This window comes from Ochotona curzoniae, unplaced genomic scaffold, assembly GCF_017591425.1.
Source record: "Ochotona curzoniae isolate NIBS_2020 unplaced genomic scaffold, NIBS_Ocur_1.0 contig_3498, whole genome shotgun sequence".
In the NCBI taxonomy this organism is placed as follows: Eukaryota; Metazoa; Chordata; class Mammalia; order Lagomorpha; family Ochotonidae; genus Ochotona; species Ochotona curzoniae.
Window position 1 is genome coordinate 47063175 of NW_024465885.1, and position 121896 is coordinate 47185070.

The 121896-nt window shown below is 42.8% G+C and overlaps 2 protein-coding genes across 4 annotated transcripts; one reads left to right on the plus strand and one right to left on the minus strand.

The window, feature by feature from the left end:
* Positions 1-7020: 7020 nt before the first annotated feature.
* LOC121156828 (phosphatidylinositol glycan anchor biosynthesis class P) lies at positions 7021-13872 on the minus strand. 2 transcript variants are annotated; one of them, XM_040980806.1, is made up of 5 exons: positions 13797-13872; positions 13275-13378; positions 11877-11949; positions 8473-8591; positions 7021-7203 (listed from the first exon to the last, which is right to left on the minus strand). In XM_040980806.1, exons 2-5 carry the CDS (start codon positions 13354-13356, stop codon positions 7073-7075), a joined length of 405 nt encoding a protein of 134 aa, XP_040836740.1. In that variant the 5' UTR covers positions 13357-13378; positions 13797-13872; the 3' UTR covers positions 7021-7072. The 2 variants fall into 2 exon arrangements, with proteins under 2 accessions (XP_040836740.1, XP_040836741.1); XM_040980807.1 differs by lacking the exon at positions 13797-13872 and adding an exon at positions 13613-13769.
* A 194-nt stretch (positions 13873-14066) lies between these two features.
* Positions 14067-121435, plus strand: TTC3 (tetratricopeptide repeat domain 3). Of its 2 annotated transcripts, XM_040980803.1 has the most exons (46): positions 14067-14170; positions 24831-24985; positions 25649-25691; positions 26002-26152; positions 27084-27171; positions 28818-28871; positions 29960-30080; positions 32287-32372; positions 33957-34051; positions 34875-34937; positions 45101-45155; positions 49259-49421; positions 50308-50353; positions 51030-51153; positions 52048-52111; positions 56562-56622; positions 56778-56862; positions 58865-58999; positions 60256-60336; positions 62314-62426; positions 64996-65116; positions 66619-66741; positions 67394-67495; positions 69332-69424; positions 69646-69710; positions 70674-70810; positions 71606-71932; positions 74405-74656; positions 75181-75227; positions 76115-76171; positions 78934-79007; positions 81254-81415; positions 86094-87132; positions 87875-87940; positions 92856-93005; positions 96170-96309; positions 99947-100015; positions 100906-101002; positions 102024-102124; positions 103906-103996; positions 104409-104510; positions 108746-109083; positions 112674-112800; positions 112976-113122; positions 118901-118993; positions 119931-121435. In XM_040980803.1, exons 1-46 carry the CDS (start codon positions 14125-14127, stop codon positions 120003-120005), a joined length of 6024 nt encoding a protein of 2007 aa, XP_040836737.1. In that variant the 5' UTR covers positions 14067-14124; the 3' UTR covers positions 120006-121435. The 2 variants fall into 2 exon arrangements, with proteins under 2 accessions (XP_040836737.1, XP_040836739.1); XM_040980805.1 differs by lacking the exons at positions 14067-14170; positions 24831-24985; positions 25649-25691; ... (18 more) ...; positions 66619-66741; positions 69646-69710.
* The last annotated feature ends 461 nt before the right edge of the window (positions 121436-121896 follow it).

Below are 121896 nucleotides of genomic sequence, written 5' to 3' on the forward strand. Positions count from 1 at the left end.
TCCCAGGGATGTGAGCCATCCTGTACTCCTTTCCCAGGTCATCACAAGGGAGCTGGATGGGAAGCAGAGCAGCTGGGACTGGCATCAGCAGCTGTTGGGTTAGTGTAAGCCACTGCACTGGCCTCTACCACCGATTTTGAGGTGATTTATTAGGACATGAGTATCACAATGGACAAAGATTGATGGAGATGAAAGGCTCCAGGGTGGTGGCCATAGGAAATGCATCACAGGATGAGACCTTCAGGTCCCTAGAGGTCCTGGGGGGCAAGCACAGGCTTGCTGTTGTTCTAAAGATGCAAATTAGAGGTTCCAGAAGGTACTGTGATGTGGCCATTGGCTGCTCCAACGCGAAGTGGAGGAACTGGGGTTTGAACTCTGGTCTGAGGAGGACAAAGCCTCTTTTCACTTTGCCCCTTGGAGGCTGGCCATTGTAATGCATGTTTGTTCATTACTCGGTCCTTGGTAGCAGTGGAATCATCCCAGTTGGGATTACACACCTTTCCTTCACTGAACTAGCAGAAGTGGAACAGCTGGAGATTTCGGAGTCATTTCTGGCACTTGCTTTTTTTTTTTTTTTTTTTTTTTTTTGCTGTTCTAAATACACCAAAGGAGAAAAAAATGGTGTCCTTAGGGTAGCAGCATATGTGTGTGTATGTGTGTGTGTGTGTGAGAGACTGTCTGGGGAGACATTGCATGAAAGGAAGATGGCAACTGGAACTTTCTGGGTATTTGGAGCCGAGATTATAAACTGAAAAATGCCTTACCCACGCTTTTGGTTTTGAAGATCCCTCGCCTCTCAACATGAGGCCTCCCTCCCCACGGTCTGTCCCCTCTCAGAGTGGCCCAGCATGCTTGTTACATACATGGATTCCAGAGCCTTCCGGACTTTCCAGAGCTGGGAACTAGCCTGGGAGAGCTCCCCTGTGCTTCCTGGCCCCGTGAAGACTGCAAAGTCAATATTTCAGCTCCTTCTGGCAAGCACAGCCAGCTTTGTCACTGGCTGGCGGAGAGGGACGTGTGAGTCAGGCTGGCCTGTGGTGGGGCCTGGGGGCCCTGCAGCAGCAGCTGAGGCAGGCTGAGTCACCGTGCCTTCTGCTAGGCCAGGACCATGCAGACAGGCTTTGGAACACAAGTGCACCATCCAGGTGCCTGCGTCCCTGGGTGAGACATGGGAGTCACTGTGCCACCCTGGCTGGGCACACTGTCACCTGTAAGCTTGGGTGCTCTGGATTTGCTGAAGAGGCCTTAGGCACAGATTGAATCGCTGATTTCCTCTGTATCACGTACATCACCTAAATCTTGATCCACAAACGTCTTTGTTCAAGAATTGGGACGATGTTCCGTGACACCATCGTTTGCGATTCTTTGACCCCTTTCGTTCTGATTGACATCCCCGTCGTATTTCTAGCATCTGGGGGCCTCGTGTGATGATGAGATGCGAAGGGCATGAGAACACCCAGTCCTTGACCACAGTTCATATAGACAAACACTGTGCTTGCCCATGTGGCCCATTCAGACTCCTGGCTATCTCAAAGTGCTGCTGTTTGAAGAACAAACTTGTGTCATGTTCAGCCATGGAAGTGTCAGGGTTGTTGTCATGGCTTGGCAAACTATCCCAATCAGAAAAGGGCAGATAAGTGACTTTTTGCCCACCCCACTGTGGTGGATGCATCACAGTTAACCCGACTGAGGGAAGATAATCTGTACCTAGCGAGACAAGTTCAGCTCCCCAGCCTTCTTCCTTATTCTGCTTTCCTTGCCAATGCTCTAAGTCTATACAATGTCGTTGACTGGTTGGTCGACAATGTGCAATGTACTAGGTTCTGGGAATTGCTGCAAACTGCTTCGTTAGGTCTATGCATTTAGAGCTGTTAGTATGACATTTTTTCTAAGAGTTGATTTAGTTATTTCAAAGGTAGAGTTAGAGAGGAGAGAGAGAGAGAGAGAAGACATCTTCCATCTGCTCGTTTGTTTCTCAAGTTGCTGCAATGGTGCCAGCTTAGCCAGGCTGAAGCCAGGTGCCAGGAACTCCATCTGGAGCTTCCATGTGGGGCTGTCTTCTACTGTCCTTCCTTGAGCAGTTAGTTAGTTCTGAAGTGGAGCAGCCAGGACTCAAAGCAGTACCATAACACTGGCGGTGGCTTAATTGGCTGTGCCACAACACAGGCCCCATAATGGCATTCTTGTGTGTCCTATGGCTGCTTTAAAATTTGGGGTACACAAGACATTTTTGGTTGAGCCAGATGTTTGAGGAGTGTCACCGTTCACATGATAGGCTAGGCAGCAGTTCTGCAGAAAGTCCAGGCGTGTACTTGAAATCCTTCTGACCCCAGTAGGGGTCAAGAACTTAGCAAGGGCAGACTTGGAGCTTTGAACTCCGCTGGCTAGTCATTTCCTACTTGGATTTGTGACTTAATTCTGTCAGTTTCAGCCCTGGAGGGTGCTCATTAATGCTGAGAGCATTTTCATATCACTGGTGTTTGCCATTTGCCGTATTCTTTGCTATTATCTGGGCTCACCGCAAAACAGTGTTTTCCACATTTTTTTTCTTAATTTAGGATATGCAGCAAAGAAATGCTTTATGCATCACAAGCATGTAACTGATGTTCACCTTTTACCAAATAAAAACATTTCAGTTAGAGTTGCCACCCCACTCCCACCCCAAGAGCAGGGTTGTGTGATGGGGTTGTGTGTGGGCAGTTAACTGGGGAGATGACTGCAGAGGGCAGCAGTGAAAGGCAGGCGGAGCGCAACAGAACTGACAGTGGACAAGCCAGCACATGCAGGTGACTGCTACCATGGCAACCGAGCTCAATGCATGGAGCTCAGCTTCATCTCTTTGGGGGATGGTCGTGGATGTTTTTCCTGATGTCTGTCCCACGGCAGGCTCCAGGACGGTCCTACAGGGTACAGCACAAGAAGCACCTGAGTGGATGTGGTCTAAGCTCACAGGGAGTGGTCTGGGGCATCAGCTGCTGGAGAGTGCTGGAACAGAGGGGATGTGGCTGCAAGAGATGCCCAACTAAAGCAGTTGTACACACAGGTTGGTTCGGATCCACTTGTCAGTGGTTTTCGGAAGTCCAGGGCCCAGGGATCCCTCCTCAGGGGTCTGTAGGATCAAAAACATTTTCAAAGTAATTCTAAGATGATACCTCTCTCTTGCACTCCTGCTCTGTCATCAGCTGGCAACAGAATCTTCCAGAGGCTTTGTGATGCAGAAGCAGCTGTGACAGAAGCCATCGAGCCAAATATTACAGAGATTGGACACTAGCAAAAATCTAAAGCAATTCTACTTGTCTCAGTGCTCTTTTTGTTTCTGAAAATATAAAGCTATTTTTCATTAAATATTTTATCACACTATATTTTTGCAGTAAGACTATGCAGTAATTATTTAGGCTAAATGTTTAGGAAATGGAGACATCTGATAAGAATGTGATGATCAAACTAATTTTAAAGTGGCATTTATTGATTTGAGAGGCTAAGATGAGGGTGGGGTAGAGAGGGAAGGGACACTCCCGTCTGCTGATTCCCGCTGCAAATGCTGGTTACAGCTCCAGCAAGGCCAACCCAGATCTTGGGACAAGGAATTCCACGCACATCTCCCGCGTGGGTGGGCAGGGGTGCAATCACCTGAGCTACTTCCTGCTGCCTCTTAGGACATGCGTTAACAAGAAGCTGGAATTAAGAGCTGGAGAGATAATCAGATTCAGGAGGTATGTTAGCTCCGGGCTGTAGACCTGACCCTGAATTTTATAACAAAAAGCAACAGCCGTATTATTCACAAATATTTACTTCCTAAATATAAATTTGCACACAACACCTTTCTTGGGCTCTTAGTCTTTCTAAGTATGAAGGGGTCATGATCTTAAAAACAAAAAACAGGTGAAGAAGCAAAGCACTCTGATGATCACGGCACTCAAAAAGCTTGCAGCCAGTTTAAAGAACCCTGGTAGAACTGTTTTCAATCACAAGAACAATGTGGGGCCGGCGCTGGCCTAGCGACTAGAGTCCTCACCTTGAATGTGCTGGGATCCCATATGGACACCAGTTCTAATCCCGGCAGCCCCATTTCCCATCCAGCTTCATTAAAATTACAACAACAAAAAAGAACATTGTGGCTGAGAAGGTGTAAACAGTCAATGCTAGCTATAGGGTCTATGCTGATCCATTTCACAAGTTTTCTAGGCCCCTCGCTGGCCCCAGGGAGGACCAGGGAACACTACCGATACGTGCAGGAACGTCCCAGAGCTGGGATCAGACTGGGAACTGCTGGCCTTCTCTTCCTGCTTGGCCAGCAGTCATTCATGACCCTGGCTGCATTGTTAGAATGGCTAGGAAATAGCAGGAAGTGACCCTGCCTGGGTCACACTCCAACCTTCTGGGAGGGAGTACAAGTATCGTTTCTGCCCTTTGAAAATTTGTGTCGTACAGCCCCAGGTACCTACCAGCTAGATCAGGACACAGCATCTGTGGCTCAGCAGTGGATCCCTCAGACCTTCTGCCTCCTCCACAGGTGAGCTTCAGACTCATATTTGGCATCTTAGTTTGAATTTGAAGATCATGGAATCCCAGTGTTTGCACTGTTTAGCCCAACACTCAAAGTGTGCTATTTAGTCAGACTGCAAGGATGCAGTCCTTCAGCCTGTGTGCATGGCTACACAAGAGGGTCCTCCAAAAAACTGATGAGGGGAAAAAAAACTGATGAAGCACCCTTGAACCAGCAGAGCAGTTTACTCACCATTCATTATGTGACAGTTGGCTGTCTGCCCTGAACACCCCTTAAGTGTCATGATGTCCTCTCATCACGCAACACTGCCAAGCAAAGGCAGGCGGCCGTCACTGGACACATGTGCCTACTGAGATGGAAGTCCTCGCTCCCACAACTATTTAACATTACCAGCAGTTTTTTTTTTTTTCTTATTAGAAAGTCAGATTTGCAGAGAGAAGGAGAGACAAGAGAAAGATCTCCCATCCATTGGTTCACTCCCCAAATGGCTGCAATGGCTGGAGCTGAGCTGATCCGGAGCCAGGTCTCCCAGTGGGTGCAGGAGCCCAAGGCCTTGAAGCATCTTTTGCTGCTTTCCCAGGCCACCAGCAGGGGGCTGGATGGGAAGAGGAGTGGCCGAGACAGGAACTGATGCCAATATGGGATGTTGGTACTTGCAGGTAGAGGATTAGCCAATGTAACTATTGCACTGCCCTCCACCCCAGTTTATTTGGTAAAGATTAGAAATGGTGAGAAAATCAGACACGCATTCATGGATGCAATGGGGAGGGCAAGGTGACAGAGATATGTTTCTACTTTCATCTGGTGCCCACAGGGAGAGAGAGGGTGCCAAACTGCCAAAAGAAATAGTCTGGGTTTAAAGGTGAGCTTCATGTGACACAGTGAGATTTCTAGAACTATATTAGAGGGTTTACTAAGGAGTTCTCCTGCATATGAGTCAGCAAAGGAGCTGGTCCAACAGGCAACATGTGTGCCAAGGTCAGGTCACACTGCCGAAGGTTCCAGTCTCCAAGATGGCAGATTGGGAGGTGTTGGAAGCCAGCAGAGCATGAAAGCATGGCTGCTTGCTGGAGCCAAAGATCACCATGGGATCAAGAGCAATGCCCCCTGGAAGGCCCAGGTGACCAGTCTTCAGGACTTGAGGCAGCAAAGCAGCAACACCCTGACTTGGGCCCTCTCCCAGTTGGGCCACCCAGCAGGGCTGAGCGATTGCTCCAGCCTGGGCAGCTCAGGCTCTGGGCTCTCTGCAGCTGGGCCAAGTGACAGGGCAGGCTGGGCAATCACACTGGCTTGCTTGCTCACCAGGCCCGCTCCAGGGACCCTGGCCCACGTGGCTTAGCTCCAGCCACAGGTCCCTTCCCTGTTGGGTAGCCACCCTGGCCCATATGGCTCTGGCATGGTGCCCCCTTCAGGGACTCTGCTTGTGGGGGCTGAGCTTGGGCCCTGGGGCCTCTTAGTGGGAAGGAAAAGAAAAAGGAAAGGAAGAAGAGAGAAGCTACTATTTTTTTTTTATACAGAAGATGTAAATCGACATAAGTTAACACATGTGATTCCACTCCTGTGTGTAAATGTAGCCATATGTACACACGTCAATGGAAAAGTTCAGCTAGATCAAGCTTTAGGGTGTTGTAAGTTACAGGGCCTTGTCCAGAACTACATTTGGATTTAGTTTTGGTTTCACTGGCTAACCCTGAGAACACCCTTGTTAAAATTTTATATACACACACATATAACAATACAAACCTTATTTCCTAATCATTTTCCATTTACACTGGACCCATGCAGACATTAATAGGGCAATAGCATTCAAACATTCATTCACAAATCCACTAACTCCGAGTGTACATGCTGCTGAGCTCTGCCCCCCTCCCCTCCTGCCCTGGTCTATGCAGCCATCAGTTCTAACTGCCTCCATATGATCTCCTTACTTTCCAACTCAGGCTCCAATCCCAACCTCTAACTTCCTCCCCCATCCATAAATCCATTCTCCACCCATCAGAGTCACATCTAAAAAAAATAATTAAGTCATGTGACTGCTTTCTTTGAAGACACCCAACAGCTCGGTAGCCAAGAGTCCTTAAATTTATTATACTTAAGCTACTCAACAGTTCAGTCTGAACTCCCTAGACTGCCTGGGAAAGTCTGTCACATCTGGGCCTGCTCTTTCCAGGAGTACCCCAGACCATGTCCGTCTCCCAGTGAGCTCAGGGCCACTGACAGCCCCTTCCCCCAAGTCTAACAGAATTCTGGGTCCTTCAAGCCAAGCAGGAGGGAGGACACAAAGGTCCTTTGCAAAGCACAGGACAAATGGGTCTCTGGAGGGACTGCTTGATTATACTGACCTGCGTTCTGTTGAAAAAGTCTGCTTTATGCTATGGCAGTGTCCTATCTACGTTATCCACTAATTATTAATATGGAGAACATTTACAATATTAATCCAGCTTAATCGAGCTTAATCGAAGAGATCAACTCTTTGTATATCTCAATACTGGCATTAGCGAGAGTCAAAATAATAATGTCAGAAACATATGTTTATTTGTATGTCTAATGTTATTTATACCCGAATCAGTTTTCAGTATAAGATCTTTTGGCTGTGAGAAAGAACTTGTGGTTTACTTCACTAATAGGAATATCCCTTAATGCTGGGATGGCCTCATCCTGGTATTTCTTCTGTTGTTGATTTTTAGCATAGTTATCTGTAAGAAAAGAACAAAAAGCCTTGTTGACCAATGAAAGTTCTTGTAATCCCTATGACTGATAGAGCCCCACCATACAGTTTACTCGTCTGATGTTTGGAGAATGACAAATAATGTATTTAAAATAATTAAAGGATTACTTAACCCTCTCTGCAGAAGAAATGACCCAATTAAAATAACAATGCGATCAGCAAAGTACTTTCCCCTCTTTAACTCGGAAAGAGATTAGTATTTCTTTTAACTATGTAAGGAAGATCAGCCCCACTCGAAGTTTCTCACAGGAACGGAATTACATCCAGATCTTGAAAATATATGAAAGCCAATACCATAAGAATCATTTAGTACATTCATGAAAACTTAACAATTTCCCCTCTTTGCATAAATTATCCAGTTATTATAATTCCAGTCAAGGTTGCAGGAAGTATATACACCAGTTTACCAGAAAAAAATTTAAATATACTTAGTTTTTAAAATACATTGTATTGGCTTATGAATAGGTTTCCCAACTTGAAAAAATTACTCCCATAAGTTAAAAAATACCTTACTTCCTTGTATCTAAAGCAGCTCAAGAATCAGTTCACTTTATTTCAATCGTTAGACTTGAATTGGAAACAAACAAACAAAAAACACAAAACTTAAAACAGAAAGCAGCCAGTATAATGTGCTATGGCTCTTCCTCCATGCAGTAAGCTGGGATCCAGTGAACATGGTGACCCTCCCTGAACAGGTGCACAAAAATCTGCTGCTGGGATCCAGTGCACACGGTGACCCTCCTGAAGAAGTGCGCAGGAATCTGCTACTGGGATCCAGTGCACACGGTGACCCTCCTGAAGGGGTGTGCAGGAATCTGCTGCTGGAATCCAGTGCACACAGTGACCCTCCTGAAGGGGTGTGCATGAATCTGCTGCTGGAATCCAGTGCACACGGTGACCCTCCTGAAGGGGTGTGCAGGAATCTGCTGCTGGCCCCTGAATGTGTAGGACAAAAACTGCTCTCTCAAAAAGACTGAGAACAAAAGTTTTTATGGGAAAATATACCTGTTATAATTTGTCAGTGTTTATTTCTTTCATGAATATAACTGGTGCAAATTCACCAGGCTTCATATCTTTACATAAGGATTTCCTTTGATGTAACTTCCTATTTATTTTTTCCAGGTTTTTTCTTTGTCTGAGTGTGTCTCCTGCAATCTATTTTTGGGTGTTGTTCTGGATCAAAGAGCTAACACCCCACTCCTCCATTTCCCCAACACTTTCCTTTGTATTAACTTACCTGTGATTGTATGAATGGAGTTGAGTGGAGAGGTACTCATCATGTTAATTCCAAACAGGAGTACATAACCAATGACTATAGTAATCAGAAGGTACACAGGCAATGCAACTGCCCAGTATCTGCAGAAGAAAACAGCAAAGGGCGTCATGGTACCTTAGCAAGCTCTAACGCTCGGCAGCCAATGCAAGACTGGCGTGCTTTTGAATTTTTGATGTCCTAAATGTTCATGGCACTTTTTCAAGGTTTATAACAACAGCTGCACTTCCCCACTCCACCTGTTTCCATCCTGAAAGAACACTTTCAGCCTGCGAGCTCTTGCTTTGGATACTTAAACTCCTCTAATTTCTACATAACATGTCTGACTATTTCTTCTTCAGTTTCAGACAAGTCTTCTCGATTGTCTAATACGGTGATGAAGAACTTACTTCCTCATTCTCCTGTATACTTCAAAAAGTTGGTTATGTCAGCAGTTGTTAAAAATACTGTAACCACATAAATCCTGTTTGTAACTGAGGATCTTAGCATTACATTTTTTAAAAAAAGCATATATATATATATATAAAATCCATTAATTATTAATATGGAGAACATTTACAATATTAATTCAGCTTAACTGAAGAGAAGATCAACTCTCTTTCTATATATGTATATTGCAATACTGGTGTGAGAGTCAAAATCTACACACACACAAAGGGAGATAAATAGATAGGTATGAATGTTCCATTTGCTGTTTATTCCCTGATGTCTGTGACAGCTGGGGCTGGGCCAGGCTGTAGCTGGGGGCCAGGCTGTAGTTGGGAGCCGGGCATTCTATCCAGGTCTCCCATATGAGTAGAAAAGGTCAACCACTCAGACCATCTTTTATTATCTTCCCAGGAGCATCAGCAGGGAGCTGGATCAGAAGTGGAGCAGCTAAGTCTCAAATTAGCACATGTGGGATACCAGCAACATGGGCAGCAGCTTAACTACGCCACCACACCACCACTACAATTTTTTTTTGTTTGGAATTAGTAATTTCACCTCTTTGTTTGGTTTCTGATGACAGTCAAATGCAAACTCTCTGATAGGATTTCTACCCCTCTCAATACAGCTAAACACAGTGAGTGCTCAATCTTGCCAAGTTTTACTGACTGCATTGTTTCCTTAATAATTTCTCCCCTAGAGCTTTCTCTTTCTGGAACTTTTTATTAACATATGTAATTATTTGCAAGGGAAGGAAGGAAGGCAAGAGCAAGATCACATCCATGTACCAGTTCATTTACCCAAATGCCTGTCAACAGCTGCAGCTGAGCTGGCCAGAAGCTGGGGACTCTAACCAAGCCTCCCATGATGGTGGCAGGAATCCAATTATTGCAGCTGCCACCACCTCCTCCTAAGGTCTACATTAGTAGAAAGCTAGAATTAGAAATTGGAGCCAAGGATTGAAGCCAGATATTTGATGAGGCACTGCCAGCACTTTAACAGCCAGGCTAAATGCCTGCCTTACTTTCTGGAACTTTTTTGTTTGTTTGTTTTAAGATTTATTCATTTCTATTGGAAAGGCAGATTTACAGAGAGAAGGAGAGACAGACAGAAAGAGGTTCTGTCCACTGGTTCACTCCCCAGATAGCCACAATTGCTGGAGCTGAGTAGATCCAAAGCCAGGGGCCAGAAGCTTCTTCCCAGTTGCTCTCATGGGTGCAAGTCCTAAGGCTTTGAGCCACCCTCTCCATTGCTTTCCCAAGCCACAAGCAGGGAGCTGGATGGGATGGGAAGCTGGGACAAACCTGTGCCCATATGGGATGCTGGCAACTGAAGGCAGAGAATTAGCCAGTAGAACTGTTAATGGCACCAGCCCTACCTTCTGGAACTTTTATCGTACTTAATCATACTTTTTTTTCTATTTTCTACTTTGTTGTTTAGCCTCCAACATTTCAATTTAAAAAGTTTAATCTTCAAAGCCGGTACTGTGGCACAGCAGGAAAAGCTGCTCCACTCTGGGGAGAAGAGTAGGAGAGAGCCTAAGTGCTCAGGCCCTGGGACCCTGGCGGAACATCCGGAAAAGCTCCTGGCTTTGGGCTGGCCTAGCCCTGGCCATTATGGCTATCTGGGTGACCAGCAGACTGATGGTCTCTGTCTCTCCCTCCTTCTCTCACTTTAAAATAAATCCATCCTTGGGTGCTGATGTGGTTCGACAGCAAGCCGTGGTCCCCTCCCCTTTCTCACTGCAGATGCAGGAGGAAAAAATTGAAACATTTGTCAGGCCCACTTCCCTCCATAGGGTTCAAAGCTGGACCCTCACTACCCTAATTGGACCCACACGGGTGTGCACTTCTCTCAACTATATAAACAATATTAAAAACTAAAATTTAAAAAATCAATTAAAAAATCTTTGGCTATGTTCTTAATTTGCAAATATAGTAATTTCTTGGACTTTCCCTACTTCAGCCAAGAGGGAAAAGCAGAAACAAACTGCTGAAATGATCTATCTCAATCTCTTTTCCCAAATTTTGTTCCAGTCTCTGAACTATTATCCTAGTCTTTTTTCCTGTGAATGTATACCTTGGTTTTAAAAATAGGACAAGTTAGCAAAATTTTGGGGGAGGAAACAGGGATAAACATGTACATATACCCTATTCTCTTTAATCACAGCAATAATGATCTTTATAAAGTCCTTAAAAGCAGGGGTTCAGCGTGGTGGCCCATGTGAAGCAGGCACCCTCTGTGGGCACTGGTACATGGCCCGGCTGTTCTACCTCTTAACCACTCCCTGTAAGAGCCTGGGAAAAGCAGTGGAAGATAGCCCAAGTGTTTGGGCCCCTGCCACCCACACTGGAGACCTGGCTGAAGCTCTTGGCTCAGCCCTGGAGGCTGCGGTCATCTGGGCAATGAATCAGTGGACAGAAGATATCTTAATCTCTTTCCCTCCCACCTTTAAAAAAGCTCTTAAAACTTTACAGCTATTCATGGACTTTAAACTGTGATTCTTCGAAGCAGCATTACTTAAAAGAACACAGTAAGGGATGGACATTCAGCCTAGCACTTAAGATGTGGACTGGAATGTTGACATCCCCTACCAGAGTACCTGCGTTCGATACTGGCTCTGCTCCTGCCTCCAGCTCCCTGATGACGAGGCAGTGAGGGCTGAGGACCCTCAGCAGCACATGCAGGTGTGTTTCTAGCTCCAAATGTTGCTCCTCACTCTTTCCCTGACTGCTCTAGCTGTTGCAAGCACTCAAGAAAGCTGTTTCTGTCTCTCTCAAAAATGATTAAATATAAGTTAAAAATATGCATGTAATGTCTATGTAAATATATGTACAACAGATTATACATGTAAATATACGTTTTAAGTATGTAATATACATATAAATATTGTAACTCTAAACATATGTAGAAAATACAATATACATATATGTCAAACTTACTTTTGAGGCCAATATGTCAAGCCTAATGAGTTTAGCCAAGATTCAGGAATAAAAGCCCACACGAGATAAAGTACTGTAGCAACAAAGGAGAAAAGTTAAAGCATGCACCCAACCTAATAAGGTTCAGATAAAACAAAAAGTTTCTTTAAGGATCCCCAATTCACTCAGCCTGCCTTTTCACTTCTTTCAATTCTTCCAACTCCTTTTCAGTTCCATTATTATATAACTCACCACAATTATCTTATTAGTCCTTTCAAAAAACATTTTTGTGCCAGGAGAAAATTTTCAGCTGAATATATGCACGATGATGGATCTTTTTTCATGATAAATGCATTTTGCAGAACTCTCCCAGGAGTCTGAGATTCAACAGAGAATCCAGAAAAGGTGGCCTCCCCTCCTCTCCACTCCCATCGTCCTGGTGAGCAGACATGTAAATCGGCGATTCCCACTCCACTGAGACAGAGCAGGAGTGTGGCAGACAGCTGCTTCCACGCCCGCCCTGCTCGCCTCTGCAGCACGTGCTACCCTGACACCCTTACAGGAACGGAAACTGCACTGATTGGCATGACCTTTGACCTACGTGAACAGACAAGGGCTTACAAAAGCCTCAACACCAGTGGCTAATCCAGTTCCAGTAATTGAGAACACCCAGTTCCCAGGCACGGTGTGAAGCGCTTTCCAAAAGTGACCCCAGTTGATCCTCCTGAAGGGGGGGCAGAGTTTGGGTTCAACTCCGGCTCTTTCGTGTGCCAGTGTGGCGGCCTAGGCAAGTCCCTCCATCCCCAGCATGGTCATCTTTAGAATGAGGAAAGGGCATCCCGGCCTTCCTCACAGGATCATCTCACACATCATCAGCAGTCAACACCTGCTTCTGTCACCGATGAGCAGGGCCCTGGGTCCCTCGGTGAACCCGAACCCGCGGGCTCGGCCAGAGGGCCAGCTGGCAGCGGGCGCAGCTCAGTATTTGCAGTCAGGGGTTAGGAAGCTAGCACGTCCCTCCCGTTCTGGCTGGACTAGGAGTACCCCCATTTTCTCCCTCCTGTTCACTTCCTGACTCCCACACCCTCTTGCTGGAGGGACTTGGGGCCACAGGAGTCCCCACTCACAGCACTGGGCGCACTCAAGACCAATTCTACTAACTCGATCCTCCCCCTCCCCAAGGGGCAGAGGCCAGGTTTCATCCACTTCGTATTCGTGTCTGCTGCTCCATCAACACGTTGAGACTGGGATCTTTTAGGCTCATGCTGGGACATAGAACAATCTAGACAAAGATGGCTTCCCTTCCAGTTTTGTTCAGAAATAGATAGAGGTGGCTAGGATCCACAGCCCATGTGTGCACATCCGCCTAACAAACGCACTTGCTAAAAGCCTTGGCCATCCACCAGGGAAGGTACTTACTGAAGCCAAACTGGGAGCTTAGGAACAGAACAAAACCATAAATCGCTCTTTCGGGCAATGGCGACGGTGAATTTTCCACCATTTTCCCTGTGGCTTTGGTCAATCTGTGGAAAAGGAACACAGCGTCAGCGACGGGCTCCCCTCACCGCTGGTCCGCCCTAACCTCATCGCCTGGCTGCAGGCACGCGCGCCCGGCCCCGACCGAGCCCGGCGCGGGGCGGGCAGGGGCGCCCAGTGCCCGGCCGGCTCGGCAGGGGAGCGCGGCGTCGCGCAGGGCGGCTCGTCCGTCATTCGAAGCCCGGCGGGCACGGCCTGAATCGGGGCCGTCAGACGCCCACCGGAGCTTCTGTCCCCCTCTCCGCTCCACCTCAGCGCACCTCCGAGCAGCCCTTTCCGCGCAAGCGCAGGCCTGGGAGCCGCAATCCCAGGAGGGAGGCGGGGAGGAAAGCCGGGTGAGGGACACAGGGAGAGAGGGAAAAAAAAAAAAATGAGGGAAAGTTCGAGGCGCGACGCTCCCCTCACCAGGGCGCAGGCGCACGGGCGACCCTCGCCCTGCAGGCGCGCGGGCCGCGGGGGCCGGCGGGATCGCTCGGCTGGCGGCCGCGGGGGCGGGGCCGCGCGGCGCCCGTGCGCACGCGCGCTGCCAGCCCACGTGACCGTGTGACGGGCCGCGCGTCGCTCGCTCGCTGCCTCCCTCCCGTCGTCCGACTGACGCAGAGAGCCTGAGGCGGCGGCGGCGGCGGCTGCAGCAGTCCGCGTCCCACGCTCGCGGGCTGCCGGCCCCGGTGAGTGGACACCCGGTGCGCGGCGGAGCTCCCGTTCGGTGTCACTCTGTCCCGCTGCAGCCGAGATGCCCCGGGGAGCGGGGCGCTCCACACCCCCTCCGTGGGCGTGTGGTGAGTGTGTTTGCGCGTCGCCGGGCGTCCCCCCGGCGAGGGGTGCGGGCTGAGTGAGCGCGCGTGGGTCGGGGAGCCCGCGCGCGACGGCGGGGTGTGTGTGGCCCGGACCCCTGCGTGTCCGCGCGCGGCGTGGGAGCCAGCCCTTTGTGTGCGTCTCGGGCTCGCGCGTGCGTGGCTCCTCCGCCCAGGGTGTCACTGCCCTGCGGGGTGGGATGCGCGTCCCCCGGCCCGCGTGGCCGCGCCTGCTGCCCCCGCGACCCCCGGGCCGGCTGCACCGCCCGCACGAGCGCGCGCCTGCCGAGTGCGTGACGTGTCGGGTGCGGGTGCCTGTTGGTCAGTGCCCCCCGCTCGGCTCCCGGCCCCCCGTTTCCCCGGAGTGGGCGGCCCCGCAGTGGCCCGCGGTCTGCGCACGCTGCGTGGGCTCGGGGCCCTGGGCAGGGAGCGGGGCCGCGGGCAGGGGCAGCCTCAGACGCCACAGACGCCATCGGTTGCAAACTCTTTCCAGAATGTGCGCAACAGGCTGCGTTCTAGCTGTGCCTGGGCCGGAGAGCCGTGAGAGAGAGAGAGATAGGGAGAGAGAGAGTTGAGGGAAAGAGACAGACGAGGGAGAGATGAGAAAGGAGGGAGATAGAAGCAGAGAGGTGAGGGAAAGAGACAGACAGACAAGGGAGAGATGGAGACAGATGAGGGGCGACAGGGGACACAGATGAGAAACCGGAGAGAGACAGAGACAGATGCAAGAGAGATAGTGAGACACAGGAGTGTGTGTATTTGATGGCATTAGCATAACTCCGCTTCAATGCTCCCCAACATCTTAGGAAAATACATACAGGTGTTACAGATTCTTACTATTGCTTTTCAACACTTTCCTCATAATTATGGACCTTGTTAAGTTGGGGCGGGGGTGACAAGACGTTGCATTTCACACCACTAACATGGGGTTTGTTGTGAGGTGCCGGGGAAGGAGCACTTTAGGGAGCAGGCTCTTGCCCAAGGGTTTCTGCTTGCCTCAAGGCTGTGTTTGGTGTCATTTCTTTTCTGCTCTGCTTAATTTTTGACTGTTGCCTAACCTTCCTTTTTTTTTCCCTTGAAATATTTCAAACTGCAGAGGGGAAATCTAATCCATGATTCACATGTTACAGGTGTAAATACTAAATCTAGTTTGGATTATCTTTATTTTTTTAGAGACAGTTGCAGAGTGGAGGTGCTTTTGGCTCCTCCCCGTGTCTCCTGTGGATAGCTGCTGTGTTCAGCTTTCTGTATAACGTTCCCTTGCACATTTTATACTTGGATAATAGTGACTCTAAACATTATGGAGTATTGCTGCTTTAATGGCATTAAACTATATGTTTTTGCAACTTGCTTTTTTTTCACTCAGCATTGCATTTTGACGTTTCTATATGAATGAGTCGAATTATTGTGTTATCTGGTTTATTCATTTTAATTGTTGGTATGGAATCCAATTGTATGAATATATGGTAATTTATTTATACACTCCCATTGGTGTACTCTGTTGTTTCCATTTCGGGACTTTTAAATAAAGCAGACCTGTAATTATATCATTGCACCTGTTTGGTTTTGCACACATTTGGAAGTTTCTCTGGGAAATACACCAGTAGTAGATGTATTGGGTGATGTGACTGAGTCTCAAGTCTGAGCAGGTCCCCGGCACTCTGCAAGTGGTCGCACAGTGCTGCCGTTCATGGGCTGAGAGCAGTCGTTGCTCACACCCTTACTAGTGCTTTGTTAGCAGACTTTACATTTTTGCTTTCTGTTTATTGACTGGCTTCCTCATGACTTTAGCTTGCTGCTAAATTTGCCTGGAGCCACTTGGGCTTCTGTCCCAGCCCTGTGTCAGCCTGTGGATTCATAACTGAGTTGGTTGGCTCAATCTGTCTTTTTTGGTCCTAATATTAATTCCAATAAACGCTATGTACCATATGTATGTCAGTCCCTATGGTTGTTGTGAAGACAGAATTTCCATATTATTTCTAGTGGCAGGTAAGATGATTTATTTAAAGGTGTTTTTACATGTGAATGCTTCTTTAACATCTTTAATATAGTATGTAATACATTCAGTATATATGTGGCACACATTTAAGCTATTAAACAATAAAATGAACATCTGTGAATCTACCAAGTATTTCAAGAATCAAAATGATCAATATTGAATGTGCTCAATATCAAAAGTGACTACCATCCTTGATTGTGTGTGTTATTCCTTGTTGTTAACAATTTGATCAGGAATGTATATTTTTAACCAGTGTATCTATGCCTTCTGTTATTTCTGAGAAAGATTATCGGGTATAATCTTGTTTATTTCACTCAATGTTATATTCCTAAGAGTTACTGATATTGAATGTAAATGTAAGTCATGAATGTTTCACTGCTGTGTAGTATTCCATGGGTGAATATCACACAGTGAATGTGTTGTGTTGATGGGCATGTTGACTTTTTCCTGGGGTTTGCTATTACAAAAGTGATTGTATGTATCTTCTGGTATGCAATTATGAGAAATGCTCCAAATTTTGCACTGGGGGGGGATGCCTTCAGGCAGGGCGGGGTGGTAGTGGCAGCTGTCTCAGGAGTATGTGGAGGCAGGTGAGGTTCAGGAATCAGTTCTAGATCATTGAGTTCTGTATGTTTGTGTTCCTAAAATTGGTATGTCTGTGGCCTGTGATAGGTGCCACTGCAAGTTAACCTTGCCCTCCTGCCCTCTCACGGCAACATTCCATCTAAGAAAGGGAAAGCACGTTCCGTGTAGGAACTTCTTGGGGCACCGCCCCAGGTGGTGGAATTCGTCAGGGAAACCAGGGCTCCTGTTGAGCCTCGGGTTAGGGAATGCCTTTCAATCCCTGCACCTCCCTCCCTCATCCACAGCCCCAAAAGGTGCATTTCCAGTGCCATTGCACTTTTTTCATTAACATAGTTTTTTTCCCTCAACTGTATGCTAATACTTATGATACACATTGAAGAGAAGACATAACACTTTTACCTAAAGATGTCGCCTTAATGTTCTGGAAATTCATCCATTTTGTTTTAACCTAATGTCGAAAATTCTCATCTTTATGTGTAAAGAGTATGTGATTTTTAAAAGTATGTTTGAGTGGTTTTAGAGCAAAATGAAAAAAGGATACTGCTGTGCTGTTATGTTAAAAGTGTAGTACTGGGTGGGGAGTTTACAAAATGATGCCAAATTGCTTTCTTAAGTGATTGTATCGATTTAGGTTTTGGCCAGCAATTTTTAAATTTATGTAATATGTCAGTAATGTGTAAGAGTTTCAGTTGAGTTACAACCTGTCCAGTGCTTGTTGTTATTCTCTTTTCACTGTTTACCAGTACAGTGAATATGAAAATGATACATTATGGTGATTTTAATTTGCATTTTTTATTATTAATGAGATTGAGCATCTTTTTCTATGAGTATTGAATCATCTGTGTTTCCTTTTAGTAAATTAGGTGGTCATTTTTTTACTCATTTTTTTTTTTTATTGAGCTGTCTTTTAAAGCTGATAAACTGGTAACACTGATCCTGTGTTGATAAGTTAGAATATCTTCCAGTTTGTGGTCGATCTTTTTTCACTCTTTGTGGTGTATTTTGGGGAACTGTAATTGAATTGCAAACCTTCCTTTGGGCTCTGGAGGTATTCTGCTGTGTTTCTTTTCAGCCCTGATCCCTCTGGAATTGATGTTTGCGTGTGGTGTAGGGTGGTGATGCACACTGCCTTTTCCTCCTGTGCAGCTCCTGTGCTCCCTGGACCACATGTGACTTGGCCAGTGCCCCACTTCACCATCTTTTTCCTACGTGCCATGTCTGTGTACTCTCTCTAGCCTACCTTTCTGTGCATTTTTTTTTCATCTTTGTTGATACCAGAATCTTCATTGTTAACACAGAAATCCTGATACCTGGGAAAGATTTTGATCTGAGCTGTTCTTGAATCCTTGTTTTAACAACCAGCTTGTTTGTTACATGATGAGAACACTTCTTTGGGATTTAATTGGAATTCATAGAATCTATTTCAGGGAGAATTGAAGTCTATCTAAGAGTTCTAGCCTTCTCATTTGAGAGTATGGTAGTTCCATTTATTTAGGTTGTCAATGTCTTCATTTTTTTCTTTTTTTCTTGAAAAGATCTGCTTATTTACGAGGCAGAATTAGAGACAGAGATCTTTGGTCCACCCGTTCAGTCTCTCAGTGGCTGTAAGGGCCTGAGCTGAGCCCTTCCCTCTGGGTCATCTTCCACTGCTTTCCTAGGCACAGAGCAGAAGTGAGGCAGCCAGAACATGGGCAGTGCCCGTGTGGGATGCCGGTGCTGTAGGTGCTGCTAGTTAAAGTTGTTTTTAATTTTCTAGGTAGACATCTTACATCTATTAAATGTTAACCTTGATGTTTTAAGTAGTTTTGTTGCTGTTGTAGATGCTGGTATTTAAAACTTTGTGTTAGTAAATGAGAAATTAATATTTCAAATGTTTACTTATTCTTTTGAGCATTTTATTATATATAAAATGATACACGTTGAAGAGAAGACATCAGTTGAGTGAACATATCAGTTGAACTCCTTTGGATTTTCTGTTGGCTCTTTACTATCATATTTCCTTTAAAAAAGATTATTTTCTTGAAAGGCAGAAGACAGTGAGAAAGAGACAAGGAGACAGAAAGTGAGAGAGAGAGGTCTTTCACCTAACGGTTTACTTTCCAAGTGCTTGGAACAGCCAGGTGGGAACCAGGAGCAGGAACTCTAGCCTGGGTTTCCAGGCGCTGTTGTAGCAGCTGGGTTGGAGTGGTTAGGACTCCGGCCACCATTCTGCTAAGGGATGCCCTGTGCTGAGGGTCAGTGCGCTTCTCTGGGTGGTTGGTTGGTTGGTTTTTTTCATTGACTCTGTTGTCTGACTTTGGTGTTCAGGTGATGCTGACCTTACACAGTGAGTGTAGTTCCTCTTGGGGACGTTTCCACTGCAGTGATGAGTATTTTAAAAGTTTGGTGAAACTTAAAGTGTCAGATTATTTGGATCTGATGTTTTTCTTTTGGACACTTAGCAGTGGTACTTGAACAGTCTCTGTTTAAGTTTTGAGAGTTAATCCTTTCGTCACAGAATTTGAAGTTCATGGTATTGTTTGTATCCTTTACAGTCTCTGCTTTATCTGCAGCTGCTTCCTTTCTTCAGTTGCAGGTATTCGCTTATTTTGCTTCTAAATTTTTTTTGAACTGTCCTTACTTTTTAGATGTCTCTTAAAAGAAATTTACTGGAATTTTCTTTTAGTTGCATCAATTAATCTGTGCCTGTTAATTGCTCTGCTCAGAAGTTCTTTCAGTTTGAATTTATTGGTTGATGATTATTTGAATTTTTATCCAAAGTGATTTTTATTTCTATTCTTGAGAGATCATTTTGATGAGTATGCATGTCTAGCTTGGTGATCTTTTTTCTGTAAGTGTGGTGATTGATTATGTAAAGTCTGCTGCCAGTTCATTTATGTTAAAAAAACACTTTATTTATTAATTTGAAAGGCAAGCTCACACACACACACACACACACACACCACTTCCATCCACTGGTTTTCTCCCACGTGCCTGCTGGGCTGAGTCCATCTCAAGCTGGAAGCCAGGGACTCTTTATGGGTGTTCCATGTAAAGTGGCAAGGGAGGCAGGCCTTGAACCTTCATCTGTTACCTCCCAGGTGCGTTGGCAGGGGCTGCAGCAGAGGCAGAGGCAGAGGCTCGGATGCCATCACAGGAGCTTTGCTCTGGGCTGCAGGCATCAGCTTAGCTTCCTGTACCACAACATCCTTCTCATTCCATGCTTTAAAAGAATTTTTTTTCCTTTTACCTACCTTGGGATCATTGGATTTTCTGTATTTGGTGTTATATTATTACATTTCTAAATTTGGCAGGAGATCACTTGTTATTCATTCTGTGTTTAATACAAGTGTTTCCTAATTTTGAGTTTTCTTTCATGAGCGCTAGACAATTCTGAACCTGAATTCTTTAAAATTTTCTTTCGTATATTTTCTCTGGAGCTATAATTGGATATATGTATTTAAATTCTTTCTAGATTACCTAAGTCACTTACCCTTCCTGTTTTTCATTTCTGTGTCTACTTAAAGGAATTTGTAGTGCTACGTGACTTCATTCGTTACTGACCAGATTTTCTCTTCAGCTGCGCTGAATCTTCCCTGTACCCAACCCTTTTTTTCTTCTAAAAATTGTATTTTTTCATTTCTGAAATTTCCAATTGGGCATTCTTCATTGCCTCATGTTGCTTGCCCATTTATGAGACGTGGAACCGTTCACGCCTCTGTCTGGCAGTGCACGTGTTTGGGGTGCTTAGGATGTCTGAATGGATTGCTTGTTGTTGTCTCTTCTCATGTGGGCTTGCTACCTCTGGTGTTTGGGGATCGTTGAGAGTTGGCCTCCTTCCTGTTTGATTGGGTTTAGTGAGATTCTTGAGATTCTAAATTGGAGATGATTTTTTTCCTGAAGGAACTTGCATCAGCTTTGGCTGTGATCTGGGTTTAGATTAGTTCCCATATCTGCTTTGGGCCAGTGTTCTGGTCCCATTACTGCTCTTGCCACAAGTACCAGTTTTAATTTCTATTTGATGTTTGTTGTGTTTGGAGGTACAGAGTGGCCTTAAATATTCTCTTATTTCAATTAGCTCTGCAAAATATTTTTTAAAGCTTTTTTTAAAAATTAGGGTCTTTTTTTTTTCTTTTTGCAGTGGTAGTCCCTGGAATACCTAGTTGACCATAGTTAATGGAGTTCTGAGTCCTTTATCTTAATATTTTAATTTTAGCAATGTGTTTACTTTGTATTAGGAAAAACATGCTCTTGTATTAAACATAGGATTTCTTGTTGATACAAGATTTTCTGTTGAAATAAGTCTATCTCTTAGTTAGAAATTTACGTATTTGAAAGGAAAATGCTCCTTTCAAATAACTGAGTGGCATCTGAGTATACTCAGTGATCCTCTGGGCCCCTAGGAGCACAGTGACCTGACAGAGTGATAGCTGCTGTCAGAGATGTGAGCAGGTCTCTGGGCTTACAGGGGAGAGATGCACAAATAAGTATGATTGCAGGAAGACCAGGAAATGCTTCTTGAAATTGAGTACTTGGGTTGCTAGTAGGTGACTTCACACTAGCTTTTGTTTAGGAAGGATGAGCAGTGGGGTATGTGTGGCTTCAAGGTTGGGTCATGGAGCCACTAGAGATAAAAGAAGGAGTTCGAGTCAGCAGGGGTCTCTCCTGCTCCTCTTGAGGAGGTTGGTTTTCATTCTGAAGATGAAGGAGAGCTATGAAAGCATTCATTTTAAGCAGCTGATTTGCTAAATAAACATGAGCAAGGTATCAGAAGATGCCAAGAGTAAGGACAACCCACTAATTAGGAGATTGCTTTCAAAATCCATTTAGAGAATAGGCAGAGGTACAGTGCAGGCAGTGGCACCTGGCATCAAGAAGTGTGTGTGTCCGCTCTCAATCTCCAAGGGAAGTGGTTGTGGCAGGACTTTGTGGACTCAGAGGATTCTTGAGGGAGTCTAGATGAACCCCCAGGTTTCTGGTTTGGGTACCCAGGCAGCGTATAGAGCAGTGAACTGTGAAACCACATACAGAAGGAGGAAAGAACCTAACTTCATTTGTTCTTGAGTAAAAAGATGTTTGTTTTTGATTTTACTAAATTTGAAGGGCTTGTGGATCATCTTGGGTAAGATCCAGGGCAGTTTGATGGGGGAGGGTTTACAAGCCAAGAGATTCAAGCCTGCCTGAAGAGATTTGGGAATCAGTAGTGCCTGAACTTCAGAAGCTGTTATTGCTACAGCATATAGAGTATGAGATCATTTGTAGTGGTACGTAGATAAAGACTGAAGTGTTTAATAGCTAACAGTTTAATGTGTATGAAAACTGTGACTTGTATGTCAAACCTATGATATTGTGGACATGATCACCTAGGCCAGGTAAGCTTGATTAAAGGGAAATATTAAGTAAAAATACATACGATATATGGGAAAAGGCAACATCTTGGTGGAGCTGTGCAAATGGTGAAAGCTCAGAAAGTGCTGGTGGATATGGTCACCGAGGAGAGAGTAAGAGTGGGAAGAAAAGCAAGGTGACATATGGGTGGTGGGGAATGGAGAAGAAGAGTCCATGGAGGAGACTGAGCAAGAGCAGCCAGACGAATAGGAGGACCAGGAGAAGATGGTCTTTGGAGTCCAGATGAAGAGTTCTGAGAAGGAGGAAGTGGCCCACAGCATCAAGTAAGTTGTAAGCCGAAAAGTACTCTTTGGATTTAGCAATTAAGGTAGACCATTTAGCTGGAATCATCCCAATAGTGGAGTTACATATTCGTATGATATTAATGATAGCTGGTCTTTACAGCATTTCTCTATGCCTCGTACTCTTGTCAACACTTACCATGTGTAAGCTGATTAGTCAGACAGATAGTATTACCCCTTTTGATATGTGACATCAAATATGTGAGATATACTCTAGATCACATACCCAGGAAATGGGAGAGCCAGGACTTGAGCCCAGGCAGTCTGGCTCCAGAGTTTGTGTCTTAACCTTTTTGCCACATTGCCTCTCCAATTAAAAAATAAAAGTAAAAAATGCACCAGTATTACAATTCCAGTACAATTCATGTTGTTTATGGTTTCACGACATCTGTGAGACTTTTGAAACTTGAATGCTAGTGTCATGTGTTTGGCTCCATCTGCCAGGTATATGCATGTTAGTTGTACTAAAATTAACACCATGATGGTAGTGTGTGAGCTGTGATAGTTCTTGGCTCTTTCTGTGTTTACACACAAAAAAATTGCTGTATGGCAAATGAGTTTCAAATTGCATATATCTCCCAGGATAGCATATGTCCCACAACTTTTGGTGCTGTGATGTGTTACTTTTTCTGGTCATTGTTCACTTCTGAAGTTAAACTCATGAGAAACACATCAAGTGCTAGACATAGATAAGCAATTGTAGAAGGTTGTGAGTGATCTTATCAGTAAGGTTTTCCTTGAGTGGTGGAAAGATCTAAGTTGTAGAAAACGGAACATGAGAATGGAGAACTCACATGGGAGAAGGAGGAAGAGTTCTGCAGGAGGCTGAAGGAAGAGACAGGCAAGGGTCAGGTGTGGACCTCCACTGTGAGCTGAGGGCTGGACCTGGGGAGGGAGAGCCCAGCCAGCTGAGCAGGGGTGTTTATGTTGATGAAGTAGGTAAACTGCAAGACATAGAGTGTCTGCCTGGGCCTCGATGTGGCACGGAAGGTGGTGCATTTGGAAGAAGGAAACAAGCGCTGACCTGCTTGCCTGTATTCTTAACCAAAAGGTGTAATCAAGAGGTGGCTAGGTAGCAGTGAGGGAAAAGTAGATGTGGAAGCATGCGATGTTTGCGAGAAGAGCCCCTGGACTCGGAGGGGTGGGTGTGGGTCCTTCCTAGTTTGACGGTGCTGAGAAAATGACTTCACTTTAACTGAGCATGCTTTCTCATCCGTGCAGTGGAGCTGAGCAGTCAGGCCTGCCAAGGTTGCGGAAGGGTTCAGAAAGGTGCAGATGGCCACGCTTTGCAGTATGTGACACATGGTGCCGCAGTTTGTTAGAAATATTGGTTTTCACTGTGATAATCTGAACTGTCATCTCGCAGATTGATTAAAAAATAGGTTTGTATTTCGAAGACTGATGATGGTCTTGTTTGGTATTAATAGTAGTGGGATAATTCTGATATGAAAAGGTGTAAACAATGATGGTGATGATAGGAAAAGAAAGCTATTACTTGGGTAAGAATTTGAAGTAATAAAATGCTTTGCTTCCTAATGGTACTTAGGTTTTATGGATTTAGTTCTTAAAAAAAAAAAACCTTAATTTTGAACTTTCTTCAGGAGAAAGACTTTAGACTGGAACTTAAGCTCTGATCTTCTTTTCGCTTGTTGAAGTGAGTAGTTTTCAACCATGGCTTTTGAGGACGTGAGGCTCTTCCCCCTTGCAGAAGAGCGGTGCTGTGTAGGCAGTGGTGTTTGTGTGTTAGGGCAGGCCTTGCTGGAGGATGGATTGTCTGGGGATGGCCTTGGGGAGTTAGGAGATTGACTGGCCCGGATCCTTACCACTCTAGCCCCTCCCCTTTAGCTGGTGGAGAAACCCCCTGAGAGATGGATGGGAGAACCTGAGCAGCTGTTAAGGGGTGGTTTTCTCATTGGAGTCAGGTTTGAGTTCAGGCAGGAGGTTGAAAGTAGAGCAGAGCTGTGTGTGAAGAAATAACATTTTTCACAGAATGCAATGAGAGCAGGTGGGGGCAGAATTGCAGCTATAGAAGATGCTTTTTCTACATGTAGTACACTGATTTGAGGGCTCTGCGTGTGCTAGACAGTGTACGGAAATGAATCAGATGTTCTCATTGTCTTCCAGTCTGAAGAAGGCATGGAAGCAAGTTCATGCAGAGTAGAGATGGTGAATACCTAAGCCTAACAAGCAAAGGAAAAATAAACCATTTACGTCTACAGTCAGGAGAGAATAGCAGGATGAGGTTGGAAGTCTGTCAGAGTTCAGTGTTTTGATTAGAGTTATTTCCTGGGGCATAGGCTAAACGTATTTTTGTAATATGTCATAGTAGTCAGGAAGACTGTTGCTCATGTCGTGTCAAGTGACTTAATTTGGATTTGTGTTGTTTCCTTAGGACTGTGCACCATGGATGATTTTTCCGAGGGAGATTTTGCTGTAGGGGATTATGCCTTTTTAGGAGATTGCCCTTGCGAGGACGATAGTGTCTTTGCTCCTGGATTTATGGCTGACGAGTATGTTCGTGTGACTCAGCTTTTCTGTGATGGGGTGGTAAGTAGGCTTGTCAGTGTTTGTGACTTCTAGGTTTCTGGTTTAGCGTTATCTGAGAGATGTTTTGTGGTTTCTGCGTTTCGACTAGATGGTTTGCAGACTCGGGAGTAAGGATGGGGCAGTAGAGGTGGATCCTCGTGGGGCATTAGAGACGCTCTAATTAGAGCTGAGAACGTGCACCAGAGCGGTGGGTGTGTTGTTGTGTGGCTTGTAGTCAGCCACTGCTTGCAACACCTGCATTCTGTGTCTTGTGGATTTAAGTGCCAGCTTCACTTCCCATCTGTCTTCTGCTAATGTAACCCTTGGAGGCACTGAGTGATGACTCAGAAACTTGGGTCCTTGCCATCCAGGTGGGAGGCCTGGCTGGAGCTCTGGGCTCCTGGCTCTGGCTTGGTTCAAGTCTGGCTGTAGGCATTTGGAGAGTTAACCTGGGGGATAGAAAATCGTGCTCTTTTCTCTGCCTTTCAGATAAAAAAGATAAACAAACAACAAGATCAGAGGAGACACCATGAGAAAGGCCTTGAATTGAGACTTATTGAAGATGTGTTCAAAGTGTGATTATATCAAGTTTAGGTTTAATTCTAATAATCTTTAGATTAAAAATAAAGAATTGCATTTTTGTGTTTTACCAAATAAAAATAAAAAGGATTTTCTTCTTTTTAGGGCATGCGGTATAAAGATTATGCCCAAATTGAAAGAAATTTAGGTGAGTACATTGGTGTTTTAATGTTAATTTATTAGAAGACCTATCAATCTAGTCAAGTCAATGTAACAAATTTGTATGTCTTAGAAAAACTTCTTTTTGCCAATTTTTTTTTTCTACTGGAAACCCAAACTCTTTCTTAAAATAGCGTTTTAGCCAACACTTATTTTTACCATATTACAGAACAAAATATTTTATCCATTCATTCCTTTACCTTTCCACATCCATTTTTATCTTTTCTCTATTAAACAATGTTGTTTCATTCCAACGTAAGGCAAAGATACTAATTTTAAACTTTTTTCTTTTTATTAAGAATTTGACATCTGTACCATATGGTGTAGTAAACCCATTTCTGTCCTGCAAGATTACTGTGATGCCATTAAAGTATACCTCTTATGGCCGCTTCTGTTTCAACACCCACATAATTCTATTTTATCACGATTGCATCCCTGCGTAGAGAATGCGTAAGTTACTGTGTGTTGCTTATTTTGTAGGAACAGTGACAAGCAGTGTTGCCTAGTATTGAGAAATTCCAGGTGTGCGGGAAAGTGGATATCTCGTTGTCTTAAATTTTAAATAAGTTATCATTTATTTTCATCTTATTTGCAAGGTAGGAAAAAAAGAGAGAAAGATGGAGAAAGATTGTCTAGATGGTAATTCATTCCCCAGATGCCCAGGCAGGCTGAAGCCAGGATCCCAGGACTCCATCTGGATCTCCCACTAGAAAGCAGGGTTCTTGTGGCAGAAAGTTTGAGTAGAAGCAGAATAATGTCCTATGCAATGACTCAAACACTCTCCTTCCTCCTTCAAGATTATATATTATTTTTTACTTATTTGAGCCCTATATAGAAAGAGCTTCCTCATTTTCTGGTCTGTTTGCCAGATGTCTGACAGCTAGGACTAGGCCACGACTGGAACCAGGAATGAGACCCAGGTCTTCACATGGGCGTCAGGATCATAGTTACACGGCCATCACTGCTTCCTCCCAGGATTTGCATTGTTGGGCAGCTGGAGTCGGGAGCCAGAGCCCAGGGAAAATGATGTGAGATGTCTGCTCCCTTGGCAGATTCTTCTATACTGTTCAGCTTCACTTTTGTTGAACAGGGTGGTTCAACAATAAGGTTACTTGAGATTTGGAGAGGAGAAGATAATCATGACATTCTGAGTATTATGAGATGGTAGAAGCTGAGGAAAATATGCTTTTTCATCAATATCAATTATATAGTACAGAAAAAGATTTTGTCCATTTAATAAATAACATACTAATCGTTAAGTGAAGGAATAGAGAACTTAATTTTTTTCAATAGTTTTAAGTTGAAATTTGTGGTTAAGCATAAAGCTTAGTGAGTTTGTATATGAGACTCTAAACTGCTAAAAAATGGATTTGTCTTTAAGTAATTTTAGTGCTGCTGAGTTAAGTTTGAAGAAATTACAACATCTTGAGTTGATGGAAGATATTGTGGATTTGGCAAAAAAAGTTGCGGTAAGTGGTAGAAAAAGAGGTTCCTCAGCCCCCATTCAAAAGAATATGAATATTCATATGGTGTCAGGCCTATCTTGCCAGTTTATAACAGCAGATAAGGATTGTAGTTCTGGTTAATGGGAGATTTCTCTGCTGTCTGTGAGTGCATGTGTGCTGTTACAGAGATCAGGTAGATGTCATGAAAGGGGCAGGACATCCTTGTCATTAAAGGATAGAAATTGGAATTAGCTACAGGTGAAAATGTGGGCCCCATTCGTGGAAATCTTTGTCACAGATTCTAAAAATGATGGGCTCTCTTTTGGATACAAGCACACCACTGGCAGCACTAGGTATTTTCTCTCTGGGGTAGACTGTCAGAATAGGTTTGAGGAGCTGTTCTTGTCATCAGCTTTCCCCCTACATTGAACAGCTGTCTGACATTTATTTCCTGCCCATAATGCTTTTTGTAGGAACCTAGCCAGTGTGCTTTGGTAGAAGATCACAGTTACCCCTCATGATGGAAAGAGCTTTAAAGTCTACATGTCTAGAAATAACAATAAGCCATTTTGTCACCAGAATCCTTTGGAACACTATGAGATGTTTTTTTTAAAGAGGTTTTATGGGGGTAAATTAGCCGTGTAAGTGCTTCTGGGAAGTGGACCACTGCATTCGAGTAGTGGTTCCTCATGTGTTGCTTAGTGACAGGGATTCTTTCTGAGCAGTATGTTGTAGCTGCTTTTTATTGGGTGAATGTTGTAGGTGTGCTTTTACAAATCTGGATGGTATGGGACAGTCAACGTGGTGTGGTCCTTGGATGCAATCAAGAGATGTGGCTGCTGCCAGTGTAGCTCAGCATACTCTTAAGGGAACTTTCTTTTGTAAAATAATGATGGAAGAGAAGTGCAGTGTACTAAATACATAAGCCAGTAATGCAGTTGTATCATTATCAGGTGTTGTGCAGCATATACAGATACCTGTAGTATACTTTTTAAAAAAAGATTTATGATTATTATTTTTTAATTGGAAATGCAGATTTTTAGAGAGAGGTGAGACTGTAAAAAAGATTTTCCAATACCTGGTTCACTTCCCAAATGACTACAATGGCCAGAGCTGAGCTGATCCAAAGTCAGGAGCCAAGAGCTTCTTCTGGGTGTCCCATACAGATGCAAAATCCCAAGCTTTGGGCCATTCTCTGTTTTCCAAGACTGTAAGCAGGGAGTTAGATGGCAGTGGATGGTACCAGACACAAACCAGTACCCATATGGGATCCCGGCGCTTGCAAGGTGAGGATTTAGCCATTGAGCCATCCTACTGGGTCCTGTAGTATATACTTCTACACAACTGACTGACTTTGTGGTTAAGTTTGTTTAACACCAGCAGTCCCACACATGAGAGTAATATGTTGTGCTAGGATGGTTATGATGGCATTGGTTGGTGGGAGTTTTTCATCTTCGTTATAATCTTAAGGGACAGCCACCTTACATGTAGCTACCATTCGCAAGATGTTATAAACGTTGCAGGTGCTAAGTAGCTTGTTAGGGAGAATTACCATTTTACACATGATGCATCGTTGACAGAAACATTGTCGTGTTGTTTATTACTGCATTCCTAAATTCAAGTCTGATAAAATGCATAAGGAAACAGATTTTTTTAAATTTATTTTGCAGAATGATCCATTCCTTATTGAAGGCTTATTGAAAATTGGTTATAAAATAGAAAATGTAAGTGTTAAACCTGGGAACCTTGTTCACTCACTGTGATGAATGGCAGCTCACTGCTCACGTTTTCTTGTGTAGGCATTCACATGTAGTATGTGATAGTATTTATTTCTCTCAAGTAATTTCCTTACCTGAGGAATTTCACTTTCCTTTTTTTGGGGGGGGGAGTCTCATATTTGTAATGATTTTGAGCCTCTATTGTAAGTTGATTCATTTTTCTGTTTTAGGATGTTAAATTGGATTATTTTATCCCAAGTAAAATTATTAGGTCCCTAGTATGAGTATTTTTTGATATATTATGATGATGAAAAAATATTTATTTGAGAAGCAGAATTCCTATCCACTGCTAGGGCTCAGCCAAACTAGGAGCTTGAGTCTGGAGCTCAGTGTTGGTGACAGGGAGCCGGTCACTTGAGCTGTGTAACATGCTGCTATCTAGGATGCTAACATGCAGTGAATTAACCACTAGGTCAAAAACCCAGCCTGAAAAGCTAATTTTTAATGCTCTGGTGACTTGAAACTTTGTGTGTATCCTTTGAGTCTGAGATGTTGAAACCTCAGTTGTCTAATTTCTGAAGTTACTACAGATAATAGAAATATGAATAGCATTTCTGTGAACTCCTTGGCCCTTCCTGAAGCTTGTTGCACGAAGTACCTATTTGCTTAGCCGCAGTCTCCTGTTACGGTTGCTCTTCTGCTTCTGTTTGCCATGGACCAGTTAAATATGGGTCCCTTTAGTGACTCTTAATCTCCTTGGGGGTAAGGATGTAAGCACAGGTTTAGATGAGACTTGAGAACCTTTCCCCCTTACATTAATGTACTCCCCTGCGGCTTAGGCCAGCCTCTGACCAGGTGGTGGGCCTCGACTTGCAGGCTTGTGTTCACTGGGGAAGCATGCTGAGTTCTGTGGTGCCCCGGGGGAATCTGAAGATGCACCTAGGTCCACAGAATCTTTCACCTTGTACATCAGAGTCCAGCAAGTCTAGGCTTTCTCCTGAAAGACTATAAGCATGAAGGGTCTGAAATACTACATAAAGCTTATAATACAAGATATGCTCAAATCTTATTCTTCATTCCTCATTTTGAAACAGAAAATCTTGGCAATGGAAGAAGCTATAAATTGGATAAAATATACAGGCGATGTAACAATTCTACCTAAATTAGGATCAATCGACAATTGTTGGCCTATGTTAAGTGTTTTCTTTACTGAATGTAAGTATAAATGCTTTAAATTATAACATGATACAGGTTTTAGAGATACTGAAACAGAATGTATAGTAATGTGATATTTTTTTCCCCTTAGGAATCTTTTGTTAAAATACCAGTTAAGAAAATGGTAACCTTGTATTTAACTTTATTCGATATTTCCAGTCTAAATAATTTTTTTAATGACATTACACATCGTAAAATCCTCCGTAATCAAAGTCATAAGTTGTTTAAAGAAAGGCTGTAACCAGGGCTCATTCTCATTCGTAAGTGGAAATAGCAGAATCTGTTATTTTTGTTCCCCAGACAAGTCTGCTATTCTTTTATGTGTGAGGAAACTGCTTTATGTATCTCTTTTTCCTTTGTGAAATATTTTTCTTTTAAGTATTTGGATTTTAGAAGTGATTTTCTTGTAAATATTTATTTGAATAATAGTAGAGATAGCGAGAAAGGGACTCTCTTATCTGCTGGTTTACTCCCCTGGCTGTGATAGCCAGGGCTGAAATGGGAACTAGGAAGTTGTGCAGTCTTTTCCTGGTGGCAGGAACTGGGGACTCAGGCGGTGAGCTGCTGCTCCCAGGCACGTTGGCAGGAGCTGAATGAGAAGCAGAGTTAGCACTGTGGGCATCCTGCACTGTAACACATTAGGAGTCTTCAAACAGGAATGCTTGGCTCTTTTCTAGACACTAACAGATAAATTTCTGTCTCCACTGAGTAAAGGGCAGATTTTGTACTGAATCACTAAGTATTAGGCATTAAATGAAGACAGACTTAGACAAGTCTTCCTTGTAGTCTTGTGAGATGCTGGGATGTATTATACTGATAAAGTCTAGACTTTTATGGTAGAAATAGGGAAGTGGCATTTAAGGGATACTATCCAGTTCATTTTGTTGCTATAACTGAATATCAAGCTGGGTAATACATAAGGAAAAGAAGTTTAGCTAGTTCACAGTTTTAAATGAAACTCTGAGACCTGGTGGTCCTCTTGGTTTGGTTTCTGGTGAGGACTCCCTTGGCTGTGTCACGTTATGGTGAGGGCATCATGGCAGAGAGAGCACATGGCAAGATGGGTGGAGCAGTCATGCTGTTTATAACAACGCACTCTTGAGAGAACTCACAGGGGTCTCATCACAACTATGCTAACCTTTCCCGAAGCGTGTGGCCCCCTGCCTGTTGAAGATTTCTCTCACCTCCCGGCATTGCTGTACGGAGGCCCACGCCTCCACGATGTGAACCTTTGGGCTCCTGGCTGTGTTCATGTCACAGCAGGCACCTCTGTGGGCTGGCTTCTGATCGACTGACTACCTTCTTTATAGCAGTTCTCACTGTGCAGTTGTACAAGTGAGCAAAGACTGACAAGTTATGTCATGTTTTGCAGTCTGTTAAGTCGTGAACCCAGATGTGAGGTCAGATCCCTCTGATGCCAAAGCCGAGTTTTTCTTGCTGTACCCCATAATATTTATTTGGTGGCCATCCAGATCCTTTCTTAAATATTAATTTTAAATCCTTCCTTCATCTTGGAAATAGGCTTAACTATAGTTTTGTTGCAGAATTGTTTAACTATGTTTTTATACTTGTGTATCAGCTTAAAATGCAGAAGATGGGCCTTGATCAACTTCTGATAGAAATTTGGATATCTAATATTTTTAATTACTTTTCTAAATTTTGATAAGGATGCTTCAAATAACTTCTCAGTATAACATATCAGTCATGGAAGTTAAAATATTGAATAAGGAGATTTAGTATTCTTCATGAGCTTCATAAAATACATACTCAGTTTTTTATTTCTTCCTTTTTTATTGAGCATTCTACCTGATAGGCTATAAGTACTTGGTGATGTTTGCTCAATGTTGTTACAACATGAACAGCTGTAAGGCTTTTTTTGGTTATGTTACAGCAGAAGCTTATGCTAATAACTAATATTACAATAAGCAGTATGTCTTTATTGCTAGATGCAAAAGCTGATTAGATTCACAGCAAAGAAGCCCCCTCCCCGCTTTTTTTCTGTTAACTTGCTCTCAGTTTTGTAGAAATGACCCGTTATGTAATACATAGGAGGTTATAAGAAACTTGGGCTATTTAGCAAGTATCAAAATACAGCAAGCTTTATGGACTTAGCTACCAACCTAAGAATTAAAATATTTTCAGTACAATTTGTGGATTTCTTTTTAACATGTGTTCTTTCTCACTCTCTCCCAAAAATAAAATTTAGACAAGTTTTACATAACTAAAGCTGTAACAGAAAACTGCAATTTGCTTGAAGAATTTAAAACCAGAAGTTGTATGGATTGTATAGAGGTGAGGATAAATTATTACTTATAAATATGTTTTAATAATTACCTATTAGCACATTTAACAGAGAAAGCAATATGCTATTAAAATGTAAAGAATTACTGTAAAATTGAACAACACTTGAAAAAATTTTGAAAGTTTTAATTTGGGTTTTCTTTTTCAATAGTGTCTTAGACTTTGTTGATTTTAAAGGCTTATAACTAGTTGAGGATGTATAGTTTCTTTTGGAAGCAACTTTATTAAAATATAGTTCACATACCATACAGTATGTTGGTAGGAAATAGGACTAACTTAATTTTTAAAACTGATTTAGGCCAATATTTAATGTCCTATTAAATTCTGAATTAAAGCTATTAGATGGTCTAGTTTTATTCGTTCTTTTTTTTAAAGATTTATTTATTTATTGGAAAGTCAGATATACAGAGAGGAGGAGAAACAGAAAGGAAGATCTTCTGTCCGATGATTTACTCCCCAAGTGAGTGCAACAGCCAGTGCTATGCCGATCCGAAGCCAGGATCCAGGAACTACTTCTGGGTATCCCACACGGGTGCAGGTTCCCAAAGCTTTGGGTCGTCCTCAACTGCTTTCCCAGGTCACAAGCAGGGAGCTGGATGGGGAAGTGGAGTTGCTGGGATTAGAACCAGTGCTCATATGGGATCCCGGCATGTTCAAGGCGAGGACTTTAGCCGCTAGGCCATGCTGCTGGGCCCTATTTAATTCTTTTTAAAACTGACTGAAGTGAAGGTTTTAGTTTTATCTGTGGCATCTCTGATATATTCTTGCCACCTAATGTGCACATAGTTCATTGTTTTAGCTACATATTTACTTAAAATTTTATTTAGTAATTTTAATTGTATAAAAGGAAGAAAGTAAGAGACAGATATGGCTCTTGAATATGTTGATTTGCTTCCCAAACGGCTACATTAGTCACTGCAAAGCCAGGCTGAGACCAGGACAGTGGACAAACTCCGCGTGGATCTCTCACAGGTGTGACAGGTTCCCAGGCCCTGGGACTGCAACGTCTTCAGTAACAGACAGAGTGGGACTTCAACCTGGGTACTCACAGTTGGCATGGGCATGTCCTGAGCGTGTCTTTTGAATGTTGTGCTCAATGTCTGTCCTAATTATTGACTTAAGGTTTATGGAATAATGTCACATTTGCAAATCCAAAGTGAAAATTTTACCTTTACATCTCTAGTATTAGCCTACCATGCCTATTAATCAGAGTGTATTTGAAAGCAGATCTCCCAAATACTGCATAAAAGAGAAAAAATGTTTGGTAATTATTTAGAATGCCTTGTGTCTCAGCCTTTTGTAAGCTCAAAGTAGCAGAAAACTGAAATAATTATTTAAAATGTGATAATTTTTTTATTTTTAATATTCTGCCAATAGCACTAGTGTTGGGTCATTAGAGAGAGGTTTCTGTATATACCAAAAATACTGAATCTTGTATTGTTATCTTCTACATAAATAATCCTGTTGGCTATTTCTGATAGCGAAAAAAGAGAGCTAAATCCATTTTTTTCCCTAGATTTTGGGTTTTTTATCCTTGAAACTAATCAATAGGTTTCTTTCACCTTGGTTTCTCAGCAAGGAGAACTAATGAAAATGAAAGGAAATGAAGAGTTTTCTAAAGGAAGATTTGATTTAGCTATTATCTATTACACCAGAGCCATTGAATATAGGTAAGAGCAAAACAGAACCATGAGATTAGTTTAATTTGGCAAAGAAATTTAAGACTGCTTGGAGAAATGAAATAAAGATGAGTAATTGGAGAATATCTTCTAGTTTTCCATGCTGATTAAATTTTTGCATCTTTGGATGTTAGGTGCTTTAGGAGATTCTTTTATATGCGATAGTAACTTGAAAGGAGTTAGTTGGTATAAAATAAGAACAAGGGAGAACAAATAACTGTATTCGAAAGCCTGAAAGAAGATGGAGCAGAGTGGAGCCAAAGTCTCCATTTTGCCTGACTTGCTTGAGTTGCACTACTTGATCAGTTTTTTATTCAGAACATTTCTTAGCGTTCAGGGATTTTGTGAGAGGGAAGTTGTAAAGGGCCGTAGCTGGAGCTGGTGGGAGAATGTGTATTCTGAAGGGAGCACGGGGTGAACTGCATGCAGCTGCTTGCATTGCTGTTGCAGCTCACAGGCCTCCTTGGAGTCCTTTGTAAAGGTGGCCCATTCTGTCCACACAATCCTGGCCTCTCATTGTCACAGCCTGCTTCATGGTGTGAACCTTTTAGTGTGTCTCTTTTGACCCTCAAAACTTTCTGTGAGCTAGACACAGCAAATAGAATTTTCTTAATTTTTGCTATAAGGTAATATAGGTTGGTTTGAACCAAGTTAGTTAGGAAATAGTTAGCCAGTGTAAGGTTTCCAAGTATTTTGTTTTTGTTGTCTGCCATACAGATGTGAAGTTCTAGGAAATTTTTCCATGCCACATGTTTGAGTTTTGATTATTTGAGATATAATTTTCTTTACTGACTAAACATTATTTCTTTTAAAGACCTGAAAACCACCTACTGTATGGTAACAGAGCTCTTTGTTTTCTCCATACTGGACAGTTTAGGTAAGTTGCTTAGTGTGCTCCCGTCTCTCAGTTACACTTAATATCCATTTTGGGAAAGATTTCAGTTATGCAGGAGTGTAAGAAAATCGTTGAGTAGTTCTTTGACAGAAACAGATGGGCCTTGTATACCAGCAGTGGCGGCAACAGCTGTTGTGAGCCAGTACGAATGTGTGTTGTGCATTATTTTAAGTGTTTTGTATGTATTATTTTAGTCTCACATACCCTTAAATAGGTTGGTAAAATTACTGTCCACATTTTATATGTGGATATATTCATACCACTTGTAAGTGGTGATACCATGATTAAACATGATGATGTCAAATTCTGTGTTTGTTATCTTGTGCCCTTTTAATTAATTCGTATAGTTCTTGAAGCATCATTTTTGTTGTAATATTTTCTCTATTTGTTTCAGTGAGAAAACATTTTTCTAAGTGAAAGAAAACTTACAAATGTAATGGTATAACTGTGAGAATGGAATCATAATTTTTAGTTCCATATGTTGAACTTTGTTACTTGAGAAAAATTGACAAATATGTTGCACCATGATGCTGTTGTCTTCCAATTAAAACAACTTAGTATAGAAAGTGTAAGCATTAATATTAAGCCATGTAGACTATAGTGTTTAATTATATTTTGCCTTAGCAGTGGAAAGTTGGATTCATGAACATATTTGCACAGTAGAAATACTCAGAACACAACAAGTTACAAATCGGTTGAGGCGGTGATATGCAGGACAAAGCTGCGTGGATGTAAACTCCAGCATAGGCACTGGTGACAGTGCACTTTGGCTTCTGACCTTCTGGGCCCCAAGGTCACACAGTTCTCATTGTCCCTAAAGAAACAGAACACCTGCTGATTGGATTAAAGTGTTTTTCTGATGTTTAGTTCTTAAACTTGTCAAGTGGCTTACAAGCAGTTTTAAGTGATGCAGTAACAAAACTCAGTGACATTCTTTGAAAGTATACTATGGGTTTCATATATAAGTTTGCTAGTGTGCGTTTTTCATGCCAAGTGAATTTGATACCAGTTTTCCAGTGAAAGCATTTATGTTGGTATGTGGGGTTGGGGATGGGAAAGATAATATATTCTAGTTATGTAGCTTTCAAAAAATAACATTTATTGTGTTTTTCTTTTATTATAAACAGAAAACATTCTCATGGTAGAAAATTTGGAAAATACAAGAGTTTAAAAAGAAGAAAATAAAAATCAACAGTAATCCAACCATCTTGGAGAATACCGCTGTTATTAAAGTTATGCAGCTTTTACATGGCTTAAGCCGTGGATAAACCAAGGTTTTCTAGACTAGAGGAATGGATGGGCTTGACACAGTCTTCCATCAATGCCACTGTCCTCAACTGGTTCTGACAAGAAATGAGCTGCAAATGTGTTTAGGTTGTTGCCTCTGGCTAGGTCCAGAATTGCAGATTGTCTATGCTGTTAAAGGTGAATTTATATGCTTTCAAGTTGAGATTAATAGCTTTGAGATGCTGATCTAAAACTACCTGGCATAAGGTCATCCACTCCCTAGCTCAAGAACTCAGAGGTAGACCATGGTATTTTTGTTTCCATTCATGAGACTGAATGCTAGATATATATGGAAGAACCTAAAACCCTATGCTAGGATCCTGAAACCCTGTTGGAGCAGGAAGTGACTCATACTAAAAATACAGATGCCAGGCAGTTTGATGAGATCAATGTCAGGAGCAGAGTGGTCAAGCAGTTTGTTCCTTGTTTTCTGACAGCCTGGCTTGTAATTCAGTACCATCGGTACTTACATTCCAGGCAGGTCAGTCGCACTGCGAGCCCTTCCCTCATTGTTAGAGAATCACCAGTATGTATTAAATGCCTGCTTAACGTACTGTGCGTAAGGCCACATGGATGTGTCCATGATTTGCTCAGTGATGTAGGGATAATGTTCCGGAGTCTGTCATATATGTAACCCCTGATCAAGTGATCAGATGAGGAGTCTCAGAACACATTACCAGTGATTGCTATGTGCCAGTGGACCCCACAGGAACCTATCATTCCCATTCTGTTGTAAGAGCTTGTAGCTGAGTTACTAAGGTTGAGATGTTTTGAAGTTCTCCCATCAGAGGAATGCTGTATCTACTTGGCAATCTAAGCAGCTATGAGACAGCTCGGGGTAAAGCATCCAGCCCCTCCCTGTTGGGGCAGGGATGGACTGGTCAGCTCTTCCACAAGTCCAGGCATCCCATACGCTTCCTGTTGTCAAACCAATGACTGAGATACCCAAAGAGAAAAGAAATGGAACCTGCTTAGTTAATGTTAGAAAAGATAAGTAAAAGGTTTAAAGTCATGAATGCTGAGTTCTGAAGTAGTTTAATCCTAAAATATTAGGAACCTTATGAAAAGATTGAATGCTTAAAAATATTTTGAGCAATGTGAGTATCTAAAAGGGTGAGAATAATACCGTTGTATGTTACCGCGTGACTGGTGCTACTCTGTGTACTTGATGCTGCTTGTAAAGCCCTGCTGCCTCTGCGGAAATGCTGACCGGCGCGTCGGGAGGCCACGCAGTGTTCGCAGAGACTAGGCGGGTGGCGTGGAGCCAAAGCTGAACCCGGGGCCTGGGTGCAGCCTTTATTCATAGTCACTGTGCAGAAGTGGTGGTAGCGAAAAAGGGCAATGTAAAAGTTGAAAACTTGGAAAGTAAATGATCCAAATAAACATTTATGAGGAAATGACCATCTTTACATTGACATGCAGATTAAAAACTGTGAGTTTCTCTTTCATACCCATCAGATTGGCAAAAATAAAATCCTCGTAATACCAAGTGTTTGAGAGGATGTGGAACAAAGGAAACTTTCCTACTCGGCTGGAGAAAGTATAAATTGGTACAGTCACATTGGAGAAAATTTGACAAGGTGAAGATGTGCTTACCCTGCCGTCCACCGCTAGGCTCGTCCCTCCAAATCTCTCACGTGTACCCGTGAAGATATGTGCAAGCCTTCGCTGTAGCATGTGTGTAAAAGTAAAGAAACGGAAACAACCTAAGTGTCCATCAGTAGGGGAATGGATACATTGTGGTATATTCATACAATGAAATTCTATACTGCAATTAAAGTGAATGCAATGTTGAGTGAAAAGCAAGTTGCAGAATGATTTCTGTAGTGTGATGCCATTTATATAATGTTTAAAAACATAAAAAATGTGCATATCCATAATGAATACAGAGTATTAAAAATGGTTTTAAATGCATGGGAATGTTAAACAGCAGTGTCTGGAGAGAGAATGGAGAAAGGGTGTAGAGATGGGAGGGGTGACACACAGTGGATATAAACTGTAAAAACTGCAAAAAGAGCTGAAGTAAATGTGGTAAAATGTTCATTTCTTGCTAAGTTGGTTCATATTGTTAATTATATTTATGTTATCTGAGCTTTATGTGTACTTGAAATATTTGATGATAAGTAAAAGTGTTATAAACTTGTGTGTAACAGTGCTAGCAAGCATTGAGGAGTAAGTATGTATATCCTAATCTACAAAGGAGAACAGTGCAAGTATTTTAAGACCAGTGGAAGTGGGAAGAGGCCTAGAGTGAAGTATGTATGGGGGCACAGATGCTTCATTCAGAGTGGTCAAGGTAGCCACCAAGGTGGTCCCACACTTGGTAAATTGGGCCACCTTTGAGTGGGTATATGTGAGGCCGAGAGCCAATCAGAATCCCTCCTGGTCTGTGGGTGTTGTACTCAGGCAACACGACAGATGGGGTTGAAGGAGGGAGCCCACTGCCTCCTGCCTCTGCAGGCACACAATTCTCCCCTGTGAGTTCTTCAGGCTGAGGGATGGAGATAGAATGTCCCAGGCTACCTGACTTGGATGGGATGTCCCTTTTATTCTGGCCTTCTAGTAGTGAACTTTTCAGATAAACTTTGGTAACTTTCAGGCATTTTAAGAATTATTTAAGAGTGATGAATTTTCACTTGAGAGAAGGAACTAGAAAAAGGAAAAAGATGTGTCAATACCTTCCATGGTTCCAACAGCTTTTACTGTATGTGTGGAGTGGGCTTAGTGTGCGCACAGTTCAGTCCATTCTTGTGGGACTTAAGTGAAAAATATTGAGTTCCTTATTGGATTATTATGCATGATTGAGGGCAGTGGTAATTGGACAGTGGGAAAGCTTAACCTTGAATGTTTCTGAGTTTACTTTGGAAAATTAGAGTTTTTCGCATTTACTTGCACTTTTTTGTGTTTATTTGTTAACCCATCCTATTGTATTGTCTTAGCTTTGGTTCAAAATGTGATTAGCAGCAGACAGACTTAAATAATTCCTTGATTTTTGCTCTCTGAATTCTTCTGCGAACAGAGGCATAAAGTGACTCAGCTGTGTATTTGTAGAATTTCAAGTCTTGTATGTGTGGTGAGCTTTAAGTTGGAGTGTATGGGTCAGTGAATTATTCACTCTGCTTGTCAACTTGTATGATCTGATCCCTCCTTTTATGTTGGCGCTGCGGAATTTGCTGTACTTTTTTCAGTGGTCTTTGATGTACACTCGCTTTTGACATGGTATAATATTCAGAGTGGAAAAGCTATAATGAAAATGCCGGCCCAGCTCAGACATTCCTGACCCCTCTGGTCAGGTTATTGTGTGTTTCTGTGATGCTTTGTGCCAATAACTTACCTTGTGAACCAGTTTTTTTTTTTTTTTTTGTGAATCAAGAGTATAGGCAGTTTTCATTTGGATTAATCTGGGTGTTTCTGTGTGTTTAAACACAAGTAGGAATATCCTATACATCCTGCTGTATATTTTGTTCATAAATTTAGGTCTTGGAGCTGCATGTAAATTGTGTATGTGGAAATGCACCTTGTTGTTTTTCCCAGCAGTGTTTAGTCTGCTCATGCAGGCCAACAGTTTTTATTATATTCTCTGCTAAGCTTGTGTTTGTATAAGAAATATTTGTATGCTATGAACTAGCATATATAGTATTAAACTATATCCAGATTTTAAAAATTACAGCTCTGTAATGATTATCTTTTTATTTACATTCTGTACTTGGATACAAGTATATCTGTAGGATAAATTCCTTTTAATTTCTTTTAACTTGATTGAATGGAAGGAACTATATAATTTTAATTCGAGGCATAACTTTCAAGTACAAATGATTGATGATATTAGTCATTGTGTACCTGGCATTGAGTGACCCTTGCATCTGAACCTGTTGTTGTTTGGGTCTCAGTCTCAGACACTAAGGGAGTAGTTATTGATGCTGCTTTGTTGATCTGATCAGACTCTGGGAGCAATAATTTATAACAGGACAAAGGCAGTATCCCTTTTATGTCTCAAAGTTTTTGCATGCTCTTTTGTTATGTTTTTTAATTATTATTTTTTTTTTAAGATTATTTGCATTGGAAAGTCTGATCTACAGAGGGAAGGAGAGACAGCAAGATCTTCCATCTGCTGGTTCACTCCCCAAGTGGCCTCAGTGGCCAGAGCTGAGCCGATCTGGAGCCAGGAGCCAGGAACTTCTTCTGGATCTTTTGCACAGATGCAGGGTCCCAAGGCTTTGGGCTGCCCGCTACTGCTTTCCCAGGCTTCAAGCAGAGAGCTTGATGGGAGGTGGAGCATCTGGGACACAAACTGGCATTTATATGGGATCCTGGTGTGTGTAAGGCAAGGACTTTAGCCTCTAGGCTGCCACACTGGGCCCAAGTTTATTTTTATTGGGAAAGTAGATTTGTGGAGAGAGGGAGATGCAAAGGTCTTCCTTCTGCTAGTTCACTCCCAAAGTGGCCACAATGGCCATAGCTATCCAATCCAAAGCCAGGAGCTCCCATGTGGGTGCAGGGTCCCAAGGCTTTGGGACATTGTCTGCTGCATACCACAAGCAGGGAGCTGGATGGGAAGTGGAGCAGCCGGGTCACAAATTGGCACCCAAACTGGATTCTGGCACTAGAAGGTAGAGGATTAACCACCTAGTCATTGTGCCAGGCCCCATACTATTTTAGTTATAATAAAAAGCATAATATTCTGGTTTGCACAGTTAAAGCTAGAATAAGTAACATTCAACATTGATTTAACAGTTATCACTGGAATTCTGTCTTTGGTTGACATCAGAGATGAACAATAGTAGACACTGTCCCTTTGCTCTTAAACGTGGCCTGAAGGCCCAGAATGGCTGGGGTTGTGTTTGGAGTGTAGCACACAGCTGAGCCTGGAGGAGAGGGAAGGTGCTGTGACCCAAGAGTACAAAAGTCTCACAGGCTGCTTTGAGGCTGCTGGCTTTTAAAGGCAGTGGGTACAGTCCGGGAGAGAGGCGAGTGCTGCAGAGAAGGTGATTCTTGGAGAGGTGAATGGATTTGGAAGGGATGCAGCCTGGTTGTGGGTGAGCAGACGAGTGACAGTGGTGGCTTGCAGTGGTATTGGCGCAGTGGAAGGATTCAAAGTTTGAGAGAGCTGACAGAAATATCTATACTTTTAGGGGGGAGGTGAGGGAAGAGGCAGTGATTGGAATTGCTCAGTTCTCTGACCTGAACCTTTATGGATTGTAGGCCCACTCACTGATGCGGGGCTCACCGGAAGAGGAATACATTTATAGCAGATAGCACATCACTTTTTGGCATGCTGAATTGAAGGAAGTCAGAATCATCCAGATTGAAATGTCAGGTACAGTGAGTTTGCAAGGGTTTGAAAATCAAGATTTTTGGCTGGGAGGCAATTTTGACATAGATAGCCTAGATGATTTCAAGTTGTAAATGTGAATGGAATTGCGTAGGGAAGTGATTTACAATTCAAACAGCATGTTGGCATCACTTCAGCTTGAAAGTTACATTGCCTGCTGACATTCTGATTTCTAGAGTCTAGGGTGAAGCTTGTACATTGGGCTTTGAGATGCTCTGCAGAGAAGTCTAACCTGCAGTCAAGATTGAGACTCATTGACCTACAGAATGCATGGATTGGATCTGGAAGAGGAAGCAGGATGGAGTTGTGATAGCCAGTTAGGGAGGGACTACCCTGTATGAAGGCTATGTAGAGGAAGCCAGATAATTGGAAGGGAAACTGGCAGTGCAGGTCTCATGAAAGTGAGTGACTGTTGCAGATAAACAGTTGTAATGTAAATGAGGCTTAGCAACTTTCATGTGGTTCTTTGCCAGACCTTTGAAGAAACTTAGAACAGAAGCCTTGGGAATAGTTGGGGCCAATTAGGAAATGGAGGTGGCTGGCATGGGTGTTTTGGGAGAGAGACCCTGGGGAGCCTAACAAGTGTACACTGGACTAGAACTTTTTTTTAACCTAAAGATTCATTAATTTGGAAGAGTTAACTGAGAGAGGGAGAGACACAGAGATCATCCATCCCCTGGTTCACTCCCCACTGTCCACAATGACTGGGCCTGGGCCAGGTTGGAGCCAGAAACTACTTCTATGTCTCCCGCATGGGTGCAGGGGCGCCAAGCACTTGGGGCCATCTTCTGCTTTCCAATGTGCATTAGGGGGCTAAATCGGAAGTGAAGCAGCTGGGATATGACCTGGCATCATGGGGGATGCTGGTGTCACAGGCGGCAGTTTCAGTTGCCGCACTGTAACACTGACCCCAACTAGGTGACTGCATTTAACAGCCAATTCTGTGTGCAGTGTTGGAGAAGACAGCTGATTCGCCTGTCCTGGGACAAAGTAGACCTAGGGCTGGGCATTCAGTGGCTCAACAGAGGTCTGGGGTTTCCCATCCTCAGTGCAGGACTTTGTTCTCAGGGTGGTGGGTCAAGCACACTCACTCAGTTACATAGCAAACCAGGTGGCAGTCTCCAGTAGAAGGGGGACATTTTGTTCTTAGAATCTTAGGAGAAAGAAATCCTAATACATATCCTTATAAGTATATAAATCAAGTCTAATGGTTGAATTTTCAGAAATCAACTGTACCAGCACCCGCATCACAACCCAGTACCCAACAAATGCTCCTGGTTCTTGCTTCTGGTCCCTGCTCGTCTCCTCCCCACAAGATAACGGCTGTCTCTGAATTCCATAGGTTGATTTTCAAACTGTTCTTGTTCAGTATAAGTGTTATCACATCTGTGTGCTCCCCTGTGTATGGCATTCAACATTGTTACTGAAATCCATTCATAAGCACATGTAATGTCTTCATTGGTTACATGAATATACCACATGCTATCCATTCTGCTGTTGATGGGCATTTGGGCAGTGTCTAGGGCTTGGCTTGAATGATAGTGGGGCTGTAAATGTGTGTACGCATTCATGTCTGCTGAGTGAAATCCCTGTGGCAGAGCAGGGCCTTGGTGGCAGCCTCTGCAGTGACGTTCACATTCCAGCTAGCAGTGTAGGATCTGGTTCCATGTCCTCACCAACACTTACTATCTTTCACTGTAGAATTTTCAGTAGATATGTGGTATATATATAACACTGACTTTAGTTTGCATTTCCACAAGTTATTTAAGGGTGTTTAAGTTGAATATCCTTTCATAGGCTGACTGACCACTTGAATATTCTCTTTGCTGAAGTGCCTGATTAACTTTGTGCTCTTTTGCCCACTTTTTCTCTTGAGTTGCTTGTCTTACTCATTTGTGGGAACTCTTGGTTTGCATGAGTCATTGCTCATATTACACACTGAGAGTGTCTAAGACTCACTGACTTCCCTTTGGACTTTGCAAGTTTATATGCCACAAATAAGTTACTTATTTTAATATAATACAGTTCTTGAAAATTTTTTTCTTATGGTAAGCACTTTTTAGATTGTTTATAATATTTACCTACTCTGAAGTCACTCAAGTGTTCCATGATTTGTTTGAAAGTTGTTTTTTAACTTTTACCTGGAATTGCTTTTTGTATTTAGTGTGAGATAGGATATAGGATTCACGCGACTGTCTGGTTGACTCAGAGCATTTGCTAAAGATGTTTTCTCCATGCACTGCAGTGTTACCCTTGTCGTAAGTCAGATGACTAAATTGAGAAGGATCAGTTTCTGATTTCTCTATCCTGTTAGATGGTCTGTCTTTATGTAGCTTTGTTTTTGTTGTTATACATAGACTTTTAGCAGGCAATGATAGCTGATAGTATAGGTTACACAGTTTTTTAAAAAATTATTTGTATTGGAAAGGCAGATTTACAGAGAAAGATCTTCCATCCATTTGTTCACTTGCAAAATTGCCACAACGACTGGAGCTGAACCAATCCCAAGGAAGAAGCCAGGAGCCAGGAGCCTCTTCTGGGGTTCCCACGTGTGTGCAGGGTCCCAAGGCTTTGGGCCATCCTCTGCTGCCTTCCCAGGCCGTAAGCAGGGAGCTGGATGGGAAGCGGAGTAGCTGGGACGCAAACTGGTGCCCATACGGGATGGTGGCACTTGGAGATGGAGGATTAGCACAACAGAGCTGTTGCCCTGGCCCCTAAGTTGCCTAGCTGTAACAAGTGGGGGTCAGTGTGTATGTAAATATGAAAGCATAAATCAGCAAATCTTAAACTGGATCAGTAGGAAAGTAAAACAAGAAAAAATGATTAGGTGAGCGAGTTGGACCCCTTGAAGAGAGTAGAAACAGTTGTAATGATGGAGTAAATGAGACCATAGGCAAAAAGTGGGGTGTCTGAATTAATGATTTTATAATTTGAACACTTATATTTGTTAAGTAGTGAATGGATAAGCTGCCATTGACAGAAAATCTGGAAGATTCAGATCAGTTAGTACTGGGCAGTTACAGACTGTCCTCCAGTATCTACCTTAAAACAGGCAGAAGAGAATTCTCCTGTTACAGATGAGAAAGGGGGACAGAAACTTTAATGACTCCAGATTCCTCGAGAGAAGTACCATTGCGTTGATCTGAGCCCAAGACCAATGTCCTAGCATCTCTGCTCTGTTGAGTCTGGCTTAGCTTCTGTGTTAGATCAGATACCTGGGAGTTAACATGCAAATAATAAGAGTATGCATAGGTAAGATACTGAGATGAATCCCGAAACACTACAGAAATATTAATGGTATTGATTCCTCGTAGCTGTGATTAGAACTCTAGGTGACTTTTCCCTTTGTTTTACTTTGCTGTATTTTCCAAATTTCCTATAATGGACATCTATTATATGAGTTTTCAGCAATTAAAGTTTATTTTTGATTAGACATTACACACAGGAAATTAAAAAAATACAGATGACTATATACTAGATAGTACTTTTGCAATGAAATACTTAATTATTTTCTTTTTCATTTTAGAAATGCAGTTGGTGATGGAAAGAGAGCCATTATTCTGAAGAACAGTTGGCCCAAGGTAGGTCCCTTCTGTGTTCCAGTTTGAGCAAATAATGCTATATACTTTGAAAAAGATTTTATTTATTAGAAAGGCATGGTCAGAAAGAAAGGAAAAGATAGAGAGGGCTTTTATCTGCTGGTTCATTTCCTAGGTGTCCACATTAGCCAGGGCTGGGCCAGGCTGAAGCCAGGAGGAGCTTCTTCCAGATCTCCCACCTGGGTGACAGCTTGGGCCATTTGCTGCTGCTTTCCTAGGCACATTAGCAGGGAAGTAGATTGGAACTGGAATAGCTGAAACTTGACTGGCATCCAGATAAAATACTAAAATGGAACAATCTGTTTGAAGGATGTGTTAGCATTCCAAGTGAAAGAAGAGGGAAGGGAATCTTTAGCTTCCTGGTTAGAAGGGGCGTTCAGCCACAGCTGTGAAAGAGAGAGAGCGAGAGGGAGAGAGAGGGAGAGAGAGAATATGTGTGTGTGTGCGTGAGAAGACAGGAACAGCTCACGAGGCTCTGAGTAGGGGGCGTCTGGAGGACAGCTGAGCAGTGAGAAGTAATGTCTGCTTTCTGGGTGGACATGCCTAAATGTAAAAATGAAACTTAGAAACTTGAAAAGAACTATAGGAGACTAATCTTCATACTGTTGAGAGAAATTGCTTTCTTAAGTAATACACAATGTACAAATCAGCAGTAGAACATTAAAAAGCCACCCGGATACATATGACTAGATCAGAATTTGAAACTTCTATGTCTCAAATGACACCATGGATGAGATAGTTTTGGAGAAGACAATATAATTTAACTGATAGGATTTATAACCAAAATTTGTAAAGAGCTAAAGTAAATAAGAAACCTAGTAGAAAAATGGGCCAATAAAACAAATAGGCATTTCACAAACGAGTAATACATTATGGCTAATAGAAATAAAGGAACTATGATCTATTTTCTAGTAGTTAAAATTGGAGGGTGTTGATACAGAGATAAAATAAAATATTACCCTTTTACAAAGCTATTTACACATAAGTAGGCAGGCCAGTATGCTAATTGAGTCCTCCAGACTGGCAGAAACTGAAGAGACTTCTAGGCCTGAGTGCCTGTGAATGAGTGTGGGAACATCCACTCTCAGTGAATGGGGGTGTCCTAATTGCCGACAGCCTGTTTAGTGAGCACGGTGATGTCCGTACCCCGTAATTACTACAAAACTAGGCTGTCAAAGTTGGACTTTAACATCTTGTGAATGGCACAGAGCTGTGAATGTCCGTTGTTAAAGCAGTGGGTGAGTGTGGTTCCTCATGTGGTCAGAGGTGTCACTCTGTTCTGTCAGATGTTGGCCATTTCTCCCACCTGTGGTGCTCCATCCTCATCCCATGGCCTCCTAACTGTTTTTCAGAGATTCTAGGTATGCTGCACTTTGTACTTGCTTTCCCACCAATGCTGTTTTCTGGCCACATGGCTGAGATGCCAAGCCTGTCCTGCCCTAGACACTGGCTGTGCTTTGCCTCCTAGCTTGGCATGATGGGACAGCTACTGTCTGTGTTAGCTGTGCAGAGAGGTTTGGGCCTGTGGGTTCCCTCTTGAATCCAGACTCTGGGCAGTATTTGTTGATGTAGTGAATGAATGGCTGCAACACTAGATGACAACTGACGGAAGTTCACCTCCTAAGCAATATTAGCTATGAAAAAAAATCAGAGGTGACAGAGACTTGAAGAATGTCTTTCAAACTCGTGATAGTGTTTGTCCTGGCCAGTGAGAGTACTAACAGAAATTGAAAAGGTACAACTGGAAATTTCAACCTTTTCCATATACCTAAAAAAAAAAATCTGAAGTAATTGTAGCAAAACATTGAAAGTCTCTATTTTCCTACATTGTAAAAATACTTGAGAAATTTTTTAAATAGAATTTCAGGTAAAACATAGATAGCATAAAAAGATCTCCATATTTCATACTTCGGTCCTTGCTTTATATAATTTGTTTTTAAAACTAGAATGAGTAAGACCATAAGATTGTAGGGCCTTAGAGAATTTAATCTCGTCATTATTTCTATTACTGCTGTTTAGATAGACTTCCTTCAATTAATTATATTTTGTTTACTTTTAAAAAGGAGCTTTTCCTTTATATTCTAAATAGCACACAAATTAAGAAAGGGAAAAACTAGCCTAGGCTTCTCTGTCAGAGTCCCTTGGTTGCCTTCCCCAGTGGTGATTCCAGAGGCCTAGGGGTCATCTGGCTGGCTGAGAAATTGTAAAATTCTCCAGTTTGGGGTCCTTTTTAAAATGTCGTATCTTACACCTGAGAGAACTGAGTCCTTGGGAAGTGAAGCGGCTTTTGCTAGATGTCATTACAAATAAAAGACAAAAGTGGATGAAGGGTGGAGCCCTGGAGAATGCTTCTGTTGAAGACAGTGTTGAGTTTGTGGCTGTTTTCATTGTAAGCTGTGCTTTTGCTTGAAACAGTATTTGCTCACCACTCTTCCTGACATTTGACAAAGTGGGAATATTTGTAAAATAAATAAATTATAGAAGAAATACTGAAACCTAGACCATGGTACTAGTTTTTCATACATACTGCTTACTGTTTTCATCTAGTATCTATTAAGAAGAAGTTATTAAAGTTTCTGAATTTGGAAATTTTATATAGAATGTTTTGGCTTTGTTTTTCAGTCACAAAATGTTTAATCTTCTAAAATGGGATGTTTTGTGATATAATTGCAAAAATATTTGTAGAGATTTTTAAAAAAGCAACTACCACTAGTAAGTATTTAAAAACTTTGGTAACTATATATCTTGTTTTTTTTTCCTTTTCTTTTGCCAGAAAGAAATGAACGTTGATGGATAGTTTAAGCTTTAGAAGCAAAAGTAAACCTGAGAAGGTGCCGTCTTTACAAGAATTGTTTTACTGTCAGAATTGCTTTCAGATTTTAAGAGGAGAGACAGAGAGGTCTTTCTTCTGCTGATTCACTTTTCAGTTCCACAACAGACAGAGCTGAGCCAGTCTAAAGCCAGGAGTCTGGAATTTCTTCCAGGACTCCCACTTGGATGCAAGGCCCCAAGGACTTGGGCCACTTTCTGCTGCTTTTCCCAGTTGTAAGCAGGGAGCTGACTGGGAAGAGGAGCAGCCAGAACTTGAACTGGAGCCTGTATGGGATGCTGGCACCACGGGCAGATCATTAGGCTTTCATGCTACTGTGCTGGCCCCCTGGGTCACTTATTTTTACGTTGTCATTGAATTAGAATATTCTTTACAAAATGTAGAATAAAGAGCAAAGAGTTTGGGACCAGATGTCACAAAATCAGGGTTCAATGGTAGGCCTTTTAGTTAGTCTGAAATTAGGCCTGTTTCTGTCACTTGTTCAGAAGATAATATGTGTCTAAAATGAAGTTCAGTTTGTGAGTAACTAGAAAGAAGGTTTGTGTAGTTAGCCCAGGTTTGGACTGTTAGTTTTGTAGGTTAAAACATTTATGTTTCAAACAAAAAAATTTCTTAGTGTATAAACAGAACCAATAAGGAGTTTTCTTTTATAGTAAAAACAAACGAACAAACAAAAAGCAGCCCCTTGTCACTGGAATTCAGTGTAGATCAGTGGTGGTTTGGATAATCTCAGGATAAAGCGATTGGCAGGTGGTTGGACGGAGCAAGAGGAGGATGGAAGGGCTGGCCTGTGTGCACGCTTCTCAGTGCTGTGCTCTTCCGAGGTCACGTTCCTTCCGGCCCCAGAAGCCCTGGTTCAGGGTGGGGCATATAGAGTTACAGACCCTTGTACTCCATTGATGGGTGTGGAAAAAATAGTGCAATGTATGACTTTTTAAATTTTATTTCACACAAAGGATTTTATTTTGCCCTATATTAGTAAAATATGACAGAGGTTAAATTCCTGGGTGTGCAAAAATCTTTTAAGCAAAAATATTGCCCTCTAGTCAGTTGCTAAAATGTATTTGCTTATTTGTAACTTCACTTAACTCATTACAGAAATTGTTTTATGAGGTGTTAACATTTTTATTTTACATTGGTAGGGGCCTTATCTAACATTTTAAGTGATGAATCCATTTTAAGCAAAAATATTCTTCCTTCTCTCTTCTGTTTGAGTTTATGTTTGAGAAAAAATTAATTTATCTTTTTGAAACAGGGTCATTATCGTTATTGTGATGCTCTTTCTATGCTGGGGGAATATGACTGGGCCCTGCAAGCAAATATAAAAGCTCAAAAACTCTGTAAAAATGACCCTGAGGGAATCAAGGATCTAATTCAGCAGCATGTAAAGTTACAAAAACAAATAGAAGACCTACAAGGTATTTCACCTAAAATTCTTTTGGTTTTAGTCGAATTCCCTTTAAAGCATTTAAAGGTGGGTTTTTTTGATTCACAGAGATCCATACATCAATTTTCAGTTGACTTGCTCTTTTGTTATCCGGCTTAGCTCATTGAAGCTTTTTCATCTTTTATAGAATTATATTAGAGTTATCCATTAGGTAGTTGAGATTTACATTATTTAATTGAAATAGATTGCAACCAGATTGTTATGATGTATACTACTTTAGAAAAGTTCTTCCTTGAGAAAATTTGAATAGTTTCTGAAAGAAAGCCATTTTCAGGTTTCCCTGACTACTGAAGGTATTTCGTAAAGAAAAGGCCCTTCAGTGAGTTGTTGGAGGTCTTTGTACCAGGGTTGCAGTTATTAATTCTGTAGCAGGCTGGACATGTAGACACACACATATGGCAGAAATTTGCCCTGCAGGCCAGAAGTTGTGGATTTGCCTTCTCCCATTTTTTTTCTCAAGTAATTTTGCTTTCTTTGATGCCCTTTTGGCATATGTATCTTTCCTGCTTTTTTTTTATATATATATATAATATTTAGTGTCTGTACAGTTGAGCTCAGCAGTTCTTTTTCTCTGGCAGCATATGGTGATTCTGAGATTGTTAACTCGTTGAAGACAGGTGTTATCTCAGATTCAAATGTATACGTGTCATGGTATCATTATGAAACAGGGCATCAGACAGGGTTTCTGTGGGATTCTGTTGACACTACCATAAAACTAAAGACATCTAGAAATGTAAAATTGCTTAGGCTTATTTTTTAATTTCCTAAATTTGATGTTCTCACTATCAAAGGAAATTTGAAAATATTTAGTAGTCTTTGTTGTCAGTCCTTTGATTGTGTGTGTCTGACTTTTATAGGTCGTACACCTACAAAGAATCCGATTAAAGCCTTTTATGAAAGCAAGTGAGTTACCGTCATGTGCATTTAAGATTTATTCGTGTTTGTCGATTGAGTAGTAGATGGCAGCCCCAGTAAGAGGAGGAGGGTGTGGAGGGAAGACTTTTTCTTTTTTTAAAGTGTTCTGCTGAGGTTCAAGTGGCCTACAAGTTGTCAGATACATTTTGGTGTTTCACAGCCATTGGGTTGTGTGTTTAGGAGTCCGCAGCCTGTGCTTATGGGGAAAGAGATGAGGTGTCAGTTGGCTGTTCCTGCTTGAACAGGAGAGCCCTGGGACACAGCCTGCGCCTCATGCCTTTCCCCTTTGCCCTGGAAGCATGTGCCCCAGCCCTCCGATAACCTGCAGGGTTGGGCGACAGACATGGAAATGCTTACAGGGCCCGTGGAGCCGCTAGGGCTGCGGCTGAAATAGATGAAGCCGTTTCCCACGTGCTGGGAAGATACTTTAGACCTCAGCATACTCGTATTTTTCTTGGAGTGATCGTAGTTTTGCTTGAGTTTAATATCAGATTTAAAATAATATTTATGTGTGAAAGTTCCTTTCAGAGATGGGAGAGCTTTTTAAAAGCAGTAATTTCTTGCTTTCAAGGAAAAATAAGCCTAATTGCTGCAGTGTACTTGAAGTGTAATTTGAAAGAATGCCTATCAGTTAATAGGAATCATTGCTTTTATCCTTTCTCAGGGCCGGTGCACCTAGGACCTTCCCAGCACCCACATTTAGCGCTTCACTTAACTTTGTGGAGATGGAAAGAGATTTCAGAAAAAGTAACTACACGATGGCAGGTGGTGGCCATCACACTATAAAGGTAAGTGCAGTTAAAGACTAAAACTAGGCTCGTTCTTGCAGGTGTATTTTTCTTTTAATGGGAAACAAGCACAGACTGGTTGTTACTTATTGTTATCAAGAAAAAGATCCTCTTTATACAACTATCACAAAGACAGTATTTTAAAGTTGCATTACTTTTTAAATTGCATTTATCCCCTCCCTGTGCATGTGTTGGAGCCAAATAGTCTTTTAAGAATGAGTGACAGTAGGTCTTGTGGCCAGGTCAGTCTCACCTGTCAGAATCTTTGGGATTTTTCTTTTCCTCCCGTCCCTCTTTTGCAGTTTACTTGAGCACCCTGACATCATACCAGCCTGCCCACCCAGCGTCTCTGCCCAAGGTGTTTGTGCAGCCTCTGTTGCCTTGGCCAGAGGCTCCTTGGTTAAAGGCTGTGCCCAGCAGCAGTCTTGCTCTGATCGTTTCTAGAGAGTACCGAGAGGCCACATCTGAACTCGGCAGCTGCTGCCTGCTCTCCGCTTGCACTTCTCTTCATTTTTGTGAGGCTAAAATTACAGAGTGGTTTTTGGTATTGGATGAGTGATGGACATTGAAGAGAACTTTTCCAACTCATTCTAGTGCTTTTGATGAGAATATTGAGACTCTCCAAGAGGCTGCCTTCAGCGAAGAGAGGAAATAAGGGAAGATGGAATCATGCTAATTCAACAGGGGCATTGCTGAACTGCTGTGTCACACCTCACAGTAACTTCAGAAATATAATTGTCATTGTAGAAATGGTGGTGTTCTATCATGACCTCGGGTCATTAGATATTATTTTGTTTGTTTATTCATTTATTGTAATATCCAGCTGCGTGTTTTAGTGCTTGGGTGAGTTCTCTCTGTGTTTTCAGTGTCTCACTGATTCTTTTCCCCAACCAGGCGGTAGATGAGGCTATGAAGGTGGATGGCTGTGAGTGTCATCCTGAATTTACTCCCCCACCAAGTGAGTATGACTTCCTCTTGTAGGTTAATGTAAAGTAGCCTGAACTTTTATGCCATAAAATTTGCACAAGCTTCACTTACATCGACAGTTCTCACTTTATTTTGTAAAATTTCTGTGTTAAGAAAGCAGTGAATATTGATTTAAAGTTGGTACTCAGTTGCGCCTGAATTTTCTTCAGGCAGTCATTATTGTTGAAAGTTTCAGTTGTTGCCTCTACCCCCAAGGACTCCTGGTTCTGATTGGCATCCGCCTTGAAATGTTAGTATCTCAGGTACTGTTTATCTGCCTTTGTATGCTTGTCTGTGTTTAATACACAAAATGGGATAAATTAGTGTAATCTTCCAGTAACTAATTTTCACCCTGTTAATGTGTTCCCTTTGAGAATACATTCTCCTTGGCATGTTTCAGTCTACTATAACAAAATTAACAAGCACTGTGTAGCTGCTGAACATTTATTTCTCATATTTTGGAGACTGGCAAATCCACTGTTCAGGCGCCAGCCAGTTCAGTGGGGGCCTTCCCGCTTGGTTCACGCTGAGTCGTGGATGTTCATCTTCACTGTGTCCTCACGCTGGGATCTCTTCATTGGGCACTGACTAAATCCACGAGGGCTCTGCCGCAATACCTAATCGCTCCCTAACGTCCTGTTTGCTCGTGCCATCACCTGTGGGCTAGACTTTCACATCGGACTTTTGGAGGCAGACTCAAACTTTCAGACCGTAACGGCTAATTCTTACTCGAGTGCACTCCGTGCAGGTGCTTATTTAAGCATCTGGTAAACTTGCTTGGGAGATGAAGCTTCCAGAAAAACAAATTTTCATGCTTCATTTCTTTTTAGAGAGTTTTTTTTTTTTTAATTTATTTTACTGAATAGGGAGAGAGACAGACCTGCCATCTGATACCCCAGATGCCTGCACTGGCTTGATGGGCCAGGGTGAAGCTGGGAGCTGGAAATGCCCATGCGGGTCTCCTGTGTGGGTGGCAGGGAGCCAAGCACATGAGGTGTAGGTGCTGCTTCTCATTGTGCGCCGTGGCTGGAAGCTGGATTCGAACCAGGGTACTCTGACAGGGAACGCAGGGCACAACAAGCAACATCCTGTCACTGCTTCACACCTCTGCCCTTCCTTTCTTTATTTCCTTTATACTACAAGATTTTGATAAACTTTTCCAAATTGAATTACATGCTTTCCTGTCAGTTAAACAGAGGAAAATTCTTAGGAAAATTCTTAATGATTCAAGGTGGTTGTTGCATGAAATAGTTCCTTCTCTCCAGCGTTCCACTAGCGGTTCTTCCGCGGCTAGTGGGGAGAGGTGCTGGGCTTTCTGGTTAGGGGCACTTTGCCTTTATTTCCTTCCTCTTGCTTATTGCTTGTTTTCTCTTAAGTTTTGTTTCTAGCACTTACTTGCATCTTTGGCTATCCATGGCTCTAACTTCTCTCAGGCTCCAGCTGCTCAATGCAGGCACTTTGATTTTGTTAGCTTTAGCATACTTTTAGAGTGGGAAACTCAAGTAATTATTTAAGATAGTGAACTTTTAAAAAAAAATTTATTTATTTTGATTGGAAAATTAGATATACAGAGAGGAAGAAAGATTCACTCCCCAAGCGACTGCAAAGGCCAGACCTGAGCTGATCTGAAAGCAGGAGCCAGGAACCTCTTCTGGGTCTCCCACACGGGTGCAGGGTCCCAAAGCTTTCTGCTGTTCTCGACTGCTTTCCCAGGTCACAAGCAGGGACCTGGATGGGAAGTGGAGCTACCAGGATTAGAACTGGCGCCCATATGGGATCCCGGCGCATTCAAGGAGAGGACTTTAGCCGCTAGGCCATGCCGCCGGGCCCAGTAGTAGTACATTTTTAAAAACTTGTACATAATTTCCTAACTTTAATCTTTGAATATAAGTATCTGTGGGTACATTGGTACACACGTAATTTTTTTGTACCAAGTCAGTCATTGTTCTGCAGCTTGTTTATTGTCATGTCGTCATTTATTAGGAACTTCTTTCCCAATCACTGCACATGTGGATTCCATTCTTGCAAGTAGCTGCTGATTATCCCAGAGATGCTATTGGCAGGCATTGTTATTGCTTCTAAATGCTCTCACTGGTAGAGTTGCTAAAATCAGTGTTATTTTTATATTTTAATACATTCATGCTGTGCTTTCTGTAGATTGCTTTCCTAGATATAAAACTGCTTGCTAAAAATGAATATGCTAATTATTTGAATATAGTATAATTACCAGCCCACTATATAAATGGCCCATCCCATCATAATGTGAGGAACACTGCATGGTGATATTTTATATTTTATGTTTTATTTATGTGGACACCCTGTTATAGCCATCTCAAGCACATGTTAATATCCTCCTGGTAGTATAAACTGGTTTTATGTTGTTTACATCAGCCTTGTATGTTATAGAAATGTTTGTATTTTATGCTGATTCCTGCAAAGCCAAGTTTTGCATAGCTTTAGTAATCTGTACTTCACTCCTTTTCTGTTGTTTGCCTTGTAGTGAACTTTACAATCTCTGTCTTTTTCTCGTGCCTCTTCTCTTCTTATCTCACATTCTCCTACTTTCTGGCTCTTTCTCCTGCTCTTGCGTGTTTGAATAGCTAAATGTGTCATTTCCTGCAGCATATGGTTACGTACTTCTCTGAAAAGACTCTCAAGCACGAATGTCTATGAAAAAAAAAATCTCTTAAATTACTTCCTGGTTTAGTCATGGTTTTTTTTTTCTACTTGCACTTTGTCAAATTATCTGGAATTATTGTAATTAAGTAATTAGTTGTGTCCACTCTTCTGATGGGGATGTTGAGGTGTCAGACTTAGGGTTAAATGGTTTTGCCTTGTGTCACACAGCCAAAAGCCAGCTAGAATTCATGTGCCTTCACGGAAGCCTTTCTGCTCTGAGGCCAGCAGAGCAGCCGAGGCTCGCAGCGGCTCCTCACATCCCGGCTGTGGCTGGTCTCTGTTCTCACGCAGGTCCTCCTTGTTTACCTGGCCTGTAGTACAGCTCCCACAGCTCTGCCCAGAAACAGGCAGGGACGGCTCTCTTCCTGCTCCCACCGCTGCTGTGAAGGCTGAGCTGAGGGAAAGTGATAGGGATTCCAGGGGCCTGAGAAAGGAAAACCACAGGACGCATCTTTCTAGGAGCCCTGGGGCGGGAGGGATGTGTACAACGTAAGCTTCAGATACTGTTGAGTATACAAAGTCCTAATTGAGCACTCTACACATTTGTGTGCAGAACAGGTCACTCCATTAGCAGTTTCTGATTGAGTCACTTCACATGTGTTAAGAGCATACACTTCCAGTTCTCTGATTGGCTGATATCCCTGCCTTCTGATTGGTTGTCATTCTACATTCTGGCTTGCTGACTAGTTGTCGTTTCCCCAACCCTCAATTGGTTAGATTTGTTACCCTCTGTTCAGAAGGGGGCTCATCAAGAGAGAGCCGCTCTGTGTGAACACCCAGCTTCTCTGCCCGCTCCTGCCTGGGAGTTCCCCTCCTGACTCGGTTTCGGTAAACTTCCTCTGACTGGTTGTCGCTGTCCACATGGAAATTCTTCAGTGTGAGACAGAACTCAGTTGTCCTCGTCAGCTCACAACCAGGATCCACATGTAAACATCCCACCCTGCTTTTGCGACAGTTCCCCCTTCTCCTGCTTGGGCTCTGGATCCAGGGTGAACTCCGCACCGATGTGATTCCTGCTTGTTCCAACACTGCCTGCTCTTTCTCGCCCACTCCAGGCTGTTCCGTGCTCCCTTCTGTGACTAGATATCATCTGTGTCAGTAACAGCAGAGTCTCCTCTTCATCATGGCAGATGTTGCTTAATTTCACATGTGATATTTGTTCCATCCCGAGAATGGGAGCTGTTGCCCATGTCTCTGTGTCTGCTCAAGACCTAAAAAATAACTATCAGTATTGTAAGTTTTCTCTGTGATTTTACAACACACACAGGAATTTCACCACTTTTTTGTTTTTCCTGTTTGTAGGTATGCTTGTACAATATTGTTTCTTTTGCTTGCTTTTTAAAAAAAGATTAATTCTTTTTTTTAAGGTTGATTAATTTTTATTTGGAAGGCAGTTTTACAGAGAGGAGAGACGGAAAGATTTTCCACCCGCTGGTTCACTGCACAGGTGGCTGCAACAGCCAGAGCTGAGCTGATCTGAAGCCAGGAGCCAGGAGCTTCTTCCTTGTCTCCCAAGGCTTTGGATCGTCCTCTACTGCCTTCCCAGGTCACAAACTGGGAGCTGGGTGGGAAGTGGAGCAGCTGGGACATGAATTGGCACCCATGTGGGAAACCAGTACATTTCAAGGCCAGGACATGAACGACTGGGCTATTGTACCTGGCCCTTCTTCTGCTTTCTTACTCCAGTGTTTGTATTTTTACTTTACTCTCAAGCTTGTAGGTTTTTGTTGTAAATTTCCTGAACAGATAACTTGTATTCACAGGTCAACCTCCAAAACACAAAGGGAAACAGAAATCTCGAAATAACGAATCCGAGAAGTTCAGGTGTGTTTTTTATGGTCTGGTTGGGTCTGGAGAGGGACCTGGGGGAATCTGTACCCTGACGTCTTAGATGACCCTCAGTAAAGGTGTAGAAGAGTGTGTGTGTGTAGGATTGTTTCACTTTAAAAGATTCAAAATAATTGCTTTTTCTCTCTTAGTTCTAGTTCACAATTGACGTTACCAATAGACTTGAAAGCCCTCTTGGAGAAGCAATTTTCTAAATCTTCTAGAGCTGCGAGCCAGGTAATTTAGAAGACTCCTCCAGTGGAGCAGTAGACTATGAATATGATGATTCTCACAGTAAAAATGTTATCTATGTCTCTAACATAGTGTTTTAATAGTTTTGGTTATATATGTATGATTAAGTATATCTTGCTAAGAAACCCCACTGTTACTGATTTAAATGTTAATGTGGTAATTAAATTAGGAGTTTTATCCGATGGTTGATACTGCAAAATTACTTTATTTCTAGTGGTTTACTGGTAATATTACCTCTAAATATTTTTCAAAGTTTTGAATAATTTCAAAAGATTTAGACACTTGTACATTTCATTGCACATATACTAAAATCATTAAACAGCACACTTTTTAACTTTGGGTGATTTAACATTGCATATTTGAAGTTTTTGTTATTTAGTGATGAAATAAACATTAACATGGAATATAATGCTCATTTAAAAATTAATTATTTTAGATCCCTTAACATATTTTACAACAATTAAAGCATATTTTCCTCTTCCAGATTTGTTTAGAACAACAGAGAGAAGTGGGGAGGGGACGAGAGCTTCGTTTTCTATCCACTGGTTCACTGTCCAAGTGGCTGCAGCAGCTAGGGGCTGAGCCAGGCTAGAGCTAGGAGCCAGGATCTCCATCTTCATCTCCCACGTGGGAGGCATGGCCCCCGGTATCTGGTCGTATTCAGCAGCCGTCCCAGGCCTGTCAGCAGGAAGCTGGATTGGATGGAGCAGTCTGGTTTTGAATTGGCCTTCCACTATTGGATGCTGGCTGAACTGCTGTGCTGCAATTCTGGCCCCTAACCATTTTGCATAAAAGCATTTTCAGAATTTCTAACAGTTGGGAATTTTTATATGATTGTGTGCTTTGGTGGAATTATAACAAGTTTTAGGTGTACTGAGGGAAGTTTTTCTAGGATGAGAAAAAGATTAAATACCATCAGATTGTTGAGGACTCTTATAAATTTCAAATTTATGTCTAAGAATAACATCGCCATCCCTGAGGTTTTTAAGAGTATATATAACAAATTCCCAGCTTACAGTTCATGCTTTTTTGGATAAAACTTCTAAACTTTTAATTCATGATTTGGAAGCCAGCAGGAAGCTGTTAGTTTGTAAATAGTCTGCTTTGCCTGTGTGCCTGTGCCGTGGGGCCTCCATTTGAGGCTGTTTTGTTAGCAACAGTGGGAAGTATAACATGCATGCTTTCATTTTTTACTCCACCTAATGGTACGTGGCGAGGAGTGAGGAGATACTGGCCATAGTGTCTGGCCTCGCCTCTTCAGTGTTGTTGTTGTTCAATTTTATTTATTTGAAAAGCAGAGCGATGGAGTGACATCTTCCGTTTGTTGGATTGTTCTCCAAATACTTGTAGCTGGGTTGGGCCGAGTTGAAGCTGGGATCTGGGAACTCCTCAAGGGTCTCCCCTGTGTGTGGCAGAAACCCCAGTGCCTGAGCTGTTACCTGCTGACACTCGAGGTGTGGAAAGCGGAAACCCGAGTACTAGAGTGTGGCTCCCCGCGCAGTGTGTCCACTGCTCACTGAGTACCTGCTTCACCTCTCCAGTGTTTATAGACATGTTGTGACACACAGCTGCTGTTTTGCTGCTAAAATCTGAATTCAGACTGTCATGTATGTGCAAGAGTAATTACAGCAATTACGTTACGTTTTCTTAAGTTCTTTTGCTTTTGACATACCGATCTCTCTCCCAGTAATGTTGTGTATTTACTGATGGCAGGAATAGAGTTAAGGACTGAATTTTTCACCTGTCACGTTAGAACAAATGTTTCTTTTAGAGCAAGTTGACAGCTGTTCAAATCTGATAGTGATCATTATACAGATCACATTTTGTTTTTGTTTTTTTAAAAGATTTTTTGTTTTTAAATTGGAAAGTCAGATTTACAGAGAGGACAGAGGGAGAAAGCCATTCCTTCTGCTGGTTCACTGAACACTTCCATTTTGGTGCTAAAAATGTATAGATTTGGATTACTGAGACAAAACATTTTTTGCAGGATTTCGCTAATATAATGAAAATGCTGAGAAGCTTAATACAGGATGGTTACACAGCGTTGTTGGAGCAGCGTTGCCGCAGTGCTGCACAGTCCTTCACAGAGCTGCTGAATGGTTTAGATCCTCAAAAAATAAAGGTAAATTAGGACATCAGAGCCTGTTTATCAGTGCTGGTGCCCTGCTGGTGTAGAAGAGTTTACGTTTTAACTGACATTCATATGAGGGTGTCTTCAGAAAGTTCATGGAGGATACGCAGTAAAAGCTGTGCAGAGGTTTCAAAATACACCAAAATGAACTTTTTGTTTTTAGTTTTAAATTTTATTTATTTGAGAGAGAGTGAAATAGACTGAAATAGAAAGCTCTGGCTATTACACTCTCCAGCTATCCGACACAGCTGGGGCAAGGCCTGGCTGAAGCTGGGAGCTGTAAATGCCTTCTGAGCCACCTGTGTGTGGGGAGGGGCTGATTATCAAGGATCACTTCCCCGGGTTTGCAGCAGCAGGAAGCTGGGACCAGGAGATGTAGGTCCTGATCCAAAGCATTCCAGGTGCAAACATGCCACGCAGTCCCTTGCTCACCTCAATGTGTGTTCCTAAATTTATTTTTTAAAGATTTGTTATGTAGTTGAAAAGGGAGGGTTACAAAAAGAGTTGTTTTACGAAAAGGTCATTCATCTGTTGGTTCACTCCTCAGTGGTTGCAGTGGCCAGGACTGGGCCAGGCCAGAGGTGGGGACCTAGAGCTCCCTCCAGGCAATAGCTTGACCCGCTGTGCTACAGTACCAACCTCCTCCTAGATCTGTGTATTTATTTATTTATCTTTAGTTCATTTTCCACAAACTTTAAAGCCTTGTCGAGTTTGGATGAATTTCTTCTAGGTTATGGGAAGCAAGTTATGTTCCAGTTCAGACATAGTCACACTCAACTTATGATTGATATTTATACTGTCCTCCTACCTCTAGTTTGGAATCCTCAGAACTGGTCTTTTCATTAGTATGCTAAGTGAAGGAATCAGAGTCACTTTAGTCACACCTTTTCTTCTTGATAAGTTTAAAAAAGTACATAAATAGGCAAAGTTGTAAGAGAATAAATGTCTTAATCTGTTTACTCATATTCACTTTTATGAAGAATAATTGATTTTGATAAAAAATTATTTAAATTTATTATGAACCATGTCCCCAAGGAATTCTGAGACATTAATTCTGCATTAGAAATACTCAGGAGAGCATGACACCTTATTTTTGTAAAAACATTTTCTAGTATTTGACCTTTAACCCTGTCATTCACCAGTGAGAATGTATTGTACTTATTTTTCTGTTATGACAAGAAGGGCTGAGTGATGAAACTTAGGCAGAAGTATGTTCACGTTTTTAACTAAGGACTTTGTATTGACAGCAATTGAACCTGGCCATGATTAACTATGTCTTGGTAGTCTATGGGCTTGCCATTTCTCTCCTTGGAATTGGACAACCTGAGGTAAGGTCTGCAATAAGTAAAGTATGACTTTGATTTTGGAAGATACATGAAAATTATCTGTGCTTTTTGTGATAATCTGAAATTGCTGAATTTAAATTTGAGATGGGCAGGGGTAGGTAGATAGGGTGAAAAAGAACTCCCATACTCTGATTCACTACCCCGACGTCCATAACTGCTGGGAGGCCGGAACTCCGAGCCCGACTCAGGTGCTGCAGGACAGGGACGCAGGCGTCTCAGCCGGTGTCTTGAGTGCCCTGTTGCCCTGTCCCTAGTTTGTGGTTTTTTTTTTTTAACTTTGGAAAATGTAGTTTTTTCCTGTTAGAATAAGGCTCTTCCAGGCAACCAGAGGGAATCAGTCTGTCTGTCTGTCTGTCTGTCTATCTATCTATGTATCTATCTAAAACAAGTGAAGAATGTAATATGTATTATAAAAGATAAACATAATGTTGAAAAATGGCGTTGGAGAACACAAACACTATCATCCCACTTAGTACAATCTGGAAAACCTTTAGAACAGTATTCCGTGTTGTTTGTGACTGTATAACATCTTAAAAATTTTAAATTATCCCTGCATCAAATTAGGATAATGACTAAATTTAATGAGGGATGTTGGGTTCTGTTGGAGTCTTGGTCTCTTGAGTGTATTCTGGAGCCCAGGCTCCCCAGGGCTGCACACTGCCGGAGCATCCATCATCTCATTGCTCTTGCTGTCTTGGAACATGCTGTGTGACACTGTTGAGTGTTATCACTCTGCTTTTCATGGTTTTGGGGTTTTCTGTAAATGTTTATTTCAATGCTCTAGAATGAACACAGGCATGATCTATCCTTTATGTCTGTGTGGATTGCACGGCTCCTTGACCAAATGAAGAATTCATCGTAAAGTGCCACCTAACTAGGATTTGTTTTCCCTGTGTCACACTCGCCTCTAGATGTCCACAGTGGCACAGGTTTATTTTTCCTCTTGCTGGGACAGTTGAAGGTCTGCACTGCATTTATAATTCTGTATTCTGATGGATTGCTGAAAGCAGGGCTTGCTAATTTTAATTCTATTCTTGGCATAACAATAATATACCTTGTGGGTTTTTTTTTTTGTCTTGTGGGAATTGTGCAAAAATTATGTCTTATGATTTACTGGAAAGTGGTGAAGCTTACTGCCAAATAATCCAAAGAGATATGGTTGAATTTACTTGTTGGAAAGAATTTTCGTGAGTTTACCCATAGTGCTTACTGCATACGTTTTTGGAATTCCTTTTTTGAAACTGGCTTATTTGTGTAGCAACATTTGCTTTTCCACCCACAATATATTTACTAGTTGTATCTTTAGACCAAGCATCTTTTGGATTTTTTCCATAAACACAATTGATTCAAAACATAGAGGCTTTTCCACTGAGAATGTTCTAAAGAATGTATCCAAATTTCTAAGCTTTGCTAAAGGGCTGTTTTTCAAGACAAAAATCTTAGTTTATTTTACTCCACAAACATTGTGACAACATTAGAATGCTGATTTTGTTAGAGTATGACACTTACTAGGATGTTGTTGTTTTTCAAAACAGAATCTTAGTTTGTTTCACTCCTCAAAGATTTGGGACAACCTTATAATGCTAATTTTTTAAGGGAGTAGCACTTACTAGGATGTTGTATGTTGTGTTTGAACAAAATCAGCCTTTTTTAAACCTTGAATTCTCATCTTTTAGTATTAGCCAGTACATGTCTTTGTGTCCTAACAAATGCTCATATGATTACTTGTCTGATGTGTTCAGCAGGATTGGTTTGATACCGTCCCCCAGTATCCATAGAATCAGGCATTCATATAATTTCTTAGAGAATGAAATACAAAAGGTATACCTTTTCCATCAGAATTTTTTGAGTATTACAGTTGCCTTCAACATTTCACAAAGTGTATTAACCTGCAGACAAAATCTGTGCCAGTATTTCCCTTGTTCTGTAAGTGGTCATTTTTTCTTGCTGTTGCTGAAGGAATTATCTGAAGCTGAAAACCAGTTTAAGAGGATTGTTGAACACTACCCCAATGAGGGACTTGATTGCCTGGCCTATTGTGGAATTGGAAAAGTATACTTGAAAAAAAACAGGTTAGTGGAAAGTTACTGTTATGATTTCTGCCTGCCTGGAAATCTAACGTGATGATAATCCCTTTTCTAGAACTGTTGTGTGTTAGGCTTGGCAGAGCAGAAGTGACTGTACACCCTCCGGAAGCCAAGGCCCACACTCCATCCCAGAAACGTTTGGAATGCTGGATTCCCCTGACCCTGTGTCTGGAGGAGTGCCCTGCACAGAGCATGCGTACAACAAGGCGCTTCTGCCTTTTCTCGTCTCTCCCCTGCCCTCTGCATGTGACGTGTATACAAGCCCAATGCCGTACACCCTTGACGGCTGTTTTCCTCACGAGGTCAAACCCCCCATGTGGAAGTGGTCCTGGGCCGTCAGTCTCCCTTTTCTGACTAATAAAACCCACTGCCCGGATTAAATGCCTCTCCCTACATGTCCGATCACCTCCGAACCTAACATTCTGAATTTTCCCTCTGATACATGCTATAGTTGCTATCTACTTGAGCATGTGATATTTCAACATCAATAAAAGTATTAATGCAAAGCCAGTCAGTACTGCTGCCATAATTTCTAATTTTAATTCTAATAAGAAAGTCAATAAAAAGTATTTTTTAACCAAAGATTTAATGTTCTTATGTATTTGTAAATAGTGATTAAATGGATATAAATTTAAGTATAAGTGTGTAGTTTTTTTGATTACCTATTTCAAACACACTATGCCTCTATGAACATGTTTTTAATAAGACAGTGTCTCTGTGTGCTTGTGTGTGTTCAGATATCCTGAGTTAGGAAGCACAGTGTATTGTCGTAGGCATTTCTACTTGCAGTTTAATATGTAGCCATCTCTAAATGTTTCATGTCTCTTAGCCCTTTTTTTTCAGATGACTGTAAGAAACATGATTATGTCTTGAGCTTAAAAAAATCTTTGCGCCTTTTACTTGTACCCAATGCGGTGAAGTATAAGATAGCTTATTTTATAAAGTACATTGCACCGGAGCTAAAACCCACACAGACCCACCTGGGATGTGGGTATTCTAGGGGTGTGTTAGCCATGTACTAAACACTTGCTCTGGGAAAGATTGTCTAGAAGTTCCTTTATAGATTTTTTTAAAAGGTGTTTTAATCAGAGGCAAAACTCCATTCTTGTGGTTCACTCCCCAAATGCCCACGGTGACCAGGCTGGGCTGGGGGTGCAGTCCAGGTCTTTGACACGGGTGGCAGACACCATCTGCTCCTGGGGGTTGCATTAACAGGAGATCTGATTGGAAGCAGAGTAGCTGGAATTTGAACCAGACACTCCCAGTGTGGGCAACCTACAGTATAACTGCTGTGCCACATGCTTGCCCCACTTACAGATATTTGAGTATACTTTGGTACCATCATAATAGTGGCCTTATAATTGGAAAAGATGTCAGAATATGTAATTCTTTTCTAATGTTTGTAGCAGGAATTAGAGTTTACTAAATGTGAAAGACATTCTCTATGTTGTTAGTTACTTGGCAGATTACTGTTTCTCTTTAAATCTATACATTAATTAGTGTAGTTAGTTAAATTTATAAAAATGGAACAGCCAGATTGTGTTTCTGGGTTTTTTAAGCCTTTATTTATTTAAAAGGCAGAACGTTGTAGAGGAAAGGACGGTAGGGAAATATTGCTTGTTTACACTGCAAGTGGTTGTGATGGCTAGTTTTTTAAATGGAAGCCAGGAACCAGGAACTCTGTTTCAGTTATTGGAAATTTCTAAACGTAAGTTTTAGGACCAACATTGTAGTGCAGTGGATTGAGCCACCACATGTGACTCTGGCATCCCACAGGAGCCTTGGTTTAAGTCTTAGTTTTACTTCCAACCCAGCTCCCTTCTGATACACCAGGGAATGCTTCTGAAGATGTCCCAAATTCTTGGACTCCTGTCCCGTGTGGGAGACTTGAGTGGATCTAGGCCTTGTCCTGACCCTGCCCTTGTTTGTACAGTCATTTGGAGAATGAACCAGTGTATGGAAGATGTCTCTCTGTCCCTCTCCTTTTGTCTCTCTTTTATATAAAAAGTACTTAAAATAAATTTTAAATATCCTGGTTGTTTAAAGAAGAAAGAAAGAGGTTCAGAGAGAATCTGGGTCTGCTAGTTTGTTCCCCAGATGGATCCAGGGGCTGATGCCAGGAGCCCCCTCTGCCTTCCACATGGGTTCAGGGACCCAAGCCCTTGGGTCATCCTCTGCCACTTCACATGTGCACAAATAGGGATCTGGATCAGAAGTGGAAGAGCAGGGATTCAAACTGGTGGCTTCATGGGTGCCTGTACCACAGGCTCTGGTTCCATTCACTGTGCTACCACACAAAAAAGACCAGTGTGCACCTACCGTGATAAAGTTAGTGTATGATACAGGGTTGTGTTGAATCTTGTTATCCTGTTTTATATTTTGTAACAGCATGATGCTGTAGATCTTTTAGAAGACTAATCTAGGTTACATTAATATTTCCAATCCATTTGGTAATTTGTTTACCTCTCCCAGAAAAGTTGAAATCTGATGATTTGTGGTGAATGAAAATATCTCACATCTTTAATTCCTTCTTTCTTTGTATTTATTACCTCAGGTTTCTAGAAGCCCTGAATCACTTTGAGAAGGCAAAAACCTTGATTTGCCGTCTCCCAGGAGTGCTAACTTGGCCCACAAGTAACGTGGTTATTGAAGAGTCGCATCCGGAGAAAGTGAAGGTACTCATGTGTGCCTGCCGTGTTTCTTACCGTGAACATCCATCTGCATTGACTGATGGAGGTGGAAGGAATACTCTGTCCCCGAAGTGCACTTTCTTTCAGAGATATGGGAGTCCCTGACATTTGATATTTCCTATGAGCCAGTCACACGCTTGCCATTTATCATTATATTTAACTTGTCATATCATTTGTTTCATTTCCATGAAGTGAACAGATTTCACAATAAAGAGATTTAGGAGTTAGTAGGACTTTCCCTCCTTCCCTCCCTTTCTCCTGTTTTCTGCAACCACCCACCTCTCTCCTCCTTTTCCTCCTTCTCTCCCTCCCTTCCTGGTTTCCTCCCTGCCTCCCTTTCTTACTATTTTACAATGGCTTCATTACATTTTGTCTGACAGCAGCCCAGTGAGTTGGGCACTGAGGTCCTTCATGTGCACTGATGTGGGTGAGTAGGTTGGGTTATGTTATGTGATAGGCTCAGGGTTCGACAGCAAGGCAGTAATGGAGGTGTGATTTGAGTCCAGATATTCTGACTTTATAGCATGTGTTAAACAGTGATGCAGTAATTGTACTTGGAGGAAGGTATTGTGTTGTTTGATCTAATTACTACAGTTATTGAGATAATGCTTGAACTCCAAGAATACAAATTTAGCCTCATGTCCCTAAGTATAAGATCCTTTGCTGGATGGGAAAAGACTAAATTATGTATGACTTGACTTAATTCACGTATAGTGAATCCTCCTGTTGTATTCAGAACTTTTTTTGGTTGAAGTTCTTAAAAGTGCTGGCAGTTTTTCCGACTAAAATTAACAAAGTTGAAAGGTAGGCAAAGAGTCTGAATACACATTTCTGAAAAGGGAAAAAAAAGATACACATTGCTTAATATCATTAGCCATCAGGGAAAGCAAGCTAAAATCACGATGAGGTGTGTTGTTTGACACCTGTCATGCATTCTGCTGTTAGGACAAAGATGTGGAACATTTATACATGTTGGTGGTGATAGTAAATGGTGCAGGTGCTTTGCAAACTGTCTGGCAGTTCCTCAGTAGAGCTACCGTTTGACTTACTTCTGGATGCATGGAGGAAGGAAAACATCTTAGTGTGGGCGTGACTGCTCACAGCAGGCTGTGCAGGACATGGGCAGGCTGAGGAATGGGTTCTGTATGTGGTGCCTTGGCAGAGCACAGTGAGTCCTCAGGATTGTCCCCCATAATGCTCCAAGGAGATTTGGAGCACATTTAATTATCAAGTGTTTATAATAGAAAGCAGGATTCTGATTCTGACTTTAGGGAGTTTTCAAGTCCTTTATTGTTTTTTAATCTCAACACGTTTTTTATACCAGCTTTCTTAAAGTAGGAAAAGCTTTCACACCTGCATGTAGTTTGTTCTTGGTTTAAAAATTGCTCAAAATACTTTCATTTCATTAGGCTATTGAAATTACAGGCATTTTTTATTGGTAAATAGTGTTGCAATGGTATCTTTCATTATTATTTATTTTGTTTCAGATGCTGATAGAGAAATTTGTTGAAGAATGCAGGTTCCCTCCAGTGCCCGATGCCATTTGTTGCTATCAGAAGTGCCGTGGATATTCTAAAATCCAAATATACATCACTGATCCTGACTTTAAAGTAAGTGATAAATATACACTGGAAGTTAACTTGCAGCACTGCCTGAAAATGATTTCACAGCACGTTCTGTAATTGGGTGAACGATTTATCTGGCCTGTCCCTTTCCCTGGGCTTCTTAGGTCTGGTCATCTCCCTTGGGAATTCAGTCACTGAAGTGACACTCTAGGCTGGGGTGGTGACTCAAGAAGGCAGCTAACTAATTCCATTTACTCCTTGTGGTCGCTCCTTTGTAACACCACCTAGAAGCAAAGTGAAGTTACTATTTCTGATTTGTTAACAGTTATAATGGATCCATAATTATGGAATTAGACCCTACAGACCGACATTTGAGAACATGTCCAGCACTTACACAAGTCACTGGTTTGTTTTTAAGAAGGTAGTAGCTGCCCCCTTTTCTGCGTAACAGATCAGATGAAACATGTAAAATATTTGTCACTCACTAATGAATGAAAGGCTGGGGCAGCTGCAAGTTGTGGAAATGAGTATGTCAGGTCAGCTCTGTATTTGCAACTTGACCTGTGTTCCTGAGGGGAGATAGGTGAATGCAGTCTGACTGTAGGGGCGGGGGTGCGGTGGGATGTGTGCGTGTGTGTGTGTGTGTGTGTGTATCAACATCTTTAAAATGTGAACTAAAATTTATTTGAAACCCCAGGGTTTTATACGAATCAGCTGTTGCCAGTACTGTAAGATAGAATTCCACATGAACTGCTGGAAGAAGTTGAAAACAACGACCTTTAATGATAAAATTGACAAGGTAAGGCATAGGAAGATCGTTTGGAATTTTTAGTATGCCTACTGTATATTGAAGTTCTTCTCCCCAAGAATCTTAAGAAGTCTTCAGTGAATATAAATTCCTTTCAAGACAAGTTGCAATATTAATAGTAAAATTTTAAAAATCAGTTTTATTTTAAGGAAGTATAAAGGTTATAACCATAAATGCCCTTAATAAATTTTTAAAATATATTATGCATTGAAAACTTTAGGGTCAAAAATGAAAATTTGTCTGCTTTTTAAATATAGGTGTTAAATTATACACTGACAATTTTGGTCCTTGTTTAAAATTCAGTTTCTTAGTTATAGTAATCACAAATAAAAATTCATTTTAAAGATTCATTTTGTTGATTTGAAAGGTAGCATGACAGAAAATAAGTGGGAATCAGAGATCTGTCTGCTGGATAACCCTCCAAATGACCTCAACCGTCAGGACTCGGCCAGGTCAAAGCTAGGGTTTCCCTTTGAGTGACAGGGGCCCATCTGCTGCTGCTTTCCCAGACACATTAGCAGGGAGCTGGGTTGGAAGAGGAGCAACAGGGACTTGAACCAACATGCTGATACAGGATGTAGTGTGTCAGGTGGCAGCTTAATCACAACTCCAGTCCTGACAGTTGTAGAGTTCTAACGATCTTTTCTTTGATTTTTTTGAAAATGTTGGTATGAAGTTCAGAATTGGTTGAGGTGATTTGTTTGAAGAAATCAACTTAAATTTTACATTACCATTTCTTACTATATTTTTCTTACTATTTTTTTCTTATTCTCAAGGTAATCTTATAAGTTAGCATGAGTTAAATATCCTTTGAGGGCAGGTACAATCTTTTAGTTTATCTGTATTGATAGAGTGTGATCTGTATAGATTCTGGACTTCAAAAGAAGAAATCTTTTTGTCTGTGCTGCCTGGGCTCGTGCACATCCTGTCCCTACTGGGGAGAAGTAAGATGCTGCTGCTGCTGGCTGTTGGCCATAGGAATACATTCTCACACATGATGGATGTTCTCATAGTTAACTAAAATAGCTGGTGACCAAAAACTGTTGCCATTGAGTCACTTTTGCCATGTTTTTATGTTATTTTCTTTGTGGTCTTATTACCCCTTCCAGGATTTTAAGTAGCCTCTGTAAATTAGTCAGTTTTTGTACCGGCCAGCAGAGCCAGTAACGTGAACACGGCCAGGGTCTGGGGATGAAGCACCGACAGGACACCAGTAATGCTGGAAGAAGTCTCTCAAGACTCCCTTTATTACGCCATATATACTTTTCCTCCCAGACCCTTTAACAGAACAATAGGATGCTAATTAATCTGATTAGACCAGGTGCTACTAGCCTCAAGCCCATTTCCTGCAGGTGCTCACAGCAAGTTTTCACTTAGATTTGCTGAATTAATACCCTCAAATATTTGTGGCTTACTGTAAGAGAGGCTTTTATCCATGTTCTCAAGGTCTGTAGCAGTTGAGTAGGGTTGGGCTGTAGCAGCTTTGTTTTGGGTGTCCCCATATTCCTTGTTTCTGAATCCAAGTTGAAAAGTGGCTTTTTTTTGGAAGCATGTTTCTGTCAGGTGGAAAATATCAATAACCAGTCATGCAGTGTTTCCTTTTTTCCTTTTAAACTCAGTTGAGGGACCTGCAGACAGTTCCCACCCATTGGTTCATTCTCCAGTTCCCTGCAGGGGCCAGTGATGGGTCACACTGGAGCTGAGACTTGAGCCAATGCATCACAGGGCAACAAGCAAGGACTTCCAGTGTGTTCCTCCTGCTTAAAATTGAACACATGTGTAGATTTGCGTCTCACCAGACACATCCTTTTCTTTTTAATCCTTTAGGATTTTCTACAAGGAATTTGTCTTACTCCTGACTGTGAAGGTATCATTTCTAAGATCATCATCTTCAGCAGTGGTGGTCAAGTTAAATGTGAAGTAAGTACAGTAGTTGACTTACCCTGCTGCAGCCACACCAGCCCCTACTCTTCATTTTTTAAACTTCTCCCTAAAGCTCTCTTGTAGCCAAAGCTTTCTGGACCTTTGTCTAAGGCCATTGCTTTGCTAGTTCAGCATATTGTGCTTCTGAAATATGTGTTATTTGTGGTTTGTGCTCTACGTTATGAGACAAATTTTGAATGTCTTTCTTTGATTTAAAGTTTGAACACAAGGTGACGAAAGCAAAGGTTCCTCGAAGACCTATCCTGAAGCAGAAATGTTCTAGGTAAGATTTTTAATCATTGGTCGGGAGTTTAATGATGTCTCTGAAAATGTCATTCTGTTAAATGCAGATTTCTACTCTATACTGTTTTATAAAGTGTGTGGACAGATACCCAGGCAGGTATGTTTTTAATGTTTATGGATGTTGAGAAACTAAAGAGAAGTAACTTGAGGTGATTAAAGGCTGAAAAGTTGAATCATTATTTAGTGTTTGAATTTATAAGTAAAATTATGGCATTTGATGCTGTTGAGTTACATGTTTGATTAGTAGGATTGGATACTTAGTTAAATTATATATTTTGCTCTCAACTGTTTATATTTTGCTACCAAAAACTATTTTTCCTTTTTGTCTCAGCAAAAACTTTGAATCAGTGACTATTGCTTGCCCTGAAATACCCATTATACTGATTAATTATTCATTTTTTCATCCATTAAAAAAAATCCAGGATTTTTATTCCTGTTTCTCCTGTTCCTGGCTTTTGATTCTAAAATGTGATTTTTTTTTCTTAATAATAATCTGTGTCCAAAAAAAGATAAACAGAATTATTTGTTCTGAGGAATCATTATAACTATATCAACCAAATTCCCATGTTGTGGAGTCATTATAGGAATGTGAAAGTATTTCATGATGATATCTTTCTTTAAATGAGGTTATATACATATATTTTCTTGTGGAATCATTTGTACTGTTTCTGCTTTCTGCATAATATATATGTGGGGATAGCATATGTATAATCTATAGATTGCATTCTTAATTAGATGTAGCTTAATCATGGAAATTCTTTCATGAAACAAGTAGTCTTATTTTGACTGATTGGCAGTGTGTTGAACAGGAAGTATAGACTAGGTTCTAACTACAAATAGACTCTAATCTACTGCTGGGAGAATGGTCTCTACAGTAGGCAAAAAAATAGCTCCGTAAGTCTAAAACCAAGGTGAAGTATCACTAATGGTAAATACTTATCAGCCTCGAGAAGTTAAGATTGAAAGAAGACAAAAAAATTAAGAGAAAGATCCAGAAACAAGAAGCAAAGAAGTTGGCACAAGAGAGGATGGAAGAGGACTTAAGAGAAAGCAGTCAACCCAGAATGGAGGAGCAGAAAGGTAAACACCCGACCCAGGCCCGGTAACAGAAGTACACTCTTGCCTAAAGGTGTAAACATGAGTGTTCGTCTCAGCAGCCCTTGTATTGGTCATTATGGAGTTGAAATGCAGGCTTCAGCTAGTGTTTGCAAGGAAGTATTTTTCACTTGCTGTCTAGTACTAATACTCCAGTAATATTTCACCAATAATTGCCTTTCCTCCTGGAAGATTTTTCAGTCGATGTATTTTATTATTACATGCTTAATCACTTAATCATATTTATTGACTATAAAGTTAAGGTCACCTCTGAGACCACGTTAGTATTGTTAATGCGTGACCTTGTTTTAGACATTGTTAAACAAATGGTGCAGAGTAAAAGGGGTACGTGTTTTTTATATGCTAGTTTAATATGATCATTCATGTCTTCAACAATATTGCTCAATAGTTATATTCCTGAGTTTTCTAGAGTTATTTATATAAAGCAGTGGGCAGGAGACTGCTGGCCTGTGGATCACTAAAGGGCCTACAAAATCATTTGTCTGGCCCTGCCAAGGCAACCACATGCACACTTGAAATTCAGTAGATCTGTAGAAGGCTAAGTTTTAAGTTGCTGATTTTGCAAACTGGCAAGGGATGTTACAAATATTTAAATAGTCTATGAAAGAAAAAAAGATTCCCTACCCCTGATGTACAACAACATAGAAAATCAGTCATATTTTATTGTGTAATTTAACATTATGCTAAGTTTTATTGCTGCAAATGAGTGCTGTTTAGCATTTAAATAACCCAGTTAAATAAACTGTTGTTTATCCTTAGCACCGACAGGCCATGTTCAGAACTGTCAGTTCCTTGATGATAGAATTCTGCAGTGCATAAAGCAGTATGCTGACAAGATTCAGTCTGGCGTTCTGAATACTTCCAAGCTTCTCAAAGAACTGCTTTCTTGGAAAGTCCTCAGCACAGAAAACTATACAACCTGTTTCTCCAGCAAAAACTTTCTAAATGAAGCAGTGGACTATGTCATTCGTCATTTGGTTCAAGAAAAGAACAGAGTAAAGACAAGGATATTTCTCCATGTCTTGAGTGAGCTTAAAGAAGTGGAGCCCAAATTAGCCACCTGGATCCAGAAACTTAATGGCTTTGGTATGTCCTTTGAATATTCTAGAATACAGACATAAGCCTCTGAATCTTCATTTTCCTGTCATATCATACTTTTTTTTTAAGATTTATTTTTTTTAAAGATTTATTTTATTGTTTTTTTATTGGAAAGGCGGATATACAGAGAGGAGAGACAGGAAGATCTTCCGTCCGATGAGTCACTCCCCAAGTGAGTGCAATGGCCGATACTATGCCGATCCAAAGCCAGGAGCCTCTTCCGGGTCTCCCATGCAGGTGCAGGGTCCCAAAGCTTTGGGCCGTCCTTGACTGCTTTCCCAGGCCACAGGCAGGGAGCTGGAAGGGAAGCGGGGCTGCTGGGATAGAACCGGTGCCCATATGGGATCCCGGGCGTGCAAGGCGAGGACCTTAACCACTGCGCCACCACGTCGGGCCCTGTCATATCATACTTTTTAAACACAGGACTACAAATTTGCATGGCTAAAAATTCTGCACACCACCACCACCAAACTTTTTGGTGTTCTGTGACTAGGTTACATTTTTTTCAGAAGGCATTAGCAGATGGTGGTCAGCTAGTGAGGAAACCCTGACCTGTTTGCTGCTGAGCTGCTTGTAAATGTGCGCGTGATGGGAACAGTGGGCATCACTTCCTGTGAGCAGCACACCTGCAGTCCCTGAGGGAGCTTTTGGGAGTGATAAAGACAATCTCAAGTTCAGAGAGTTTGAATGAAAATGTAGGGGAAGAATAGAAGTAAATAATTATTTAGAATCACCTTGGGCAAATCTGTAAAAGTTAAGAGGAACATACCGTGGGGTGGGTGAGGCTGTTGTGAGTCATAGCATTGTGCAACTTTGATGCACAGCTTCGACTTTCTGACCTGGGTAGGAGAAGACAAGGCTGAGGAAAGGCTCCATGTAGCCTGTTTTCCCAAGAGCGTGCATGGCCTGCAGAAAGAGCTGCAGATGGTGGTAGTCTAACACCAGGCCGGGATGCTTTGGCTGCTTACCAGGAGCTGTGTGTCTGTGTAACCAGGATGGCAGCTGGCCTAGCGCAGTAGATGAGTAGGTTAGCAGAGTAAGAGGAGTGGGGAGGACACAGACAAGTGGCCTGACCTCTCCACAGCGGGTCTCCTCCACTACTCACCCCTGTCTATTGCATGAGGTGTTGAGACACGGGGCTCTTGGAATCCTGAGGCTGCAGGGAAGCTACCCAATGGTGCTTGCCAATATCTGTGGGCAGAGACAGAGGTGGCAGCAAGCTCAGTGTTCCCGCTTTGGGCGAAGCTCTCCAAAGGCTTGTGGCCTCAGGAAGGAACTCTGAAGTGGAATGATGACCACTAGTGTCCATCAGTTATGTAGGTTCTAAAGCTATTGCTTCCTTTTTATCAGCTTGATTCACTTGTTGTCTTAAGTTTCATGGCCAAGAGTGCCAGCCAGTGTTCATCCAAGCTGGCAAATGGGAATAATCCATGTTTATTCTGATTTTACTAAGTATGTGTGCTTGATAGCTTCTGTTTAAAGTTGTAGAAGTTCAGGCATCTTCATTAGTAAGGCTGTTACTGTAGTCTTTACATGTTTAATTTATAAAATGCCTCACAATTCCTGGAATTTTACTTCTCACTCATAAAGAGATAATGACACCAATCAAATGTGTATTTAACTTAAGAGAAGCCAGCGTGGTTCTGGCGAGATAGCCTAGTAGCCAGAGTCCTCACATTGCGTGCCCAGGATCCTGTATGGGCACTGGTTTGTGTCCTAGCAGCCCTGCTTTCCACCCAGCTCCCTGCTTGTGGCCTGCAGATACAGGCGAGGACGGCCCAAAGCCTTGGGACCCTGCACCTGCATGGGAGACCTGGAAGAGCTCCTGGCTCTTGGCTTCAGGTTGGCTCAACTCTGGCCATTGTGGTCACTTGGGTTATGAGCCATCAGACGGAAGATCATCTTCTCTGTCTCTCCTCCTTTCTGTGTATCTGACTTTCCAATAAAAAATAAATAAAATCTTTTTTTTTTTAAAAAGAGAAGGCTGCTTATATGTTTAGCAAAAGATGGAGCAAGACAAAAACAGAGCACAAATGAGAGAATGAACATTTCAGTAGTAAACATCTGAGCCTTATGTGGAGATGTGAATTTGCTATTTCTTAAACCTTGAATTGAATTCTGTGTGGCTTTCTAATGTGTAAAGATGGTAGTTTCTCATTCAGCACGTGTCTGCAAGCTGACAGTTTCATCTGGAAGAGGTAGCATGTCCAGGGTCACGCTGACTGAGCCATCCTGGCAGACCTGAGAACCCTGGAGCCAGGCAGGAGGTGACTGTCACATGGAGGCGTGCTGGGGAGTGGGACCAAGCTCCTGTTGCTGAGGAGCACTCAGTAGGAGTCTCTTCTCAAGTATTGAAACATTTCTTCTGGAAATGCAGTCCAGCCACAGTGGAGCCACTCAGAGAAGTAACCCTGACCGATGTGTCATTTTTCTCTGACTTAGGCTTTGTTTTCATTCCAGGGTTAGACGCCACAGGACGTTTTCTTTCTCGTTACCGAGCAACCCTTAAAGAGCTTGATTTCAGCATCCTACCTTTCCTGTGGAATGAGAAATACGGCCATAAGCTGAAGTCCATCCAGGGAAAGCAGCTGGATTACTTCTGCGAGCCCACGTCATTGAAGGAAGCACGCTGCTTAATATGGCTGCTTGAAGAACACCGAGACAAGTTCCCAGCCCTCCACAGCGCTTTAGATGAGTTCTTTGATATAATGGGTATGTGGACCAAGTTTAGGTTCTGTTTAATACTAGGGGAAGGTAAGCTGTGAAGGATCTAGTTTATTCAAATACTTTACAGAGAGGTGTCATGTCAGTACTTTACAGAGTGGTGTCATGGTCGGATCTGTTTCCCTGGGGGAAGATAGTAGTTGATGGTGATTTTTTAATATGAAACTTGTTAAGCTTAGTGTTAAGATAACTCAGGTATCTTTGTTAACGCACCCATTTTGAGATACCTTTGACAGTATCTGTTCCCATTTTAGATATGTTTCACAGCATCGAGGCAAAGATTGCATATTAAATGGATGGAATGTATTCATTCAAAAGCAGTTTGATTTGTAGCATTCAAAAAAATAATTACCTGCAGAAATAGGTGATGTTTGCAGAATATACAACAAATAACACCTCTATTTTAATGGGACAAGCCTAGAACTGGGGGTCACAAAAGTTGGGCTGTGGCACAGCTTCCTTACGGACATGTCTTCATTTCACTCCTCACCAAACCGTCTGTCTTCCCACAGATAGCCGCTGTACTATCCTGCGGAAACAAGACAGCGGGGAGACACCAGTAAGTCACTTTCTCACATGGGTGCAGGTCGTAGCTTTTATCTGCCTCGGGAGGGGTGGACCCAGGCGGTGCTGGCTAATGTTGCAGAGACATTCCAGAACCTAACTGCAGACCCTTCTGGGAAAAACGTCCTGCCTCGTTAGAAAAGTCTGTGCTGGGCTTCCTCTTGCAGCGGGATCAGCAGACTCCGGTGCTTGCTAGATTCAGCAGTTTCCATAAAGTTTCACAGCTAACAAGTATAAACCTCCCTTGGAACGAAAATGTAAGAATTTTGTTTTGAGTGACTCTAAATTAAATTTAAGTTAAAAATAATTCCAGAGTTTTCCTTCCTAAGTTGTAGTTGCTAGAAATTCATGCAGCTTAGGAAGGTGACTCAGTAGAGAGGAACAGCATCGTGGCAGTTTTTGAAATGCAAGCCTCTTATTCCCTGACCCTGCGGATCAGATCGCCTGTTTAAACATGAGATTCTGTCATAATCTGCTGGGTGAATGCTGCCTGTGTGTCCCGCTCCCTGGCCAAATGCAGGGGTCTGATTAACCCAAATCAGGAAAGGAATATCAGAAAATTGCCATAATACATAAAATCAGAATTACTTGAAAGCCTGACTAATTACTTAACATAGAAAAGTTGTTGCAGATTAAGTTAAAATGTTAGAACAAATTTTCAAAATAAAATAATAAAAAAAGAACAGTTTTAGTTGTAATTTTTTAAGCATCATCAGACTTTTTCATATTATTTGTTATAAATTATAGCATATAATTTACTGTTACATTATTTTAAACATTTTATGTGTATTTAACTTTTAATTAGTCTGCAAATATGGTTTACGTTGAGTTTCATGATGCTGTTATTGGAGTATTTGTTGATTTTTTTTCTCATTTTTTTAGTTAAGTTCTACTAAAGTGAAAAACAAAGGCAAGAAAAAGAAGCCAAAAGATTCAAAGGTATGGTGTTTTCTGTATTAATTTTTCATGTAAACTGCCCAAATTGATTTTTAATATACAAAATAGATTATAGATTAAGAAGTAATTGGAATATGTTGAAACATTTTCAAAGGTAAAAACTTTCTACATTTCAGATGTATTTTGGCAGTCTTCTGTGCTATAAACAAATATAAGTTAAACATTGTCTTTTTTTTTTTCCCCGAGATTCTATTAATTTGGAAGAAGTTACAGAAAGACAGAAAGATGGATCTGCTGCCAAATGGCTACATTGGCTGGAAATGGGGGCAGTGGAAACCAGGAGCCAGGAGCTTCTTCCTGGTCTCCCACATGGGTAGCAGGGGCCCAAGCATTTGGGCCATCCTCCACTGCTTTCCCTAGGTCATTAGCAGGAACTGGAGTGGAAGAAGAGCAGCTGGGACTTGAACCTGCATCCTGATGGGATGCCAGTGTTCTAGGTGGTGGCAGTTTTATGCACAACACCACAGTGTGAGCCCCTATTTATTCGTTTTTGAGAGGCAGAGAAAGAGAACCCGCGTGCTGGTCATTCCCAGATGCTTACCAGAGCCAAGGCTGGGAAGCAGAAGCAGCTCAGGAGCCTTCAGTGCTGCCTTGCAGGTCTGCGTTAGCAGGGAGCCAGAGCCGGGACTGAACCCAGGCACTCTGATCCCAACCAGCATGTTAATGCTAGGTCATACAGCTACTTCAACACTATTTACTCTGTCCTGTTCTCTTGTGTTACAGAGACTGTAGAGTGCAGATACTGTTATAACATAGGAATCTGTGGGTAGTCATAGAGCAAAATGCCAAAGGCAGCTTTGGAGTTCAGCAGGACTGGGTTCACGTCTTGGTTCATCAGTTACTAGCTGTGGGATCTTGGGCCTGTTACTTTACTTCCCTCATCTGTAGAACAACTATAACAGTGATACTAATAAATGATGGGGAACGGTGCTTACAAGCTGCTGCCTGTGATATCATTGATCCCCTGTCAGTGCTGGTTCAAGTCCTGCCTGCTGCACTTACCATACAACTGCCCTAATGAGACTGGGAAGGCAGTGGAACATGGCCTGTGTTCTTGGGCCCTTGCCACCAAGGTGGAGTTCCTGGCTCCTGGCTTCAGCCTTGCTCAGACCTGACTCTTGTGGCCATATGAGAAATGAACCAGTGTCTATCATTCCGTCTTCCAAATAAAATTTTAATCAAATAATGAATGCTAGTCATCATAAAGATCTCAGAATTAGTAGAATATTTTCCATTTTCTCACCTAAGGTTCTACTCCAAACCTTTGGGATAATACAAAGGGTGTTATTTTTCAGTCTCCTGTGGATTCTTATTACTTTGGAAGGAAAGAGGGAACCAAGCGAGAGGGAGTAACTTAGTTTATTTTTAAGATTTATTTATTCTTATTGCAAAGTCAGATATAGAAAGAGGAGGAAAGACAGAAAGGAAGATCCTCCGTCCGATGGTTCACTCCCCAAGTGGCCGCAGCGGCTGGAGCTGAGCCAATCTGAAGCCAGGAGCTCCCTGGTTCTCCCTTGTGGGTACAGGGTCCCAAGGATCTGGGCTGTCCCCAACTGATTTCCCAGGCCACAAGCAGGGAGATGGGTGGGAAGCAAGGCCGCTGGGACTAGAACCGGCAACCACATGGGATAACAGCACACACAGGGTGAGGACTTTAACCACTACACCATCACCCAGGCCCCGAGTAACTTAGTTTTACAAAAGGATAGGAGTTACTTGAGAGTTCCAATAAAACTTACGCCAGAAAAAGAATTGAATAAAAAAGTTCCCTTGATTTTTGGTAGTTTTCAAATTTCATTACACATTACCAAAAACACCTGTAAAAACAGCTTTTAAATATTTTCAATAAAATGGTAAAAAAAAAAAATTGAGTATGTCTTTAAGTTTTCATTTGGGCTGAAGATTGAAAACCTGAAACTGGGCTCAGGCTGCGAGGCCTGACGGTGATTCCTTACAAGGGTAGGTGGGCTGTTAACACGGCGGTGAGGTCGGCTCCCTCCGGGGAAAGCCTTCAGCGCAGAGCTGCCCCTGTGGGCACACACCGTCAGCCCAGCTGCAGCCGGGTGCGCTGGCCGAGGGGGAACAGGCAGGCCCTTGATGGTCAGAGGCTCGTGTGGCCGGCTCTGCTTCTGCGGCACAGCACCAGGTGTAGACACTGAAGCGCGCTAAACACGCGTCTCAGGAGAAAATCCTTTCCAGTGGTTAGTTTTATGTGCCATGTTATTGAAACTTTGTGCGACTACTGGTCAGAAAATAATTCAGGAAGCTTTGAACATATCACGTACTTTTTTCATCAAGGCTCAAGTGCAAAATATCTCCACATCTCTGGTATTTTAATAGGAAAAACATCAAACATATACATAATGAAAGAAGTGAGAGAATACTTGCAAGAAAAAGAAATCTCTTAAATAAACACTTGAAGACTATGTATTTCTACCGTTATTTAATTTTTCTTTCTTCAATGAAATCTGTCTTAGAACCAAGTTTTCCTTGGGCTTAATTTTAAATCAAGTGACATTTAATTGTCTTGCATATTGGAAAATACCCTAAATGTCAACCTGAGTTTTTTCTAACTGTTGAATCCAAGATCATGCTGTGGTCTTTTTGACAAAATGTAGATACATCTTTCATACATTGCAGTTAGTATGTGTGTTTATTTAAACATTCATCAGTTTAAGTGATAATGTTTTTCTCTCATGGATTTTGAGGAAGAAAATCATTGCCATTTTTCTCTCTCAATCCAGCCTATGCTAGTTGGGTCTGGAAAAACTTCAGTCACATCAAACAATGAGACTGCCACTTTGGGGGAAGACCATAAGTAAGTACAGTTTCTAACTTTTGCTTCATTTTAGCCCACATTTCCACTGGTGGGCGGTTTCAGTTAACAGTGCACATCTGTGTTTTGTGACTCTCACTTCCCTTTGCAGAGATACCCATCTTTTATCCTGACCTGCCATTATTCATCTTGATCGAATTTATGACTCAATTTTAGGCTTTTAGACCTGAGGAATTCAGTTAACCATTGCAGGGTGATGAAATTCATTCCATAAGTATATATCGAGAACCTCCTAATGCAAGGCGCTATGGGAAAATCCAAAGAGAATGTCTAGAAAATAAGCTTGTAAAATATTCAGTGGAAATAACATCCTATTGATAATTAAAGCTTTTCTGCTTGAGTACGAAGATATTTTGGCAGCTGTATATAATGTTATAGTTTAACCTTATACATTTGATAAAACTGAGTTTCTTTAAGATCTATTTTATTTTTTATTGGAAAGTCAGATATAGAGAGAGGAGAAGAGAGAGAGAGAGAGGAAGATCTTTCATCCGTTGATTAACTCCCCAAGTGGCTGCGATGGCCGGAGCTGCACCAATCTGAAGCCAGAAGCCAGGAGCATCTTCTGGGTTTCCCTCGTGGCTACAGGGTCCCAAGGCTTTGGGCCGTCCTCAACTGCTTTTCCAGGCTACAAGCAAGGAGTTGGATAGGAAGCAGGGCTGCCGGGATTAGAACCGGCACCTATATGGGATCCTGGCAGATCTCTCTGTCACTCTGCTTTTCAAATAAATCTTCAAACAAAGAGTAATGAATAGCAATAGCCTTTTTTTTTTTTCATTTTCTTCCATGAGCCTACCTTTTTTTTTTTTTTTAACATTTGTTAATTGAGATGAGAGGTGAATTAACTTTGCAGCCATTTCCATGGATTCTTTAAATGGAGGAATTCTTTTACATTAAATCATAATAGTAGCCCCTTCTTTGGGCTCTACAATAATATCCTGTAAGCTGGGTATCTAACAAGCAGCAGACATTGATTTCTTATGATTGTGGTGTGTGGGAAGTTCCAGGTCAGTGTTAGAGGGGCTTGGTGTATGGTGAGGGTCTCTTCCTGGTGTGTAGGTGTGTGCTCACACACGTGCTCACACAGTAGAAAGGACAGGGGAGCTCTCTGGACTCTTCTCCTTTTAAAGATTTATTTCTTTTCATTGGAAAGGCAGATTTACAGAGAGAGAGAGCGCACGCAGTGATCTTCCATCCACTGGTTCCCTCCCCAAATGACCGCAACAGACAGAGCTGGACAAAACTAGGCCAATCCAAAGCCAGGAGGCTGTAAGTTCTTTTGGGTCTCCTACATAGATTCAGTGGCTCAAGTAATTGGTCTGTCTTTTGCTGCTCTAAGGTGCATGAGCAGGGAGCTAGATCAGAAGTGGAGCAGCCTGGACACAGTCTGGAGCCCACATAGGATGGTAGCATCAGCACAGCACTGGCTCCTGGATTCTTTTTAAGGACACAAACCCAATAATGAGTGTTCGGCTCTCAAGAAAATCAAGTTCCAGATATCCCCCACTTCAACAGCCCTTCATGGGTGATTGGGTCTCACCCTGAGAACTTTGAGGGAGACACAGCATTCAGGCTGACAGTTTAGGCTTTCCTAAGCTTGACACTCACTTGTGCCACTCGAGTTGGAACTTCATACTCAGACTGAGCACAGTTCTGATAAGGTACAGTTCTGAGGACTTTAAGCAAAGAACTCACTTGACCTGCCCTAGGAGACAGGTGCAGTGTTTAAGGCCACTGTGTAGATAAGGAAGCAGGTAGATTTGCCAAGACAGCAGAGCCTGGATTTAAACATGCAGTGTGGCTTTACAGTACACAAACTACTTCAACTTTTTCGAGTGGTAAGATATTTTACTTCTCAAATTTTTTGCTAGTACCTTTTACCAGTCTCTCTAACTTTAATTTAATAGCAATTACTCTAAAATCTTCATTTTTTTCTCTTAACTCTCTAAAAAGCTACAATCAAGACAACATTGAACTTTTCAGAAGACTTAAGTTGTTAAAAAAAAAAGTTTGCAGAAAGGTAGATCATTGATTAAAAGTGTCTGCTCAGTGTCATGTGTAAGATATCTCGTGATCTTAATTGTGGATGGGTAACTTTTCTGTATTACAGTACCTGGCAGCATATTTTTAATAATGTGATATTGTGCCTTTGCTTTACTTCCATTCAGTATTATTTTGATTTACCCAAAAGTTAATTCTTGACACACATTTATTTTTTTCATCACCAGACGCAGTCCAGGCTCTGCTGGCCCGTTTGCAGTGCCTGCCCATCTTCGGCAGGATGTGGAAGAATTTGAAGCTCTCTATGACCAGCACAATAATGAATATGTTGTTCGCAACAAGAAGGTGTGGGAAATTAACCCGAAGCAAAAATCTTCCACTCTATATGAGTAAGTAGGCTGGGTTCCCATTGCTATGGCTGCTTTTTTTTTTTTTTAAACATTTACTTTTATTTTTATTTGAAAGTCAGATGTATAGAACAGAGGAGAGACAGAGAAGATCTTCCATCTACTGATTCACTCCCCAAGCAGCCACAGTGGCCAGAGCTGAGCCGATCCGAAGCCTGGAGCCTCTTCCAGGTCTCCCACACGGATGCAGGGTCCCAGGGCTTTGGGCCGTCCTTGACTGCTTTCCCAGGCCACAAGCAGGGAGCTGGATGGGAAGTGGAGCAGCCGGGATTAGAACTGGCGCCCATATGGGATCCCAGTGCATTCAAGGCGAGGACTTTACCCACTAGGCTACCTCACCAGGCCGCCATGGCTGCTGTTTTAAACTGAAGCTATCAGTGAAAGGTCAGAGGGTCTTTAATTTAATTCACACATTTATTAAAGGACTCAGTGCTTCAGAACCTCTGAGAAAACATCGTCAGTGCTTCTGTCACGTGTCACACAACGTTAGCTCATGATTTCTAATGCTTAAATTTAGAATCCTAGTGACTGTTGGCTTTGTCAGTTTGAGTCACTAATATAAAATAGACACTCCTTACTAAAACTCACCTGGTGCTCTCAGAGGAGCCATAAAGAACCATGGTTTTCTCTGATCCCACCACTGCAGTGTCGGCGGGTGCATTTGGAATCTCACCATTCCAGTGACCAGGTGGCAGGGGTCACGTTCAGCTGGGGGAATTGCACAGGGAGAGAGCAGGACTCTGTTTTGTTAGATAATTGGCTTCCTTTTTAAGGTTTTCAATAATATAAAGAGAACAGATATATACTTCACAGGTACAGTCCTAAGAGGATAATACTTCCCTCTTTCCCCTTCTTCAATCTCTCTCCTTCCTTTCTTTAAGTTTGCAAAATATGACTGTAAGCATTGAGGATGCTTTTGTGGTGCTGTGGGTTGTTGGACTGCCTAACATGCCAGCATCACTTACAAGAACTGGTTCAAGTCCTGGCTGCTCTACTTCTGATCCTGCTCGTGCGCCTAGGAAAGCAATCTTAGATGGCCCAGTCACCTGGGGCCGTGCCACCCATTTGACAGATCCAGATGGAGTTAGAGGCTCCTGGCTTTGTCCTGGCCATCTATATAGTATACTGGTGAATGAAAGCTCTCTCCCTGTCAAATAAATGAACATACCTTATACTAAAAAAATGAAACATAAATATGTATGAAACTGATTTTCGCCAGAATAAGATGGGAATACTATTTTATTTTTGAAATGTTTATTTGTTTGAGAGGCAAAGTGAGAGTGAGAGAGAAAATGTACTCCTATCTTCTTTTTGACCCTCCAGACGTCTTCAACAGCTAGGGTTTGGTTAAGCCGAGCTAAAGCTGCAAGCCAAGTATGTAGTCCAGAATTCTGCTAAAGCTGTTCCCTGGGCCTTCGCTGCCGCCTCCCAGGGTCTGCATTAGTGGGAGTCTGGAATAAGGAGCCTGCGTTGAAGCCAGGTGTTTGGGTGTAGGGTACAGACATCCTAACCACTATCTTAACTGTTAAGCTAAACACACATTCTCGGATTACTTTTTTAAAATGCTTTTCCCTGGGTCTGGTGTGCTGGCTTGGCAGCTGAAGTCCTCGCCTTGCATGTGCCAGGATTCCATATGGGCTCCAGTTCTGATCCCAGTGACCCTGTTTCCCATCTAGCTCCCTGCTTGTGGCCTGAGAAAGCAGTTGAGGATGGCCCAAAGCCATGGGACCCTGTGCTCATGTGGAGGACCCAGGGGAGGTAGGAGGCTTTGGATCAGCTGAGCTCTGGCCGTTGCAGCTACTTGGGGAGTGAATCAGCGGATGGAGGATCTTCCTCTCTGTTTCTTCTTCTCTCTGTATATCTGCCTTTCTAATAAATATAAATAGTTTTTTTAAAAAAAAAAAATGCCTTTCCCAGGACTGGCAACAACATGCATTGCCTTTCACAATGCCCATCTTTAGCCATTTAAGATATTAATGATTATGTCAAGTTATGGAATGTTTTAAGTACACGTAGAAACAGGTATTGGTATACACAATAGCTATTAGCATCTCTGGGGAATTTGCTTTCTTAAAATATTTTTTACTCCTGTCATATATTCAAGTATAGCGCTTAATTCTTTCTCTGGTTCTTTTTTTTGGGGGTAGGGGTTGAGAAATAGAAGAGTGAGTCAGTCACAGGGAGAGGAAGCTCCCATGTGTAGGTGTCTCACACTCTCCAGAGACGTGACTGGTGGTCGGCGCCTGAGCCTCACAGTCATGATGCTTATTGCTCTTGTGCTGGAGTGTCTTCCTTTCCTGTGGTCACTGTTGCTTCACCGTGACATTCCAGATTTAATTTTCTTACTCCAGGTAGAAAACTGTATTTTCTTAATAAGATTTTAATACCGTTCACCAGTTATTTTAGTGTAACTTAATGGCAGCTTAACAGTGACTGAAAATATGTTTGCACAGGTTTTGGCGATAGCTGATGTTATTTGTGCCAAGACATCAGAATCCTAAAAAGGGTTACTCAATCAACCAGCGATTGACTTCTCTCATTTTACCTTCCTTTTGTCCCCTTTGCTGCTGGACAAGCCTCTTTGCAGTCTTAGAACAAAGCCACCCTTAACCTTAGTTGGCACAAAAAAATGCGTTAAGTAGAGATTTCAAGGGTGTAAGCTATTCTAAGAAGAAAATAGTCATTAGAATTTTTAGAGTGGGGCCCGGCGTCGTGGCTTAGTGGATAAAACTCCTTGCCTTGAACACACTGGGATCCCATACAGGTGCCAGTTCTAATCCCGGCAGACCTGGTAAAGCAGCTGAGGACGACCCAAGGCTTTGGGACCCTGCACCCGTGTGGGAGACCTGGAGAAAGTTCCTGGCTCCAGGCTCTGGATCAGCGCAGCACCAGCCATTGCGCTCACTTGGGGAGTGAATCATCGGACGAAAGATCTTCCTCTCTGTCTCTCCTCTCTGTATATCTACCTTTGTAATAAATGTAACTAAATCTTTGAAAAAAAAAAAAAAGAATCCTTAGAGTGGACTTTGGGTGACTTTTAAATGTTCCCGAGCAGCAGCAGAAAGCAGTGTTTGGGCCTTATCTTAGCATTGGTTACTGTGACGTCAGTCATTTTACTTGTCATAGCAGTTACCTGCAGCAGCATCTGTACAAAAATTGAGCTTCGTTTGTTCCAGGGAAGCATTGTTCTTTTTTGTTTTTTAAAGATTTATATATTTTTATTGCAAAGTCAGATATATAGACAGGAGGAGAGACAGAGAGAAAGATCTTCCATCTGATGGTTCACTCCCCAAGTGACCGCAACGGCTGGAGCTGCACCTTCTGAAGCCGGGAGCCAGGAGCTCTTCCGGGTCTCCCACACGGGTGCAGGGTCCCAAGGCTTTGGGCCGTCCCTGACTGTCTTCTCAGACCACAAGCAGGGAGCTGGATGGGAAGTGGAGCTGCCAGGATTAGAACTGGCACCATATGGGATCCCAGTGCATTCAAGGGGAGGACTTTAGTGGCTACGCCACTGCACCATGACCCCGGAAGCATTGTTCTTAACTTTTGTTCCAAGCACATTGTTCTTTTTGCATTAATTATTTAAAAAAAAGCCTTTTGGGGTTTTTGTTTTTGAAGGCAGCTTCTTAGTGATGCCTGATACGGCTTTCATGCTAGTTGTGTCTTACAGTATACACAAAATTCATTCAAAAGGAGAAGCCCACTTGAGCCTGATACAAGAATGAGAGAAGAAAGCAGATGTAGGCTGGAATGAACAGTTCAGAGGAGCAGTCAGGATGTTGAACTGTGTTGGTTAATGGAGATTTGTTTTAGTCCCTTTGCCATTGCACATGCCCAAACACGAAGATTTGACTGTATCTATTGCATCCATATTCAAACAGGATATTTTGAGATTTTACTTCTTCTGTTCATTTGACATTCTTTTTAAAAAATGATGTTGTTTCTAAATTTTATTTATTAATTTATTTAACTGTTTGAGCAGCAGAGGAACAGAGAACTCCTATCTGCTGTTTCATTCCCCAAGTGTCCAAGGGCCAGTGGTAGGCCTGGTGCGAGCCAGTCTGGGTTTGGCACATGCGCGTCAGGGACCTGTTGTTTGAGCCACATCCTTGTTTCCTCCTGGGTCAAGCATTAGCAGGAAGCTACAAGCTGAAGCACAAGTGGAACTAGGAGCCAACACTGCTCCAGGCTGCTGGCATCCCAGCCAGTGTCCCAGGTGCCATGCCAGTCACCCACCCTGCCAGTGCCCCAAGCGCCATGCCAGTCACCCACCCTGTCAGTGTCCCAAGCCATGCCATGTCACCTACCCTGTCAGTTGACATTCTTATTAACTATTGGTATTTTTCCTGAATAAGTTTTCTTACTTATTCGTTGATTTTAAAATAGCCTGTAAAATTATATAATTAAAATGTATAAAATGTCTTCTTAATCCCATCTTTTTCAAAAAAATATTTTGAGGAGTTATCTAAGTTTTGCTTATTTTATTATTGCTTCATCATGTTTGTTATAGCAGGTGGGGCATTGAGAAAATTAAAAGTGAAATGATGTTTTGCTTTGGCAGCAAGAGCTTGTTTTTTTTTTTTTTTTTTTTTTTTTTTGAGTAAACACATATGAGTCTGTCCTTACAGTAATTCATGCAAATGTACTTTTTTTTTCCAAGTTACTTCTCTCAGCTGTTGGAGGAACACGGTCCCTTGGACATGAGTAACAAGATGTTCTCTGAAGAATATGAGTTTTTCCCAGAAGAAACTCGACAGATACTACAGAAAGCAGGAGGTTTAAAAGCTTTTCTTCTGGGGTGCCCTCGTTTTGTTGTGATTGACAACTGTATTGCATTGAGGAAAGTTGCATTACGACTTAAGAAAAAAAGAAAGAAGAAAAATTTTAAAGCTAAAGTGGAAGAAATTTCAAAAACAGGAGAATATTTGCAAGCCAAACTGCCACTGAATCCAGCTGCTAGGGAATTTAAACCAGATGTGAAGTCCAGCACCGTGTCTGACGTCCCAACAGTCCCAGCCTCGGAGGATGCGAAACCCAGGCCTGTGTCTGCCAGTTGTCCCCAAATAGCCTGTGCAGATGCAAAGCCCACACCGGCCTCAGAGCAGCACTCTTCCCAGCCACTTCCTGAAAATGCACACCCCAAGGGTCCCCCCTCCGACTCTCCCAAGCACATCGTTGAGGAGACGAATCACAAGCGAGTCTCCTCGCATTCTCCCAAACCAGTTTCTGAAGACATGAAACCAAGCTACTGGACTCAATCCCATTTGGTCACAGGGTACTGTACCTATCTTCCTTTTCAGGGATTTGACATTACCCAGACACCACCAGCATACATAAACGTCCTACCGAGTTTGACCCAGTACACTGCCGTCTACACACCCCTGCCCAGTATTGCTTCCGAGTACCAGCTGCAAAGATCAGTAGCGGCAGTGCCAGCTTTTGTAGCCAGTGACACAGCAGATAAAAATGCTGCTGTGGGTTTTGAGTGTTGTCCTATGAATCCTGAGCAAGCTGCTGGGCACCAGCCTCCCCTGGAGCAGTCTGTGAAGTCACAGCAGAGCATGGGTGGTACTGATCTGTCCTCAAGCAAGTCTCATGGAAGGGATGGGCACCGTGGGAACCCCAGCATGTGTGAGACATGTGCAGAACATGCCGGTGAAGTGGCAGATACTCCAAAGACACAGTCGGTTGGCACGCAGGTGAGACTCGCAAGAAGTCTTAATATGTAGCAAAGTTAAAATTCTTAAAAATGAGTCATGATGGGCAAATTTGTTAGAAGTTTTGAATTTACTGAATATCATCTGCCTTTTGCATTCAAGTTCTGTACCAACTGAGAAATAAGGTAATTGGGTGGGCAGATGGAGCTGGGACATTTTAATAAACACACAGTAGGAAGATGTGGCTGCTTCTTTATAGAAAAGTGCACCTGCTCAGTCAAGCCTGCATTGACAAGCCTCCCCAGCAGTCATGGCGTGACTGTAGGGTTTACTGCAGGAAGGGGGAAGTGGGCTGACAAATGGCAATAAGAAGCCGCAGCCTCTGCTGCCAAACCAGGGGAGGAATGAGACAGGTAAGGAAATATCCATAGGGAGAGAAGCAGGGGTGCCTAGAGCTCTTTCCTCAGGGCACAGGGCGGCTTCTCTGCAAGTGGAGGCCGGATGTGATGCAGGAGATGTTAGCCACTGCGCACCTAAGCTGTCTGAGTGATGGGGGAGCTTTAAATGAAATGTTAGGTATGACGAACCAAAAGCATTTTCAGTTACACTGATTCTGAAAGTAATTCCTTACTAATATAATTACTTAGTGAAAGCATAGAGCATAGTCTAAATTAGAAAAAAGTACAAAAAAAAAACAGCATGTTTTAAAATGTTACTACCTGGTGAGTTTATTTACTAGAGAAATTGAGGGAAATCTAATTGAAGGGATTGTTTTGCCCTGTAGGTGTCTTGGAGCATAATACACGAAGAAGTCAACACTGAGCCGTATGAGCCTGTTGAGACACAACAGGTGAGTCAGATTATATTAAACTGTTAACAGAGTTTAATTTTCACTCATAATTCTTGATGGGAATGATGAGGCAGAACTGTCTTGGAACCAATAAAGTCCATACAAAGGAAATTGAATTTTCTTGTAGCATAGTGATTTTAAAATATAATGTTTTATTTGTTTTAATTGGTATAATGAGTATATCCATATACTAATTTATAAGTGAGCTTATTCATATGAGTTAATACAGAAAGGTATTATAAAGACTTTTACCACTTTAAGTTATTGAATTAGAAATTATAGATTTATTTGTTTTTATTGGAAAGGCAGATCAGATTTACAGAGAGAAGGAGAGAAAGATCTTCCATCTGCTGGTTCACTCCCCAAGAGGCCTTAGCTGAACCAATCCAAAGCCAGGAGCCAGGAGCCTCTTCCAGATCTCTCATGTGGGTGCAGGGTCCCAAGGCTTGCTGTCCTCCACTGCTTTCCCAGACCACAAGCAAGAAGCTAGATGGAAAGTGGAGCAGCTGGGCACCACCTGGCACCCATATGGGATCCCAACATGTACAAGCTGAGGATTTAGTCATTGAGCCATTGCACTGGGCCCTAAAGTTTTTTTTTTTAACCAAATATGATAATAAAATAAGAGTTAATATTTCTCAACATTCTAGTATTTTTCTCTCAAGCTACAAGCTATCTTAACTTGAAGCATCACTAGTATTTCCTTTTACTACGGAGACACTGAAAAAACTAAATATGAGAAAAAATAATGTAGAAAATAGGAGATAGAATTGTCATTACTTACAGAGGCTAAGATTGTATTCTGGAAAATTTTAAACAACCAACTGAAAACCTGTACCAAAGTAAGAATTCAGAGTACAATTGGATAGAAATAAATGCCTTCTCATGTACTAGCAAGAGCCTGTTAGTATATGATCATACCCTGTTTCGAGTAGCAGCAAATAGGTAAAATACATAAGTCTATATCAAGAAAAAAAGTTTAAATGCTTTGAGAAACCCACAGAAGACATAAATGAAAATGTGTTTTGTGTACTTAGATAGGACTACCCATAACATGAAGGAGATTGATTGATTTTCCCTTAGGCTTTTTAAAATTTAACACGACTCCAATGTGCAGTGATATCTATATAACAAATTAACTCAAAACCCAGTGCCTTAAGAAGCATTTGTTTTTTCATGGCTTCTCCGGATCAGAATTCTAGGAGCAACTTAGCTGGATGGTTCTGGAAATATTTCTGAGGCTGATGAGGACTTAGTCAAGGAGTGACTTGGGCTGGAGGTTCTGCTTCCAGGGTGGCTTGTTCACTTACTCACAGGTTAGTGCTCTCCATGGACAGACGGCCTCTGTTGCTTGCCCCGTGGAGCCCAGCGCTTGCAGGCCCTGCCTTGGGGAGCCGCACTGCATCCCATCTTCCGAGTGTCTGCATCCCACAGGGCAGCCCCGCCAGCCTGCCCAGAGAGGAGAGCCTGTTCCAGGGCACGCATATCCAGAGGCTAGGGTCTGGGTGTCTCACTTGGAGGCTGCCTCCTGTTCAGGATTTACTTGGACTTAAATTGATTCCACTTCATTTGTAAAACGAGCTTCCTGAGTGAGCAAGAGGATTATGAAACTGGACATCACTTAAGTAAACTGTTAGAATAAAAGTTCTGTGGAATAGAAGAATATAGAGATTTAAGCAAAGTTCTAAATTATCAGTGAGCAAAAAGATTATTAAATATATTAGGAGAAATGGGTTGCTATCTAGAAAAATATAGTTTAGATCCCTGCTTCTTTTTTTACACAAAATGAAGTCCTGGCAGATCAGAAATTGAAAGAGGGGCTGGTGTTGTGCTTAGTGATTTAAGCTACCACTTAACAATGCAGGCATTCCACAAAGACGCTGGTTCAAGTCCTGGCTGCTCCACTTGCCATCCAACTCGCTGCTAATGGACCCCTAGGAAAGGAGTAGAAGATGGTCCAAGTACTTGGGACTAGCTCCCGTGTGGGAGGTCTGGAGAAAATTCCTGGCTCTTGGCTTTGACCTGGCAGTGAAGGTCATTTGGGGAATGAACTAACAGATGGAAGATCTGTCTGTCTGTCTCTCCCTCTGTCTGTAACTAACTTTCAAATAAATAAATCTTTTAAAATTATTAGAAAAAAATGAGCTTTTATGAAAATACCCCCCCAAAAGGGAAATTTTATCATTAGACCAATAACAAAAAAAGTGTGTGTGTTTCTATACACGGTCAGTCCCAGCATGAGTGCACGTGCATGGGACCTGTGGATGTAAGAGCAACCACACAGATGTTACAGCACATCTTGGAAGCTGGGACGCTCACCTGCAGCACAGCACAGCACTCACTAACAGGAACGTTTCTGCAAGCTAGTAAGGAAGCAGTAACAATCTATTCACAACAATAGGAATAAATGTGAATAAGCAATTCACAGCAGAAGAAATACTGGGGAATTTTAGACATGTAAAATAGTGCCAGTGTCACTTGCAATAATAAACTAGTTACCTGCAGGTTTTTGAAACAGTGAAATGCAAATTTCTGGGGAAGGCAATTTAGGATTTACCTGAATGTATCTGTGTATGTGAAGATCAGTGAGCAAGAGTATTTGTATATCTGTTTCACCAATGTTTATTTTAGTAGAAATGGGATACAGTGTAAGCATCCTTGACTGGTGAAGTGCTAAAGGCCGGCGTATCTCTATAATGAAGCAGTATACTGCTTAAAATGAAGCAGTTCTGTAATTACTGATTCTAGAATGATTTACAAGACCCAACATAGTTAAGTAGAAAGAAAAAATAAAATTATAATTTTGTGTTATCTACTGCTTACTTTTACAAATAACTTTATAGTTTTGCTATTTATAAAAGAAATACAGAATTGTTAGGTTTTTTTTTCCAATGAACATTACTGAAATTTTGAAAAATAAATTGAAAGTCATCTGCATTGCCTTCACTCATGCTTTATTTGGATGGCCATACTTTAAGGCCTTATTTGTACGCTTGCCTAGATTTAGGTGAAAAATAGAATACTTCGTGTATGTTCTATTTAAAATTTGCAATCTTCAGGCCCGGCACCATGGCCTAGTGGCTAAAGTCCTCTCCTTGAATGTGCTGGGATCCCATATGATGCCAGTTCTAATCCTGGCAGCTCCACTTCCCATCCATCTCTCTGCTTGTGGCCTGGGAAAGCAGTCGAGGGCGGCCCAGAGCATTGGGATCCTGCACTCATGTGAGGGACCCAGAAGAGGCTCCTGGCTTCAGATTGGCTCACCTCCTGCCATTGCGGTCACTTGGGGAGTGAACCATCGGGCAGAAAATCTTCCTCTCTGTCTCTCCTCCTCTGTGTATATCTGCCTTTCCAATAAAAATAAATAAAAATCTTTTTAAAAATTTGCAATTTTCACACAATATAGATGGATTTTTTCTCCCTGGTTGGTAAACCTAAGATGTATAGTTTTATTTTTAGTGGATATTTGGTATCCCATTAAATGTGTGAGTATTTATTTGACTGGATTCTTATTGTTGAACATTCAGAATGTGTCAGCTTTCATGCTTTTAAGTGGTGCTGTAGTGAGCATTTTTGCCTGTGAATGTGTACTGAATACAATAACTGGTGTGGAGTTCTCGTTACACTTCATTTGAGATCAGGCTATGTTGAGTGAGACAGGGTTTTAATCCTGAAATATTCTTGTCATCATTGTTGGGAGAATCCCTAAATGCTTTCTTTAGTTGAATTCCAAGACGTTGATGCTGATGTGGCCGGTGCTGATTGCTCCACCACTGAGACTTGCGTTTGCTTTTCTTCTGGGACCTTGAGAAGTTGCCTTCCATCCCTAACTCTGTTTTCTGGTCTGTTAAAGTCACGCCAGGTATCTCAACCAGAAGTGTGGTGACTTTTAAATGTAAGAACATAGAGTTGGCATTGAGCTTCCTGCCTGTCTCCACTGGTGATGTTAATCTATAATTCTAGGTTGCTGCTCATTGTGATCCTTTTGCCAGGATTTACCTGAAAGCAGAGGTAGCTAAGATCTTAAACCATAAAGTCTTGCTTGTGAGCCACAGTCTGATTTAAATATGGACTGTGTTCATGGTGCTAGACTTCCAGTCTGGGAAATGCGAAGTGGTGCACTCCTAAGCGAACAGCCATGCATTGTCACCCTGACCGGAGTTCCTATTTTGCTTGAGAAGTCAGAATTTGCAATACGTGTGGGTTATGCTCAGGTGTTGGGGGAGGAACCTAAGATATTGAAGACAGATCTGCTTTGTGCTGCTGGGCAGGCTTCCACAGCCTGGCTGCCACCTGGCAGCAAAGCCCCTGCAGCAAAGCCACCTGGCAGCAAAGCCCCTGCAGCAAGCAGAACTTGCCAGCATCCAGCAGGCAGGCTCTTCAGTCTCAAGCATGTGATTGTTTTTGTGCTAGCAGGATGCAAAGCTGTTTAAAGAAAAAAAAAAAAAACACAAAACCTTAGATTGGGCTCAGCAGGATGGCTCAATGTCCAAACCTTACCTTACATGTGCCAGGATGCCGTATGGGTGCTGGTTTGTGTCCCAGCTGCCCCACTTCGTGTCAGCTCCCTGCTTGTGGCCTGAGAAAGCAGTAGAGGATGGTCCAAAGTCTTGGACCCTGCTCCTGCTTGGGAGACCTGGAACAAACTGCTGGCTTGGGATCGGCTCAGCTGTTGCCACTTGAGGAGTAAAGCAACAGATGGAACATCTTTCTGTGTCTGCTGCTCTATGTATATCTGCCTTTCTAATAAAAAAGTAAATAAATAAATCTTTTAAAAAGAAGTTTTAAATTCCTCAATTAGTGTGGTTTTGGATTGTGTATTTTCACCTGCCTTTGCTTGTTTTAAGGGATAGTTTAGAATAAGAGCATAAATAGGTGTTTTTAATTAATAGACAATTTTGTAATTTGCTTTTAGGGGGATATTTCACGCATTGAAAAAGAGTACTATTTACTACAAGAACAGTTTCAGGAGGCATACAAAAAGTATGAGCAGATAAAGCTCAAGGGCTCAGAAGAGACCAAGGACCTGGAAGAAAAGCTGAAAAGGAACTTAGAAGAAAACAAGGTAATTCTTCCATCAGCAACCTTTCTCTAATTGCGTGTTGTATTGTTAGTAGAAGGTAACTGTGCTTGTGCCATTTTTATTTGATTTATTTATTTATGAGACAGTTCCATAGGCTCTGGGATTTCCGCCTCTGTTACTTCATTGCAAAGTCCTTCATGAACAGTCCTAAGTCCATCATTCAGGCCTCTAAGTGCATCCTGACAGTGCAGGCATGGACAATGGCAGAGAGTCCAGCACCCTATTGTCAAGATATATGTAACAGTTTCATTGGGAGTCCATTTTTGGGTTGGAAATAGAGCCGCATATTGCATTGCGTCCTCACATTTGGATATGATAGTCTCTCTTACCCAGTTATGGTGTATCACTTTAAATAAAAAGCTGCAATACAAAATCAACAACAGAATGAAAGAAAATTTACAGCAGGAAGTTAAATAACATGCTATAGAATGACCGATGTGTAGCTAAAGAGATGAAAATAAAAAAGCTTCTTGAAGAAAGCGATGCTACTGTATGACTTATGTGTCACATTAGAAGCTAACAAGAGAAAATAAAAACTTTTGAAGAAAGGACAGTGAAAACAAAAACATTAAAATCCATGAGTAGCGAAAACAGTATTGAAAGGAACGTTGATAAAATCAAGTGCTTACTTAGCGCTTCTTGGCCTTTTGGCTAAGATTAAGTGTAAAATCAAGTGCTTACAGTCAAAATGTCTCTACTAAATGATCTAATAAATAATAAATATAAATGATCTAATGCCTCTTAAGGATCTATTAAAAAAGAAAAAATGAACAGAAAACAAGAAATGATAAAATTCATAACCAGAATAAATGGAATTGAAACCAAAAAACTACTAGCTGCAACAAGAAAGAGCCATTTTTTAAGATGAGCAAAACCAAAAACAAAGAGTAGCCTGTGAGAAAAAACAATTAAAATTAAAGAGTTGAAGAAATGACTCCAACTGTCTGCTCTTTGCGTATTTCATGATGCTGTTGGTACAGGCACCAGTGGAAAGTTTAATCTCTAACAGATTCATTGGGGGTCTACTTTTTTCCCATAGTGGAGATACGTTAATTTTCTTTGATTCCTGGTATTCTGGTCTCTGTTCATCCTTCGTTTGTGTGGTTATGTGTGTGTTTATTTACCTTTACTTTTTGTTGTGTTTTTTCGATGGGGATTGTCTTGTCTTAGAGTGAATATATGGTATTTGTCCTTTTGGACTTGACTCATTTTGCTTAACATAATGGTCTCCAGTCGGGCCCGTTTGGATGTAAAAGGTAAAATTTGATTCTTTTTAATCGCTGAGTAGTATTTCATAGAGTGAATGTACCACGGTTTCTTTAGCCAGTCCTCTTTCAGTGGGCATCTAGGTTGCTTCCACGTGTTTGCAGTTGTTGATTGTGTTGCAGTGAATACAGGGTGCAGGTTGCTTCCTTGTGTGTTTGTATCACGTCATTTGGATATATTCCCAGGAGTGGGATTGCTGGGTCACGTGGTAGGTGAACTTTCAGTTGCCTGAGTATTCTGCATACCAACTTCCATAGGGCTGCAGCCCCACCAGCAGTGGAGTAGGGTCCCTTATTCCCCACCATAGGCCATTCTCACTGGGGTTAAGTGGAACTTCATGTGGCCTTTATTTTAATATCCCTTACTGCTAGGGAGCTTGAGCACTTTCTCATTCTGTTAGCCACTTGGATTTCTTCTTTGATAAGTCTGCTCATTTCCTTGGCCCATTTCTTAGCTGATTTATTTGTTCTGTTGTAATTGTGTTTCTGGAGTTCTTTGTATATCCTGGATATTAACTCCCTATCTGTTGTGTAGTGTACAAAGATTTTTTTCCACTGTTGTATTTTTACTTTGTTGGTTGTTTCCTTTTCTGTGTAGACACGTCTTACTTTGATGTAGTCCATTTGTTTATCTTGGTCTTGACTGCCTTTGCTTTTTGATGGTATTCCTAGGAAGTCTGCCTACGGCTATATCTTGTAGAGTATTTCTACATTTTCTTCTAACAGTTTGATAGTTTCTGGGTCTCAGTTTATCCATTTAGATTTGATCTTTGTGCATCGGTATGACCTTTTGTTCATTTTGAGAGAAGCATTGGTTTCCCCATTTATGTAGTTTATTGTTTTTATCTTTTCCTTCCCCATAGCCTTTCAGATATGTGGGCTTTTTCTTCATGAAATTTTTGTCTTTGAGTTGCATTTGTTGTTTCTGAATTTGTGGGTAGGGAGTCTTTGGCCTCGGTTTCTGCAGGCAGTGCTATCCAGGCTGGTTTCCTTAGATGCTAGGGTAGAGCTGTCTTGCCCTGCCCGCAGCCCGTGGAGTTGTGCAGTGGGGCAGGCCATCAGTTTTGTCGCTTGTGTCTCTGCTAAGGCTTCTGTGGTTGTTAGCTTACCTTCTGTTCTGGAGGTACACTGCGCCAAAATCACCAGGCAGTTCCCATTGCTGAAGTATGTGTCTTGAGTTCACTCCCCTTTGGCATTTTGCTGGTGTTTTCTGCAGCATCTGGGGCCAGGAAGGTTACCATGGATCAGGGACACACGGTGTACCCGCTTGGGAAGAGATCCTCTCCAACCAGCCCTGTCCTCCCAGGGAGCTGTGGAGGGTCCACACGCCTCTGCCAAGGCTGCTCAGCTTTCCAGTTACCAGGGTTGTTTGTTTTCTTATTAGGATAAATTCCTTTGGTTGTGGTTACTTCTTTGTTAATCTTGAGACAGCTGTGGTATTAAAAGGTGGTTAGTACACACAGCAAGGTCTTTCATTTTCACTGACTGAGCTGTAGGAGGCTGTACTGACTTTGTAATACTTTGTGCCTTTTGTTACCTAAACTTAGATCCAGGAGTCTTAGTCTCAGTGCATTGAGTATCCATCCAGAGGCATCACTTTTATTTTTGAAAAAGCAAATGAAAGCGTTTGGACTTACCAGATTAAACCTGTGTTTAGACTGCCCCTGGATGGGGGAGTGCTGTGGACAGCAGTGAGGTGTGAACACCGTGGGCAGTCGAGGTGGTTCTCCAGGCAGGAGCGCCATGCCACACCGGCCGCATGCCCTTCGTAGGCGCGTGTGCTCACCGAGGCCCTGGGGAATCCTGGTAGCCGCAGTCTAGTCTTTCCATCTCTCTGTTCACAGAACGAAGCTTGACATGTGTTTTCTAAAATGTTTTTAGATCTCAAAGACAGAATTAGATTGGTTCCACCAAGATTTGGAAAGAGAAATCAAGAAATGGCAACAAGAGAAAAAAGAAATCCAAGAAAGACTAAAATCACTGAGGAAGAAAATCAAGAAGCTTTCACATGCCAGTGAAATGTAAGTGACAATAGGTATTATTACTTTCTAATGCTGTGGGTTTCCCATGCTCATATTTTTTATATTTGAATCCAAACTCCAGCAAGTCAAAAGTTCTAGTTTTCAGGCTTTTCTCTTACTCTGAGAAAAAAGCCTGCACCAAGTAATTATCTCCCCTAAAATTTTTCAGCATGTTTTTAAATGAACAAAGAACTTGTTTCTTTCTGGTTTGAACCGTACCCATACTTTGTACACCACCTTTGCCTCCTTCTGCTTGTTGCTAAAAGGAGGGGCCAACTCCAGACCCAGGATGCCTTCCAGCACTGGGGTTCTGTGTGATTACTTTATGCTAATTAAATTAGCATCCCAAATTTTTACTAAATTTGACCCTGTATTGTAAATGTTTGGATGATACATACAATTCTAGGCTTTGTTGTCAGGTGAGCCAAGTGTGGTGTTTTTGTTTGTTGTCTTCTTTTAAATTTTATTTACTTAATTTTTTAAGACAGAGTTAGCAAGATCTTTCATCTACTGGTTCACTCCTCAAATGGTCATAACAGGTGGGGCTTGGCCAGGTCCAAACCAGGAGCCGGGAACTCCATCCAGGTCTCTTAAGTGGGTGGCAGTGGCCCAAGTACCTAGGCCTCTTCCACTGTTTTCCCGAGCACATCAGCAGGGAGCTGGATCAGAAGTGGAGCCATGGGGCTCAGCACAGTGACACAGCAAACTAATCTTCCACCTGTGATGCTGGCATCCCGAATGAGCACCTGTTTTGGTCACAGCTGTTCCCCTTACTAGAGTTCTGTATTGATGACCTGGGAAAGCAGCAGACGGTGACCCAGGGCCTTGGGCCCCTGCACCCATGTGGGAGATCTGGACGAAGCTCCTGGCTCCTGGCTTCAGACCAGCCTACCTCTGGCTGTTGTGACCATTTGGGAAGTGAACTAACAGATGGAAGATTTCTGTATTTCCCTTTTTCTATGTGACTCTAACTTTTAAGAAAAATAAATGAATATTTAAAAAAATAAAGTGGAGTAACCAGGACTCAGCTGGGATTTGCAATGATTCATCAGAGTCTTTCCCGAGTCCCTATGATTCGTATCTGTATGTCCCCTAGCCAGACTTGAATGGCACCTAAAGACCCCCGAGGATGTAGAAGCCACAGGTGCCAGGTCTTAGCTCTCCTGGCATTACTTTAGTCATGTTCTGTTACTTAAAGCAGGTGGCAGGCCTAGGGCTGGTTGAAGGGTGTGTGTATTGGAAGGCTGGGTTCTTTGGAGACTGCTGCTCCCTCACCTTCCAAGGCTGGCCATGTTTTCCTTGGATGGCTGCTGGCAGTGTGTTTGGGCAGTGCCCGGGGCCCTTTAGGAGAATGCGGAAACAGGAAATGCTGCTTTGGCACTTTTCTTCTCTGTCATGTCATTGTGTTTATACACCAAGTAATTTAATTTGAACACTTCATGGAGACAGTGATGCCTATAAAAGCTCTTAATATTCGAGTATTCCCAGTCATAGTCATTTTTAATGGAAGTGTTTATTTTAATATATTTTTACATGTTTAAACATACTATCAAACTATACAAGACTAAATGAAGCCAGTAATAAGCATAATAGTCCTTTTTTGTGCTAGTATTGCAGTCATTTGACAGTGGGCATTTGACCTAGTGATCAAGATGCCACTTGGAAGGAGCCTGCACAGTAGCATAGCCAGTTAAGCCTCTGTCTATGGTGCTGACTTCCCATGGGGGAATCAGTTTGAGTCCTGGATGCTCCTGTTCCCATCCAGTGCCCTGCTATTATACTTGGGGACACAGCAGATGGATCAACTTCTTGGATCCCTGCACCATTTTCCAGTGAATGGAAAATAAATGTTTCTTCTTTCTCCTATCTTTCAAATAGTGCAAGTGAATCTTTTTTAAAAGATATGCCACTGGGGATCCCTGTGAGCTGCACGCCGTATCAGAATACCTGTGTGCGAGCTCTAACTCTGCTCCTCTGCAGGACAACAGAGGAGTCTTGTCATACACTGCTCTTTGATATGCGGGTCCCTGGACTCATGTGGGAGAGCTACTTGTGGTTGCTGGCTGCTGGCTGTGGCCTGGGCCAGCCCAACTGTTACAGGCATTTGGACAGTGGATGGGAGCTGTCTGCTTCTTCAGTGCAAAGAAATAAAATTCTGAGAAATAAATTTTTCATTTGAGAGTTTTTCCATTTCACGTTTCTTTGCTTTTTGTACGTACCAAATAAATACTTTAAAGCATTTTTGGGCCCGGCACAACAGCTTATTAGCTAAAACCTCACCTTGTATGTTCTGGGATCTCATTTGGGTGCTGGCTTATATCCCAGCTGCTGCACTTCCCATCCAGCTCCCTGCCTGTGGCCTAGGAAAGCAGTAGAGGAATGGCCAAAGCCTTGGGATCTTGCACCCACGTGGGAGACCTGAAAGAAGCTCCTGGCTCCTGCTTTTGTGTCATTCAGCTCCGGCCATTGTGGCCACTTTGGAAATGAACCAGCAGGCAGAACATCTCTCCTTTTCTTTGTAAATCTGCCTTTCCAATAAAAATAAATCTTTTTAAAAGTATTTTTGTGTTTAGATTGTTTAGATTTTTAAGTGAAATTTAAAATTTCTGGGTTTTGTGGGCAAGTGCCAAGCGTGTAAAGAACGAGTTCTTTGCTGTTGGCACCTTTTAGATCATACTCAGTAGCCAACTGGGTAGGCCTTAAAGAGCTCAGGATGGGATATCACTGTGAAAAGGCAGCAGTTCCATGAGAATACATTCCAATTTTTAGTGTATAAGAATGGAGAATAAGTGAAGTGACAGTTAAACTGGCTCTTGGGGAACTTGGGGGTTTTAATCAGTGGAGATGTTAAAAAAGAAGTGTGTCAGCTTAGCAATAAAATTGAGGCAGAACTTGCGTGGTGCAGAGCATTGCTCAAGATGCCCATGTTTTGGGTTGTGTTTTGACTTTTTTTTTAAAGGGCTTCTTAATTTTTATTTGAAAGGCAGATTAACAGAGAGAGAACAGAGAGAAGCGGAAGTCTTCTACCTGTTGGTTCACTCCCCAGATGGCCTCAGCGGCCAGAGCTGGGTCATTCCAAAACCATGAGCTTCATCTGTAATGGAGGCGCCCAAGGACTTGAGCCATCTTCTGCTACTTTCCCAGGTGTATCAGCAGGGAGCCAGATCAGAACTAGAGCAGCTAGGACTCACACGGGCAACCGTATGGGGTGCTGGCATACTGCAGGTGGAGGAGTAATGTTATGTCATGGCACCTGCCCTTCTTTGACTTTTTAAGTTTTGCAGAGTAGAAGGTTGTTTCCAGTTTCATTGAGAATCCACATGTTCTGAGAACCACTGGTTATGCTGATAGGGACGCCCCAATACCTGTGCTGTCCATCTTGGGATCAAACTAGGCTTGAGAAAGTGATTTGCCAAGAAGCATGGAACTTGGAGTGATGAGGACCAGGTGCTCTGTCTTTGAGGTATAAAGGAAATGACCTTAAATGCTTTGCTTATTTAGAAGATACAAGAAATGAAGCAACATGTTCAAACATAAAATTCAGGAAATCGTTTGCACATAGATGGGATTCACTGCATAGGATTTTATGGTTTTTCGATGAGATAATTAATTATAACTGTGGATTGTGCTCCCGTAGGTCTACCCAGAAAAATGATGGAGCAGATGAGGAGTGTGACTCACGTGTGGATCGATCTCCTGAAATCAGGCAAATGAAGCTTAGATTTATTTTTGATGCCTTCTCACACAAGCGTGCCAGACTTCTGTGATATTTGTGCTTGGTTATTTCTTTGAAATAATTATTTTATTTATTTAATTTTAATATTTAAATATTTTGAGAAGGATTCTACTTTGAACTCCTGTTTCAGTGTAAAGAACACTGGATATATTGTGGAGTTTTATTTTTAGAGCTTGAAACTAAAAATGTGTTTAAAAACTTCTTGTGTTGTTTGAAGTGCTGACCTCAACTGCAGGGTGGCGGTTCACAGCTCTTGCTGCTCAGTGACTGTAGGTTCATGAAATCTTTTTTTTTTTTACATAAACCTTTAAAAAGCAGCCTTTTAACCTCTCCTGGCGGGAATACTGCCTTTTCCCATCCTGAGTGCAGACTGTTCCATGGTGAACGGCCACATTTCCTTCTCATCCAGGCTTGTCGCCTATGCGCATCTCCAGGCTAGACCCCCAGTTTTTCTAGCCACCCTTTTATTGACCATTTACTTTTGTTTTCATGTTTTAGCTGTTCCAAAAGTCTCGCTCGGGAAGTTCTGTAGAGATCGCCTTCCCCTTTGGATCATTTCCTTGTAACCCGCTCTGAAGCAGGATTTCTGGCTCAAAGTCTAAGGAATGCTTTGTGAGGCTTGCTGACACCGGCCGGGTCACTTAGAAACCAGTGAGCTGGTGCAGGGCTGGACCTGTTCCTCAGCATTCCCTCCAGATCTCTGAGTTTCACAGCATCCGGAACGCACACAGTCTGTGCTGGGAGAGAATCAGGAGCCAAGCAGCTCTCTGGTTTTAAAGCTGACCTGGCTGGAAGCCTTTGTTAATCTCATAGGTTAAATTTGGTCTCAAGAAGTAATTTTTTTCCTTTAATATTTGCAGTAATACATTTATGAATGAGAAAATGAAAGTGGAAGAGTGTGTAAAGAAAGGGAAAGAGCGTTACGAAGAGAGCCGGCAAAGAGCGGTGGCCGCGGAGGTACGACGTGTTACAGTGTTCCTAAACGCGTGCGGCCGCCTCCCTGACACAATCACCCTGGCTCTCCTGCACTCATACTGTACACCATGTCTGGTAGCCTGATCCCCTTACGTTATGATTTAGTAATTTCCCACACTGTACATGTCAAATGGCTTCGTCACGTTTGATCAGGTGACTACGGTGAGTGCCCAGCCCTGACACACTTGGCCCACTCAGGGAGAAGGTGCTCCTCTCTCCCTGGTGTGTTTACTATTTAAGAAACTACAGAGCTGAAAGTTAAAATAATGCATCGGGCTGTGTTTCCTTTGGCTCCTAAGACATGGTTGTCTGATTTTCTAGCTGTAAAAATATATTAAGTGTTAATAATTTTATCTGTGATTATTCTGGGAAAAAATAAGACAAGGTTTATTATTTATGCAGCCTGCAGGCATTAGACTTCAATTAAACATTGTTCAGCTGCTTCTAAGGGAGGGAAGGGTTAAAAAAAAAATAGAATACCCGTGCTTGGTGGGCCTTGCACATGCATCTGGACTCCCTGTTTAGTCTGTGCTGACCCGTGGTGGGCTCACCTGGCGAGTTTTGTCAGGCTCTGAGACCTGGCTCAGAATGAGGCTGGTGGGCATCTCTGTCGTGATGCCCAGACAGGCAGACTGCTGCCCTGTGAAGAAGCTAGGTTTGTAAGTGTGACGGAGACTTTGGATGTCCTTGCTGAGAGCAATTTCTGTGAGGCTTTCCAGATGAGAGGAAGCAGTGTCGGGGTTATCCTGCCCGCCCGGGCCCCTGTCGCCTTGGGCCAGACCAAGGCCCATACTCGTGTCTGGCTTTAGCAGACGGCCCTCTGCAGTGTCCTCTCTGCTGTAACAACCACTGAGATGCGGGACTTGTGTCATCTTGTTGTGTCATACTTTCTAAGTGAAGCTGGAACGGAGCTGAGGCTGTCCTCATCTCATTTATAGGGGAACTGGAAGGTGATTTGAATATTTGAGCTGTGATGTTTTAATGTTCTCTGATGTGCTGGCAGGTGTCTGTGCTTGAGAACTGGAAAGAGCGTGAGGTGTATAAGCTGCAGGCCGTGGGCGCCCGGGCCGAGGCCTACCTCAAGAACCTGGAGCAGAAGCGCAGGTAGCTGGGTCTCCCCGGGACCCTTCCCAATGTCAGGGCCGTTTTATAACAAAAGTGGTCAAAATTGCCAGTGTTTAATCTAAATGAAAATCTAATGTGGTAGTATTTTGGATTAAATTCAGTATTTAAAAATTTGAAAATGATGTATTTTCCTCTTAAATGTTAAACTGGAAAATTTGTATTGATAATTATAATTCTACGTATTTTTGAAAGGTAGACTAGTACTCCAGCATATAAAAATATTGTAATTGATCAAATATTGTTATCGTGGGACAGAACTGATTGAAAATTTCTGGCAGTGTAAGTTTCACTGCAGTTTGAATTCCTACACTTAAGTCTTTACGCTCATTATTAGACATTCTCATACATGAAATTTCCAGAATGAGGATTACATACAGGACCTTTTTTTTTAATAAGGTTTTTCTGAAACTTTGAAAATACTCTTGAAGCCTATATTTAGCAGCTCTCTATAGGTTTTCACCCATGAGGTTATTTTGCAACTGGTGTTTTTGTCATGTTTTCCATTGTTCCTGGTGGTTTGCTTTTATTTATTTTTTATTTATTTATATTTCTTTTGTTTTAGATTTTATTTATTTTAAAAAATTTGTTTGTTGAAGGGGGGCGGTAGGAATGAGAAAGAGAATCACTGTACAGATTGCCACAAAGACCAGTGTTGGTCCAAGCTGAACAGGCAGATCTCCATCCTGGCATCTCCATCCTGGGTGGGCCCAGGGACTTGGGCCGTCTTCGACCTCTGCTTTCCCAGATGCATTAGCTGGGAGCTGGGCTGAAATGGAGTAGCAGGGACTTGAACTGGCACTCAGATATGCAGTGCAGATATTGCAAGAGGCAGCTTAGCCCTGCCACTCCACAGCGCTGGCCCTCTGGTGCTGGGCGTTCCAGCAAAGGACAGAGGACGGCAGAGAAAAGGCGTGAAAGGTGTCTTGTGCTTTGTCCCTAAATGTGTGGTGTGAACTGACAGGATTGCAGAGTCATATCGGCCTGTTTATTTAGATCATGAGTGTGTCTTGGTCCATTAGGCCCCATTCTCTATTTTTACAAAAGGTGGGGATTAGGATTTTACTGGGACGATGTGACTGCACTAAGCCGCCTTTTTAAACATTTTTAAATGCAAAAGTGGGAGCTTGTTATGGTCCACAAGCTCAGCTACCCTGTGTGTACTGGCATCCCTATCTAAGTACTACCCTGTGTGTACTGGCATCCCTATCTAAGTACTACCCTGTGTGAACTGGCGTTTCTAAGTACTATTTTGAGTCGCAGCTGCCACACTTCCCAGCCAGCTCCCTGCTAACGGCCCACAGAAGCAGCAGAAGATGGCCAAGTACTTGAGTCACTGCACCTGTTTTTTCCTGCATAATTCTGCCTTTCAAACAAATTTTATTAAAAACAAATTTTAAAATAATAAATATTAAAAGCAAATTTTAAAATAATATATATAAAGTAGCCACGAAGATACCAAACCAAGAATGACCAAATTTTCAAATTTGGTGAAAGAAACTAAAGTTCAGGAGAATATTTATTTGATCTTTGCATACCATTTTGGGTTTTTATTGTTGTTATAGCTATAGTTAAACTTTTCTGAAATGTTTGTAGTGCAAGATACTCAATTTGGTTTTTTTTTTTAAGCTGTATGTGTTTGTGTGGTTATGTTAAGGATTTTCCTCATGTTTAAATGTTTGTTTTCATGCTGACTTGAGGGTTTTAAGTTTTCCGATTTCAGAGGTAGATACGAGCTGTTTCATGTCTTTGTACTTTTTCAGTGACTCTGCAGCAGGGCCTAACATAGACTCTGATATACGTGCATGGAAATCATTTCTTTCTAAAGTTGCAGATGAAGTTAAGAAAACAAAGGTAAATTATAAAACATTTTGTGGTTCTGCTAAAATCTGTATGAGGCTTTAATTCTCAGGAGACTAGTGTCTTAGTGAAACTGTTTCTTTACTGAGCAGTTAAACACAATAAAATACAGTTTTTAGTGACATTGTTGTGAATTCTTCATGGAAGTAGTGTTTTGCTAAGTGACCATCTTAAACTGTCCTTGGCTGGGGAAATTGTAGCAGTTAAGTCGCATAAGGTTGTAGGACATCCTGACTCTGAGATCTTTGAACTTTCTTGCAAGAAGTAATTGTTAGGATAGCTTGCATCTCAGTTTTGCCACTTCGGCAATTGTTGGCCACTTGTGCAGGAAGAAAGTATGAGCTAGTAATTGTAGTTTTCCTGGAAATTTGTTAGAGAAGCTTCACACTTCAACTTCTTCCCACAGTCTCACTTCGAAGAACAAATTAAGGCCATTAAAAATGGTTCTCGGCTCAGTGAGCTTTCTCAGGGGCAGGCTTCTGGGCTTTCTCTTCCTCCCTGTACCAAGGTGAGTCCATCTAATTTTTTTAGTGTTTTGTTTTGTTTTTGTGTTGTTTTATAGTTTTGTTTTGTTTTGTTTTGTTTAGAAGGAAAGAAGTAAAAAAATGAACTGTGCTTTCTTGACTGGACAGAGTACTTGTTTGTTCTTATTGTTGCTTCCTGGGAGTGGAGGTGGGATGGATTAGTAATTGCCTTATGTTCTCATTAGTTAACCTTTGGAGCCTTGGGACATTATTACAGAGAGAAGACCAGTCTTTGTGCACTTGTGCAGGGAGACAGACCCAAGCAGGCTCACTGCTGGGACATGTTTCTATGACTTCCGTGTACCTGTGGCCATCTCCCTCCTGGCCTGGGTGCTGGTGTGAGGGTACATGGATTCCAGCAAATGATTCAGGAGTATGACTCCAGCAGGCCTTCTCTGCTGTTACCGCCTCAAATTATTTAATTGTTTCTAGATACTCATGGAACATAAAACTAAAAATGAAGATCTGTTTTATCATCAAATACACAGTAAGAATTGCTGTACCTGAAACATAGAGGGTTAGGCATATCATTATTCTGCTAATGAGATATTTGCTGAATATATTAATAGTGACCGCAAAATCTTGTCTTTGTATTAAAAAACATGCAGCACAATATGGCTAGCCCTAGTGCTTTTTTTTTTTCCCTCAATTCTAAAAAGCCATTTCTTAGATTTTAACCCAGAGCAGATACTCAGTACTTAATACATTGAAACTAATCAGAGCCACAATGTTGCCTAGGTTTGGTCCAGGTTCTTGTCTCTACAAGAGAATGAATTCAGGAAGGAGTCATGAATAAATGTGAACAAGGAGAGCAACATTTATTTAAAGCAAAGGGCAAGTGCACCAGGCAGGGACTGCAGGTTAGCTCCCGGTGTTTTGGACAGGGCTTAACTGAGTATCAATAGGCAGAGTGTGGGCAGGGCTTGGGTTACACTCAGTTTATGCAAGTCACAGACACCGGTGCGTAGGGGACTGTCATGCTTGTGGGGAAATACTGGAGGTGTCATGGCGTCAGGTACAGACAGCCTGGGAGTGGGGTTCAGATGTGTGATGGGGAGGGAATATTCCCTTATGTTTATTCAGGGTCATCCCTGGCACCCTGCCTGTTAGATACTGCAGGTGGCACAACCCACAGAAAGGGCTGGGGCTTGGGTGGGACGTGCCTGGCTGTGGCATCCCCAGCGCCTGTGATGCCCTGCCCCCTCTGCACCAGAAAGAGATGAGACAGCAAGAGCATCATGATAATTTTCAAGATTCGGAGTTGTGGACATGACAAGTCTCGTGGTTCCCACAGATTCAAGAGACTCCCCAGCGCTCACCACCTTCCTGCCGTTGGCAGACCTTGTATCTAAGGTGACCACTGCCTTCAGTCAGCCTGGTTTTGAACCTCTTTAACTAAGCAAGTTGAAACCCAGTATCTCCTTACTGAACTGAAAAAAGACAAACAGGTGTAGAATTTAAATTGAAGGTTGCTTCTCATTTGTAGCTTTTCCAAGTTCTAATCATAGATCCATAGAGAAAAAAAAAATCTTTGAATCTCACTAGAATACTTCACTGTGAGTTTGCAATTCCAGCTTATATGATTTTATTCTGCCAAAAAAAAGTGGTTGATTGAAAGTATAGATGGAGAACAGCAGCTCACTGCTTCACCTCTCCAAACTCCACTGAAGCTAAGCTGAGGTTGAAGTCTGCCAGAGTCCAGCTCTAGCTGAGTTCGGAACTCGCTAAGGATGCGTGGATGAGGCGCAAAGAGAGAGACGGACCACTGCAATTCCAAGATCATCGTGGACAATACAGGAAAGCTGTCCGCTTTATTTATACAGAACCAGTCAAACTCTGGCTCAGACTTTTTACGTCATGGTCAAGTGGGTGTTTCTAAGGATAATTCTGCCATTTGTTTCACCTAAAGCAGGATGTTATCCATCCTGGTGCCATGGTTACGAAGTTCTCAATAGACGTGCATATCAATCCTACCACAATCCTCATTCTACAACTTAGTCTTGAATCAGTTAAGGCAAGAAAGGCATCACAGAAGGAAGGACCCAAAGATCAAAGAAAGAGGGAAAGAATAGATTCCCACTACACCTGGGGACCCAACACCCTTGATTAGCATATGGTCAATGAGGGCAGCAATAATAAAAGGCCCTTTGGCTAAAATGGTATCAGCAACATCAACTTCCAAGCTCACATTGGTAATAAACATTAACTCCACAGTGACAGACAATGGCTAAATAGGTTACAGAAATCTCAGTGGAGTGGTCTGGTGTCCATGCAAAGGGAGGTGGAGCTGCATTCAGGTGGTTGTAGAGACATCCGCTGGGCCCTGCCATGAGTGGGAAGTTCCTTACGGCCCTGCCTGCAGTGGAACAGTACTCTTCACACCTTCCTGTCTTCCACACCCATCACACAGATCCCAGCAGAAGTCAGAGGTTAGGCATTCAATCTAGGTCCCTCGTGTGGGTTACTGACAGCAGAGTCAACACTGGAACCCTGGCTTTCCAGGAAGGGATAGAGCATCTCTTTTTTCCCCCAAACATTGATGGACTTTATTGTAGGGGTGATTCCCATTTGTGACCCCACCCTCTTAAAAAACTACATACAAAAGAAGGGATTTAGAAACCATTGTACATGATCTACATCCTGGAACATAGCTGGGGAGATTGGAGGGTAGAGGCAGAGTCCTTCCCACCCACCTGCCCACATCCACCCTCAGCAGGAAGGTGGGAGGGATCAAGAACTCTCTAGGCTAGGGACAAGGTGGGGCATTGTGCTGGCAGCCAGAGCCTCAATTAAGGCACCGACAACAGCACTTGGTGCTGAAGTTGGCAGGGCAGCATGTTCCTGGCATCCCACGATAAGGAACTAGTAATCCTAGGGGAGCTTCTTCCCATGCCCCCTTCATTTGCTGGGGCCTTAGTGTGACAGGACTCAATGTGTGCTCTGCCTTGGGAGGAAACAACCCTGAAATTCATAGGAACAAGCAGGGTGCCTGAGGTTCCTCACAGCAGAGTCCTACGCAGTGTGAATCAGGGCACCAGGCTCGTCTGGAGGTAGGCCTTGGAGGGTGGAAGCAGATGGAGGAGTGTCACGCACGTGTTGAATGAGAGGGGGGATGTTGGGATGCCGGGAAGACCAGTGTGTGCCAGACAGAAGAAACAGCATGTGGCTGCTAAGAGATGTGAGAGCATCCTGGAGAACCAGTCCTTTCCTGGCTGCAGGTCTGGCATGACCAAAGAGGTCCTGAGAGAGCCTGTAGGGAGCTCAACTTCTTAGCCATGATGATTGATTTCAACTTTTGCTTAGGTCACTAGGAAACAGGTGCAGTCAAGTCATGGTACAGCCTCAGGCTGATGAGGAGCTGGAGGGCACTGCAGTGGGAGGCAGGTCTATAGTGGTAGCCCGTCGCTGGACACCAGTTGTGGCCTGCCTGCCTGTGGAGTGGAGAGATGAGCAGGGACAGTTATTTCAGAAGAGCTGTGCTGCTTGTGCCTGGGGAGGTGTGTGTCAGGGTGAGACCCCAAGCCAGCCTGCAATGTATGGATCAGGGGCAGACATAGGTGGCAGAGGAAGACTTGCCCTCTGCAAGCTGGTTCTCAGTCTTGGAGTAGTCTTGGAGTCATCCAGGTGGATTTGCAGATGGGGAACTTGGGAAAATCAGACAAAGGGGGTGATGACCAGGACAGTACCAGTCACCAAGGCAGAAGGAAACAAGACATGGTCTAGGAGTAGAGCTTGTGTGTAGATTCCACATCAGAGCGGTGTGGGCACTGGTGAGGGGCCGGGGATGGGGTGGGGTCAGCGGGGAGAGCTGAGCAGAGACCCCGCACCCAGCGGGCAGTGGGAGTAGGCAGGAATGTGTGTTCAGAACTAGGAACGATGTGAGGTGTGCGTGGGGCCTGCCTCTGGGCATGGAGCTTTGGGAAGCATGGAGCTTTCCATTTGGCTGGGATATGGAGAGAAACATGATTAGGTGGGGGCTTGTGGACAGCTATGTAGCACATGAAATGTTCTCACTTAAGCGGTTTTGCATGTGTGTGTGTTTTCAGAATTTTTTAAAGTCCTTCCTTTATCTTAAAACACAAAAATATATCGCCTTATCTTTCCTGCATGCCGAGCATCTAGCTTCCTTACAGCTGTGCATAACTGTCGTCTGTCTTTGAATGCGCTTCCTCTTAGGCAAGCCCTGAGAGATACTAATGCTGTGCTGTATTCCTCACAGATGGGCCCTAAGGTGCCCCCGGAGCCTTCAGGCCAGGCCGATGGAGGGTCTGTGATTTCTGCAAGCAGCAGCCCTGGAAACCAAGTCACAGACCACAAGGATTCCAACTTACTCTCTACCGACGCTCGCCCAGTAGAGGTTCCTTCTACCCCAGAGAAGTTGTCCTGTGGCCAGCCAGAGGCCACTGAGCTGGCAGGGCCCAAGGGGACTGGCCCGGGTCCTGCAGAACAAAGCCCGGAGGCTGGTGAGAAGCTGCCTGCTGCTCCGGGACAGGCTCCGGAGAAGCCCTCCAACAGCATCATCGAGCAGCTGGCGGTGGTGTTCCCCTGCTACAGCAGGTAGGGATGGAAGGCGTGTACAACTCTGGTACCTGCTTCACTGAACTGAGCTAATGTGCAAATGATCGCCTGTTTCTCTGAGAAACACAGCTCCATTTTTTTTTCTTTTTTGTAAACATGGAAGTGAGTGTTTTTAAAGTATTTTTTTTAAAAAAAACTATGTTTGAAGATCTGGCATGCTAGCCTTATGCCTGAAGTCCTTGGCTTGTAGGCACTGAGATCCCACATGGATGCCAGTTCATGTCCCACTTCCCATCCAGTTGAGGATGGCCCAAAGCTTTGGGACCCTGCACTGCACCCACGTGGGAGGCCTGGGAGAGGCTCGGGGCTCCTGGCTTTGGACTGGCTCAGCTCCAGTCATTGTGGCCACTTCGATCAGTGGATGAAAGATCTTTGTCTCTCCTCTCTGTAAATCTGGCTTTCCAGTATAAATAAGTAAATTTTTAAAAATACATATTTGAAAGCCAGAGAGGCAAAAAGAGATCTGTTTACTTCCCAAATGTCTGCAGCGGTGCAGCTGGTCAGGCTGCACCAAGAGAAGCGCAGGTCTCAGTCTAGATCTCCGCTGTGAGGGACCGAGGCCCAGCTCTGGAGCCGTGCCCTCAGCTGGACACAGGGCTGGAAGGGGTGCAGTTGTCTCGGGCAGTGTCTTCACTGCTGTGGCAAACTCTTGTCCCTAACTAAGTACTTGCTGTGATACCTAGGTTGAAGTGTTAGTCACAGGGTAATCTGAGCTCACCAAATCCATGGCAGTTCACCAAGACTGTAATGAGATCAGTAGCCCTGGGCATCACTCTTTGTTACGGAATCAGTAAATGACTTGTGAGATGATGTTTTTGTGTAAAACCAGCACGTTAGGAGCATATATCCTGCCAGAGTTAAGCCGTTTGGAATGTCTCCATCCCATACAGGACTGCCTGGTGCAGGTCCTGGCAGCTTCTCTTCCCATCCGGCTTCTGTGGATGTGCTGCTGACTGCAGCTGAGCCCAGCTGTGCCTGTCACAATCATTCGAGGAGTGAACCAGTGGATGGAAAGTCAGTTAGTGGCTCTCTCTCTTCTTTCTTCATCTCTCCTGTTTGGCACTCTGCCTTTTAATTTTTTTTTTTTTAAAGAGTGTATAGCTTAAAAGGCACTATAACCCACACCTTGCTAGGGGCTCTGATTTTATTAGAAGTGTCATCTTGAGTTCTGTGACTCAGGTGTACAGGTACATTTAAGGGATTCTTGGGAGCTTGGAATGATCTACTCTTTCCTTGGCCAGCAAGAATCATAAATAAGATGGAGACAATTCCAAACACCCTGGCAGTTTCTATCTCCCCCTCTGGCTTCTCTCCAGACTGGGACAAGTGGAAAGAATTCCCCTTGCCCTGGCCTGGAGAAGTGAGATAAAGGCCAGATTTGCAGGCATCTCGGGAGAGAAGGCTGCACTCGGAAGGAGTGGCCTGCTGCAGCTCAGCTGTGGTTTCTGTCTCTGAGGTGATGTGAATTATGGCCTTTGGAAGTGGAATCGGAGAGCAGAGTAGTTGTTAAAATATGCCCAGAATTGATACTATATGTATAACTTTACATTTGATCTCTTACCTGCATGTGGATATACTTTGCCCTGCCTCAGTTTGAGAAACCTGGTGAGTTTGCTAGATAACAATTGCAGTACCAGCTGTAAAAGTATTCCAGTTGTGGGCCTGGTGTGGTAGCCTAGTGGCTAAAATCTTTGCCTTGCATGCACCAGGACCCATATGGGTGCTGGTTCTAATCCCAACGGCCCTACTTCCCATCCAGCTCCCTGCTTGTGGCCTGGGAAAGCAGTTGAGGATGGCCCAAAGCTTTGGGACCCAGTACCCACGTGAGAGGCCTGGAAGAGGCTTCTGGCTCCTAGCTTCAAATCGGCTCAGCTGTGGCCAATGTGGTCACTTGGGGAGTGAATCAGTGGTCAGAGGATCTCCCTCTCTGTCTTTCTGCCTCTATGTATATCTGACTTTCCAATAAAAATAAATAAATCTTTACAGAAATTCCAGTTGCAATCGCTTCTCGGCCTTTTGGCTAAGATGAAGTGTAATACAAAAATTCCAGTTGCAGTTGTCAGACTTATGTTACAAGTAGAATTGTTCACAGTGTTGAATAAATGTGGCAATTTGAACAGTTAAGTGGAAATCTATCCACATTTGCTGAAAAATAAAGTATGTGTGGTATTAGTGGAACTAGTATCAAGTTCCTGTTCACTAGGACCAGTGTTCTGGAATAGCTGGTTGAAGCCTCCACTAGTCACACTAGCACGCCAAATCCAAGTGCCAGTACAAGTCCCAGCTGCTCTGCTTGCCATGCAGCTCCCTGCTGATAGACCTGAAAGGTGAGCGGAACATGGCCTCAATGCTTGGTCCTCCACCACTATCCCTGCGGGAGACCCAGGTGGAGTTCCTGGCTTCTGGCTTCCACCTGGCTCAGCCCCAGCCATTGTGACCACTGGCAAAGTGAACTACTAGATGGAAGATGCCTATGTGTCTCCTTCTTTCTCTGTCACTCTGCCTTTAAGATAAACAAAAACAGCTGTTTAGGTGGTATACTGGGGCTCAGCGGGTTAAACTGCCACCTGTAGCATCTCGTATGGATGCTGTTCCGGTCCCAGCTGCTCCACTTCCTATCCTGCTCCCTTCTGATGCACCAGGGAAGGCAAGAGCACAGCCCACGTGCTTGGGCCTCTGTTTCTGTGGGAGACATGGATCCTGGCTCCAGCCTGGCCTGGCCCCAGCCACTGCAGGTATCTGGGCAAGAGAACCGACGATAAATAAAGTTTTGTTAAAAGTTGTTCCTCTTCACTGATGGTATCACTCTTATTCAGTAGTTCTTGGGAAACATCTAAACTTTGAACCTTATTGTTTACCAGTTTTTGTTTTTTGAAATATTTATTTTATTGATTTGAAAGGCAAAGTAACAGAGGAAAGACACAGAGAAACCAATCTATCTTCTTGTTCATGCCCTGAATAGCCAGAATGTTTGGGGCTGGGCCAGATGGAAGCCAGGAGCCTGGAGCTGCAGCCAGGTCTCCCACTGGGTGACAGGGACATCTTCTGCTTTAGGAGTCCAACAAGCACTCAGATATTGGATGTCAGCATTGTAGGCGGTAGCTTAACCCACTGTGCCCACAGTGCCAGTCATAGTTAGATTCCCTCAAAGGACTAAGTCTGTAAAACTAATTTCTTTCTGCGTAGAAAGAGGTTTTTTTGAGTTCCCGGTGTGTCTGACGTTTATGTAGTTATATAAAGTGTTCTGTTTCTAGGTTGCACAACTATATGAAGTCAGTTTTCAAAATTGGGATGGATGCTCTAATGGACCTTTGGTTGAAATGAGCAGTTAGTAGCAATAGAAAAATTTTCATGAGTACCTGGGGGGAGTCATACTGCTTTAAAATGTTTCTGCTTTTCATATGCAGTTGCTATTGCTGTCACGGGGCTTTCATAAGTGTTTGTTAACAAGTAAACACTTTTGTTTATTCACTATTGCTGTCTTTGGGTTGGGCTGTTGGGTCAGGCCCGACACTTTTCAGCAGTGGGAAATTTAGGCTGATGTCATTTGTCACCCACTCTCCTTTCAGCACTGAGCTTGCCGGCTTCATTAAAAGAGCACGGAACAAAAGCAAGAACTCAGAGTCAGGATTGAGCGCCGGGGAGATTATCCAAAGGGTGACAGAACACATTCTTGATGAACAGAACAAGAAAAAGGTATTTTTTTTTCAGATGCAGCGGGGGATATGCTGGATTTCGTCCTGATTTATAAAATATGAGAATTGTTTTTAAGCAAAAACTCTACTCACAAAGTAGGGAGTGGTTTACTAAAGATAGCCAGTGGCCAAGCCTGGCTTCCGTCCTGACACTTCCCTCCGCATTGCCTTTGTAGCCAAATCCAGGAAGAGGCAAGAGGACTGTGGAGGCCAGCTCTGCTGCGTGTGCAACCCTGGCCTCCCAGAGCCCAGCCCCGGGGGCTGGGGGACCATCAACACCCCGGACCAAGGAGCAGGAGACAGAAGATGCCCCTGTGAGTGTTGTATGTATCGCTGGGTAGTTGGTTTTGCTTTTTGATGAAGAACAAAAAGTAAACAAAAGTTTCAGCCATGACTCAGAACCATTCATTTCACTGCTAGGATGCATTTATTTAATGCTAAAATTAAAAGTCAGATTTTGATAGGCTTGAACATGTCCAGTCAGAACTATCAGGGCATGGTGTAGATGAGAGTCTGACCACACTGGATCTTGTGTTGTGAATGACTGTGGTATCTATCAACTGTGGTATTTTGAGTACTTGGGAAAAACATTTTTTGAATAATTTTCTTCTGTATGACCATCAACTTTGGAGTTACAAAAGACCCAAATTTTGTCACTCAGCCACACCAGGCCCGGCTGCAGTATGGGTTCACATCACAGTGAATGGCTGAGCCGCGTCATGCTTCAGGGGCAGGTGGCTGCCCTGTGCCTCCTCCCTCAGGGACCTGGGAGGGGCTGCCCTGTGCCTCCTCCCTCACGGACCTGGGCAGAAGACTGCCCTGTATCTCCTTCCACAGGCACTTGGGCAGGTGGCTCTCCTGTGTCTCCTCCCTCAGGGACCTGGGCAGGAACGCTGCAGTTAGCTCAGTTAGCCTGGAACCTTGGAAGGCAGTGAGATTGCTTATACTTCTAATAAACAGAACTTCTAATCAAATGTTATTATTTCTGTCACATGAAGCAGTAAGGCATTGCAGCCACCTGTATTTGGCAACAAGGAAGCCAGGGCACAGAGTGCTCATCAGGTAGTTTGCCTGCCTTCGTTCAGCTGAGGCTGTGACTAAAGCTCCAGGCAGTCCTCCCACACTGCCCAGAAGTGCTGGAGGAACCCCCAGCTCAGGGCAGACAAGTTCTAATGAGGTGCAAATTTCTCCATTTGTGGTGTCAGAGAGCAGATGCGATCAGCATGAAATCAGCTGCAGTCTCATTGGTACAGCAGGGAATTAGCAATGCAAGATCACACAGATATCAGCTTACTAACTTGAGCTAGTGCAGTCTTTCTGTGAGCTTATGTTCTGACTCCTGTGCAGTTCACTTCCCAGTACCTTTGGAGATTTGCACGCTGTTGAGCGTCCTCAGCCGCAAACCCTGATGGGAAGCTTGGCGTGTGTGTAGGGCACTGCCGTAGGACCAGTCTGGAGCTGCTTCTCTCGGGTTTTCCCTACAACCCATGTGTTCTGTGATTTTCCACACAGGCAGAAGCTTCAAGGCGTGTGTGTGTGTGTGTGTGTGTGTGAGAGAGAGAGAGAGAGAGACAGAGAGACAGAGAGAGAGAGAGAGAGATGGGCCAAGAGAGAAATGGACAACCCTCAACTCAAGGTATCAATACTTAACCTGTAAAAGCTGGGCTTTTAGACTACTAAATTGTGTGAGGAAGAACAGTATATTCAGTGACTTAATCTGATAGTCATAGGTAGGTTTTTAAAAAATGAAAATTTTTATTTTTAAACTATAAATGTACTACATGCTTAAAGCAGAAACACATCTAAAAAGGGCATCCAAAACATCCTTATACCTACTTTTTTCTTTTCATTCTTTTATTTTTATAATCTTTACATAGCCGGTTAGGGCACAAAGGCTCAAGGGCTACAGGAAAGTGGGTAAGATCATTGTTTCCACATTTTTGTGTGTGTATCTGCAGTAAAGAGGGAGATAAAGGGAGAAACCCCACCCAGCCTCCTGACCATCCTACGGTCCCTGATGTGGGGCATGCTCTGAGGGCACTGCTCAAGGGGTTTCAGTAGTTCAGCAATTCTGAATTGCTGCCAGTCTCACCACTCCAAGCACAATGAAATCTCTCCAGAATCTACTGGCTGACGTAGTCCACTTTAGACTCTCTGTTTGCCCAGATCTTAACTGCCAACATGTGGCTGGGGTAGATGGTCGATTTTTTCTGTCATCCATCCTCTGTTGTGGAACCAGGTGTCTTCTGTAGGTTCCGATGGACAGCCATATCCTCCATGTGCACTTGGATATGCTGTCCACTGCTCCGTCTGAGCCACTGAGGAGGCCCAGTTTTGACACATACACTCCATGGTCAGACCATGGAACCTGCAATTCATGATTGGGGTTCTGGGATCAGCAGTTCAGTTGGAGGGATCCCCAAAGGAACTTTGTCTGAAGTGATCCCAGACCTGATTCTTGTGTGTGCTTGCCAGTAGAGGGTCTAGCACAGTCCGTCGCCCTAATCAGCTTATGCGTATGCTGGTGGTTGCAATTGCTGGGTCAGTTCTGTTTCCAGCCCTGTCTTCCACACGAACCAGTGGGTGTTGCAGTTAAGCCTGATTCTGCCCAGCACACACTTGGCCTTCATGCAAACCAGTGGGAGCTACAGCCTAGTCAGGTCAACTCCCAGTAACCCCCACCAGGCTTGCCCTTACCCTGTTCCTATGCTTGCCAGTATGTACCACAGCCTAGTCCAGTCTGTCTCACATCCCATTCAGCTCTCATACATGTCAGTTGGCACTGAAGCCTGTTCAACCCAGCCTGCCCCACTATCCAGTCCTCATACGTGCTGGTGGGTGCCGTTCTGTCTAGCCACTCCTGCCCCATTCCTGCTTTTCATGCTCTCCAGTGGGAGTGGTAACCCAAGAGTGACCACTGTTTTCACTACTGGACCACTTCCATTCTAGGATTATGTACTCTCCAGGTGGTTCTGGAGTTTAACTTGACAGAATTAACTCCCAGTGCCAGCCTCTGCCAGCTCATGCTGCAGCAAAGCCCAGCCAACCCTCACCCATTCTAATTTTGTTTGCATCAGTAGGAACAGTTAGCCCAGCCTGGCTTTTTCCTGATCTAGCTCACATGAGGCCAACAGATGTTGTAGCTCTAACTGGTCTGGTCCTCCCCCATCCCAACTGACGATCTCCAGTGGGAGTGGTGATCAGGCCAGGGAGCCCTACCTGCTTTAGCCCCTCTCCCGCTGGTTCTCACCTGTGCTGTGGCCCAGTCTGTCATGGCCTGTCTTGCCTTGGCATTTGCTAGTGGGTGCTGTAGCTTGGCCCGGCCCACCCCCAATTCCCGCTCCCACTGGTGGGAGTTAAGAGTCCAGCCCAGCCCACCAGGCACCCCCCCATACCTGCCACTAAAGAAGATTTATTTATTTACTTGCTTGCTTGCTTATTTAAGAGCTACAAAAAAGGGTAAAGACAGAGAAATGTTCCATCTGCTGTTCACACTCCAAAGGCTCCAGTGGCCGAAGCTAGGCCAGGTGAAAGCAGGAGCCCTGAGCTGTGTCTGGGTCTCCCACGTGGGTGCAGGGGCCCAAGCACTTGGACCATCTTCTGCTTTCCCAGGCTCGTTGGCAGGGAACTACATTGAAGTGGAGCAACCGGGACTCCCAAATAAGATGGCAATGCTGACATAGTGGCTTAGCCTGCTGTGCCACATGCCAGCCTCCCAGACCTACTTTTTTAAAAATTTATTTATTATTAATATTTTTTATTGCATTGCATCATGCGACAGTTTTACAGGCACTGGGATTTCCCCTTCCCCTCCCCAAAACCCGCACCCCCCCCCATAGTGGATTCTTCCATCTTGTTGCATTTTTACAGGTCAAATTCAGTTGAGATTTTTTTCCTTGCAAGCATCTACAAAGCATAGAGTCCAGCATCTTATTGTGCAGATAAGTTCAATGGTTTCATGGGGAGACAGTCTCTGGTCTGAAGGTACAGCCGAAAGAGTATCATCCCACTCAATTAAAAGCCCCGACATTACATCAGTAACAATTTATAACGTAATGGAATTAGTTGACATGATATTGTGTAACCAGCATGTTAAAAGAGAGAGTGAAAACAACAACAACAAAAAAAAGAGTGCAAATTCTGAACCACATCCTATGACTTCTACATTGACATTACAATTATTAGTTTATATACAGCTGGGTTCTATACACCTTAAAATGGCTATAGGTTACTATTCAGCTGTCTCATGTCTATTTTAATTTTAGTATTTAGCAGTTGATAGCGTTGAAGCATGATTTTGCAGAACCTGGCTGTTTTTTGGGTAGTCTAACTCTATAACTGTAACAAGACATGTGTCAACAGTTTAGGTGAACAGCTTTAGGAGGGGTGTGCAGAGAAATCTTTAATACCCTAGTGAGGAATAATTAATCTTCGTGTCCCACCCAGTGAGTTATAAGTGCATCCCCACTGCCCATTTCCTGTTTCTAAGCTTTCCTTGCTATTCTCCGTCTATTCTAGGGGTTTTTTTGTTTGTTTATTTGTTTGTTTGTTTTGAGGGGTTTCTGGAGCAATCCTGATGGTCATTACGAGAGAGAGTGGGGACCCAAAGTCAGAACCAGGCAAGAACCAGAGAAAGCTCCTCTCCCTAGTCCCGCAGGAAGTTCACTGTTTTGTTTTTGCGGACCCAGACCTACTTTTTAACAAGTGTTATTACTTTGGTATTTATTTTTCTAAACTACTGTATAGATCCATGTGTGAATTTAGTCAAAACTGAATACTTCACTCATTATAATTTGCTTTTTGAGTATTTCTGAGTTTTTTTTTTAATCCCTCATGTCCCTCTTTCTATGCTAGGAAGCAAATTAACTGGGAACCTTTTGGCTAAACCTGCTCTGACCTTTGCAGGGTCTGGGGAAGAGTCCTTTGCCTGCCCGCCCCTCCCCAGGGCTGACACCTCCTTTTCCTCCTCAACCCTTTTCTCCAGATAGCAGGAGACAAGTGGGAACCCTCAGCCATGGCATCTGCCCCATCACACCTGGGCCCGTTTTGGTGCCTTGAGAAAAACAGCAGAATCCCCCCTAGGAGGGCAGGCCTTCCCAGCCTTTGGGTACTCTGGCCTTGCAGCTACCAGGCTGCCTGCATGCATTCACTGCCCAGCCAGTGCTTACACACCAGCCAGGATCCGGGCACATCAAAGCTCTCTTCCTCACTTCAGGATGTGCAGTTAACAGGTGAGTTAGAGTAGACATGACTAATACTGCACGGCTAGGTGCTGTGAGTGGCAGGGCATCCGGGGCCTGGGTTAGATCTCCCATGGGCAGCAGTGTCTGCCGTCAGCACAGGCCCATTATATACAGTTCATCTGTGAGAATATATGTATATACATGTTTACCTGCGTATCTATCTATCTTATATTTTGCATGAAGGTTGCCCTATATCAGAGAGTATATGGTGTTTAAATCTTTTAAAAGAAAAACATACATAGTGGAAGAAATTAATTCTCTGTTAAGGAACAGGTAGCATTGTTAACATTTTACTTGCCTTCCTAAACTGTTTAATGGCATGTCCCAATATGTACACGCTTCTTTTCTCTGCAGAGTTGAATCCCATGATAGACGCTGTGCCGTCACTTGCTTTGTTCAGTGCTTCACTGAGAGCTGCTTCCTCTGTCCAGGATGGCGGAGCCCACCTGACCTTTACCAACGACAGTCCATTCTGTGGACATCAACATTCACTCTCCCTGCCTGTTAGGTCAATAGGGGAGTGAGCATCTTGTAATATTAATCTGATACCTCATATTCAGCTAGTACATACGTGTGGTATGAAAAGTCATTTCTGGCATTTTATGTGGAAATCCTGTTCTTTTAAGACAGGTTTTTTTTTCTAAGAAAATTAAAACACTACTAAAATTAAAAGGATATATTAAAAGTATATCCTTTTCCTTCTGTATTTACATATTTTTCCTTAGGAAATGCTTTTTAAAAACAAATCATTCCCTTGAGCTGCTGTCCTTGGGCACCCTTGCTGACCACCTGTAGGGGAGCACAGGTCATCCACAGAGGCGCAGTGACTTTCTCACCCAGACACGCTTGTTTCCACAGGTGCCCGATGCAAGTTCCTGTCAAGTGTGCCATGAAGTGTTCAAATCCAAGAATATGCGGGTGCTGAAATGCGGACACAGATTCCATAAGGGGGTAAGGACACTGGCTGTCACGTACGGGGAGACTAAGCAAAGGATTGCCCTGGGCACCAGCATGTCCTGTTTCCAGATCGTTCTGTCTGTTCCACACATCCCCCTTGGAGAGCCTGGTGAGGTGGGAAAGGACAAGCAGCCCCGGCCTCCACACTCCCTCCTCTTCATGGACCCTGGTGGAGCTGAGTCAGAGCAGTGTTCATTTCCTGGAACGGGGTTCTTTACATACACAATAAAGGCAGAGCAGCAGAGCCATGTATCTGTGCAGTGTATGAAATCGCTGGAACATTGTAGAAGAGAGAAAGTGAACCGGGCTGGATCCCATGTTCTGATCCTGGTGGATTCTGGCCTATGGCCTCCACAGCTTGGGTGTTAGCCACCTTGACATTCTGGGCCGTAAGCGAGTGTCCTGCACTCTCACTGCAGGGGTTGAGGGAGGGATGAAAACGCATACCTACCAGGAGGACTCGAGATAGTAGCTCGCAGTGTTTCCCATAGTCGGCCTCTTTCAGATGTGCGATCTTGTGCTCAGGCTCTCCGACTTCCCATGTGTACCTGAGCCTATAGCAGCATTAGTCCAGCCAGGAGCAGGAGGGAATGTGGTGGCCAGGCTGGCGGCCACTCCAGAGCCAGGAAGAGGCAGAGGGCGGGCTAGCAAACAGTAGGTCAGGTTCAAGAGACAGAATTCCTCCTCTAAAGTGAGGGCTGCTGAGGTGGGTGCCACAGTGTGGGGAGAAAGCAAGGACACACCCCAAGGCCAGTTTGGAGGCCCAGAATGTTCTGGGATCTGATTCTAAAATGGATCATTTGCTCTTGGACTTTGTACATCTCCTGAAGGTGGGGCCTCCAGCTCCAAGCCTTCCCAGAGAGCAGCAGAAGCCACAGTTCCTTCCATGTGGTCCCGAAGGCACCAGCTGATGGTGTTTCTTCTTTTGCAGTGCCTTAAGCAGTGGCTGAAAGGGCGGGACTCCTGCTCTGCCTGTCCCAGCTGCGACCTCCAGGCGGAAGAGTAGCCGCACCTTGTGTAAGAGGCCTGCCTGGTGCAGAGTGGGCGTCCTGTATATTCTCACTGCACTGAAGCCTCCCTTCACAGCAGCTGAACGCCAGGAGTGCACACAGAGCACCTTTGGTTCATTAAACACACATCTGAAGGCTATAATTGTGCACAGTCAGTACAGAGTCACTTCCCCCACTCTAGGAGACATTTCGGCGACAGCCACACAGTGGCTGGTAAGCTCATGTGCCAGGCATCCTGCACTGGTGCGGTCACTGTCACGGAGCAGGGCTGTGGTCAGAATTCCTGACCCAGTGCCCTCCTGTTGGAAAAATCTCTTCCAGAAGCTCCGCAATAGAGGGGATACTGACCTTTTAAATTTTTTTATAAGATTCAATATTCCTGAAAAGATACCCATTTTCTTCCTCAAAGATTATAGATTTTGAAAATGGTATAGAGTGAACCACATTTTAGTAATGTTAAAATATTGGCAGATGTAGACAAAATGACTCAAATTTCCTCATGAAAACACCATGTGCTTTTGATTATTTTTCATTTCATTATTTTATTTGTACACCTTTATAGAATTTAAATTTTTGTGTAGGTTTATTTTTCACTTTCTCAAGATGAAATCTGATTTTTAAAAATTCATTATAAAAACTTTTTGATTATTATCAATCAAGACTTTTTTAGCCCTAAAAGTTAAGCCTGTCCATGACCCCGGGTCCCACATTTGGACCTTCCTCTATTCTGGAACACTCTCCTGTTCTCGGTGGCAGTGTTTGTGATGGCCACTCCCTCCCGCCAGCACAGTGCTGCATGTTCAGACACGGGCCCCGCCACCATCTCCTCCTTCCCCTGCCACCAACCAGACACACCTGCTCAGTCAGGCACCCTGAGGCGTCCGTGCTGCCCTTGCTTGTGTGTGACACTTGTGTAAAGTAAATGCATGCGGTCATGTGCTTTGGCCTGGGACAAACCTGTCACTGCATTAGAAACCATTCTTAAACATCAGATGTCATCTAGTGACCTGTTGACAGTGCCAGATAGAAAACGCCAATCCCAGAACACTCCACTTCTCTCAAACATGAAGGATCAAAAGGTGTTTGCAGTGCATTCTTTGTTCGTCCAGAAACTTCGAACCACACGCCTGGGAGCTGACTGGGTCACCTTCCTCTGTTTTGCTGTACGTGAGTTTTGCTCTTAGTGACTTAGTTCGTAAAAGTCCTTATTTTGAAAACCATTGCGCTGGTGGTCGCTAAAACACTGTCTGTATGCCAATTCTAGTTGAGAGCTGTGGATGTTAAAATCCACTGGGGCCAACTTGCAACAGGTACAAGGGAGAAGCACGGCTGTTGAGTGAGAGAACTTGTTCTGTCCCTAACTTAGTTCCTTGTGACCATGCCTTACATTTGTCCAGTAACTTTCAGAATAAAGAACATTCTAAAATTCTAGCAGTTTACTGTCATTCTTGTCCATTCTTTCTCTCGGGTAACAGTAAAATGTGTTCACCTTGGAAATACAGCACCTGTGTGCTGTGCTGATGTCTGACAAGCAGCCACTCTGTCAGGAGTCCGAGCAGGACCCAGGGCCTGAGGCAGGGTAGAGGCTACCTCGGAGCATCCTGTGCCTGCGGAAAGACTCCCAAATTGCTCTGCTAGACTGACGCTATAAATTCGCATTTACTCTCGGGGTTAAGACTTTTTTATGTGAAGGAAATGAAAATAAATGCATTTCTCAGTGTCTTGTTTAAGGATTTGTGGATTTGTGAACTACTGAAGCTAATGGAGCAGGTTTCCTTTTAGAGGACCTTGTGGATATGCTGAGTGCTAAAAGAAAGCAAATTTTAAAAAATCTATTCCCAGGCCCGGCATGGTACCCTAGCGGCTAAAGTCCTTGCCTTGCGTGTG

What these genes read in the sequence shown, in the direction of transcription:
- LOC121156828 (XM_040980806.1), bottom strand. Translation starts at nt 13,356, where the DNA reads ATGGTGGAAAATTCACCGTCGCCATTGCCCGAAAGAGCGATTTATGGT. An exon ending in AAGCTCCCAGTTTGGCTTCA is followed by an intron (nt 11,950 to 13,274) that starts GTAAGTACCTTC and finishes TTGTTGCTACAG; the next exon opens with TACTTTATCTCGTGTGGGCT. An exon ending in TTGACATATTGGCCTCAAAA is followed by an intron (nt 8,592 to 11,876) that starts GTAAGTTTGACA and finishes TTTCTTCTGCAG; the next exon opens with ATACTGGGCAGTTGCATTGC.
- TTC3 (XM_040980803.1), top strand. Translation starts at nt 14,125, where the DNA reads ATGCCCCGGGGAGCGGGGCGCTCCACACCCCCTCCGTGGGCGTGTG. An exon ending in CCAAATTGAAAGAAATTTAG is followed by an intron (nt 25,692 to 26,001) that starts GTGAGTACATTG and finishes CTTTTTATTAAG; the next exon opens with AATTTGACATCTGTACCATA. An exon ending in ACCAGAGCCATTGAATATAG is followed by an intron (nt 34,052 to 34,874) that starts GTAAGAGCAAAA and finishes TTTCTTTTAAAG; the next exon opens with ACCTGAAAACCACCTACTGT.